The sequence below is a fragment of the Oncorhynchus nerka genome, linkage group LG22 (assembly GCF_034236695.1).
Source record: "Oncorhynchus nerka isolate Pitt River linkage group LG22, Oner_Uvic_2.0, whole genome shotgun sequence".
Classification (NCBI taxonomy): Eukaryota; Metazoa; Chordata; class Actinopteri; order Salmoniformes; family Salmonidae; genus Oncorhynchus; species Oncorhynchus nerka.
This window is the reverse complement of record NC_088417.1, coordinates 70,281,507-70,415,158: the sequence shown is the minus strand read 5'-3', so window position 1 is coordinate 70,415,158 and position 133,652 is coordinate 70,281,507. Positions and strand designations below refer to the sequence as shown.

At 43.1% G+C, this 133,652-nt stretch overlaps 1 protein-coding gene and 1 long non-coding RNA gene across 2 annotated transcripts; both read left to right on the top strand.

Moving 5' to 3' along the window:
- Nucleotides 1-26,026: 26,026 nt before the first annotated feature.
- LOC115104676 (uncharacterized) lies at nt 26,027-27,473 on the top strand. Its single transcript, XR_003859794.2, has 2 exons — nt 26,027-26,272; nt 27,111-27,473. It is a non-coding gene; the product is annotated as an uncharacterized LOC115104676 (long non-coding RNA).
- A 35,884-nt stretch (nt 27,474-63,357) lies between these two features.
- On the top strand, nt 63,358-129,472 carry LOC115105578 (nuclear receptor-interacting protein 1-like). Its single transcript, XM_029627768.2, is given in 5 exon segments — nt 63,358-63,595; nt 122,799-123,961; nt 123,964-124,540; nt 124,542-127,003; nt 127,006-129,472. Coding segments are annotated over 4 exon segments (3,870 nt in total). The 5' UTR covers nt 63,358-63,595; nt 122,799-123,273; the 3' UTR covers nt 127,149-129,472.
- The last annotated feature ends 4,180 nt before the right edge of the window (nt 129,473-133,652 follow it).

Here is a 133,652-nt window from a genome sequence, read left to right as displayed (position 1 = left end):
AGGATGGGTGGGCGTAATACAGGTGTCACGACTCCGACCGAAGGACACTCCCCTTCCCGTTCGGGTGGCGCTCGGCGGTCGTCGTCGCCGGCCTACTAGCTACTACTGATTATTTCCTCCCCCTCCTTATGTGTTGATTGAGTGCACCTGTTGTGAATTAGGTAGTAGGCTTTATTAGTCAGCCGGCCCGCAGAGTTCCTTGTGCGGGATTAATTATTGTGACCATCTGTTTTAGTGTACTTGTGTGCACGTCTATGGGTTTTTGTGTTTCCCATTTTGTGGGTTTTCCCAGGACCGTTTAGTCCTCCTGTTTGTTCATTACGCCGTGTGTGTTCGTGTGGGTTGGCTTAGGTTCGCCGTTTTGTCGGTGCATTAAAATGGCACTCACCTGAACTCTCTGCTTCCTGCGCTTGACTCCTCACCCACTACACTCAGATCGTTACAACAGGACAGTCTAGCCATCTAAAAGTTGCATGTTCGGGTCAACTGTAGCATTTTAGCTAACTTTTTAGTAAACCTTTCCCCTAAACTTAATCCATTTCAACTAACCTTTGTTATTTTAGTTCTCCTAACATTTGTCGTTAGATCCTCTAACCGCCAACGTAGATTATATCCGTAATTCTTCTTTGTTGTTACAGTGCAACAAGCAATCTCGTCTCAGATAAAGACATGCAATACTACACATCCTCCAAGACCAATGCTAAGTTACATGGTCCAATTTGTATGCTATTGCACAACCGGATAAGACTTATGATACTATATATCCTCTTATTCTTATTATATTGCATGGCTGCTATTCCATTCATAATGTAACATAACGTAACATATCATACTAAATGTAGTGTCACAGATTTACATAGAGGAATTATACAAATTGCCTTTAGACCACGTTGGCGTTACAGACCAGTATGACCAACCTAATTGTGATGTGGAGGAGGGCCGTTAATGAGTTACGAAAGAGTTATCGTACAACCCTCAATTACACCATTTAATTTGTACAACCCTGTGGGATCTTCATGCACCGTTGACCTCAGTGAGAAGAATTACAATGTAAGTCACAGGCCTGTACAGGCTATATACAGTATAAGAATCATTTTTCTAACTTAATTTGGCCTTTTGGCATATTTACTAACTAACAATGTTATGGCAGAAGCACACTTTTGAGAACAGCCATAATGATGACACTACGCTGTCATCTTAATATTGCATCTATTAAGATAGCTAAATATGAACTCCTACACAGAATAACATGAATGCACCACATATACACTATGGCTATATTTAATTCAACTTGAATAATGTGTTTGGGACATGTTCATGAAATGCTTATAGATGTGTAATAAATGTGTTATGGACATATTGCCAAAGTAGGGCTCCCAAGTAGCGCAGCGGTCTAAGGCACTTGCAGCTCAGTGCAAGAGGCGTCACAACAACTCCCTGGTTCGAATCCAGGCTGTATCACATCCGGCCGTGAATGGGAGTCCCATAGTGCGGCGCACAATTGGCCCAGCGTCGTCCGGGATAGGCTGTCATTGTAAATAAGAATTTGTTCTTAACTGACTTGCTTAGTTAAATAAAGGTTACATTTAAAAATGTACCTATTTTCTATCCACAAATACTATTCAAGAAACTTCATTGGCTCAGCCTCTGTCCTGAAGTAGTATTTGTTTCAGAGGGGATTCGCAGGACCATTGACCAGAGCAGCAGAAACTCAGAAAAACAACCATATTGTCCATATCTTTATTACACAAATCCCATCTATCTCTAAATACAATTGTTTATAATACAGTGATATTATTTCTCCATTCCAAGGACTCATATCTGTTTTTAATCACCAGGCTATATTGCTCATTTGCTCTAAGCAGAGGTCCCAGAGAGGGTTGGCCTCAGAAAAATAACATTAGTATTATTATAGATGTGAGGCTCAGTGTTTATCCCCTGTGTAGTCCTTCCTCTCCTTGTCCTCTAACTGTAGTTCTGCTCCATCACTCACTACTTCAGCATATTTCTCATATGGTGGGCACATGTGTGTTGAATTTCTGGTCTGCATCCCTCCTATTCTCTCATCCAGATCTGCCTCAAGTCAGCATCATTGACCATGTTTACATGCACACCAATATCCCGTTATTATTCGGGGTACTCAAGTATAATTTATTTAGTTGATGCGTATAAACATCATATTCCGTTTGCAATAACCCGAATGAGCTCTATTCTGGTGTTGAGAAACCCAAATAAGAAGCCTCGGATATGCTGATCTAAGACTGGTACTGTGGCATGTAAACATCTTATCCCATTTTCTGTTGTTTTTTGCGTTCTGCACAGGCTCAGTTTCGCATTGTATGCCTATCACCGTTGAAGTTCAGATGGAAACAGTAAAAGTTGGAATAGGAACTGAAGTCTGGGTACGGATTGTAGGCCTCACATGTAGCCTACTGATGATCAATGGGCCCCACTGCGGTCGGTAATTTAACCATCCCTACTACAAGTTCAGATAGCTGGCTGCTAGAGTAACTTACTAATACATTTTGCTGACATGGGCTAATTGTGTGATTGCTGATACAATACCAAATGTTGAAATTGCACCTTGTGTATTCTATTATTGGAACTGTCAACAGTAAGTTGAGAACCCATGCAGCCCTCTGGCCGCCAGTTGCCCATCCCTGTTCTTGTCACGCCCTGATCTGTTTCACCTGTCCTTGTGCTGGTCCCCCTCTCCCCAGGTGTTGCTCATCTTCCCAATTATCCCCTGTGTATATATACCTGTGTTTTCTGTCTGTCGGTTGCCAGTTCGTCTTGTTTGTTCAAGCCTACCAGCATTTTGTCTCAGCTCGTTTTCCCTCATCTCTCTTTTTCTAATCCTCCTGGTTTTTGACCTTTGCCTGTCCTGACCCTGTACCCGCCCGCCTGACCACTGTCTGTTTCTGACCCTGAGCCTGCCTGCCGTCCTGTACCTTTGCTAAACCTGTGGATTTCCGAACTCTGCCTGACCTGACCCTGAGCCTGCCTGCCGTCTTGTACCTTGGCCTCTGCTCTGGATTATCAACCCCTGCCTGCCTTGACCTGTAGTTTGCCTTCCCCTGTGGTTACAATAAACATTGTTACTTCACACAGTCTGCACTTGGGTCTTACCTTGATTCCTGATAATTCTAACTCTCTCAGACATTACCTAATTATGTTGCAGAGACACTATCATAGCCAGATAAAAACCAGTGTCAACATCTGGATGAAAGACAAAGGAGGAATAATAAATCAGCATCCAGATTATTCCTAATTTGTCCAGGGATGGTGGAAAGATCTTTTGACAGGGTGCGTCTAGTTATTTTTCTGCATATAATTTCCAACATTAAGTAGACTATTTGTTAATAAACTTGTTAATAATTAGACACATGCAGCGTCTTTTCTGTCGTTCCTTGATGCTCTAGAATACTAAATAAAGCCTTGCTCATCAAAATAATGTCATAAATCAATAGAATTAATGCATCATGAACAATCTATAATTTTGGGGGGCTACATCACACGCATTCTCATTTTCTCAAGATGAAAGAAATAAAGAAATCCACTCCTGTTCCCAAGACATAATTAACCTTTGGTCTGTAATTTTACTGCAAAATACACAGTTGATAAAACCTTAGGAACACCTTCCTGATATTGAGTTGCACCCCCTTTTGCCCTCAGAACAGCCTCAATTCATCTGGGAATGGACTACAAGGTGCCGAAAGCATTCCACAGGGATGCTGGCCCATGTTTCCCACGGTTGTGTCAAGTTGATTGGATGTCCTTTGGGTGGTGGACCATTCTTTATACACACGGGAAACTGTTGAGCGTGAAGACCCCAGCAGCGTTGAAGTTCTTGACACAATCAAACTGGTGTGCCTAGCACTTACTACCATACCCTGTTCAAATGCACTTAAATCTTACCCAAAATGTGTAAAATTGCAGGAAATTGGCAGTAAAACTGAAAAAGAATTCTCTCCACACCATGGCAAAATTAGTAGAATTGCATGAAATGAGTTATAAAATTGCAAAATCATCTCTCCGCTCCATAGTAAAATTATGTAGAATTGCAACAAACGTGCATTAAAAACGACCACAACATTTTCTTTGCACGCCATGGCAAAATTGGCAGAATTGCAAGAAATTACCTTTCAAACATTGTTTTTTCTCTTCGCTGTCACGAGAGGCGCCGCTAGGATTGCGTATCCCTGATTTAGAACAACACGTCTTGCTTTTGTCAGCACTGATACCACATTATGTGTGTGATATGTCGCTTCAGACCTGAAGACTTGTCGTAGCTCCCAGAGATGATGCCTAGGCTTTAGCTCAATGGGCTAACGTCACGTGTCATGTAGCAAGTTATGAAGTTGTTATAAACACCTTATGTCACCTTTTCTCCAGTTATGTACCAGGCATGCATTTGTCAGGGTTCAGAGGGATAGGCATATCGCTTGGCTTGCATGTCAATTCATTAGAGCTTTGTGTGTGTGTGTGTGTGTGTGTGTGTGTGTGTGTGTGTGTGTGTGTGTGACTCCAGCTGAGCATTGCATGTCTATCTGTGTGTCCTGGCCTTCACGCTCGGCTCCTACTGGGGGGGTTTAGATTAGTCTGCTGGAGCAAGACTCAAACTTCTTTGTCATCACTCTCACTCCAATACGCATAGCAGCAGCCTTGTTCTCTTCATGGCAATATACTGTACGATATACTGTCTATCACATAACATAGTATAACGTTAATGGTTTGAAAGTAGTTTTGAATAGAATAGGTGCAATTTGTTTTCCATGTCATGTACATCGTAAATGTATTAACTTTTATTTACTCAGCAGAGCCCAGTTGAGACCAGGGTCTCATTTTCAATTGTGCCCTTAGATCATAAAGTAAAATAAAATAAATATATATAACAAGATACAATAACAAGTCATTTACATTAGAACATCACTAACATCACAGCCTTCATAAACAAGTTATTAAATCAATCAATCAAAACAATTGCACACCTCGTTGAACTTATCATCGGTGTTTAAAAATTCTCTTGTGGCACCAGGGAAACCAAATGTAATGAATTTTGAAAGGGATTCCAAAATGTAGAGCGTTAAAACTAAAAGCGCATTTACCTAATTCCGTGGAAACCCGAGGAATCTGAAGAGTTAACCAACCCTGTGAAATGGTTTGGTAGCTCATTCTTTTATACGTTAGAAACAAAGTTAGGTAAGTTGGAAGCTTGTGTAGTAGGGCTTTGTAAACAAAGAGGGAGTAATGAATTGATCTACGGGACTTTAATGAGGACCAGCAAACCTTTTGATACAGGATGCAGTGGTGAGTATTAAAACTGCCACCAGTGATAAAACGAATGGCGCTATGGTAGACGGCATCCAAAGGTTTAAGAGTAGTGGCTGCTGCAATCTGGTATATTGTGTCACCATAATCAAGAACTGTCAGGAAAGTCGACTGTACAATCTACTTCCTGCAATTAAAGAGATGCAAGATCTTTTTATTTATTTTTTAAATAAGCCCACTTTAAATCTTAGCTTTTTAACTAGCTTATCCGTATGTTTTTAAACCATAAGTCTTTGTCAATCCAGATGCCCAGATATTTGTAGGCGGGAACCCGATCAATGGAATAAATATATAATAAATACACCCATCCATTGTTCAGATAACAGTTACTGCAAAATCCAAGTTATAAACCCAATATTGGCTATGTTTTCTGGCTATGTGACTACTGAGTGGCCTAGAATACAGTTCAGGATTACAGATCATATTGTAGGATAGTCGTTAATTAAAACCCATCCATTACTGCAACGTCACACTCTGAGCATTGCAGACTGACGGTGTGCTGCTGTCCTGCAGTTATCTGCCATTGTTTCAGTCAGACTGATCCCTGGCACAGGGTGTATAACTTGATCCGGGTTGCTAGAATACAAACTCCTGATCCTGAGGTGGTGGAGGAGATGGAGGAGGAGGAGGAGGCTACTCTACTACTGGAAACACACAGATATATCATGTCTCTACTGCTTTATCCACTTATTCTCTCCAGTTGAGATCCAACCAGCTGGCCAGAAGATATGAATTCACAAATGCTATGAATTATGACATTAATTCAACTGTATATCAAGTCTATTGATTTAACCCAAGTGGCTTTTCTTACAGACTTCTCTTGTGTGTTTGTACTGTTCATGTGACATCTTATACATATGATTTATTAAAATAACTTTACATTTAAAATGGATTTCATGCTGTTGTTAGTATCATCATATAATATTGGACTGGATAGTTTGCATTGCTGGGCCCTCTACTGGGTAGTAGTTACCCACACTGCATTTGGGACAGACTCCACTGTTTTCCTCAAGATGGCAGTGTTACTCCTACTGTTTTTCAGTAGAGCTCTGCATGAACTGTCACAGTTCTCATATACACAAGAAAACCCAGGAAGAAATGGGGTTAATGTCATACTGTTTTCAATACTCCACTCACTATGACTGATGTAACACACGTCTTGTGACTTGCAAAACACATTGACGCTTGTGTTACTGTAAGAAGTAGGGTTGTTTAAAATCAAAAACATCTGTTCATATCAATCACTTCACAGGAAAAATAACAATAATTTTTGCTGTCAGGTGAGATTTTTGTTGGATGTAAGTGGATGAAATTTTAATATTGCTTAATTATTTGGGCCGCTGTAGTAAGAATCAACTAAGCTCTCTACTAATGTCTTAGGGATCACTACATCTCTATTGAAGTACTAAACCAAGATAGCTTTCATTTGTTCTCTTACTATTCCCTTGCTACTTAAAATTCAATGAAATATTCCTTGTGATTTGGAAATATTTCAGTATTTTGGTACTCGCAATATGGCCATGAACTGTCTACTGTACATGATTGCAATATTTAATTAGAATTAAAAATTCATCATATCAAATGTTGACGTCCCAAATGGTCTGTACTGTCGTTGGTGAGTCTGGAGCCTGAGACTGAGGTAAAACAAGGAGGATTAAATGTTAATTTACACCGCAGCCTTTGTTCACCCATCCAAACACAGGATGGAGACCAAACCTTTGACCCCCCCCCCCCCCCCTTCCCCTCTGAACCACAGGGCACTCGGAATCTAAACCCAGGGGTTATGACCCTGCGCCCTTACTTGCAACCTTTTGAACGTTGGATAGTCAAAAAGTGAAACAGTTTGTCCCCTTAGAATGGTCAACCTATCATTCCCTTGTCTGGTGAAGGTATGTGAGCATGCTGACCCCTCACAACCTTTCATTAGCTCTTCTTTTTATTACACTGCTTCCTCACAGCTGCCTCATCAGCATGTAAGAGAAAGAAGGGGGAGGGAGGGAGGGATAGGGTGGGGTACATGGAAACGCGAAAAGAGAGAGAGGGAGAGAGAGAAAGGGAGATGGAGGGAATGCCTAAAACAGCAGGGTAGGGAGAGAGAAGGATGAAAGATGAGGCATGGAGATATAGCAAGCACTGGGAAGATAGATTGGCATTCTTTAAATCGCGTCACCGTCTTTGATGCCGGACCTCTGTATCTGATCCCCGTTCTCCTTGGGAGTTGTAGTTCAGATGACTTATGTAGGACTCCAAACAGATCTCCTGGAAAATATAGCCACAGTTTCAGATAAGCTTTTGGGGGAAAACTTTTATGGCAACTTTTTATTGGAAGAGTTATATTGGAGTTGACCATTTGAATGTTACAGCCAAAGGTCATTGCTCCATGTATGAATAAGGTCATTGGATTTTGTAGTCTGTTGATACTGTGAGGCTATCAGTAGATGCGAATGCCTTCCCCCGCCATTGTAATTCAGTGTTTTTCTTGTTTTGTTCCCATGCTGTTAGAAATGCAGTGGTATTCGCTATGGCAGCAGAAAAATAAGCACCTTCACTTGGTCTGCACATTGTGATCTCAGAAACAGAGGGTACATACTTGCGAACATTAGAAAAAGTTGACATTTAAGTTGAAACTTTTTCTCAGTCTCAAAATGCACATCAGCCAAATAATATTGTTGAGGTAGTGATACAACTCTACATGTAAGCTGTTCCCATTAGATAACCTGGCACATTTAGCCCTATAATAACTTGACCAGCTGGTAATGAATATTTTCTATAACAAATTCCGCATCAGCATATCAAAGATCTTAGACTTTATATCTACCAACAATTTCTTAAAATAGGTCAACTTGGCCACCAGAGGGATATTTTAAACCTTCAAATTCAAGGTTTACTTTTGTTCCACTTGGTCTGTCACAATTGAAGTGTGCCAATATTGCATGATGCAACCTTGACTAGGCTACTAGCTACTAATGTTAGATTAAATTCAAGAAGCACGTTTTCACATACATGACAAAATCCCATGCTTATATGTTTCACACACATCCATGTGCTTTTACAGGAAAAAGATAAAGGACGTCTATACAACATTTAAGTGTATTGTACGTCATTTAAAAAAGTTGAAGAGCCTCATGGTTTTGTCAAATAGCTGTCATGTACCGCCATTACAATCACTGCCAGGCAGTGCCAGCCACTGATTGACTCAATATCAGGGGCGCAAGGTGGTTAGAGTTGTCAACAAAGCAGCATGACAGAAATATGATGCCAAGTTTTTGAACTATTGGTAATTTCGTTGAGAAGATACATAAAGCGATCTGTGACCAATGCTGCACATGCTGCCACTGTTTTGAACAGATTAGATTATACTAGAACGAGCAGCTAGCTCATGTCACAAATGAACAAATGCACCAGGGAGAATGCAACAAGCATGCAGATGCAATAAGTGAAAACACATTATTTAGCTAACTGGGGATAGCTAGCTAACATAATGTCACAAAGCATGATGCGCTAGCCAGTTAACTTTCATTCTGAAATAACTTAGTCAGATATTTGTTTAAAAAGACTTGAAATTAGCATGGGAGCTAACTAGCTAGAAAGCTTATTAGAAATAGATAACTGGTTAATTTGACCAAATATTTGACCAAACTCTTTCTTAATGTACACCCTTTTTTATGCTTTTTTAGTCCACACAAAATGTCGCCCTGTCACCTAGAGTAGAACCTGATGAACAGCATGGGGAGAAACAACCAAATTTGCCATGCCAATTCTAGCTAGTGTATCCCTTTGTCCTTCGACTGTTGTTTGATATAGTTATAGTTGTTTATCAGGTCCCAGGCTCCCATGACTGTTATGATTATTTATTTCTAAATGAATTAGAATGAGCTTTTTGCTTTAGCACCATCTGTACCTGATAGAGCACATCTAGTCTCACGTGCGGAAGTAAGCCGTCTGGTGCGAGAGACTCCTTTGGAGGGAGACTAGAGGAGACCCAGAAGTTCTGAATGAACGGACACACATTTGACGGTCCAGTTAATTTGTGCTGTTATAATGTATGCTATGAAATCCTGCGATTTCATTGGAGCTGTTTCCCCTCACACCAAATAGCTGGCAAAACATTCCAATCAATGTTCGCACGGCCTATGCGGCCATGGCGATGGAACTGCTATTGATGGCCGTCACTGAGGGGAGTACTGCAAGTAACTGAACAGCTTGTTTTGAACAATATATTTCTGAAACAGGAAAATCTACACATTTACCAAGCTTTTATGAGCATTTATAACATAGTCCATGAATTATATAATATATATTGTGTGGATGAAGGGCTGGTGGGGGGTGGACGGGTTGAATAAATAGAAAACAATACATTCAAAATCCAGATATGTATTATTCTTGTCCAATTTCTATTTATAGGCAATATTAGGCTACATCATTATTTATTTGTATCTACCATTAGTGTGTAGGTCCTGAAGCATAGGCTTAACTGTATGCTCACCAAATACACACCAATAGCCAAATGTTTTTGGGAACTTGGGCAGAAAAAGTTCATTTTGATCCACTGAGGCAAAAAGGGAAATGTCGTTGAATTCAGTAAGAGGAAAGCTGTGAAATGGAGTGTTGAAAATAAAGAGAAGGTAGGGCCAGAACAGTCATGTTTGGGAAAGATTTTGTGAAGTGGTAAAAGAGGATGATACCAGTGTTGGCTATGTTATGTGTGAGTATTGTGAGGCGCTATATAAATTTAAGAGTCACAACAAGGGTACATCAAATATGGCACGTTAAGGGAACTGTAGCCTACTGTTCAGATGGGTTAAATGGAATATTAGGTTAACAGAAATCTGTACACTGATTGTAGGTCTATAACGTCTCACATAACTCTACTAATCTCTCCTAATATAATATTAACTCCCGCAGAATTAAGCATTTCTTGCAGTAAAATGATACACCAAATATACATTTTGATTCAGAACACAGTGGAGAAATATGAATATGATTAATTTATTTCAGCATCTTGAGAGAATGAATACGTGTTAGGGACCGTCTGTAAAGGTTCTATCTTCATCCAATCAAATCAAATCAAATTATATTGGTCACATACACATACTTAGCAGATGTTATTGTGGGTGTAGCGAAATGCTTGTGTTCCTAGCTCCAACAGTGCACTAGTATCTAATAATTCACAACAATACACACAAATCTAAAAGTAAATATTAGATCGAGCAATGTCGGAGTGGCATTAACTAAAATACAGTAGAATAGAATACTGTATATACATATGTACTGAGTAAAACAATATGTAAACATTATAGAAACATTATTAAAGTGACTAGTGTTCCATTATTAAAGTGGCCAGTGATTCCAAGTCTATGTATATAGGGCAGCAGCCTCTTAAGGTGCAGGTTTGCATAACTGGGGAGAAGCCGACTAGTGGTTGCTATTTAACAGTCTGATGGCCTTGAGATAGAAGCTGTTTTTCAGTCTCTCGGTGCCAGCTGGGATGCACCTGTACTGACCTCGCCTTCTGGATGATAGCGGCGTGAACAGGTGTGGCTCGGGTGGTTGATGTCCTTGATGATTTTGTTGGCCTTCGTGTGACATTGGGTGCTGTTGGTGTCCTGGAGGGCAGGTAATATGCCCCTGGTGATGCGTGGGGAGGACTGCACCACCCTCTGGAGAGCCCTGCAATTGCAGTTGCTGTACCAGGCGGTGATACAATCCAACAGGATGCTCTCAATTGTGCATCTGTAAAAAATAATTGTGAGGGTTTTAGTGGCCAAGGCAAATGTATTCAGCCTCCTGAACACCACACTGTCTGTGTGGGTGGACCATTTCAGATCGTCAGGAATTTGATCCACTGCAGTGCCGTTGATGTGGATAGGGACGAACTCCCACTGCTGTTTCCTGATGTCCACGATCAGCTCCTTTGTTTAGTTTACATTGAGTGAGAAGTTATTTTCCTGGCACCACTTTCCCAGGGCCCTCACCTCCTCCCTGTAGGTTGTCCCGTCATTGTTGGTATTCAGGCCTACTACTGTTGTGTTGTCTGCAAACATATTGATTGAGTAGGAGGCATGAGTGGCCATGCAGTCGTGGGTGAACAGGGAGTACAGGAGGGGGCTGAGCACGCACCCTTGTGGGACCCCTGTGCTGAGGATTAGCAAAGTGAAGGTGTTGTTTCCTACCTTCACCACCTGGGGGCGGCCCTTCAGGAAGTCCATGACCCAATTGCACAGGGTGGGGTTCAGACCCAGGGCCCCGAGCGTAATGATGAGCTTGGAGGGTACTATGGTGTTGAATGCTGAGCTATAGTCAATGAACAGCATTCGTACATAGGCATTCCTCTTGTCCAGATGGGATAGGGCATTGTGCTCTGCGATGGTAATTGCAATGTCTGTGGATCTATTGGGGCAGTAAGCAAATTGAAGTGGGTCTAGTGTGTCAGGTAAGATAGAGGTGATATGATCCTTAACTAGCAAAGCACTTCATGATGACAGAAGTGAGTGCTACAGGGCGATAGTAATTTTGTTAGGTTACCTTTGCTTTCTTGCGTACTGGAACAATTGTGGACATCTTGAAGCAAGTGGGGACAGCAGACTGGGACAGGGAGAGATTGAATATGTCCGTAAACACTACAGCCAGCTGGTCTGTGCATGCTCTGAGGATGCGGCTAAGAATGCCGTCTGGCGCCCGGCAGCCTTGCGAGCGTTAATACGCTTAAATGTCTTACTCACGTCAGCTACGGAGAAGGAGAGCCCACAGTCGTTGGTGCCAATGTGTTATCCTCAAAGCGGGTAGAGAAGGTGTTTAGCTTGTCCGGAAGCAAGATGTTGTAGTCCGCGACGTGGCTGGTTTTCTCTTTGTAGTCTGTGATTGTCTGTAGACCCTGCCACATACGTCTCGTGTCTGAGCGAGACTCCACTTTGTGACTCCACTTTGTCTCTGTACTGACGTGTTGCCTGTTTGATTGCCTTACAGAGGGAATAACTGTTTGTATTCAGCCATATTCCCAGTCACTTTGCCATGGTTAAATGCGATGGTTCGCGCTTTCAGTTTTGCGCAAATTCTTCCATCTATCTAAGGTTTCTGGTTTGGGGAGGTTTTACTAGTCACAGTGAGTACAACATCTCCTATACATTTCCTGATGAACTCAGTCACCGTATCTGTGTATTTGTCAATATTATTCTCAGAGTCTGCCAGGAACATATCACAGTCGCTGTGGTATCGACATGAGCGGGAATATACACAGCTGTGACTATAACTGAAGAGAATTCTCTTGGGAGGTTCTACGGTAGGCATTGGATTGTGAGGTATTTTAGGTCGAGTGAACAAAAGGACTTAAGTTTCTGTCTGCTATCACAATGAGTAGTTAATCATGAAACATACACCCCTGCCTTTCTTCTACTGGGGGAGTTCTTTCTTCCTGTCTGCGCGATGTACTGAGAACCCAGCTGGCTGTATGGACGGGGACAGTATATCCCGAGAGAGCCATGGTTCTGTGAAAAATAGTATTTTACAATCCCTGATGTCTCTCTGGAAGGAGATCCTCGCCCTGAGCTCGTCTACTTTATTATCCAGAGGCTGAACATTAGTGAGTAATATACTCAGAAGCAGTGGATGGTGTGCACGCCACCTGAATCGGGCTAGATGTCCACTCCGAATACCTCTTCTCTGCAGGCTGTGTTTTGGAGTAGCCTCTGGAATAAGTTCAATTGCCCTGAGGATACAAACAAAGGATCCAATTCGGGAAAGTAGTACTCCTGGTCATAATGCTGGAGAGGTACCGCCGCTCTGATATCCAAAAGTTATTTCCTGCTGTATGTAATAACATAAAACATTTTCAGGGCTAATAATGTAAGAAATAACACACAAAGAAAACAAAATACTACAAAGTTGCTTAGGAGCTAGAAGCAGAGCTGCCATATCTGTCGGTGTCATCCTAAACTTGTGTCATAAAATCAGCATCATAAAAGCTGATTAGTATTTCAACCAAATAAAATATGCTTCCAAGCCAAACTGAAATCGTATCATTAACATGTTGGGCCGTTTCACAGCTGTCACGTCCTGACCTTAGTTCCACTTTTTATGCCTCTATTTTAGTTTGGTCAGGGCGTGAGTTGGGGTGGGCATTCTATGTTTTGTTCTGTGTGTTATATTTCTAGGTGTTTGGCCTGGTATGGTTCCCAATCAGAGGCAGCTGTCAATCGTTGTCTTTGATTGAGAACCACACTTAGGCAGCCTGTTTTCCCACTATGGGTTGTTTTTTATTTTATTTTATTTTACCTTTATTTAACTAGGCAAGTCAGTTCAATGACTGCCTAGGAACAGTGGGTTAACTGCCTGTTCAGGGGCAGAACGACAGACTTTTTCAGCTTGGGGATTTGAACTTGCAACCTTCCGGTTACTAGTCCAACACTCTAACCACTAGGCTACCCTGCCACCCACTAGGCTACCCTGCCGTTGTGGGTAGTTGTTTTCCGTTTCAGTGTTTGCACCATATGGGACTGTTTCGGTTTTCATTTATTATTTTGTGTGTAGTGTTCAGTTAATTAAAGGAAATATGAACACGTACCACGCTGCGCTTTGGTCCTCACCTTCTTCCACCAACGGCCGTTACAACAGCTTTTAATTTCCTTAAAACCATTTGGAAATTTTGCATGGAAAATCATTCCCGTTTTTTTTTAGGGGGGAATGAAAGGTATTGCAGAGATGAAAGAGAACTTGAAGTATTCATCAATTTATGTCATTATTCTAGTGCGCAAGGGTTTATGTACTGTAGTCTTCTAGGGCAGTATTGACAGAAGAGAAGCTGCATGTATCTAAGACAAGTTGACTAACAAATAACCTAGCAAAATGTCAGAAATTATAAGAAAAAATATATTTAAGTTTGGCTTTTAAAAAATCCTACAAGTCCAAGCTGGGGGGGGTCTAAGCTAACATATGGAATTGTTTTAAGAAGGTCATACAATGGATCATTTAGCTATTTGATTTCAAATTTTAGGAGACCTTTAGGTATCCCAGAAAGAAAAATGTGATAAAATATAGCATTTGGCCTATACTAACATGACCCGTAGAAACTCATTCAATAACACATTCATAAATGTCAAAAAGGACAGTCAAAAAATGGATCATAACAAATATGGTTTTGAAGTGTCTAAGCGATATAAGAAAAATCAGGAAATAAATATATATTTTTTACACATATTTAACCCCTTATTTCTGTTGGCACAAAACTCTCTTACCTTTAGACGAGTCCCTGGACATTTATGGGGGTCATAGAACAAAACGAAGACTATCATGTTCGTGAGCGTCTCCCCTTTCTACAGTGAGGTCCTATTAGTTTGTAGCCCAAACAGTTTGGACGCTACAGACAAACTGTTGTTACATCACCGGTGTGTTGGTGCATCAATAGACTCAAGGAAATTAAACCCACACCCCTTGTCAAAAGATCGTTACCCCATCTCTGAATGTACAGCGCATTTTCTGTCGGCCTATTTGCGGGTTAGGGTCAGGTGTAGACCTCAGATTTTCACTATCACATACTGTTTAGCAACTGTGGGTGGGTGCGGGTGAACAAACAGCTGACCTGCGCATCAGTAGCTTACATGTCTATGTAATAGGCCTAATAAACATCATTACTAACAGTGTGGTTGTCTACAAGGCTTAAGAAAGATGCTGCTCCTGCATTCGGAAAGTATTCCAGCCCCTTGACTTTTCCCACATTTTGTTACATTTCAGCCTTATTCTAAAATTGATTAAATTGTTTTTGTTCTTTTTTTTCAGTCTTCACACAATACCCCATAATGGCAAAGCAAAAACTGTTTTTTAGAAATGTTTGCACATCTATTCAAAATAAGAAACTATTCAGACCCTTTACTCACTTTTGGCAGTAATTACAGCCTCGAGTCTTCTTGGGTTTGACGCTATGAGCTTGGCACACCTGTATTTGGGGAGTTTCTCCCATTCTTTCTCTGGAGATCCTCTCAAGCTCTGTCATATTAGATGGGGAGTGTCGCTGCACAGCTATTTTCAGATCTCTCCAGAGATGTTCGATCAGGTTCAAGTCCGGGCTCTGGCTGGGCCACTCAATAACATTAAGAGACTTGTCCCAAAGCCACTCCTGCATTGTCTTGGCTGTGTGCTTAGGGTTGTTGTCCTGCTGGAAGGTGAACCTTCGTCCCAGTCTGAGGTCCTCAGCGCTTTGGAGCAGGTTTTCATCAAGGATCTCTCTGTACTTTGCTCCGTTCATCTTTCCCTCGATCCTGACTAGTCTCCCAGTCCCTGCTGCTGAAAAACATCCCCACTGCATGATGCTGCCACCACCATGCTTCACTGTAGAGATGGTGCCAGGTTTCCTCCAGATGTGATGCATGGCATTCAGGCCAAAGAGTTTAATCTTGGTTTCAACAGAAAAGAAAATCTTTAAGTGCCTTTTGGCAAACTCAAAGTGGGCTGTCATGTGCCTTTTACTGAGATGGTTGTCCTTCTGGAAGGTTCTCCCATCTCCACAGAGGAACTCTGGAACTCTGTCAGAGGGACCAATCGGGTTCTTGGTCATCACCCTGACCAAGGCCCTTCTCCCCCAATTGCTCAGTTTGGCTGGGCTGCCAGCTCTAGGAAGAGTCTTGATGGTTCCAAACTTCTTCCATTTAAGGATGATGGAGGCCATGTTGTTCTTGGGCACCTTCAATGCTGCAGGCATTTTTTGGTACCCTTCCCCAGATCCGTGCCTCGACACAATCCTGTCTCGGAGCTCTACGGACAACTACTTCGACCTCACAGCTTGGTTTTTGCTCTGACGTGCACTGTCAAAATTGGGATCTTATAGAGACAGGTGTGTGCCTTTCCAAATGATGTCTAATCAATTGAATTACCGTATGTGGACTCCAATCAAGTTGTAGAAACATCTCAAGGATGATCAATGGAAACAGGATGCACCTGAGCTCAATTTTGAGTCTCGTAGCAAAGGGTATGAATACTTATGCAAATAAGGTATTTATGTTTTTTACTTTGAATACATTTGCATGAGAAAAAAATATAATTTCATCCATTTTAGAATAAGGCTGCAACGTAAGAAAATGTGGAAAGGTCAAGGGGTCTGAATACTTTCCAAATGCACTGTATTCTCAATCTTCATTTTTAATGTGTGGCTGCACTTCCATTATTAACAACACGCTGAAATCCTATCTCACCTGGGAATCAAACGTTTAAGAAATTACAAAGAGCAAAGCTTGCTACACTGTGAGCTATTTGTCCAGTGAAAATGTTGTCCGTGTTTTAGTAGGCTAACTTTGATTAGCAGATGATGCCGTTTGACTTCTGTTGTCATGGAAAAGTGTTCGATCACGTCTAACTATGTGAACATTTGAAATTGACTGATGCAGAATATGTAACAGGAAATAATCACTGCCAGCTTGTCAGGTTAGGATATTGCTAAATGTGCCAGTTTATCTCATGGAAACAGCTAACATGTAATGTTTTATCACGTGCAACTGTGTCAACGATTTTTATTGGCTGATGCACATTTTGAGACAGATAAAATGTTTAAACTCAAACTTTTTCTAATGTTCGCAAGTATTGACCCCCAGTGTTCTGACATTCAAGTTCTACAAACACATTTCTGCTCTCTGTTTTTTACACAAACAAGGACAGCTTGACTTTCTCCTTTCCTTGCTGTGTTCTGAAGCCAATGATGACCTTACTTTTAGCTAGGTCCTAGGGTTACAGTAATGTCAGAATGTATTTGTTTAGTAACATGGCATGGAGCTCATGACTGAGCCTTTCCCATGTCAAATGGTATCGTGACATCCAGCACGATGAGACAACAGAGGATATAATGGCACATTCATATCTGGAAGATGACGTGTCTTGTTAAAACCTCTTTAGGAGGTGTGGGACGGTAGCGTCCCACCTGGCCAACATCCAGTGAAATTACAGAGCGCCAAATTCAAAAACAGAAATACTCATTATAATAATTCATAAAACATACAAGTGTTATACATCGGTTTAAAGATTAACTTCTTGTTAATCCAAACACGGTGTTAGATTTCAAAAAGCCTTTACGGCGAAAGCATACCATACGATTATCTGAGAACAGCGCCCAGCAGACAAATCATTACAAACTGTTACCAGCCAAGTAGAGGAGTTACACAAGTCAGAAATAGAGATAAAATGTATCACTTTGATGCTCTTCATATGGTTGCACTCACAAGACTCCCGTTTACTCAATAAATGTTTGTTTTTTTCGATAAAGTCCCTCTTTATATCCAAAGACCTCAGTTTTGTTCGCGTGTTTTGTTCAGTAATCCACAGGCTCAAAATCAGTCCAAACAGGCAGACGAAAAATCCGAAAGTATCAGTAAAGTTTGTAGAAACATGTCAAACGATGTTTATAATCAACCCTCAGGTTGTTTTTAGTCATAATCGTCAATAATATTTCAACCGGACAAAAGCTTTGTCAATATAAAAGAAAAACAAGAAAGGATCGCTCTCGGTCGTGTGCATGAAAGACCTCTGGGACACTGCAGTGTCCACTCATTCAGAGTGGTCTTACTCCCTCGTTTTTTAGAATACAAGCCTGAAACAATTTTTAAAGACTGTTGACATCTAGTGGAAGCCATAGGAAGTGCAATTTGAGTCCTAAGTCAATGGAATCTGTATAGGCAGTCAATGGAAAACTACAAACATAAAACAAATCCCACTTCCTGGATGGATTTTTCTCAGGTTTTCGTCTGGCGTATCAGTTCACGGACATTATTTTAACAGTTTTGGAAACATTGGAGTGTTTCTATCCAAATCTACCAATTATATGCATATCCCAGCTTCTGGGCCTGAGTAACAGGCAGTTTACTTTGGGCACGCTATTCATCCGGAGGTGAAAATAGTGTCCCCTACCCTAGTGAAGTTTTAACAGTCACTTGACATGAGAAAAGGTTGACAGTAACATGTCAGAGATATCAAGTGTGTGCGTGTGTGAAGGTGTTTGTGTCATTGGGGTTGGAGGTGCTTATCAGCTGCTTTTGGAGTTAAGTCAGATCAGGATGACATTGCCTCTATTCAATGCCATGCCACATGGCACGTGGATCATTTCCCTCTAAAATGTCACTCACAGTTGCCCCCGTCACCATCTTCTTGTACTGAGTGCCACATTCACCCTTCAACCTTACAGTAAAGTAGAAGAGGACAGGACAGCCACACTCAGTTTCATTACGCCAGTTTATTTGCATGTATTACTGTGACACTGCAGGGAATTAAAGACACCAGTTTTATAGAAATTGTGGTATTCTGTGTCTGTACGTCTATGCATGCTTGCATTTGTGTGTGCACCTGAATGCGCGCCTGCTTGTGTGTGTGTGTGTGTGTGTGTGTGTGTGTGTGTGTGTGTGTGTCTGTGTCTGTGTCTGTGTCTGTGTCTGTGTGTGTTGATGTTTGCTCAACAGTTTTCCTGTTGGCCCCCCCGTAACCTTGTCCCTAGGCTGTTGCATACAACGCATATAAGCCTTGTACATCAACGATTCAATAGTTGGCATTAGTGGGAGTGAGTGACCATTGAATTCTATGGGAGTGACCTTACTGAGTATAGCATTTGTCAACATTTAATTTGAGCGAATCACTTGACTGCGAGGCGTGGGTCTGTGCTTGTGATGTGCTAGCGTACCGGGGAGGGTAAGGAGGAAGGTGTAGTGAGAGATGATTGGTTGGTAGAATCAGATGATTAAGCTAATGCCTGTGCGCCGGAAGTTTCTTCTGGTCTTTCTGTATTGGCCAATGAAGGCAATATTGGTCCACTACACTCTTAGAGCATTTGGGCAGAAGTGTCTGGAAACAAGATTAGGCCCACCGTGACCTTTGATCCTGTGTGACCCTGGGGTTGCAAGGTGCCCTTTCATTCCCATAGATTTGGTGACAGCCAGGCTAATTACACACAGTGGGACTGGGAGGGCTTTAAAACTACTCATGTCTATGGTAGGGCTGTAAAACTTCTCCCCGCCTACAAACAAAGACTCAAGAGGGACGTTCCGGTGGTCAGGTCTGTAGAGCGGTGGTCCGAATCAGAATTCACACTCCAAGACTGTTTTGATCACATGGACTGGAATATATTCCGGGTCGCCTCTGGAGATAACGTCAATAAATACGTCGACTCAGTCACAGGATTCATCAAAAAATGCATAGATGACACTATACCGATAGTATCTTTCAAACATACTTTAATCTAAAACCGTGGATTGATAGCAGACTTGTAGGAAAACTGAAAGAGAGAGATGCTGCTAATAAACAGGGCAAGGTGACCGGGGACAATAGTTTGGTTAAACAATACAAATATGACTTACACAGATCGATCAAGATGGTAAAACACAAGTATAGGGACAAAGTGGATGAGCAATTCAGTGGGTTGGACACAAGGCGTATGTGGTAGGGGCCCCCATCGATCATGGATTACAAAAAGAAAGCCAGCCATATCACAGTCACCAACGCCACTCTACAGGACAAGCTAAATACCTTTTATTCAAGATTACAGCAAAAGGATCCTGTGCTGCCGAGGAGAGCCCCCGATGACAACGTGGGCTACACACTCAGTCTCCACTGAGGACGTATGTAAGTCATTCAAACGTGTTAACCCTCGCAAGGCTGCCGGCCCAGACGGCATCGATAGCTGTGCCCTCAGAGCATGTGCAGACCAGCTGGCTGTTGTGTCCTCTGACATTTTCAATCTCTTCCTAGCTCAGGTGTCTAAGCCCTCCTGCTTCATGATGCCCACTATCATCCCTGTGCCCAAGAAATGGAAAGTAAATGAACTGAATGACTACCAACCGGTAGCACTCACTTCCGACATCATGAAGTTCTTCGAGAGGCTAGTCAAAGACCATATCGCCTCCTTCCTCCCCGACACACTCGACCCTCTCCAATTCGCATACCGCCCTGACAGATCAACGGACGACTCAATCGCTATTGCAGTACACACTGCCCTTACCCAAAAGGAATTCATATGTGAGGAAGCTGTTCATCGACTACAGCTCGGCCTTCAATACCATAGTGCCATATAAGCTCATTACAAAGCTTACGGCCCTGTGTCTAAACTCCTCCCTATGAAACTGGGTCCTGGACTTCCTGACAGGCTGTCCCCAGGTGGTGAAGGTAGGCCATATTACCTCCGCAGCACTGATCCTTAATACAGGGGCCCCACAAGGGTGCGTCCTCAAACCGCTCATGTATTCCCTGTATACCCACAACTGCATGGCCTCCCACAGTTCCAACTCCACCATGAAGTTTGCAGACAACACGTCAGTAGTAGGCCTGTTCACCAACAATGACGAGACAGCCTACAGGGAGGAGGTAGGCACTCTGACGGTGTGGTGCCAGGTTGACAACCTCTCCCTCAACATTAGCAAAACAAACAAGCTGATTGGGGACTTCAGAAGGAACCAGGCTGGACAAAAAACTGAAAGACTGACCAATACTTTCTACCCTCAGACCATCGGACTGCTGAATAGCCACCACTAGTCAGCTACCTGCTTCCCCCACACCCTCAACTCTCACTTGCCTTACATGCTGCTCCCTCTATTGACATTCTTTCTCCTGCTGACCCCCCTCCACGTTACTCAGACCTTTACTCCACCCCAACCCCAATGACAATCATCACTGTTGCAGTTGTTAATATGTATATTATTCTTACTTTTTTATTACAATTTGTATTGTTTTTATTTCACTCAATGTTCATGCTTTTTTATTTTTTGCAATTCGGATGAATCCAATTAATTGTGCTTAAGATCCCGTTCAACCTCTTAAATGTCTACTGTTCTGTTAGTGGTGTTCTAATGAATACCTCAATGTGTGCGTGTGCCAAACTAAAAGCATAACAACTTATATTTCTAAAATGACAAATTCAAAACCTTCATTATTACTCTCTAGAAAATTACCACAATGCTGTCAAGTAGGAAACTTTTTTTTTTATCACCATGTAGGAGGGGATATGGCTAGGTGTTGATGTTTTGTAATTATCAGCATAAGCCAGGTTAATATAATGCTCTGTCAATATCTTCACTTTCACACACAGTATGTACACATATGGTTTGGAATTGGCAACCTCTTTAGTTGCAATGTATTCAAGAGACTTTCCAAGGGTATAATTTAAAAACTGAAACAACAATGTTTATTGATGGCCAATGCTGCCTCTTCTGTCATAGATAAAATAATGAAACACTCTCTCCTTACTACATCTAAAAATAAAGAATGAAAGTAGTGTCAAAAAACAAACAAACAAAAAAATGATAATCCATTTGTGACCTATTTCAGACTCAGCGTGAGCCCCAATTGTTTGGAATAATAAAAAAATGAATTATATTTCCCCTGGCACGTAAATATCTACAAAGCTTCCATCACTGACAAAGGAGTTTGTTACTATGGGACCGGGAGGAAATTAGGACTCCAGAGCACGGGGTACAGCGCCCAATTCCCTCCAAAAACAAAGTGCTGTTTGTTGTGCCACGGATGTGGATGTGATCCCAGTTCTAATTTTGAGTGTCCCACCCCTGTGTGTTGCGTTGTGGTTGTGAGATGTGTGAAGCCTGCAGCATTAGTGCTGCCTCCCTGCTCATCTCTCTCCAGAAAGTGGAGCATTGTCAACATGTATGTTTTAATAGGATAGCAAAATAAACCTGTTTTCTGGTCAGCAATTACCCATTCTTCTGGATCGGTGTAAATTAGGAAAAGCTGCAGAAAAGAGGCTTTGTAAAAGCTACAGTGGAAGGGGATGGGGGGTTACGTACACAGGGTCTCAAATGAAGGAGTTGCTTCCCTTTTGTTACTGTGACATACTGTATATACAGCCTTGGCTCATTTCAGGCTCTGTTGATTCGCCCACGGCCCACGCACTCCTCCAAATGCTCTTAGCTAGCCACTTTCTGTCTTGCCAGTCAGTCCTACTACCAATCTCTTCCCTTTGTGTCTCTCTGCACAGTCTATTCATATATCTCCTTTTTGTTTTTTGAGCTAGCGAAATAGTATATTCTGTATGTGCTCTGTTGGTTCTAAGGAATTAGCTGCCTGACTGTTTCCACGTGGAGGCTTTGTGGTTGGTTGTCGTGACTTGACAAGACCCCCCTATCCACTCATAATGAACCACAGAACACAGGAAACTCTTAATGATCTAACTCACCACAGCCCTCACTGACCGGACTATTCATACTGGACAATAGGAATATGAAATAATATCACTGTTAGGTTACTCTCTGGACTTTGATTTCACCATGGATGTGGTATGTTAATTGTATCATGTCCTTTCTTTCTTTATTGCATTGGTGTTGTACAGTGGACCAGTCATGTTCAGTGTCCAAAGAGCCATAGTGTTAAAAGGAGTTAAGTAGTTCAACTAGTAATTCAACTACATTTTGTAGTAGCTTGGTGGTAGTTGAACTAAATTCAAATCTAGGTAGTGTTTTCAGTAGTTAATTACTTTTTGGGCAATGTTGCTAACTACTGAAACTACACACTACGTTTTTTGCTCAAATAAAATAAAACATGGCTGAATTCCTTACTTTTTCTGAATCAGACCTTCCTAATTCTCACTTGAAACATTTTTTTTTTGTGTTTAATAGGCAAAATGACACATTCTGATTTCATAGTGATCTGTTCTTACAATTTGTAGCTTGGATGTGGTGAACTACTTTTTCAGAGTAGCTTTAGTTAAGTAAACTATATTTTTAATTAAGGATAGATTTAGTGTTGCTTGTTCCAGTGTGAAGTAATTATTGGTTTGGTAACTATGATTTCAGAGTAGCTTCCCCAACACTGAGTATCACACCTGTGTTTATTGTCATACAGCATTGAAGATGTTAATTGCATTTTAGGCAGGAGCACATCCAAATGCTGCAGGGGGTTAGGTATGGGGGTCGGATGAGTGGAAAGGTGATATGCCCGACGGTTGTGATGCTGTCTGTTGGCTGACATCTTCCTCAGCTTAGAGGTGTTACAGCTAACAAGTAGCAGGTCTGTCTGCTGTCAGCCTGTAGGCCACCCTAGGTCTCTGGCCCCAGCCTCAGCCCCCACTGCCTGACGCTCCACACTGTGACAGGACAGACCCCTCCCCCCCGACTCCTGGGGCACACACAGCCCCAGATCCACAATGCACCAGGAGCCGTCATGGCGGATGAGGAGTGACGCTTCTGAGGGAAGGAAAAATCCCTCTTTTCCTTAGGTGTAATGAAAGGTCAGGAGGTAGTATCACCGGGAGAATGACTCACCCTGCTGTGTCCCTCCTCGCCAAAGCAACAACAGAACAACACATTTGTGGAAGGAGGGGGGATAGGAGAAGAGAAATAGAGGTGGGGGTAGGAACAGGTGCAGAGGTTGAAGGAATGGCTAGATATGGGTTCTGAGGGAGTAATGAGTGTGTGTGGAGGTGGAGCTAGGGACTGTCAGGGAGTGAAGGGGCGTTGAAGTAATGGGCTGAGGGGAAGGGGGGGGGGGCTCGTTAAAGACATCTTGCCCTTGCAGCACCTCATCACATTCAGAGTTTTTTATCCATGCTTCCTGAACTTCCACTGGCTTTTCCGCTCCAGTTGGCTCACGGCGGACAATGTGATCGGAGTGTCCCTGCCTGCGCTGTGTGTTGTGGAATGGAATGAAAAGTGTTCCGATCTTTAGTTAAGATGTCAATGTTGCATGAGCCTCCTCAAGGTCAACACCCTAATGAGAATCCTCCAAGGACCACGGTAATTATCGAGTAACAATGCAATGCAAGGCAAGAGAGAAAAAAATATAATTATTCTTGGGCACGTAGTAGATAAAGGGTTTCATTGCCTCCTTTCCGGAGAGAGAAATGGCCTGAAAGATTCTATTTCCCCAAATACTTCTCCAGCCGGCTCCTTCCTATGTGGTCATTGCAAATTGCAATGTCAGATCCCCATTGCCAGTCAATCTCAGGAGTGGAGTCGTTTCGATGTTTAATGGAATGGTGATATACCTTCACACAAAGGTAACATAATGCTACTTGGCAATTCAGCCTAGCTAGATAGCTTTCCAACAAGCTTGCTAATTTGATTCCACAGATCTCATGACAGCTGCTATAACCTGTTATTGATGACATGCCACCAGCTTTACCAACAAACTGTATTATTTGAGTAGTGATGTCTGTGTGTGAATGGCACAGAGGGGGAACTGAGGGCAGCAGAGGATGGAGATTGATCAGTGCTGAGACAGTGGCCGTGCCTCTCGTCGAGAGTTTCAGATTTTTAAGGTCACGCCGGCAGAGCCAAAAGGGCACATCAATTTTAGAGCCCTCATGATGAACAGAACAACATGTCTTCTCCTCAATCACTCAGCCCCCCTCCACCCCCATGGAGCAGAGAGAACAGCTTTCATCACCCCATCTGCAAGGAGTTCCTTCTTGATTTGTGTATCGCCTCAGCATGTGCATGATCAGAATAAAAATACATCTGAAAGGAGACACAACTTATGTAAACAGACAAAGCTGAAAGGAGGATTGTTTAATTTTGTCATGGCAATGCCTGCGCAGTACTCGCTGCCTGCCTGCGTTAGTAATACAAAAAAATGCTATTGAGCATGTGTTCACATGCTCAGATGTTTCATTATGTTGCATCTCATCTATAAAAAGGAGGATGTTTTGTTGATTTTACAAACAGTAAGAAGATTAATCATGTATAGTGCATGGATTCAAATAAATCACACGCTAACAGGGCTCAGTATTGTTCAGTCCTGATGTGAGAATGAACACGGACATGTAGGATACAGTCTGAGTGTTGCTGCGAGAGGATGAATTGTCTTTATGTCGGCATTGGCCTTCTTCTGACCCATCCTCCTTTCAAAGGGGGCTGTGTAGGAAACAGCTAAGCACCCTGACTAGTCATGCCATGTTTTAAACCAGGACAAGGACAAAAACAATGAGCTGTTCAGCCTGAGACAGCTTCAGGGAACAGCAGTGAGTGGGAGGAGAGTGAAAAGATAACATCACAAAAAAACACAGAGACAAGAAAAGGAGAGGAGAACAAGGCAGAAGGAGGAGGAGGAGGGGAGAATGGGCGAGCAGGGATCAGGGTGACCCCGTGCCAGCCGCTTGGGAACATGTTCTGCTGAAGCCGGAGAAAGGCCTAAACTAAACTACACCGAGTAGTAATCTCACCACCACAGACACAAATCCTGGGAATCAGTCTTGACGCCAACCGACCCCTCTCCATGGAACAGGGCTACGCTGCTCTCCCAGTCACCCAGTCCCATAGCACAGAGGAATGGGATGACTCTGACTCTGAGGAGCCAAGCGGTCAAACTGCTCATAAAAGCAGCACCAACTCCATTCTGACCTGACAGCAGTCAGTGGGATAAAATTGACAGGGCTCCCTGTGATGTCCACCTGCCCTCTCATAAAGGCCCCATTAGGACATTGTAAGGAGAAGGTAGGAGAAAACACTTAGACAACCACGATCAAAGACCCACTGTCTTTCTGTCACACCTGTGATGATGGGCTGGTTTAAAGGGTCAGTAGAAGATTCAAGGGAAATTTCACCGCTGCTCTATTTCACTATATATCAAATCAAATCCATAGATATGTTTTTAAAATATCAGATGTGCCATGAACATTTTGAATTTCCTCACTACACAAAAATACGAGCATTTCTGCATCTCACCGGTAGAAACGGGCCAGCTACATTTACTGGTTGTAAGCAAACCACAATATCCAGAATTCATAGCGATTTCAAGACGTTGAGGACCGCCCGATGGAGGAGTAGGGTATCCAATTGATGGGTGAAAAATCAAAATGTCTGATTTTGTAGCAAGCACTTTCAGCCAGTTCTAAACGGAACTGAAGTCAAAACTGATGGGGTTGCCATGTCGTCAAACATTGAAAAGTGATGCTATTCCAGTGAATTTCCCCTTCACTTCAAAGAGGAAGGCATCCGGTCAGCCGACATCAGTGCAGCAGAAAAGAAGGCAAGCTGAGGTAACGTAGGTAACGTTATCTAGCTAACTAGTTAACTACCATCGAACTACATTTGTTTATCTAAACCAAAATCTAGCTAGGTAGCTTTTACAATGCGCTGGCAATGTTATTCGAAACTTTGCAAGCTAACATTAGATTCGTTTAGGTTACGTTAGCTGTCTAGCTAGCTAACTACCGCAGAGGCTAACATGACTAGCATTATGGGTTTTATTTAGCGTCCCACCCCATCAACATCTGCAGCGGCAATAACATCAAGCTCAGGGGGGTTGGGATATGCAAACAAGGCAAAAATAAGCACCCCCCCTACTGTTATTATTATTGACATTAGGGGGGGCGGTGGACCCGTTGGATAGATAAAAGCTTTCAGGCTGGAATAAGCTCAAACTCAACATCATCTGACTTTGAAACAAGCCAGGACAGCCAAAGGTATTTATGAAAGCACAATACCCTCTTGAGAAAACAAAATCACCAATACGCTAAACTGTCTACAAGACAAGTGTCCCTCCAACTTTTTACACCCTTTCATTCAGTTCTTTGGTATGAGGGAGAGGGGCTGTTAGTATACTCTTATAGACTATTCACTCTATTGTTGGCAGTGCTTGTCTACCCAACAGCACAACTGTAGGTGCTCATACACAACTGTACATGACTAGATGGTCTACAAGTCAAGCCCCCCCTCAACCTTTTCACATCTTTGCTAACAGCCCATCTCAATGCCCCATTATTGACTGTGTGTAACAAAACACATACCAGTCTACTGTACCCTTTTTTGTTTAGAGATGAACATGGTTTATTGTATGATTACACACCCCCATGATAAGTCTTCATGTCTTTCCAGGAGACTTGGAGTACATACAAAGCTTCTGCAAGAGGTCGAAGCAGTGGGTGGTGAAGAACACCGCCACCGCGCCAAAGCCTGCTAAACCAAATGCCATTACCCAACACAAGAAGAGGTTCACCAGCTGAAGAACATTCAGGACCCTGCCTGGAACATTCAGGCAACACAACGTACATATTCAGTTAGACTGATGTTGTAGTATAATATAGAATGCCCAGTATGCTCACAACTGCATTGTGGTATAGATATTTCTAGCTCTTGTACATATGTATATAATGGTGTTATATAATATTTTTGAATGTATTAGATTCAGTGAGTAAACAATTCCAGGTGCATCAGAAACCAATAAAGTGTTGACTTCCACTTCTGGATGAATTCATTGTGATATTCATGACATGTATTTGGTTAAACTAGCTTCAATCTTCCTGATAAAACAAATCATGCAAGGGGTTGGTGTATCATTTAATCTTTCATTTGGTGCCAAGGAAACATGTTTTAATAAAACAGTAGATTAGTCTGTCGATATAGAAAATAAGTACCCGTGGCTTGTATTCAAGACGTGTATTTGCTCTGGAGACCTAGGTGCGTTTACACAGCAGTATGCAGGAACAGTTATGGCAATATATGACATACACTATATACAGTAGTAGAAAAATATACCACAAACGCTTATAATGAATATTATAGTTCTACCAAGTGAGGTGTTCGGAGTCACTTTGATATAAGGGGAGATTGTTGTTATGGGACCTTTCACATCTTTTGAGAGTCATCAACTTCTTTGTATCCAAGTGATATTGTCTGCAAGAGAAAGATGAAAACGCTATCAGACATTCATGGGCAATCGTTGTGTACTGTCTGTATTCCTACTGTAGCAGCTTGGTGTAGAAATATGAGGTATCCCACAGACACACATTAGCTAGCTAGATGGATACAACACACAGGTATAGTTACTCCAAGACTAATATGAGTCATATGAGTCAAAGCCAAAGTCATTCCTTTACTCTCTGCCATCAAACATTTCTCCAGTTTTGCTCCTAATGAAAGGCACTGAGGCTAGCTTGGTTAGTTAGCTGACTAACTATAACGCTAGACTACAGTACATTTTAGGTATAGCAAAGACAGTTAGCAAAACATGAATCCATTCATTTTTAGATCAGGCAGCAGGCTCAATCAACCAATGGTGTCATTGTCACAGCTATCCGGGCACAGAAAATCAGGAATACAGCTGTATTGCGTAATTATGTCTGAAACACCCTCTCATCACTCATAATTATGTAAGTAGACTGGAAAAACACCCCAAATAGTGTCTAGTGGTGAAGTTCCCCTTTACCATGTGATGTTTCCACCAGGGTTGGGGTCAATTCCACTTCAATGAGTAACATTGGAATTTCAGTTTACTTCCTGAATTGCATGAATTGAAAGGGAATTGACCCCAACCCTGGTTTCCACTGTTCGATTTAAAGTTCATTCCAAATTCGACCTCGTATCAGCCCTTGTATTGTATTCGCTCAGTTGATTACATTTTATTGGCAGTGTCTGTCTAGATACATAAAAACAGGCTTAACTGTGAGATCATGTTTATTTATTTTTTGCCAGGTAGGCTAGTTGAGAACAAGTTCTAATTTGCAACTGCGACCTGGCCAAGATAAAGCAAAGCAGAGTGACACAGACAACAACACAGAGTTACACATGGAGTAAACAATAAACAAGCCAATAACACAATAAACAAGTCAATGACACAGTAGAAAAAAATAAAGTCTATATACAGTGTGTGCAAAAGGCATGAAGAGGTAGGCAATAAATAGGCCATAGGAGCGATTAATTACAATTTAGCAGATTAACACTGGAGTGATAAATGAGCAGATGATGATGTGCAAGTATAGATACTGGTGTGCAAAAGAGCAGAAAAGTAAATAAAATAAAAACAGTATGGGGATGAGGTAGGTAGATTGGGTGGCTATTTATAGATGGAATATGTTCAGCTGCAGCGTTCGGTTAGCTGCTCAGATGTTGGTGAGGGAAATAAGTCTCCAACTTCAGCGATTTTTGCAATTCGTTCCAGTCACTGGCAGCAGAGAACTGGAAGGAAAGGTGGCCAAATGAGGTATTGACTTTGGGGAGGATCAGTGAGATATACCTGCTGCAACGTGTGCTACGGGTGGGTGTTGTTATCGTGACCAGTGAACTGAGATAAGGCAGAGCTTTACCTAGAATAGACTTATAGATGACCTGGAGCCATTGGCGACGAATATGTAGCGAGGGCCAGCCGACTAGAGCATACAGGTCGCAGTGGTGGGTGGTATAAGGTGATTTGGTAACAAAATGGATGGCACTGTGATCGACTACATCCAGAGTAGAGTGTTGGAAGCTATTTTGTAGATGACATCGCCGAAGATCGGTAGGATAGTCAGGTTTACTAGGGTAAGTTTGGCGGCGTGAGTGAAGGAGCCTTTGTTTGCGAAATAGAAAGCAGATTCTAGATTTTATTTTGGATTGGAGATGTTTAATATGAGTCTGGAAGGAGAGTTTACAGTCTAGCCAGACAATGTGTGTTGTTGTTCCACAGGATCCATTGATAGACCCATCCCATCTTGAGGTTCTCTCACCTCATGTTTAAATCCATCTCATTGAGATGTAATGGCAAAGCCATCTACAATCCTTCTTCCTCCCTTGGCCCCTTGTAAACACTTCTGACCTCTCCCTTTGGTCCTTTGTTAGTACAGCAGTGCTTCAGGATATACTGTCATTTGCATTTTACAATTGTTAAACAAATACCCAGCCATTGCTTCCTCTTCTACCACCCAACGTGACCCTGCACCCACCATTGGTCTTCTAGGTCACCTAAATGTAAAACCAGGCACACTGTAAAACTTACTACAAGAAAGAAGGAATACACTCAAAACCACAAGTGATACTTTAAAGATGGAATTTGCATTAGGGGAAACAGCACCACTGTTCACCCCCAGTCCCTTTGATTTTGTGCAGCATGGTAAAATCTCTGATGAAAGTCTGACGACCAAAAGCTTAGCTTATTATTTTAAATAGTGTGCATTGATCCTGAGTGTGCGAAGACTTCTTTTCATTTCAGTGTTACTCTTTATCACCTGCCCCTCAGCAACTGTCGGGTGTGCGACAGATTCTCTCAAGAGTAACTTCTCTAAAAAAAAAGTTGCTGTTCTATCGTGCGTATAATGATGTCTGCATTCACCTGAAGATAAGACTTTCTGTACAAGACATGCTAACATATGATGGGGGTACCTGGGTTGCCGGTTTGCCTGGGAGCGGGTCCCTGGGCAAGAAAAAGTTGAAGAGGCCTCTGTGCTAAAGTACTGTTTTTTCAGTGATCAATAACTGAACACAGATCACTCCTTCATAGTATCATGCAGAGGTGTGGACTCGAGTCAGACTCGAGTCACAAATATGATGACTTGCAACTCGACTTTGACTTTAACACCAATGACTCGTGACTTGACCTGGACTTGAGCCTTATGACTGACTTGATACCCCCCCAAGCCCAAATATTAAAAATGGTGCTATTTATAAAAGTCTGCAGCAGCTGAGAAAAAGTTGTGCGTGGCAGTGCAGAGGAACGTCGGTGGGTGAATTCAGATGGAGCCCTTGGAAAGAATGATACCCCAAATTATTATTTTTGGATATAAAGATGACGCTTGTATCAACAAAAAACGGATTGTAACTTGCAAAACATGCGGGAAGAAAATTATAGACGGAGGTGCAACAATTTCCAACTTTGTTCGACATTTGAAGCTGCACAAAGAACGGTAAGTCGTGGCTAATATAGCCGACAGCTATATATTTTATTACTTTACTGGTGTAATATGTAGGTTAACGTAAAGTTAAATAAATTAGCCTCCACACAGTCAGCCAGTGTGATCATTGAACCCAAGATTGAGCTACAACTGGCTAGGCAGTTAGTAGCCTAAATCCTGCCTGATGTTACTGCTCTTCCTAAAACCATTGACATACGTTAGCCTACTGTAACCACACAGAGAGAGAGAGAGAGAGAGAGAGAGAGAGAGTGTGTGTGTAAGTGTGTGTGTGTAAGATTGGGCAATTGTGTACAAGCCTACATCGCCCGATTGCACCCCTTAGCGATCCTCGAATGTCAATCACTATTGGGGGTCTTTCTTATGGCCTCCCATGTATTTCCATGGAAATATAATGTTTATTTGGAAAGTAATACATATATAGATCTTTTTAAAAGCATTCATGATTTGTGTAAATGTAATATACTATTACCCTTGTTAAAAATATGAAATGGTATTACATTTGGTGAAGAGCACATTATGACCTGTTTAGGACTCGAAACTCAAAGTTTAGGACTTGAGACTTGACTTGATACTTGACGGTCTTGACTTGAGACTTGAGTGCTAAGACTTGAGACTTACTTGCCTGTCTTGACTTGGGACTTGAGTGCTAAGACTTGAGACTTACTTGTGACTTGTAAAACAATGACTTGGTCCCACCTCTGGTATCATGGATGTACCAGGCATCATTGAACTGAATGCGATGAGTCATTGTCTCATGTACATTAGCTGATGATGTCAGCAGTGGAGTGGGAGAGGAGAGGAGATGGGCAGTTGTATTGCATTACGGCCTCTCTGACGTTACAGGATTTTGGTGCTATAGTACACTATAGAGAGAGGCCTGTCGTATTGGGTGTGTGGTTCGACTGGAGATCAATAACAGGCACCGGGCGTCGGGACAGGTAGACTCTGGTGTGCTGCAGTGCGCTCTGGGAGTTTCCTCTGGGGAGGAGTAGGTCACAGGGGTGAGGAGCATGGCAGAGCACTGGGCTGCTTGTGTTGTTTAAGATGGGAGGACAGGCGAGGAGAGCGTGGTGTGTTTGTGTTGCAGCTGCTGATGCGTGAAATGGAACTCAGGTAGCCAAGCGGCCCTGAGGCCTTCCCTGTATCTTCCGCCCACTGATTACTTTACTCTATAGATTTTTTTCTCCACTCCTCCAGTGATCTGGGACGAGAGAGAGAGAGAACCATGCAGGTCAAATTGATTGACCTGCATGGTCCTGAGGTTCAGCGATTGACAGCAGAACCTTAACATACAATATGCTCCTCTTAGTGTGATAGCTAGCCTTTATGACCAACATCCTGCTTCTACCAGTAGCTCTGTTTCACAAATCCCTTCAAATGATGTTTTCCTAGACAAACATACTGTGATGCATGTAAAATTGGAAATTACCCATAGGTACAATTTTGAATAGCACATTAAGAATAATTTAAGCAGATCTAATATGTTCAATTCGTACTAATATCTTCTTCTCATTTCACGTAATGGTTGTATGCATGGTGTGTGCTTAGTATTATTTCCCATGCTCTTATCAAGGTCTAGTGACCTGACTTAGCTAGACAAATACACCACTGGTCAAAAGTTTTAGAATACCTACTCATTCCAGGGTCTTTCTTTATTTGTGCTATTCTCTACATTGTAAAATAATAGGGAAGACATCAAAACTATGAATACCACATATGGAATCATGTAGTAACCAAAAAAGTGTTAAACAAATCAAAATATATTTTAGATTTCAGATTCTTCAAATAGCCACCCTTTGCCTTGATGACAGCTTTGCATACTCTTGGCAATCTCTCAACCAGCTTCTGGAATGCATTTGAATTAACAGTTGTGCCTTCGTAAAAGTTCATTTGTGGAATTTCTATCCTTCTTAATGTGTTTGAGCCAATCAGTTGTGTTGTGACAAGGTAGGGGGGAGGCATACAGAAGATATTACCCTATTTGTTAAAAAACCAAGTCCATATTTTGCCAAGAACAGCTCAAATAAGCAAAGAGAAACGACAGTCCATCATTACTTTAAAAGACATGAATGTCAGTCAATATGGAACATTTCAAGAAGTTTTTCAAGTGCAGGCGCAAAAAAAACATCAAGCGCTATGCTGAAACTGGCTCTCATGAGGACCGCCACAGGAATGTGAGACCGAGAGTTACCTCTGCTGCATAGGGATAAGTTCATGACAGTTACCAGCCTCAGAAATTGCAGCCCAAATAAATGCTTCACAGAGTTCAAGTAACGGACACATCTCAACATCAACTGTTCAGAGGAGACTATGTGAATCAGGGCTTCATGGTAGAATTGCTGCAAAGAAACCACTACTAAAGGACACCAATACTAAAAAGAGACTTGCTTGGGCCAAGAAATACGAACAATGGACATTAGACCGGTGGAAATTTGTCCTTTGGTTTGGAGTCCAAATTGGAGATTTTTGGTTCCAACCACCGTGTATTTGTGAGACGCTGTGTGGGTGAACTGATGATCTCTGCATGTGTATTTACCACAGTAAAGCATGGAGGAGGAGGTGTTATGGTGTGGGTTGCTTTGCTGGTGACATGGTCTGTGATTTATTTAGAATTCAAGGAACACTTAACCAGCATGGCTACAGCAACATTCTGCAGTGATACACCATCCCATCTGGTTTGGGCTTAGTGGGACTATCATTTGTTTTCAACCGGACAATGACCTGACACACCTCCAGGCTTTATAAGGGATATTGTACCAAGAAAGAGAGTGATGGAGTGCTGCATCAGATGACCTGGCCTCCACAATTCCCCAACCTCAACCCAACTGAGATTGTTTGGGATGAGTCGGACCGAAAGAGTCAAGGAAAAGCAGCCAACAAGTGCCGAGCACATGTCGGAACTCTTTCAAGACTGTTGGAAAAGCATTCCAGGTGAAGCTGGTTGAGAGAATGCCAAGAGTATGCAAAGCTGTCGTCAAGGCAAAAGGTTGCTATTTGAATATAAAATATATTTTGATTTGTTTAACACTTTTTCGGTTACTACATGATTCCATGTGTTTTTTCATAGTGTTGATGTCTTCACTATTATTCCGCAATATAATAAATGTTAAAAATAAAGACAAATCCTTGAATGAGTTGGAGGCAAATAAAATGCATGCATTAGACAGTATATACAGTACGCCTAAAATGCATGTCAGAACCTATAGTGGTTTGCGAATGTCAACACTCACCTAAGTGTCAGTGATATTGTAGTTATATTATAGAATAGAAAACCATGTCTTCACTTCTCCATAGAGCTTCCATAGTACGATATCGTTTCTGCATATGGTATGTGGACAACACACCAAGTGAACTTCTCACCATTGACCAATAGCACCCACAGCCTTACAATTAAATCCCATCATATGGACAGAGTAGGATAAATGGTAGATAAGTTGTTCAGCGTTAAAGAGAAACATCTCAGCTTAGGCAGGCAGGGTGAGAATAATCCGATCCCATGCGTTAGCCATGCAGGTGATAGATAAGGTCAAACACAATAGTATTATTGGGCCATCATTAGGGCAGGAACCCTGTGAAGGCCACTGTCGTAATTAAGACCTGGGACCTGCGCTTAACACCGGCACACTCTAGGTCTGGAGAGTGATAAGTGCTTGATCCTGATCAATAAGACGCACGTCACTGTTGCCACCCGCAAAATCAATATTGTTTTATTTGTTGTTACAATAGGCTTGTCTGGTTGCAAATAATGTTTGAGTTGCAGAGCTACTTTGGAAGTGGAACCCATACCCTAGAGGTCTGCCCCAGTCCGCTTTAATGAAGAGGTTAGTGATTGTCTACATTAGTGTCCTTTCTCTAGCCCACTGCTGAGGTACAGGTGACCTCTCTCTAGTCTCTCCAGCCCCACTATACTGCAGGGGTTACCCAGAAGAGAGAGGGCATATGACTGGTCTACAGACAAACATGCTCACCATCCTTCCTCTGCGTTGGCTTGACCAGACATGTAATTATTCATCTTCAAAATTATGCAATATTAGGGTCAAGTTATCCATACTCATAGTTATCATACTTGTTTTACATGTAGTACCAGACATCTTTGTTCTAATGTCAGCCAGGGTCAAGTGAGCTGTTTTATTTTTTATACCTTTATTTTACTAGGCATTTCAGTTAAGAACAAATTCTTATTTTAACTGCCTGTTCAGGGGCAGAACGACAGATTTGTACCTTGTCAGCTCAGGGATTTGAACTTGCAACCTTTCGGTTACTAGTCCAACACTCTAACCACTTGGCTACCCTTGTGGTACTGTGACCACTATTTCTATAAGCATTTTTATAGCTATGAACAGTAGGCAACTTACTGTACTGTAGTACATAACATCTACTGTAGCAGTGTTAATTCTCCCAGACACCAAGAAAGTATTTAATATAATTGCCACTATTGTCTTCATTAATCATCTTCAAATGTTCTATGCAAGCGTTGGTGGCTTGAGTTCATCTGGATTTAGCAAACATGATGTCCAGTATTAAGAGCCTAATTGTAGTGCTAGAGACATGATTGCGGGAGGAACAATGACTTATAGATAGAAATCAACAGATTTGTGGATGGTGGGTAGTTGCGATAATAGACAGAAGGTCAAGAATAGAAGGTCGTTATAGACTCTCCAAATGTATTGGTTTAATGAGAATGTACTGTGTCTTTCTGCAGTGTGATCATACAGTTGATCATGCTAATGTTCCTCTTGCTAATGCAGATCTCACCTCGATTCTAGTCTTACCGTCTCCAAATTGTATTTTGGGGTGATATCGATACCATTCCCATGCTTTCACTGACGTACTGTAACATGGAACAGTATAGGTATTTTGCAGTGTCCATTTCTAATGCTATTTCATCTAATTATGTTTCATAGCACAATGCCTTTAATCTGATAAAAATTTGTGATGCAATTTTATGGAAATATTAGTCATGTTATTTATGTTTAAAGATTAAACCATGCTTATGTATTTTGTCAAATATTGCAGAATGATTATGTTGAAGTTATCTCGTGTAGGTTTCTGTATCCCCCTGAACCCCCTTTCAGACCTTGTGTTAACCATATATGGCTGTAAACATTACCTTTGTCTGACCTCGTCATGCAAATGAGTTCAGTCAGTCAGAGGACAAACAGGAGACACACAGCAGCACACAGCCTGCTACCCACATCTGTCTGTCATCCCCTAACCAAACACACACACACACACACACACACACACACACACACACACACACACACACACACACACACACACACACAAACCCACCCTCCATTATCACTGGGCTTTCATACAATCAAATCAATAATGTAGCACATAAGACACAAACGCCTCAAAAGATTTAAAACCTCCATTACCGCCACCTCCATCCTCACAATCTGCACCAACTTAATTACGACACTGTGCCACAAAATATTTGCTACCCCAAACTATAAACCATTTCACCATTCCCCCATAATTCACCTGGGTTCGCTCCTGCGCTTCATCCTGGCCAAATGGCAGGGCTAATAAGGCTCGATAGCTCTCCTTGATTATTATCAGTGACTGCTCGGTCAGGAACCAGCACCCCTCTGCTGGCCCTGTGTGCGTGGGATGCTGAGGCCCCTTGGCCCTGTGGCAGAGCAGCCTCACCCCTCTGACACACACACCACCACACAGGAGAAGAGAGCAGAGAGTTGAAGGGGCTGAGCTAGTGTGGGTATTTCCTCCTGCCCACAGCCGCACCCCAGCGCCATGGCTCAGCCGTACCTCCAAGGCCCCAAGGCTGTTCTGTCTGTTCAGCATCTCCCTTTAACCTTCATCTGGGAAACAATAAAACAAGAACAGAGAGGAGGGGAGGGAGGGGAGAGAGGTGTGTGTGTGTGTAGGTATCTGGTGTGTGTGAGATAGAGAGAGATGCTGGGGACATTTAACACATCTCCTTAAGCCAGTGTATCCTTTATTATCTTTGGCAGCCCTTATTGGTCCTGCTAATCAAGTGAAAGGGAGTAGCACTGTGTCAGGGGCTAACACACTCCGTGTGACAAATATATTATTAACTGGAGGGAGACGGGCGACCTTGCCAGTGTCACCTGAGGACCCCGTCGGCACTCGCTCTGCCATCAGGAAACGACCTTCATATTAAATCCCTGAAGAGGTCAATAAACTAAATAATTCACAAAGGTTATTCGCTTTGCGCTGAAATCTGCTTTTAAAAAAAGAGCGAAGAGAGAGGGGGAAAAAGAAGACAGCAAATCTTTTAACTCCTCAGTGGCCAAACGAGGGCTGGGTGTGTGTCCTTGTCAGAGTGCAGTCTCTTTATCATTGGGGGGTTAATATGAGCGTGTTAGAGGACGATGTAAATCCTGAATCTCTCTCTATTTCCTCACCGCTGTCACTCCGCAATCGATCCGTCATCCTGTGTCTGTTTCAGTGTCAGCATGTGTGTTTGTGTGTGTGTGTGCATGAGAGTTGACCAGAGCCTTCACAATAGGATCAGAGCAGGCGTGCTTTTGAAAACTGTTATGAATCTTTTTTCCCCTTTCAATTTATGACAAGAGATACCGATCCGAGGCATTCTATGTACTTCTCAAAAGGCAGTTTCAAAATCATTATGGACATTTACAGTTTTCATTACACCAGACATAATGCTATCACTAAATTATCACATCTATTCAATCCTTAAGAGTCTATTGACACACCCATGCGTCAATCTAAGTAACATACTAAAAACATCCCCATCAATATCTGTCAGTTTAAGTTAGAGATATCAGTTTTGCATGGGCTGCATCTCAATACATGGCATCCGCCTATGTCTTCCGCATCTGCAGTGGAAGGTGGCCGAGCTACAGAGGTGTTTGCCAGACCTTGAAACATCCCGAAAATTGGTCTTCTTACGAAAACATCTGTAGCGTCTGAACAGTGTGGACTACAAACTATTATGGAAAGGGGAGACTCAGAAACACAATGGTCTCCGTTTTGCTCTACGACTCCCACAAGTGTCACGGGACTCGTTTGAGGGAAACCCGTACAAACTAATAGAAGTATGGAGATAGTTTTGTGCTTTCTTATATCTCCTAGATAAAGGACAGACTCTTCTAAATATTATTTCTTATGATTTATTTTTTACCATTCATGAATTTGTATTATTCAATGCATTTCTATGGGCTATAGTAAGTAGCAAAGGACAAATGCATTATTTTAACAAATCATTTTCAAATATATATTTTTTATATACCTAAAGGGGTCCTAAAATTCCAAATCAAATAACTCAATTATCCAGGGTATGACCATCTTAAAACAATTCCATATGCTTAGACTTTTAGAGGTTAATGAATTATGATGACTTATCTCTCCATTACCATTTCAAAGTGGTGGTTGTATCCTGTTTGTGATCATCCACACAGGCTATTCCTGTGTGCAGGAGGTATAGCCATCACGGCTAAAGGTCAGGGTTAGAAAAAGAAAACTGGGAACCAAGCCAGGCATTTATTCTGAGATAAAGTCATTCACACTTTAGTCGTTTACCAGATGCTCTTATCCAGAGCGACTTACAGTAGCAAGTAGGGTTAAGTGCCTTGCTCAAGGGCATATCAACAGATTTTTCACCTAGTCGCTCAGGGATTCAAACCAGCAACCTTTCAGTTACTGGCACAACGTGCTTAAGTGCTATGCTACCTCCCACCCTTATTGATGTCAATCCCCAATTATTGGAAATCTGTCTGGACATTTAACCGATCGCTGGGGCTGTGCATATACTCAGTATTTCAAAAGTAAAGGTTTTGGTCATCAACACAGCAAGGTCAGTAATAGATCTTTGTGCATTTCACTTTTATGATGTTCTGTCCTGCCCTGTAAATTTCTCACACATGTTCTCTATGCATGGGCCATTTTAATTTATTTAAATGTCTCTTTACTATAGTTATGTATAATATTGTATTCATTATATATTTATGGGATTTCATACTGTATCTATAGGTTGTTTATCTTCTGTATCATTGTGTTCTAATCCTCTCGCTCCAGTAGGTGTTAGTAATATTCTAGAGCTTAACCATGTGACTTGTTTACCCCAGTTAACCCCTGACACTTGATCAAATCCTCTCATACTATATAGAAGATAGTATGTTTGTCAATCTTGTTGTTTTCCTCAGCTCTCATTTATTCACTGGTATTATTGATCGAGCAGTAGGAACTACAGCAGTACAGTAGGTTAGATTAGTAGGGGCTGACAATGCTGTCCAGATGGTAGTAGAGGTGAATCACAGGACACTGGTAGTTGCCAGGCTGGTGTTGGCCTACCCTTGAGCAAGGAGAACCTAGCAGTTGGTTAACAGTGCATAGGGTGTTTAGGACCAACACACAACACAACACACTGTCTTGAGAGATGACTTGCTGTATGTTAAAGCAAATAGTGCAATGTAAACCAATTTCCCAAACATCTCGTCGGTGGTGATTTAGCAGGACTTATTTTCCCATAAACAAAAAAATATGTCAGTTTGAAATCCCATCTCCATGGAGTTGACAATGCATACGCAATCACACACAAACACACACACATACATACACACAGCGAGTTTTGGACTGTTAATGCACGTAATTAGACATTGCGTAACTGACATCTGGAACTTGCTGACACTCTTGTAATTTTCAGCAAATGCAGCAACTCTTGAGGCATCCTATACATCAAGGGGCTTGTGCTGCTCACCTGGCAAGGCAACGCTGTTTTAGCTGCTGCCTTCTTTAGCGTCAGATATTTCACAGCTCAAAGAGTCTGGGAAGTTTTTAATGTGACTGTAATGTCTGCTCTGTGTCTCTGGCGTTCTCTGGGCTTTGAACACATTGGGGTATCAGACACATCAGTGCCATCACGATGTTGTCATGAGGAACGCACACAGGCACACGGCTTTAAATAACACTAGCAGACTAACGTGTTCAAGGAGCCTGCCATGAAAGGATGACAGAGGTATCAAAGGTTGTTGAGTAAATGTTGCTCCCGCGTTCTTTTTTTTAGTGGCACATGTAGACATAGACTGTAGTGCATAGAGAGGAAGAGGGGGGAAAGGCAGAAAAATAGAGCTAGTAGGCAGTAGAGAAATAGAGAGAAGAAAATTGAGAGATTGAGAGACACTAAGGGAGAAAAATGCTGTAGATTAAGGATAGACAATTGAAAGGGGGACAGAGAAGGAGTGAGCTAGAGAGGAAGAGAGAGAAAGACTGGGATAATAAAGCAGTGAGAGACAGACAGGGTGTGGTGGATGAGAACGTGTGAGAGACAGGCAGTGAGAGGGGGATGAGAAGGTGTGAGAGACGGGCAGGGAGAGGGGGATGAGAAGGGGTGAGAGATAGGCAGTGAGATGGGGATGAGAAGGTGTGAGAGACGGGCAGGGAGAGGGGGATGAGAAGGTGTGAGAGATGGGCAGGGAGAGGGGGATGAGAAGGAGTGAGAGATAGGCAGGGAGAGGGGATGAGAAGCAGTGAGAGATATGCAGGGAGAGGGGGATGAGAAGCAGTGAGAGATATGCAGGGAGAGGGGGATGAGAAGCAGTGAGAGATAGGCAGGGAGAGGGGGATGAGAAGCAGTGAGAGATAGTCAGGGAGAGGGGGATGAGAAGCAGTGAGAGATAGGCAGGGAGAGGGGGATGAGAAGGATAGACTTTAACTGTCTGAAGGACAAAGCTAGTGACCCGCGGATCATTTAGAGGATTGCCTTTCAGTTTCACAGCAAGGTCAGGCTGCTTATTTTACCTCAGTGTTTTCACTAATCTGCTTTTTGTCTGACGCACACAAACACACACGCAGCAGGCCATGCACACACTGTAGACACAAACACTGTATAAACTCACCCACACTCACTGAAACTAAGCCTGTCTCCTACTGTTTTCAAACAATAAGAGCCTTGGTAATATGCATTGTATCTATAAACATTAGAATGAGGCTGTGCAACTACATGAGCATTATAGTGCAGTACATGGCACTTGCCATGATTTTCAGTTGAGTCCCACACACCACTTTCTCAATTCTAATGGGTATAATAATATTTTCAGGGTTTCTTTTTTTAACATTATTACATTATTGTTACACATCTGACTTGAGGTGTTTGTATAATAATACAATGAGTTTTTAAAAAAGTACCATCATGGCTAGCTAGCAGGAGACACTACATTTCTGTCAACACATTTAGTGATGATGATCAGGGAGGCTGCTGCTAAGCACTAGCATTCCCTCAGGGCCTAACGATGGTGCTGCTGGAGGATTCGCTATTTGTACTACTGGGCTTTAGGCTCACTCTCCCTCTCTCGCTCTGTCACTCTGTTTTCTGTTTCTCTGTCGCTCTCCCTGTCTCTGTTTCTCTCTTTTTCTCTCTCTAGGTTGCTGTTTCTCACTCTCTGTGCTTTTTCTCTCAGCCCTGAATTAAAACCCTACAGAGAGAGATTAGCATGATATCCGTCCTACAGTCCGTACAGTCCTTACAGTATGGGCACGTATTATTATTTTACAGTAGGGCCAAATCTCTCCCGGAGCACAGTTAGCTATTTGAACCCAATATGTGTGTCCCATGCTGATCTGATAATGACTGAGCAGGGTCAATAGTAGTGATGGGGGGGAAGAACCGATACAGTTACATATCGCAATATTATTTTGGACTAGCTAGTGCTAGTCGGATGTACCTGCGCACAAACTCCGGTATTTTTAATCCAGTATCTTCTTTGTAAATATCCAATACATTAAAAACTCAAAAATTATATTTGGAGAATAGCAAAAACAAGCAAAAATTACCCCAGCCATTATTGTTTGATATAGCTTAATTTACCTCAGTCGATCTACATACTGTACACATAGCCAATAAACTATACAATTAGCCGCTACACATTCACTCACGTTAACTCAGCACTAGGATATTTATCTTTTTTAACAATACAAAACATACACATACAAAACAACAACACACAGACACACACAAACCTCCAATACATCACCCCAGCCCAGACCCACCTCCTCACACACTCATCTCCAGCGCCCATAACACTCTCTGCCACATGGCTTCAAACTGCACCATTTTGTTACACTCTGTCACCCACGCACTTTCAACATTTAGATAATAAAGTATTTGACCTTTGCATTGTGTTAACGATGCAGGATTGATTTCCAGTTTTTAAGTATACGTTTCTTCAAGATGATTGACGAGTAAAGTCCAACCCATCGGGTAGCTCCAGAGTGGTTCAGCAGTCTAAGTCACTGCATCTCAGTACAAGTGGTGTCACTACAGTCTCTGGTTCAAACCCAGGCTGTATCACATCTGGCTGTGATTGGGAGTCTTGTTCTTAACTTGTTCACGCTACCACGTTCCCCTAGGAACCACATAAATATTCCCTTACCTTTGATGTTCTTCGATCAGAAGTCGTGGAATGAGTCATACTTACCAAAAACTGCGTTTGGCTTTCAAGTCTGTGTCAATAATACAGTAGAAAAAAAGAAAACAAAATAATCTATATACAGTGAGTACAAATGAGGTAAGATAAGGGAGTTAAGGCAATAAATAGGCCATGGTGGCGAAGTACTTACAATATAGCAATTAAACACTGGAATGGTAGATGTGCAGAAGATGAATGTGCAAGTAGAGATACTGGGGTGCAAAGGAGCAAGATAAATAGCTGCTCTGACAGCTGGTGTTAAAGCTAGTGAGGGAGATAGGAGTCTTCAGCTTCAGTCATTTTTGCAGTTTGTTCCAGTCATTGGCAGCAGAGAATTGGAAGGAAAGGCGACCAAAGGAGGAATTGGCTTTGGGGGTGACCAGTGAGATTGACCTGTTGGAGCGCATGCTACGAGTGGGTGTTGCTATGGTGACCAGTGAGCTGAGATAAGATGGGGCTTTACCTAGCAGAGACTAGTAGATAACCTGTAGCCAGTGGGTTTGGCAACGAGTATGAAGCGAGGGCCAACCAACGAGAGCGTACAGGTCGCAGTGGTGGGTAGTATATGGGGCTTTGGTGACAAAACGGATGGCACTGTGATAGACTGCATCCAATTTGTTGAGTAGTGTTGTAGCCTATTTTATAGATGACGAAGTCGAGGATCGGTAGGATGGTCAGTTTTATGAGGGTATGTTTGGCAGCATGAGTGAAGGATGCTTTGTTGCGGAATAGGAAGCCGGTTCTCGATTTAATTTTGGATTGGAGATGCTTAATGTGCATCTGGAGGGAGAGTTTACAGTCTAACCAGACACCTAGGTATTTGTAGTTGTCCGCATATTCTAAGTCAGAGTCATCCAGAGTAGTGATGCTGGATGGGCGGGCAGGTGCGGGCAGTGATCGATTGAATAGCATGCATTTAGTTTTACTTGCATTTAAGATTAGTTGGAGGCCACGGAAGGAGAGTTGTATGGCATTGAAGCTTGTATGGAGGTTAGTTAACACAGTGGCTAGAAGTATACAGAATGGTGTTGTCTGCGTAGAGGTGGATCTGAGAATCACCAGCAGCAAGCGCGAAATGATTTAAAATATATCACTAGCCACTTTAAACAATGCTACCTGATATAATGTTTACATACCCTGCATTATTCATCTCATATGTATACGTATATACTGTACTCTATATCATCTACTGCATCTTTATGTAATACATGTACAGTATCACTAGCCACTTTAACTATGCCACTTTGTTTACATACTCATCTCATATGTATATACTGTACTCAATACCATCTACTGTATCTTGCCTATGCTGCTCTGTACCATCACTCATTCATATATCTTTATGTACATATTCTTTATCCCCTTACACTTGTGTCTATAAGGTAGTAGTTTTGGAATTGTTAGCTAGATTACTTGTTGGTTATTACTGCATTGTCGGAACTAGAAGCACAAGCATTTCGCTACACTCGCATTAACATCTGCTAACCATGTGTATGTGACAAATAAAATTTGATATGATTTGACATCATTGATGTATACAGAGAAGAGAGTCATCCCGAGAATTGAACCCTGTGGCACCCCCATAGAATAGTGGAGGCAGCTCCTGTTTTCTTTGCGACTTGCAGTAGTAACACTCTGCGGTTCTAATTCAGTAGTTGTTTAGTAGTCTGAAAATGTCGGAAACATTAACTTTCTTGACCATGCTGTAGGTCACGTAACTGTTTGTTACATGCAATATGCTTTGTGGACTTCACCGGACAGAGGTTGGTTTTATGATGAAACAAAGGTGTGATTGAATTTATTCTGCCACTGTGTCTTCTTATTGTCTCGGCCTTAGACATATATATCACGGTCACAAGGCATATGAACCAGCAGGCACACAACGCAATTATAATAACACATATGTTGTAATATGGCTTTTTTTCTGGCTTGGCTTCCCCAGTGATTCTCCAGAGATTTTATCCACACACCGCTACTGTCACGCCCTGATCTGTTTCACCTGTCTTTGTGATTGTCTCCACCCACCTCCAGGTGTCTCCTGTTTTCCCCATTAGTCCCCGATGTATTTAACCCTGTGTTTTTTGTCTCTCTGTGCCAGTTCGTCTTGTTTTGACAAGTCAACCAGCAGTTCTCCTATCTCCTATTTTTCCCATTTTCAGTTTTTTCCTAGCCCTCCTGGTTTTGACCTTTGCCTACCCTGACGCTGAATCCTCCAGCCTGACCACTCTGCCTGTTCTGACCTCGAGCCTGCCTATCCCCTGGCACTGTTTGGACTCGGACCTGATTTATGAACTCTCGCCTGTCCCGACCTGCCTTTTGCCTACCCATCTTGATATAATAAATATTGGAGCTCAACCATCTGCCTCCTGTGTCTGCATTTGGGTCTCGCCTTGTGCACTTATAGCTGCTGCTTCTGTCAGCCAACTTTATAACTCCGCCCATAACTTTTGGACTTTATTACATTCCTAGAAGGCATGGATTATTGAGTCACTCTTAGTTTTACACTTAAGAACAACTTTGCCATTGTGCCGTAGAATTTGTGAATTTTGTCTCTTATGTCATGAGACTAAATTAGTATATACTAGATTAAACATACATTTTTGTTAATTGTAAAATTATTATTATTAATTATGTTCCAACATTCCCTCCATCTTGTGCCAATATCAGTTATTTTTAAGCCTTGGTGTAATGTTTGTCGTCAGAAGGAGACCAAGGTGCAGCGTGGTAAGTGTTCATGATTCTTTAATTACTCAGAACACCAAGCAAAAAGAATAATAAGAATAACGAACGTCATGTTCTGCAGGCTTCACAGAGCTAACAAAAAACAAGATCCCACAAACACCAAAAGGAGAATGACAACTTATATGTGATCCCCAATCAGAGACAACGATAAACAGCTGCCTCTGATTGGGAACCACACTCGGCAAAAAAAAACTAAGAAATAGAAAACGTAGAAATAAAGAAACTAGAATGCCCACCCTAGTCACACCCTGGCCTAACCAAAATAGAGACTAAAAGACTCTCTATGGCCAGGGCGTGACACTTGGTTCCAGTAGTTTGTTTTTTCTAAGAGATTGTCAGTTGGATAGGCTCTCTGAAAGGTTTTGTATATCTTACTTATTATATGAATATCCTTTTCTGACTGAAATAGGATTCCTTCAAGATTGCTCTGATTTCATGATATGAAACTTTTATGTTGCATGTATTTGAAAATATCTACATTGGTCAGTCCAAAATTGTTTTTTAATTCTCTCATGGAAATAGATATATTTCCTATTACAAAGTAATTTATGGTTTCTGAGCCTTTAGTTCTCCATGTGGGCGAATTTATCAGTGAATTCTGAAAAGCTATCCAAGGATTGTTCTACAGGGTTGTGTTTTTCGGGAAAGATATTGGTTCTAGTAGAATACATTTTATTTTCTTCCATATTGTTATTGTGTTCTTAACTATGAAGTTGTTCATTTTCTTAGCTTTATCCTTTGAAAATAGACACATGAAAAGATTCTAGGGATGAGCATGCGCATCTTAAATATGTACCCATTATTCCTCTTTAGTGCATTTAATTATAAGTCGCAAGTAAAAGCCCTGGGTGGCAAGTTGATACAATTCCAAGTCTTGAAGGTTAAAACCACTCTGACTTAGGAAGATGTAAAATATTAAATTTTATTCTATGTGTTTTATTTGCCCATACCATTTTTAAAAAAGTCTTATGACCGAGTATACCTTTTTAAAAGAATGTCTTCGTGGGATAATTGGTATTACCAGGAATTAATATAAAAACTTTGGGAGCCATGCAATTCTGAGGTTTATTCTACATGTAAGATTAATGGAGTGATTGTTCCATTTAATTAGATCTGCTTTTCATATTGTTGAGTAATGGAATAAAGTTATTATTATACATTTGTTGTTTGTTGTCACTTATTAAGCATCCTAAGTATTTTATATTTTTTGTGGCCCACTTAAAGGTTTGCTGTAGATCATGAGTTATTGTTTTTTTCTCCTATTGCCATTATTTTGTTTTATATCCTGAGATTTTAGAGTATTCTGAAAATAAAAAACAGGGTATTGAGTTTTCAATACTGGTCAAGGATATCAGGAGATTGTCAGCATATGAATGTAGTTTATATTCATGTTTACCAACGCTGATACGTGTTACGTTTGGTTCCTGCCTAATTCTTTCTGCAAGCGGTTCAATTGCCAGTGCAAACAGGAGAGGGAAGAAGGGACATCCCTGTCTTGTGCCCATTTCTAAAGCAATTCCATCAGATAATGTTATTATTTGTGTATATTTTTGCTTTAGGACATTTATATAATATATTTTATTACATTTATTATTTCTGCTGGAATGTTGAAAGGCTATTCAAGATGGTCAAATGCCTTTTCGGCATCAACAACCATTATTGATAAAATTATATCTTGTTTTTTAGCATATTGTATTAAATTGAAACATGTCCTTGTATTTGTTTGTAAGTGTTTATTTTTTATTAAACCCTGTTTGATTGATATGTATCAAGTCTGGTAAGACTTGGTGGGACTAGGAAGCACTGGTGGGACTAGGAGTCTGGTGGGACTAGGAGTCTGGTGGGACTAGGAGTCTGGTAAGACTTGGTTAGGAAGCACTGGTGGGACTAGGAGTCTGGTGGGAAGACTTGGTGGGACTAGGAGTCTGGTAAGACTTGGTGGGACTAGGAAGCACTGGTGGGACTAGGAGTCTGGTGGGACTAGGAGTCTGGTGGGACTAGGAGTCTGGTAAGACTTGGTGGGACTAGGAAGCACTGGTGGGACTAGGAGTCTGGTGGGACTAGGAGTCTGGTAAGACTTGGTCTGGAGTCTGGTAAGACTTGGTGGGACTAGACTGGTGGGACTAGGAGTCTGGTAGACTTGGTGGGACTGGTGGGACTAGGAGTCTGGTGGGACTAGGAGTCTGGTAAGACTTGGTGGGACTAGGAAGCACTGGTGGGACTAGGAGTCTGGTAAGACTTGGTGGGACTAGGAAGCACTGGTGGGACTAGGAGTCTGGTGGGACTAGGAGTCTGGTAAGACTTGGTGGGAGTCTGGTAAGACTTGGTGGGACTAGACTTGGTGGGACTAGGAGTCTGGTAAGACTTGGTGGGACTAGGAGTCTGGTGGGACTAGGAGTCTGGTAAGACTTGGTGGGACTAGGAGTCTGGTAAGACTTGGTGGGACTAGGAGTCTGGTAAGACTTGGTGGGACTAGGAGTCTGGTAAGACTTGGTGGGACTAGGAGTCTGGTGGGACTAGGAGTCTGGTAAGACTTGGTGGGACTAGGAGTCTGGTGGGACTAGGAGTCTGGTGGGACTTGGTGGGACTAGGAGTCTGGTAAGACTTGGTGGGACTAGGAGTCTGGTGGGACTAGACTTGGTGGGACTAGGAGTCTGGTAAGACTTGGTGGGACTAGGAGTCTGGTAAGACTTGGTGGGACTAGGAGTCTGGTAAGACTTGGTGGGACTAGGAGTCTGGTAAGACTTGGTGGGACTAGGAGTCTGGTGGGACTAGACTTGGTGGGACTAGGAGTCTGGTAAGACTTGGTGGGACTAGGAGTCTGGTGGGACTAGGAGTCTGGTGGGACTAGGAGTCTGGTAAGACTTGGTGGGACTAGGAGTCTGGTAAGACTTGGTGGGACTAGGAAGCACTGGTGGGACTAGGAGTCTGGTGGGACTAGGAGTCTGGTGGGACTAGGAGTCTGGTGGGACTAGGAGTCTGGTAAGACTTGGTGGGACTAGGAAGCACTGGTGGGACTAGGAGTCTGGTGGGACTAGGAGTCTGGTGGGACTAGGAAGCACTGGTGGGACTAGGAGTCTGGTGGGACTAGGAGTCTGGTGGGACTAGGAAGCACTGGTGGGACTAGGAGTCTGGTGGGACTAGGAAGCACTGGTGGGACTAGGAGTCTGGTGGGACTAGGAAGCACTGGTGGGACTAGGAGTCTGGTGGGACTAGGAAGCACTGAATTGAGTGACATGTGTTGTCATTTGTGTAAATAGAGCTGCTACAAAATGTTAAATATGGGAAAGCCATCCATTCCAGTGTCTAATATTTATTTCTGGGGGATCTCTGTTTTTAGTGATTATTTTTTGTCTGCTGATAATTGCTTCAGGGTTGTTGAGTCTAAGAAGGCCGTAGGATCAGTCTGACTGTTGTCTAATTTTAATTTATATTGATTTTCATATAAGCTTTTAAAATGGTAATTCATCACATTGTTGTTTCTAATTAACACATTGGTATCTTTATCTTTAAAAATATAACTGATTTGGCATGTACTTGTTTTGTGAGGGCTGAGAGATGTTTACGAGGTTTATTTGTCATTAAGTAGTATTCTTTATTTGAGTTTAACCTGTAGTTGTTGGCTCTCTGTATTGAATACTCAGGGAGAAAAAGGTGTAGATTCACTCGTAGAGCACAGCAGGTGTTTATTTCGGCTTCGCAGGAGGCAGGAATCGTGGTAACAGGCAGGCAAAGGTTATACACATGTAGGCAAACAGGTAGGTGAATCAAAACTAGGACTGAAGGCTATAACTGGTTCTCATAAACAAGCTAGTAAAAGGTTAAGTAGAGTCAAAAATGAACAATGCCTCACAAAGGCACGAACAGAATGAACTGAACTAAATAAGGAGCTGATGAGACCATGTGAGTAACTAACAGGTGAAATCAATGAACAAAAAATGAATGACAGGGCTACATTCACGAACACAAAGAAACAGAGCTACTTTCAAGAACCCAACCAAACAGAACACAAGGTTGACTAAGAAAATAAATACAGAACCTTACACTCTCCAAAAATAAAATATCATATTCCTGCTTATGTTCAGATATTGTACTGAATTTTTATGGGCTTGTGAGGGAGATATGAGTCTCCAGCTTCAGTATTTTTTGCAGTTTGTTCCAGTCATTGGCAGCAGAGAACTGGAAGGAAAGGCGGCCAAATGTGGTGTTGGCTTTGGGGATGACCAGTGAGATATACCTGCTGGAGCGCGTGCCACGGGTGGGTGTTGATATCGTGACCAGTGAGCTGAGATAAGGCAGAGCTTTACCTAGCAAAGACTTATAGATGACCTGGAGCCGACAAGAGCATATAGGTCGCAGTGGTGGGTGGTGTATGGGGCTTTGGTGACAAAACGGATGGCACTGTGATAGACTGCATCCAGTTTGCTGAGTAGAGTGTTAAGCCAAGCTTGTCCCAATCTCCCGTCCTTGCCCACCCAAGCTTGTCCCTACCTCACATCCTTTAAAAAAAATGTAACCTTAATTTAACTAGGCAAGTCAGTTAAGAACAAATTCTTATTTACAATGATGGCCTACCGGGGAACAGTGGTTTAACTGCCTTGTTCAGGGGCAGAATGACAGATTTTACCTTCGTGATTTGATCCAGCAACCTTTCGGTTACTGGCCCAATGCTCTAACCACTAGGCACACTACTTGCTGCCCCAAATCCTTCACCATCATTAACCAACCAAGCCATGCTTGTGCCAACCTCCCATCTTTTCCCACCATCCCTATCTCTCAGACACACTCACCCATCCACCCATCCATCCATCGACTTACTCCACTTACTCCATCCATCCATTCTCATTCCTTCCCACCCAACATATGCATTCACACACCCCTTCTCTCCCTCCCACCCTCCTACACATATTCATATTCACCATCCCTCACTCTTCCTTCACACTCCCATTCATATACACAAACACACACACCTACACTCCCACACGCACACGCACACATCCATTGAACAGTTATTGACATACATGCTATATTTTACCCTGTCCATGTAGCCTATTGGCATCAGCTACTTCTATTGTTACTTCATAGAGAAGAACAGTTATTTGGGGAAAGTAGAGTATAGATTGTATTGGGGGAGGGGGAAAGGATATTGTCTTAATTTATGATAAGCTGGTCTTAGGCATCAATGTACGTAGCCTAGTGAACTCATCGTTTCTTCCTACTTTGTCCTATTCTCACAACATGGGGCTCTCCTCCTTCAACTGGGAAGGTTTCTTGTAGCTTGATTAGGGCTTCATTGGCTGTTATGAACTCCATCCTTTGCGTTTTCTTCCATACCGCAGCACAGCCGGAAAGCGGAGCTGAGACTTGATCCTCTTTTCCTCCAGCGACTGTCTGATCGGAATGTATTCCTTGCGTCTCTCTCTCAGCTTAGCAGAGGTCCTGGAGGAATCTAATGGACTGGCCGTGGATTTTGATCTTCTTTCCCCCCTGTGCCCTCAGAATGTTTATTTTGGTCTGATAGTTCCACAGTTTAAAGATTACCATGCGTGGGTATTTAGCATTCTTCTGTTTCACGTCAATCCTATGGCATCGTTCCAGATCATCTGGTGATATATCCTCATCAAGTTCCTCTGATATCAGTTTGACCACGTGGCTGGAAAGGTGTCCTTTTTCTCATCTTCCGGCAAGGACAATATTCTCATGTTGCTTTGTCTCCTTCTGTTTTCTTGCTGGTCCAATTAATCTTCTAAAGTTTGCAACTTTGTTTCCAAAAGGCACATTTTGTTATCTTGTTTGTTCAAGCGCATGCCTTTGTGGGTGTCTAACGTGATAGCCTTTATTTTCTTTTGAGTGAATCTGCTTTTGTATTAACAGATTGTAGCAGTTTGTTTGTTTTGGTGTGCATTGAGATCATTTTAGCTATGTTTTCGCTATTGTTCACATTTGCATCTCCAAGTTACTCCTTGTCTTTTCCTCTGGGGGAAGCCATGGCTTGTTGGATTCGTGTCTCTACACCCGCTTTACCAACTGATTTGTTCACACTCTCCCAGTTGTTTGGGGATATGTTGATTTATCGATTTTAGAGGCTTAATTTAAACTATGTTGTCTGATTTCTACATTTTACCACAGTTTTGTCAGCAAAAAACAGAGCTACTCACTCCCCATGCGTCCTATTGGTATGCGCATGCACCTCTTCTGAGAAGTATTTTATTAACAAAAGTTAAACAAATATGTTTGCTTTACAGAACTTTTTGTTGCAGTTTTACTGCTAATTTCCTGAAATTCTACACATTTTGCCATGACTTATGTCATGTGGATATGATATCTTAGTCAGAGGGACTAACAAAATCTATGGGGCCTCCTGGAGGTCAGGGCACATGGGCACCTGCCCTGCGTACCTGATCGGTCATTTGCCCATGATTACCACAAGTTTAGCTAGCTGGCTAGACTAACTAGACTAATTTACCAATCACCAATCTAAATTTGTTGTACTGACATGGGCTAATTGGGTGACTGTCATTGAATGACATATAACAAGAGGAAAACTGCTGATGCATAGCCAAGTTTCGAAATTGCACCTTGTGTATTCTACTCTCAATAGTAAAAAAAAAAATGTCACCAAAAATTACGAGGTCCGGAATTCAGTGTCCTCATATGTGGCTACAGCCCTGAATAGAATGTTAACATCCCCGTTTGAACTGGTAGATTGGAGATGGGTGGAGAAGTGGATGGGTAGGTGGGTGGATGGAGGAGGGATGTGGCCCCAGCTAGTCAGCCAGGGCTGGGGAGCCAACAGTGTTGTCTTTGGGTGCTCGCTCTACTGTGTCTGTGTGTTTGTCCCATTCAGGCAGCAGCAGGAGGGAGGGAAGGAAGGGTGAGGTGCCTCTGTCCCTGACATTTGACTCCCCTGTGCTCAACCCCCTCCCCTCCCTCACCCCTTCCTCTCATTAAAGGCCTCAGTCAAACCAAGGAGAAGGTAAAACCAAAAACATCTCTCTGAATGAATCAAAGGTCTTCGAAAGCCAAGTCAACAAACAGATCACTGACCATCTCAAATCCCACCGTACCTTCTCCGCTGTGCAATCTGGTTTCCGAGCCGGTCACGGGTGCACCTCAGCCACGCTCAAGGTACTAAATGATATCATAACCGCCATCGATAAAAGACAGTACTGTGCAGCCGTCTTCATCGACCTGGCCAAGGCTTTCGACTCTGTCAATCACCATATTCTTATCGGCAGACTCAGTAGCCTCGGTTTTTCTAATGACTGCCTTGCCTGGTTCATCAACTACTTTGCAGACAGAGTTTAGTGTGTCAAATCGGAGGGCATGTTGTCCGGTCCTCTGGCAGTCTCTATGGGGGTGCCACAGGGTTCAATTCTCGGGCCGACTCTTTTCTCTGTATATATCAATGATGTTGCTCTTGCTGCGGGCGATTCCCTGATCCACCTCTACACAGACGACACCATTCTGTATACTTCTGGCTCTTCCTTGGACATTGTGCTATCTAACCTCCAAACAAGCTTCAATGCCATACAACACTCCTTCCGTGGCCTCCAACTGCTCTTAAACGTTAGTAAAACCAAATGCATGCTTTTCAACCGTTCGCTGCCTGCACTCGCACGCCCGACTAGCATCACCACCCTGGATGGTTTCGACCTAGAATATTTGGACATCTATAAGTACCTAGGTGTCTGTCTAGACTGTAAACTCTCCTTCCAGACTCATATCAAACATCTCCAATCCAAAATCAAATCTAGAGTCGGCTTTCTATTCCCCAACAAAGCCTCCTTCACTCACGCCGCCAAACTTACCCTTGTTCTCAACTAGCCTACCTGGTTAAATAAAAAAAAAAAAAATAAAAAAAATAGTTATTTGCACTGTATTTGCTCTTTCTGTGTGTTATGTGCCCACCTGGAGCATTAGCAAGATATGTCCAATCAATTCACTCTTACAGTCAATTCTAACATTTAAAAAATGACAACATGTTGTTGAAAAATAGGTTGAAGTACAGACATGTTGGCAATTCTAGTAGTTCAATAAAACATCATTTTTAAGCAAATTCAAAGATTTTTCATCCACTTGACTTGAAGACAGATGGCTTCATCCACTTGACTTGATTTGGCAGTGTATACATTAATGGTATATCTATAGCTCATTATACTTGCAAATGGACTCCGGTAAGGGCCATAAAGCACAAGGTGAAAGAGTAATTAGATCACCCAAATATAAGTAATAAAACCTCACACACAAGACAGCATGTTACTATGTATCACTAAGAAAACTCCCATTATATGTGTAAACTGATAGGGTAGCATTTATAGCTGTGTTATCTGTGTTAGGGGGTTAGGTAGATGCTGGTGCTACGTAACCAGGTCCATGTACTGTAATATGTACTTACCGCTCGCACAGTGGCCTACTTGCATACACGCACGCACACACACACACACACACACACAGGAGGAGAGAGAGAGGGCCGTGTGATCTTTGGTAAACAAGGCCAGGTAAAAGGGAGGGAAAAACACAACAGGAAATATGCCTTGGTTTTAGTTCTGTGGTTCCCGTAATAAACTGGGGTGTCAGTATCAGACCCAACTCAGCTAATAAGATGGCTGCCATTCAAGGCTAACAAAGGAGAAAGAGAGCGAGAGAGAGAGATGGAAGGAAGAGAGAGAGAGACAGCAAGGGGGCACTGAAAAAACATTGCGTGTTGTGTTGGCAAGCATTCCAGTCAAATCCCTTGGCAGTTCAGAGATGTTGTGAGGCCCCGCCTTTGCCATCTGATATTCAAATGTAGGGGAAACCGGAGCAGAGCTCCTCCCAGACCACCCGCAGAACTGCCAGGGATTAGTCAAATAGCACCAAGTAGGTCAACAAGATGCAGGGGCCACTGCACGTACAGGGGGACAGACAGGCAGCGCAACTCACCCAAAATGCAGGCTGGTCTAGGCCAGCTGGAGTCACTCCTCACTTCTCACACACACACACACGCGTTCATGCACACTCACACACACACAATGCATGCTCCTACACTCAGTCCCACACTCACATGGTTAGGCAGTGACCTGTTTTTCTCATTTTGACAGTGATCCAGAAACAGCTCTAAAATTCCTCTTGATTTGTGAAAGCAGTAGATATGGGTTAAGCACTGGATGTGATGTGTAGAAAAGCATTGGGAGATGTGAACATTCCCTCTGCTATCAGCAGTTTCAAATTATGACAGAACACTCTGCTTCTCCGAGGCAAAGGAAAACGTCAATGAGTACACTGAATTAACTTTTACACTATACTTAATATTCAACAAGAAATCAATAGGGTTTATACAGTATGTGTTTAACAATTTAGTCTGTTGATTAGCAGCTTTTCTATTGGTGGTTGTTTATGTTGATTTTTCACTGCTCATGTATGTGCATCAGACAAGAATATCAATCACATTTTCTTCACAAGCAAGTCTTTATTTCAGGTACAGAAAGAAAATGGTTTCATGCTAGATGGCCTTGGTGTTTTACATAAACTAGAGTGCTTTGTGTTGCCTTTCCTTTCCATGCCAATACCACAGGGGAAGAGGTGTACAATGAGAAATGAGACCAGTCCCAAACATCATAATATCCCTCACAGAGAGGCATGTGGAGTGCAGATCCCTTCATAGAGATCAGTAACCCTCAGAAGAAATACAACATGCAAAAACACCCATCACACAGAGAATGGAGCCGTGAGCCTTGACATACCATGAACTTAGAATGTAGCGAGACATGTCATATTTCTAAGTATAAAGCTGTGGTAAATAACTCCACATCAATGTGTTAAAAATATATTTGAAAACAGATTTGATCATTTAAAAAAATCACACATGCTTCTATGTTCCAAAGTTATTTTGATGTACTTGACCTGCCACCATAGCAAGCTTGGATTCCAAGACCTGTGTTATTATCCATTCCAGGAACAACTGATAGGGATTCTTGTGGGAAAAGAATGAGGTTATGGTCATGATGCAAAGTCAAGGCTGACCTTTGTGTTGCTCCCCACCATCTTAGATAATAAGTCTAGCATAGATAGTATTTTTTCCCTTTCAGATATGCAGTCAACTAGAGGAGAAATATCTAATGTCCTCACATCCTCCCCTTTTCCTTACCAGAGAAAGATAAAAGAGGTGACACAAGTGTCAAATAGCTGTCCATCAACTAGGATTAATTTGTGCAAATTGGTAAATCCAGCATGTTTGCATGAGTGCTTATATTCCATTATTTAACACTAACACCATAAGGACAGTAGCAGCAGTTGATGGACTTCCGTATTTTTTTATTTGCCCCTATATACTTTACATAGATCCTCAATTATGTTGGACTCATTGTTAATTAATCCATTCTACCATAGATGCCAGTCAGGGTATTTATTAAAAAAGATTTCCTTCAAGGAGGGAGAAGTCAAATATTCAGAACTTCTAGAAAATGTTAGATGGTTGTGAAGAATCTCTGCTAGTCACAGTGTTATATCATCTGTGTGTATTTACTATTTTTCCTGTCCTTTGTTTGGTGCACCAATAAAGTCAGTTTAACTTGTTAACGAGTAATCCTCTCCTTGTGAGACCTAGAACCGTAGAAATTGGATGAGTAGACAGTACACAACTTGTAAGGTCAGTATTTGATGGAAGCCAAACAAATTATGTTGTTTGAACTTTTCAAATTGGGAAAATATTGAAAACGTTTGAAATTGATACAGTCAATCAGTCTACAGTCAGTAAGGTTGAAATCCAGACTATTTTCAATAGTGTCTCCATAATGTTCTAGTCGATTAAGATTGTAAATTTGATCAAAACAGAACCTCAATATATTCTATTTCCACACCTCAAGTTTAAAGGTCAAAGTACAGCTCTATCCATTCTATTTCTATACATGGGATGTCACTATCATTCTTTACTAATTTGAGTCCAAAGGTTACAGTGTATTGCGACTTTCAAGAGTCTTTCTCCTATCCCAGTTTGCACCTGCCTGCCCCTCCCTCCACTCCAAACCGTAGGAGACGTTCTGGCTGAAATTAGGGAGTAGAGGTTAAAGGTGTGAGGATAATGTCTGCTGGCACTCTGGCTCTCTCCTTTGGAGACAATCAGGCATCTGAATTTCAACTCTCCTCTGTTTGCAATACTGGGTTCAGGAGACCAGCCGTGGAGCACCACATACCTTTTGTGTAAAGGTGGTCACGCTGCTTGCTTGGCGAGTACCACTTTCTCCCGATTTGGCACATACCTGGCTCGAGTCTGGGACCTCTGCTTCACAGGCACACATGACCGTCCTCCCTCAAGCCTCTCTACCAGTCGTGGCATTTAAAAGCTAGCTATTGAGCGGTGCAAACATGGACACTTAAGGCTGAGGAGTACGTTTTACACATCTCCGTGTGCAACATTTGCATTTGGATTCACATAATTTCCATGTCTCTTTATTTCTTCATTGAAATGTTAAGATGGAATGTAATTGCACAAAAGCTTTTTTTTAGGGGGGAGGTTGGGTTATTTTGGCCTATATCACAAAATTTAGAAAAGGCTATTGCCTTCCTGAAGACAAACAATGTATACGAAATGCTTCAGTCTGGTTTTAGACCCCATCATAGCACTGAGACTGCACTTGTGAAGGTGGTAAATGACCTTTTAATGGCATCAGACCGAGGCTTTGCTTCTGTCCTCGTGCTCCTAGACCGTAGTGCTGCTTTTGATACCATCGATCACCACATTCTTTTGGAGAGATTGAAAACACAAATTGGTCTACACGGACAAGTTCTGGTCTGGTTTAGATCTTATCTGTCGGAAAGATATCAGTTTGTCTCTGTGAATGGTTTGTCCTCTGACAAATCAACTGTAAATGTCGGTGTTCCTCAAGGTTCCGTTTTAAGACCACTATTGTTTTCACTATATATTTTACCTCTTGGAGATGTCATTCGAAAACATAATGTTAACTTTCACTGCTATGAAGATGACACACAGCTGTACATTTCAATGAAACATGGTGAAGCCCCAAAATTGCCCTCGCTAGAAGCCTGTGTTTCAGACATAAGTAAGTGGATGGCTGCAAACTTTCTACTTTTAAACTCAGACAAAACAGAGATGTTTGTTCTAGGTCCCAAGAAACAAAGAGATCTTCTGTTGAATCTGACAATTAATCTTAATGGTTGTACAGTCGTCTCAAATAAAACTGGGAAGGACATTGGCGTTACTCTGGACCCTGATCTCTCTTTTGACGAACATATCAAGGCTGTTTCAAGGACAGCTTTTTTCCATCTACCGTAACATTGCAAAAATCAGAAACTTTCTGTCCAAAAATGATGCAGAGAAATTAATCCATGCTTTTGTTACTTCTAGATTAGATTACTGCAATGCTCTACTTTCCGGCTACTTGATAAAGCACTAAATAAATCCTGACTAGAACCAAAAAATTGATCATATTACTCCTGTGCTAGCCTCCCTACACTGGCTTCCTGTCAAGGCAAGGGCTGATTTCAAGGTTTTACTGCTAACCTACAAAGCATTACATGGGCTTGCTCCTACCTATCTCTCTGATTTGGTCCTGCCGTACATACCTAAACGTACGCTACGGTCACAAGACGCAGGCCTCCTAATTGTCCCTAGAATTTCTAAGCAAACAGCTGGAGGCAGGGCTTTCTCCTATAGAGCTCAATTTTTGAGTGTAGTCTGAGTGTAGTCTGGCCCAGGAGTGTGAAGGTGAACGGAAAGGCTCTGGAGCAACGAACCGCCCTTGCTGTCTCTGCCTGGCCCGGTTCCCCTCTTTCCACTGGGATTCTCTGCCTCTAACCCTGAGTCACTGGCTTACTGGTGCTCTTTCATGCCGTCCCTAGGAGGGGTGCGTCACTCGAGTGGGTTGAGTCACTGATGTGATCTTCCTGTCTGGGATGGCGCCCCCCCTTGGGTTGTGCCGTGGCGGAGATCTTTGTGGGCTATACTCGGCCTTGTCTCAGGATGGTAAGTTAGTGGTTGAAGTTATCCCTCTAGTGGTGTGGGGGCTGTGCTTTGGCAAAATGGGTGGGGTTATATCCTTCCTGTCCGGGGGTATCATCGGATGGGGCCACAGTGTCTCCTGACCCCTCCTGTCTCAGCCTCCAGTATTTATGCTGCAGTAGTTTATGTGTCGCGGGCTAGGGTCAGTTTGTTATATCTGGAGTACTTCTCCTGTCTTATCCGGTGTCCTGTCTGAATCTAAGTATGCTCTCTCTAATTCTCTCTTTCTTTCTCTCTCTCGGAGGACCTGAGCACGAGGACAATGCCTCAGGACTACCTGGCATGATGACTCCTTGCTGTCCCCAGTCCACCTGGCCGTGCTGCTGCTCCAGCTTCAACTTGTCTGCCTGTGATTATTATTATTTGACCATGCTGGTCATTTATGAACATTTGAATATCTTGGCCATGTTCTGTTATAATCTCCACCCAGCACAGCCAGAAGAGGACTGGCCACCCCAGTGGTTTCTTCCTAGGTTTTGGCCTTTCTAGGGAGTTTTTCCTAGCCACGGTGCTTCTACACCTGCATTGCTTGCTGTTTGGGGTTTTAGGCTGGGTTTCTGTACAGCACTTTGAGATATCAGCTGATGTACGAAGGGCTATATAAATATATTTGATTTGATTTGATTTGATTTAATTCCTGGATGATAAAAAAATCAAATCTCCTGTGTATCTCATCCAGAGATTCGGATGCTAATCTGCCCCAGTAACCGCTCACTGATCCCTTGCTCAAGTGGAAGGTTAATCACAGTTGAATGGCTATTTTCAAGTATTTAATGGAGGAATTTAGGTAGCCTAGCATTTAAGAGCGTTGGACCAGTAGGTGAAGAATCTGTCAATGTTCCTTTGAGCAAGGCACTTAACCGAAATTGCTCCTGTAAATCGCTCTGGATAAGAGCATCTGCTAAATTACTAAAATGTTATAATGATGAGAAATTCCACATTTAGACATGGAAAACAACCGTGCTAGTTACCTTTATGAAACAATTTGTCATTTTAACACTGATAGTTTGGCTTCTTATGGGGTTTTCTTATAATATAATGCTTTCTTTAAGTTTTAATTAGTTGTGATTTCCACCTTTTATTTTTATTGTATTTTTTATATTAATCTATTATTGTTTTGTATCACATCAGCTATTCAGGATTCTTGTATTGCTTTATTTGGTATCACAATTATTTTGGTAATGTCCCATGATACAAAATCTAAACCTAACACTTTTGAGTGTACTGCATGACAGAGCAAGCCAGTGTGTTGGGTGTTAACACGATTGTAACTAGTGTGTCCTGTAAAACATCAGAGTGCATTTACAAATGGCTCTTAAATGCCTTGTTAATCAGCCCCCTTAAACATCCCATACTTTCTCCTTTTTTCTGTCTTTTGATGTTTGACACACTCCCACTAACGTCACGGTTATCCTTATGACTGCCCTGATCGACATCACCCTCACCACTTCCACAGTAGAATGTATCATACAAAGCATCATGTCTATTACCAGAGACTTTGTTTTGTGTGTGATTCTTTTCCAGTATTACTCTGTTTACCAGCAGACTTCTTAATTGGCCACAAAAACAGCCGCAGGCTGTCCTGCCCCTTGGGTCAAAGTTGGTGGTTCTTTGAACCACATTTCTGTGAAAAGCTTTGGGGCAGAGGTCAGGGGAGTTCTGGTGGGGGAAGGAATGAAAGGGAGGATATTATGTCTCCATTCATGTGGCATTTGAGGTCAAAGTTCAAAGATGAAAGGTCACTTAAGTTCAGACAGAGGTTACGAGATACTGTTTAAATTGCTGAGGCAGTTTGCTGCCCCTAACCTAAAGTCTGCCCTCTCAGTGGTCAGGAAGAAGATTCCAGATGTATTGTGCACATTTAGTTAGACAATTAATTTGCATACATCTTCATTCACATAAGGATATCAAAGTTACGCCTGTTTCAAGTGTAGTATCTAGTCAGACAGTGCTAGCCATCAACTGAGTGAATACAAGGTTGATATGAGTGCCAGTTTGGACTGAACTTTAATCTATGAGGCCTACATTAACCTCAGTTACACTGTAAAATGCAAACTAAAGGTAAGACTTGTCGTGAACAATGACCTTGTAAAGTGCTATACAATTTACCTCAGTGACAAGTTGAATGTCAGTTCTGTATATAAAACTGACATTTAATTTAATTGCTGTATAACCATTATGGTGAGGTTACATTTGGTTATGAGGCATAGTATCTATTGGTTACCTAAATGCTGAAGCTTTGTCTGTGTGTGTGTGTGTGTGTGTGTGTGTGTGTGTGTGTGTGTGTGTGTGTGTGTGTGTGTGTGTGTGTGTGTGTGTGTGTGTGTGTGTGTGTGTGTGTGTTTGCACATGCACATGTGTGCGTGCTCGTGTGTATGTATGTATGTATGTATGTATGTCTGTACAGTATGTACACTACTGGTCAACATTTTTAGAACACCTACTCATTCCAGGGTTTTTCTAAATGTTTTACTATTTTCTACATTGTGGGAACTCCTTTAAGACTGTTGGAAAAGCATCCCAGGTGAAACTGGTTGAGAGAATGCCAAGTATAAATATAAAATATAAAATACATTTTGATTTGTTTAACACTTTTTTGGTTACCGGTAGTGTATGTGTGTGTCCTGTTTAAAAAAAGCCAATAACATGGAATGATAAAGATAATAAAAGATCAGTGAGGAGGGAGAAAACTGCACTGCCCATCACACCTGCCCACCCTCAACACCCCCCGTCTGAAAATAAAAATAAAATATTTTCTCTGGAAGAAGGGCTGTGCATAAGAGAAGTAGGTTATGTTGTTGTGTTTTTATTCATGACAGAATACGGAGATGTTCCCCAGGTTCTCTGAGACATTTTGTTCAAGGCTAGATGAGATAGAAGACTGTCTGCGGGCCATCACAGTAGATACCACAGAGATTGTCACGACATGCCACAGAAAAAAGGAACTAAGGCCAAGTAATAGTAGAAATTCACAAAGTACCATAATAAATCGCTTGTGCAAATTATTTTATTTTTTGATTGGAATATTTCCATTCAATTTCACTTGATGTCATCCTATAATGTGGTTCTTTGTAGCTCAGTTGGCAGAGCATGGTGCTCGTAATGTAGGGTAGTGGGTTTGATTCCTGTGACCCCCCATACGTAAAATGAATGCACACATGACTGTAAGTCGCTTTGGATAAAAGGGTCTGCTAAATTGCATATACAGTACATTTGGAAAGTATTCAGACACCTGATTACATTTTGTTATGTTACAGCGGTCTAAGGCACTGCATCTCAGAGCTAGAGACGTCACTACAGACACCTTGGTTCAAATCCAGGCTGTATCACATGATTGGGAGTCCCATAGGGTGGAGCACAATTGGCCCAGCGTCGTCTGGGTTTGGCCGGTGTAGGCCGTCATTGTAAATAAGAATTTGTTCTTAACTGATTTGCCTAGTTAAATGAAAGTAAAAAAAATCATTATAAAATGGCTCAAATAATTTCCCCCCCTCATCAATCTACACACAATACCCCCATAATGACAAACATATTTGTAGAATATTTTGCTAACTAATTAAAAATTAAAAACAGAAATACCTTATTTACATAACTATTCAGACCCTTTGCTTTGAGACTCGAAATTGATCATCCTTGAGATGTTTCTACAACTTGATTGTAGTCCATCTGTGGTAAATTCAATTGATTGGACATCATTTGGAAAAGGCACACACCTGTCCATATAAGGTCCCAGAGCTAGTGCATGTCAGAGAAAAAACCAAGCCACGAGGACTTGTCTTGTCTCGGAATTGTGTTCCAAAAAATGTCTGCAGCATTAAAGGTCCCCAAGAACACAGTGGCCACCATTATTCTTAAATGGAAGAAGTTTGGAACCACTAAGACTCTTCCTACATCTGGCTGCTCGTCAAAACTGAGCAATTGGCTGAGAAGGGCCTTGGTCTGGGAGGTGACCAAGAACCCGATGGTCACTCTGACAGGGCTCCAGAGATCCTCTGTGGAGATGGGAGAACCTTCCAGAAGGACAACCATCTCTACAGCACTCCACCAATCGGGCCTTTATGGTAGAGTGGTCAGACTGAAGCCACTCCTCAGTAAAAAGCACATGACAGCCCACTTGGAGTTTGCCAAAAGGCACCTAAAGGACTCTCAGACCATGAGAAACAAGATTTTCTGGTCTGATGAAACCAAGATTGAACTCTTCGGCCTGAATGCAAAGTATCACATCTGGAGAAAACCTAGCAACATCCCGAAGGTGAAGCATGGTGGTGGTGTGGGGATGATTTTCAGCAGCAGGGACTGGGAGACGAGCCAGGATCGAGGGAAAGATGAACGGAAAAACGTACAAAGAGATCCTTGATGAAAACCTGCTCCAGAGCGCTCAGAATCTCAGACTGGGGGCGAAGGTTCACCTTCCAACAGGACAACGACCCTAAGCACACAGCCAAGACAACGCAGAAGTGGCTTCAGGAGAAGTCTCTGAATGTTCTTGAGTGGCCCAGCCAGAGCCCGGACTTAAACCCGATCGAACATCTCTGGAGACACCTGAAAATAGCTGTGCAGTGACACTCCCCAACCATCCTGACAGAGCTTGAGAGAATCTGTAGAGAAGAATGGGAGAAACTCCCCATACAGGTGTGTGAAGCTTGTAGCGTCATACCCAAGAAAACCTGTTTTTGCGTTGTCATTGTGGAGTATTGAGTGTAGATTGATGAGGGGAAAAAACGATTTAATCCTTTTTAGAATAAGGCTGTAACGTAACAAACTGTGGAAAAAGTCAAGGTGTCTGAATACTTTCCGAATGCACTGTATATCCTTTCTGTCCTTCAGGGTTTGTAAGTAAACCCAGTTTATAGAAAGTTAATTAATTTATATTATTTGAAATTAGCCATGTGTATACTAGGGCTCCCGAGTGGCTCAGCATCTCAGCGTCACTACAGACCCTGGTTCAATTCCAGGCTGTATCACAATCTGCCGTGATTGGGAGTCCCATAGGGCGGGCACAATTGCCCCAGCGTTGTCCAGGTTAGGGTTTGGCCGTCATTGTAATTAATTTGTTAATAACTGACTAGCCTAGTTAAATAAAATTTAAATACAAAAGTATGAACTAATATAAAAAATATTATAATTATGCAACATTTGAGTTGTATTGTATTTATAAGTAGTTTATAATGAAGTCTAATGATACAGTACATTTGGAGAGGAGCAGGTATAGGTTGCTAAAGCCACTGCTCCTTTAAGGGTGGTGTCAGCGGCAGAGAGTAGGAGTGTCGCCTCTGCTGAGTTCTCGGGAGCAAGGGGATTCCGAGAATAAACAATTCGTCAGACTCGACTACAGGTCGCAGAGCCTGATTACTTCGATCCAAATCGTTTTGAAACAAATATACCGTTTGATATTCATTTTTCATCATTAATGCGCGTTAGAGAAATGCGACCTTTTTACTGAGACTATCGGATGGATTTCCTCCTGTCGAATAATGATGCGGCTTTTCGGTTGAGTGGGGTCCACTGCCAGCCAGCGGTGTAGACAAACCCAAGCAGGTAGGCTACGTGCCGAGCTAAATGTACAGAATAGGCTGTGAAATTATTATGAGTCTGTAAAATCCGCAAGCACACAAACGGGGTGTGTGTCATGGATTTAACATGTTTACACGATGTTTTCATGGATTGAATGATGTTTATCTCCCGAGCCCGAGTCTATGGGCGCATACTGGTTATAGCGGTGTGGACGCTGCGTAAAGAAATCGGAATAAATCAGCCAGTGCTGTGGTGGTAGTGTCGTTTCCATTTTGTTAAATGGCATCAACGATACATTACAGCCAGTTTGAGTTGATTTCCTTCTCAACCCCCCCCGACCCCTCCAAAAAAAACGAATCCCCGCACGTAGACATTTTATATTTAATATTTGCCATAGCAAGAGCCAATGTTTTTGTCGCCAAAATCTAATGCCACAAACATGAATCATTTAGCTTGTTCGTGCTGGCTACTTTGTTATTCCGTATTTTTGTCACATTCTTACATTGTCGTTACAGTGTTGTTACAATGTGAAATTGTTGTTACAGTGTTTGTTGTTACGGTGTTACAATTGTTGCACTGTCCTCGCTGTAGTCTAGTTTACGTATAAAAATTATACAAAATGATAGGCCACAGATATCTGTTCAGTTTAACCTGCATTAAAATGCTGCATAGGACTAGTAGCCTACTAAGTAACCAGGTGTATAGCCATTACCTACTGATACAGATAATGAAAAGTATTTCTATGAACATTAGTAAATTGGCCCAGTAGGCTATTGATATTATGACTGTATGACTGTCAGCATCAGCCTGGCTCTTTCGTAATGTGCTCCATTGTATCCAAATTAGTCATAATTTCAGAGTTTTGTGTGGTGGAGTCTAGCATTTTAAATGCATTATAATGCTTCATATTTAAACTGGATTCACTCTTGCTGATGATTCTCAATGAATATGTTGTGCTTCCTTATTCCTTGTCGAAAGTGACACAAATGTTTGGCATTGCATGCCTCAAATGTTAATTCAGCATTGGTACACAGCCTGGAATAATGGACAATAGCAAAATGTACTCACTTTATTTTTAGAGGATTATTTGATATTCAGTTCATAAACCAGACTGTTTAGACACATTAGCCTTGTGGATTTCTACACAGCAGGTACTGGTGTCATCGTATTACTACTGCTTCATTCTTTTATTATTATTGATGGAGTTGTTATCTACATGTTAGATCATCTTTATTTTGCTATGGTTTAATTCACAATCTAAGTAGTAGGCTAATGACAATTGACAGGTAGACTGGATTTGAACTATTCCAGGGTTTGGAACAGTGACTGGTTTGGAGTAATCATCACAAGATGTCATCTTGTTTCTTTTGACCATGGGATCAGTGGAGAGACAAAAGGTCAGGGGCTGAAGGTTGGCCGGGGGGAGTCACAGGGGAGCGAGAGGGCAGGAACACACTGTTAGTTCAGGTGTGCTTAGCCTTAGCCACCCTGGCTAAACTTCCCTCCAACAACAAAGCTGTTTACTTATCATGATTTGGAACACATCAGCACATTCATATGTGTACTAAATGTACATTTACAGCAAACTTGGGTGGATTAGTCAAACATAGGCCTGAGCTTTGTTCAAGTGAACTTGTCTGACTTTTAAAAAGTTGAAATACTCTGTCTGTCTGGGGTTCTGGCTTTTAGTCCTCCTTTTGTGAAGTGTTTAAGCTGCTTAATTATTTGACCTGATCTTGTACAGGATGTTCAAGGGTAACTGCGTATAGTGCTCTGTACTGTACTCATAGATAACTAAAACCTCCACATTTAACATAGCCTTTCTCTTGAATCATCTGTCTTCAACATGTCAGCCATCTTCCTCCTTTACTGAGCTAGTGTACTGTACTTTACACAACTTGTTTTGTTGTTGCTATGGGTTGTCTAAGGAGCCATTGGTGATGATTGATGTGCAGTATCCCACCACAGAATCAGAAGATATGTAAATGACAAATATGCTAATTATGTTAGGTCTGCTGAACGGTCACAATACTGGACTCTGGACCCTGGTCTGACAGAACAAGGGTCTGTCTTCTCAGGACAATACATTCATCTACCTGTATATACCCTGTATATTAATGGTCAAAGAAATATGCAATTGTAGGGGAAGGTGTTTATAGGCCTATACTGTTAGAGTGTGTGTGCATATGCGTGTGTGCATACATCCATTCCTGTGTGTGTGCTTGTGTTGTGTGCTGAGCCACTGAAACGAGCTAGCTGTGTTTGGATTACACTCAGTCTTATGTCTCAGGACAGTGTAAGGTCATTTGTCAACTATCTGCATACTGTAAACTACTGGGTATGACAGGTGTCATAGTGTGTCCATGATAGGTCTGTGTAAATCAAATCAAATTTTATTTGTCACATACACATGGTTAGCAGATGTTAGTGCGAGTGTAGCGAAATGCTTGTGCTTCTAGTTCCGACAATGCAGTAATAACCAACAAGTAATCTAACTAACAATTCCAAAACTACTGTCTTATACACAGTGTAAGGGGATAAAGAATATGTACATAAGGATATATGAATGAGTGATGGTACAGGGCAGCATACAGTAGATGGTGTAGGCCTTATGAACGTGTGGTCGGAGTCAAGCATTTACTATCAGGCCTTTAAGTTGTTGTAGATTAAATCATAATGCTGATTGTGTTGCAATGACTAACCTCTTAACTGTACAATACTATAGTGTGGTCATTCAGTGGCTACTCATTAGACATGTTGCTTGGGTAAAATACACTCTGATCTCTAACAGTGGGCTTAGATGGTGAATTAGTGGAGTTGAAATACATTGTCATGTCGATCATGCTTTCACACCATCACTCCAACTCTCCTAGGCTGTCTTTTCCAATCTGGGAGAGGGCGGTAGGGAGGAAGAGAACCAAAGTCAATGGGACTCATTTTGATGACACGGCAGGAGCAGCTAAATGCGTCTTTATTGCTGTGGCTCCTGAAGGCAGGCAGGCAGGGTGGAATGATGAAATGGAGGGATGAAAGATGGAAGGAGGCTAGAGCAGGCAGGAGGCAGCCCCGCTCCCCCCACCTCACTCCCCCCCCCCCCCATCCCCCCGCACCCTGGCCTTGTAGCACTGACAGGGCCTCTCAATTATCCACACACATTGATTGTTACTGATTGCGATTGCAGTACATTATTTATCACTCCCAAAGTGATCCACAGAGAGAGGGAGAGATGCAGGTCAGATAAATGAAGCATGTCACCCACACGAAAACGTTGCACCCCATTTCAGAAACAACAGCTGTGGAACCTAACTGTGCCGATCAATAAAGCAGGGACAACGAGAGAGCAGAACTGTGCTACGTTGTACTATTAAACACATACTTTTGCCTTACTACTGCTGAAATGTGGATATAAAGCCCAAACCTACAGGGTGATGTGAGTAGACCTAACTGTCTCCTTGGGTTGGTTAGTGTGGTCACAACAGAGGAGTAGGGCAGAGTTCACTTTCTCTCCCTGCTCCTGAAGTAGAGATGGTGGCCTCAGGCTCTGGAGGTACAGCAGAAAGCAGAAAGCTTATCCTATGTGTGTGGCTGCTGCAGCAGGGAGAAGGTCTCTTCACTTCTTACTTTATCACAAACAGGCCAATTTTACTGGCCAGGTAGAGTGTGGGTGCACTGCAAATTAAACAGGATCAGACACTCATGAATACAATAGTATACACTAGTTGTAACTGTAGTTGTTCTGGAGCAAATTAGGGTTAAGTGCTTTGCTCAAGAGCACATCAACAGATTTTTTAACTTGTCAGCTCGGGTATTCAAACCAGCGACCTTTCAGTTATTGGTCCAGCACTCTAACCGCTAGGCTACCTGCTGCAACACAGAAGAGCACAGCTAGGAGGTTAAAGGTTAGCACAACAAGTCACAAAGTCCGATTAGGATGTCAGAAACACCACAGGATTCTTGCTGCCTTAGGGGAGTGTTACTCAACTGTCTTATTTTAACCAGGTTATGTGCAGGGACTGAGAGCAGAGCAGATTTCAGAGCTTGGGGAGAGAGAAGCTGTCCAGGCTAAGTGAAAATGCCACTCATTGCTGACGAGTCCCTGGCCTTGTGAAGGTTAGTGGCTTGTCTTTGTAAGCTGAGGGATTGATGCATGAGTCTGTCTGGCGAAGAATTCAAAGTCCAAGGCCATCGCAGGCAGGCAGGCAGGCGCAGTCCCAGCACAGCGCTCCCTCCCAGCCAGCCTATCACAGGGGCCCTGTCCTTCCCAACTTCTTAGCAGCCTGTCCTTTTGGGACCTTGAAGCAGCCCAGGCAAGGACACAGCGTCTGGTGCAGTAAGCCTGTGCAGGGGGAGGCTTTACGTAACGCTGCCTGCCCGGCTTGCCTCTGCTTTAAACATGGGCATATGTGACTTCCTGACACCACGTAAAGTAGCGCAGAGCAGCACACGTCCCCCCGGCCCCCAGCCTAGCCCCCTGGATAAGGAGGGGGCAGAGAGATCCCGGTAACTTTATATCTTTCTCTTTTAAAAGCTTTCGTTTGAAATTAAATTTCCCAAGTAATTAACTAAAGAGGAGTTTTCAGAGTTGATTAATGAATGATTGATATATTGCACAGGAAGACAGGAGAGGAAAGGAGGGGGTGGAGGGGTGCATATACTATATGTGCTGTGGGATTGTGTCTGATTTATTTCCCTCAAGAAGGGCTGCGTTCGGGAAAATTGAAATGGTGTAAAATGTTATCCCTTGAGTAGTTAGCTGTAATACTCCAAGACCAAGAAAGAGCACCGACCGGAGAGTTCATAGTGCACAGTGTGGCGGTCAATATATGTCAACCCACGCTCACACATACACAGACACGCACACCTTGTTGTCTGACACTATAGGCAGACTGAAATCTGAGTCATAAGACTTTGCAAGTGAGATGAAAGAACAGAGCTAGGGTCAAGTTCAAAGGGAGTAGGATAATGATGACATCACAGTGACTGTGTGTCTGTTTGTGGTAGTAAGAGTTGCTAGCTGGGATTTCCCCAGTCAGTCAGTCAGTCAGTCGGTGCTTCTTTCAGACACACATCCTTTATCGTTTTAGTGCTGTGGAAACAACCTGATCCCGTTTGTGTACTGTACTCCCCAACACCTCCACACCACCAACTGTAATTGTATAACTTTTGTGAGCTCTTTTAGGCTTTTAGTGATGAGGCAAGCTGTTGCTGGGCAACAGGGGACCTTGTGCAGGTGGCTGTGCTGTGGGGAGTTTGAGGAGATCTACAGTATAGCCTACTGCACAGACATGCTACTGAGAGATAAATGGACTATGACATAAAACCAGCGAGAATTTCAGCTTCTAGGTAAAACAAAAGAATCCTAAATGGTTTATACACCTACTGACTACATACCAGTAAATGCGTTATTACATTTTGGAGTGATACTTTATACATGACAAATGTAACATGTAGCCCCTTGCTTTTCAGACAAGAGTTCATATGACGTTACAATATCTTGCCTGAACATGCATAGCCTCTCACACATTGATTAATAGTATTTTTCAAGACAAATAACATTTTATTGGTCGCATACACTGAGTATACCAAACATTAGGAACACCTTCCTAATATTGAGTTGCATCCCCTTTTGCCCTCAGAACAGCCTCAATTCGTCAGGGCATGGACTCTATAAGGTGTCAAAAGCATTCATTTACATTACATTTAAGTCATTTAGCAGACGCTCTTATCCAGAGCGACTTACAAATTGGTGCATTCACCTTATGACATCCAGTGGAACAGTAGTGCATCTAAATCTTTTAAGGGGGGTGAGAGGGATTACTTTATCCTATCCTAGGTATTCCTTAAAGAGGTGGGGTTTCAGGTGTCTCCGGAAGGTGGTGATTGACTCCGCTGCCCTGGCGTCGAGAGGGAGTTTGTTCCACCATTGGGGGGCCAGAGCAGCGAACAGTTTTGACTGGGCTGAGCGGGAACTGTACTTCCTCAGTGGTAGGGAGGCGAGCAGGCCAGAGGTGGATGAACGCAGTGCCCTTGTTTGGGTGTAGGGCCTGATCAGAGCCTGGAGGTACTGAGGTGCCGTTCCCCTCACAGCTCCGTAGGCAAGCACCATGGTCTTGTAGCGGATGCGAGCTTCAACTGGAAGCCAGTGGAGAGAGCGGAGGAGCGGGGTGACGTGAGAGAACTTGGGAAGGTTGAACACCAGACGGGCTGCGGCGTTCTGGATGAGTTGTAGGGGTTTAATGGCACAGGCAGGGAGCCCAGCCAACAGCGAGTTGCAGTAATCCAGACGGGAGATGACAAGTGCCTGGATTAGGACCTGCGCCGCTTCCTGTGTGAGGCAGGGTCGTACTCTGCGGATGTTGTAGAGCATGAACCTACAGGAACGGGCCACTGCCTTGATGTTAGTTGAGAACGACAGGGTGTTGTCCAGGATCACGCCAAGGTTCTTAGCGCTCTGGGAGGAGGACACAATGGAGTTGTCAACCGTGATGGCGAGATCATGGAACGGGCAGTCCTTCCCCGGGAGGAAGAGCAGCTCCGTCTTGCCGAGGTTCAGCTTGGCAAGAGGGATGCTGGCCCATGTTGACTCCAATGCTTCCTGCAGTTGTGTCAAGTTGGCTGGATGTCCTTTGGGATACTGTTGAACATGAAAAACACAGCAGCGTTGCAGTTCTTCACACAAACCGGTGCGCCTGGCACCTACTACCAGTGGTGTAAAGTACTTAAGTAAAAATACTTTAAAGCACTACTTAAGTATTTTGGGGGGGGTATCTGTGATTGGAAAATGGTCCAATTCACACACTTATCAAGAGAACATCCCTGGTCATCCCTACTGCCTCTGATCTTGCGGACTCACTAAATACAAATGCTTTGTTTGTAAATTATATCTGAGTGTTGGAGTGTGCCCCTGGCTATCCGTAAATAAAAAAGAAAAAAAGAAAATGGTGCTGTCTGGTTTGCTTAATATAAGGAATTTGAAATGGTTTATACTTTTCCTTTTGATATTTGAGAAATTCCATTTACTATTGATACTTAAGTATATTTAAAACCAAATACTTTTAGACTTTCTCAAGTAGTATTTTACTGGATGACTTTCACTTTTACTTGAGCCATTTTCCATGAAGATATATTTACTTTTACTCAAGTATGACAATTATGTACTTTTCCCACCACTGCCTACTACCATACCCCGTTCAAAGGCACTTAATTAAATATGTTATCTTGCCCATTCACTCTCTGAAAGGCAGCCTTACACAATCCATGTCCCAATTGTCTCAAGGCTTTAAGTTGTCTCCTCCCCTTCATCTACACTGATTGAAGTGGATTTAATAAGTGACATCAACAAGGAATCATAACTTTCACCTGGATTCACCTGGTAGGTACATTCATTAGTAGAGTAGTGATACTAATGCAGTCGTTGTGTGCATCCCAATCAAGGTCTGCTTTTCTGCCTGCCCTGTGCAGCGTGAGAGAGAGAGGCCATTTGAGAGAGGAGGGAAGGTGTCTGCAGGCAAGCGCTATGACCTATTACTTAGTGAGAATGGACTGGTGACCAGAAGATTGCTGGCTCATACTATGCTGTTCTCCTTAACCTGGATTTGGCCAGTAAATATCTAGCAGCCCCCCCTCCCCCTCTTCTGAAAAGTACAATTTTTCAGAAGAAGGAGATGTAATCATGTGACACACTTCACCCAACATTAACATGACTAAGAGGGTGCGGGGGGGGTGACTGACTGACTGTAGCATGCAAGCAGAGCATGCAGTTGTGGGTGTTGTCCTCCTGTTGGCCAATCAAACCAGTCAACGGTTGAACATGGTGGAGGTCAACTTGTTAGAGCCAGGCATCCCCTAGTCTCTACCCCTCGGGTGACTCCTGTCATGATCTGAGCTGGAGCAAACAAAATGAAGCCCCACTAGTCCCGCCTGAGCCCTGGGCCCTGCATGCTTTATTGTAATGGCAGCCAATGGCAGGTCAGGCAGGTTTAGTCAACATCTCGATCACTGATCCCAGGGCATGTCAGTTTGAAGGTCAGTCTGTGACTAAAGTGATTCATGTCCTTGCAGGATTCATGTTATTACAGTTGTCTTGAGTCAGTCCTCTCGGCTACTGCAGCTGTCCCACTCTTTAAACTGTACCTGCTCCTGCCATACTTCCGCTTTCTTAGATGCTGACTGCTTTTCAGAGTATTTTTACTCAGTCATTATAGTATTTTTGCCCTTCTGATGTATTTGCCATATGTGCTGCCTAGTGAATGGTGCAACCTGATCTCTGTGTTAACACCACATTAACACGTCCCAATGAAACTCTACGATTTCCATGAAGTGTGTAATGATACATTAGGCAGCAATCTCTCACTCACTCAGTATTTCTCCTCTCTTTCATTCTCTCTCTCTCTCTTTCTCTCTCTCCCGCCTCCCTCTCTTTCCCCTCTACCCCTTTCTCTATCTCCACAAATGTAGTTAGTTTGAGGTTATAGGACTTTGGCTCAAGGGTTAATTAGATGTTAAGTTCTTTTTATGGAATAAAGTAGGCTTTATGAGCTCAACGCATATACAAAGTGGACAGAAAATCTGTATTTTCTAAGGTAATACTTAAGTGATAACAGAACTGGGTAACATAAAAGGGGTATTTTCAGTATGTAACCTAGGTGTTTTTCATACAGACAGACAGTCAGACAGACATTTTAATAGAAGGGTTAACATGTAGGGTTAGTAGCCCATGAGTAACCCTCAGCTTGTATACCTTGTTAGCATGTCAAGATATAGCAGTAGCGCTGCACAAACACACAGCAGCTTGTGCAACTGTATTTACAGTGGGGCAAAAGAGTATTTAGTCAGCCACCAATTGTGCAAGTTCTCCCACTTAAAAAGATGAGAGAGGCCTGTAATTTTCATCATAGGTACACTTCAACTATGACAGACAAAATTAGAAAAGACATTTCCAGAAAATCACATTGTAGTATTTTTAATGTATTTATTTGCAAATGATGGTGGAAAATAAGTATTTGGTCAATAACAAAAGTTTATCTCAATACTTTGTTATATACCCTTTGTTGGCAATGACAGAGGTCAAACGAAGTCTTTTTCTGTAAGGTTTTCATACACTGTTGCTGGTATTTTGGCCCATTCCTCCATGCAGATCTCCTCTAGAGCAGTGATGTTTTGGGGCTGTTGCTGGGCAACACGGACTTTCAACTCCCTCCAAAGATTTTCTATAGGGTTGAGATCTGGAGACTGGCTAGGCCACTCCAGGACCTTGAAATGCTTCTTACGAAGCCACTCCTTCGTTGCCTGGGCTGTGTGTTTGGGATCATTGTCATGCTGAAAGACCCAGCCACGTTTCATCTTCAATGCCCTTGCTGATGGAAGGAGGTTTTCACTCAAAATCTCACGATACATGGCCCCATTCATTCTTTCCTTTACACGGATCAGTTGTCCTGGTCCTTTTGCAGAAAAACAGCCCCAAAGCATGATGTTTCCACCCCCATGCTTCACAGTAGGTATGGTGTTCTTTGGATGCAACTCAGCATTCTCTGTCCTCCAAACACGACGAGTTGAGTTGTTACCAAAAAGTTATATTTTGGTTTCCTCTGACCATATGACATTCTCCCAATCTTCTTCTGGATCATCCAAATGCTCTCTAGCAAACTTCAGACGGGACTGGACATGTAAAGGCTTAAGCAGGGGGACACATCTGGCACTGCAGGATTTGAGTCCCTGGCGGCGTAGTGTGTTTTTGATAGTAGGCCTCCCGCGTGGGAGGATTGCTCTTCCTACTTTTTGCTCACCGTTCTTGTGATCATTTTGACCCCACGGGGTGAGATCTTGCGTGGAGCCCCAGATCGTGGGAGATTATCAGTGGTCTTGTATGTCTTCCATTTCCTAATAATTGCTCCCACAGTTGATTTCTTCAAACCAAGCTGCTTACCTATTGCAGATTCAGTCTTCCCAGCCTGGTGCAGGTCTACAATTTTGTTTCGGGTGTACTTTCACAGCTCTTTGGTCTTGGCCATAGTCGAGTTTGGACTGTGACTGTTTGAGGTTGTGGACAGGTGTCTTTTATACTGATAACAAGTTCAAACAGGTACCATTAATACAGGTAACGAGTGGAGGACAGAGGAGCATCTTAAAGAAGAAGTTGCAGGTCTGTGAGAGCCAGAAATCTTGCTTGTTTGTAGGTGACCAAATGCTTATTTTCCACCATAATTTGCAAATAAATTCATAAAAAATCCTACAATGTGATTTTCTGGATTTTTTCCCCTTGTTTTGTCTGTCATAGTTGAAGTGTACCTATGATGAAAATTACAGGCCTCTCTCATCTTTTTAAGTGGGAGAACTTGCACAATTGGTGGCTGACTAAATACTTTTTTGCCCCACCGTACATGTCAGGGAATGGGGCTAGCATTTGAGTAGCTAACGCACATCTCAAGTATGTTTAAATCAGGGACGTGCTCAGGCGAAAATATTTGTCAAGTGCCAAATAAAGCGGCTTAGACTTTAATGAATGAAATAGTTAACCAATAGCTACCCGTGCTATCTGCAATGACCCTTTTTGCACTAACTCTTTTGACTCATCACATATGCTGCTGTTATTGTTTATTATCTATCCTGTTGCCTAGTCACTTTATCACTTTACCTGTATGTCCATATCTACCTCAATTACCTGGTACGCCTGCTCATCGTCTCAGTACTGGTGCAGTGTGTACATAGCCAAGTTAGTGTTACTCATTGTGTTTTTATTCCTTGTGTTATTATCATTTTTTTCTTCTATTATTTATGTTTTTTTCTCTCTCTGCATTGTTGTGAAGGGCCCGTAAGTAAGTTAGTATACACCTGTTGTTTAACCAAGCATGTGATAAATAAAATGTCATTTCATTTGATCCGTTACTGATGCTAATGTACAGCTTGTGTAACATGGTTCGTCTATACCAGTGCTGTTCTATGTCGGTCCTGGTTTTTGTTTCTACCTGGAAGTTAATTGCAATCACCTGGTGTCCCAGGTCTGAATTAGTCCCTTATTAGAAGGAGAGGACGAAAAACAGAAGTGTTGAACAGTCCTGGTCTACACACACGCACACACACACACACACACACACACACACACACACACACACACACACACACACACACACACACACACACACACACACTTGTGTCTTTATGTGGTTTAGCAAAGCCAGGCCTCTCTCTCTTGTTCTCTCTCTCCCTCTCTCTCTCTCTGTGTAAGCCACCTGCCGTTCCATTCAGCAGCATTGACCTTGGTGATTATGAGATCAGGCCTGACCTACACCCCAAAAACAGGTTTAGACTGTTCCACTTACTAACTTTTCCTAGGGAATGTCAACCATCAGAGGCCACATCAACCTATCTGACACACATTCACCCACAAGAGAATAAGGCCATGTTCCTCTGTTCTCACCTGCTGACGTTGCTCATTCACTTCAGTTGTGGGTGTCTTGTGTTTTTGTCCAGTGTTTTGAGCCAGGATAGGCCAAGCGTAGGGGAAAGTGAAGCAGTAGCAGGGTTCATGATGATGACTGTGTCTCTGAGGCTACATCAGGTCTGTGTATTAGCAGCAGCAGCACAGTAGGTCACCATTAACACGCAGAGGCTTAGCACTCTGCTGCTGAAAGTTTAGCGCTGGGTCAACCTGCTCTCTTTGCTTTTAAAGTAGAATGTCAGGCAACGACTAATGCTATTCAGTTCACATGCAACCACATAGCAAATGCGCTGCTGCCTCCACCGGTGTTACTCGGGTGCTTGTCCACACTGGGATGAGACATGGGCTGAACTAGGGATTTTAACATATAGCTAGCTTACCCACCACTGGGTAAAATCAATATGTTTGACGAGTTATCGCTGAGTGCTTTGTGAAAACGAATGATCACGTTAGCAGATAATTGTGTTGTTGCTTGGTACTCTAATTGCCTTTATAGCAACATGCATGTGTCTCTGGCTGACATTCGTTCTGCCTCACATTATACCAGTCCTGGATTCTCCTAACCGTTATCAATTCAAACAGTGTCAGTTTTGTATTTTAGACCGTTGACGTGCCTTGAACTTTGTTGTTGTTTTTAAATATGTTTTTATTGCGTTACAGACGTTAAGTAACATGCAATCCCTCATACACTGGTGCCTGTTGGGGAGTGTCCCAATTGGCGCCCTATTCCCTATTTAGTGCACTGCTTTTTGTTTTCAAAAGCCGTGTGGCTCAGTTGGTAGAGCAGGGTGCTTGCATTGCCGGGGTTGTGGGTTTGATTCCCATGGGATCTAGTACCAAAAAAAATTATGACAAAAAATGTCAAATGTAGCTCATCCTCAGGAACAAGAGGAGTTGTTGTCATGTTATCTGCTGCTGTTGTCACTACAGCTAACTGAAAACCATGGCTAATTCAGGGGAGAACTCATGCATGACTGAATGCTGGTTAATGAAGAATTGTGTAATGGTGGTGATACCATGAGCTACAGTGTCAGGTATTACATTGAGGGGCTAGAAATACTACTAATTATTCTTGTCTGATGGCATGTCATACCTACCTGTACGGGCGTTAATAAATTAGTAAAAAAGCACTGTTTTAAATAAGGCAAAGGATCCCATTTAACATTCTGAGTAACAGATGAGCAAATGTTCACCTCCGAGCTGAGTAGGGGTGGGGTGGGATGGGTGTGTGTGTGTGCATGCATACGTTCATGCATGCATGTGAATGCAGTAGACTGGCTGGTGTTTGTGCCCTGGGAGCAGTAGGTAGTTGTTTAATGAAGGCGTGGGAGGATTGCTCTTCCTACTGTACATACAGGCCAGGCCAAGCTGATAAGGGTCAACTCTGCTTCAAAGGCCACAGGAGCGAGGTCTCACAAACACTAGCTCTCATGAGGGTAGTCTCTTGTCTCTTTCTTTCTTTGTCTCTCTCTACCCCCCTCTCCTTGTCTCCCTCCCCCACCCCTTTGCGCTCTCTCTCTCTCTGTCTCCCTTGATCATACTCTGCAGAACTCCTAGCACAGTCTCAGGGAGAAAAAGAAAGAAAGAAAAGTGGGTCAGGGCGACCTATTTTTTCCCACAGTTCACAGAGGCAGAGAGTGGCAGAGTTATCATCAGTTAGACTGTAGAGGAGGGAGGAGAGCCGAGCAGAGCCTGATAGGGAGGCAGGGCCCTGGCTGTCACGAGACACAGGCAGAGGCAGCCACTCAGAACTGGGTCAGCAGCAGAGGCTATGTCTTGTAAACGGCTTGTCATACAGGGTAGAAAAGCTGCAAATGAACCATAGATTATACGCCCCAAGCTGAGCGCTGAGGTCTCTCCTCACCATTCCTCAGCCCTACATCACACAGAGACACACACCACACACACACATATACACCACACACCCTACAGAGAAACACACACACACGGAGGGCCTACAGTAGTGTATGAGTCTGTGAAGTACTGCCACCTCCTATAAGCTCCTCTGTTCTCCCCTTCATCTCTAGTAATAGCATTTGATTACTGCAGTCAAAACTGACAAGCTCAAAGCCAAGCCAGTCAAGCCACACACACTCAGAAGAAATGAAGCTCTTTGCATTCTCTTCTTCTGACCTCAGCTTGTTATTTGTCTAAAAATATCCCAGATTTCTCCCAGAATCCTTCCCTCCTCATCACATTCAGGTAAGGGTATTTACAGTGCAGTTGTCCGTGTTCAGTGGTAGCTAGCTCCTGGTGGATGGGTGATGGGAAAATACTAATGCCTACTCCCCCTGAAACGATAACTATGCATATCGTTTGTATTTCCAAACAACTGTCATCTGATTCTGTATTCCCCTGTTATGTAATAACTGATAGGTCAAGCAGTACACTCTTAAAAATAAAGGTGCTATCTAGAAGGGTTATTCGGCTGCCCCCTTAGGACAACCCTTTGAAGAACCCTTTTGGTTCCAGGTAGAACCTTTTTGGGTTCCATGTAGAACCCCTTTGTGTTCCGTGTAGAACCCATTCCACAGAGGGTTCTACATCCCTGGAACCAAAAAGGTTCTACCTTGAACCAAAAAGGGTTATCCTATGGGGACAGCCAAAGAACCCTTTTGGAACCCTTTTTTCTAAGAGCGTAGCATGTGTATGTATGTATACTATCAGTCAGTGTGTAAGCTAAGCCTTCGTCTGATGTCATCATCTTACATCCAAGGCAATCTCCATTCTACATCGAGGAGATAAATTATGAAGGCCATTGATACTATGGGAGATTGACTACTGAGCAACACCAGCTCATGCTGATTCCTCTCGCATCCTCATTAGTGTTGGAAGATATTACAATAGTATCCTCTATCGGCAATGATTGCCAGCCATCGACAATGATTGACAGCCATTGTTGATTGTGACGAGGTTGTGATGTGACAGATGATGGTTTAGCCTATTTGAACTTGACTGGCGCCATAGTCGGATACAAGAGACATTCCGATTAATTTGCCTATTCCTATTTGCTATAGCCTATTTTAATGAATATGTTAAATACAGAATGCAAGAGGGGAATGTAGGCCAGAGAGAGAGAGAGAGAGAGAGAATTCCACCAAAGCAGCACAATGCCGGATGCGTAGGCCTTATACCCTAAACCTATTCATTTTTTAAAATATAGGCTATATTACGGACACTCCTTAACTATCGCGCATCTAGCAGTAAAAAAAACGTATATTCCCTTCTATCTCCATTCGATAGGCAATGAATAGTACTTTGAGCTAGGCTACGCTTTCATCATTTCATGCATGTATGGCTTTCTCCCGATCAAACAATGAATGAATCCAACGGAGTTCCATCTCAAAAAGTTATTTGAATAGCCTAAAAATGTAAGGTAGCCAGAGGACTATTAATGAGAGAGGACATACAATATCAATAGCCAATAGAAAAATCGAATGACAAGTTTAAATTAGTTTCAGCTTATTAAGAAAGAAATTATCTGTGTGGGGCGGAGAAATCTCTCCATGCGAGGTTGAAAACCAAATGGCCCATCCAATCATAAAAGCTTTAAGACAAGTAAAAGTTATGAACAGTAGCCTATTTCCCAAATATTCGAATAGCCTAAGAGTGTCCGTCTGAAAGTTGCCACTTTCAAAAAGAACAAGAAGGAAAGTCAGAGTCTATACTCAATTACATCTTTATGAGACATTGAACAAACGATAATAAGAGCGGAGGATTAGGCAAATAAACTATTATTATCCAGTTCAGAAGACGGTAGATTTAGCTTCTATCCAGCCCATGCTTTATAACCTAACTCGGCAAGACAGCCTGTTCCTCATTAGTTGACTGTCACTTTGCTTGGTGATGTGCTCAGACAGACACACTCAAACCTGTTTCATGCTAAAGCTCCACCAGAAAGGAATATTAGAAAAGATTTGCCTGCACTTAGCCTCTGTCCAAGCTTTCAACAACATTATCTTTCGTCATGATTCGTCCAGTTGAATGATGCGATTTTGAGCTATAGCCTAAAAGTGATTTTTAGCTGTTTTATTTCAAATATTTCACAGGGGAAAAAAGGTTGGCCAATACCATCAATATCACAATGTCTTATAAGTACATAATCATGATAGGACAAAGGTTGACATCGCCCAAACCTAATACCCATTTAAACCCTGTGAAATACACCACAGTCAATATAAGTTATTGGTATTGACTTCAACACAAATGTATTAATTCACTTGGCATTGTTTATGTCTCCAAAAAGACAAAGCAGGATAAGCAGGGGTTGACTTGACAAAATATTTTCTTAGAAAATAATTGCCTGACTTTGCTGAGCTGGAACCATGGAATTGAAATCAGGGCTTATCCTTGGATTGGATTTGTTTATGGACCAATTCAATGTTCAGACAGTCCGGTAGCTCTCATTCATATTTCACTATGTGGAACAGAACTGCTTGTAATGAATCTCCTAGGCATTATAGAAGAGATGTTCCACACCCCAGTCTGATTTTAGGCTTCTCATCCTCCACAGTTTGAGAATACTTTTGTCATATTGAAATTTGTGATTATTATCATGTTAATAAACACAGAGCTAATTTCTCCACTGTTTGTAACTGTTGATAACCGTCCTAGGATAGCTAGTGGTAATTAGATGTTTCACTAACAGCAACCTCATTAAGCAATGGCACTAACAACACAACATAGAGTCATGTCCTGAGGTGGGGAGCTATACATGGAGTGTGTAGTGTAGGATTAGCTCTTAACTCTCTCTCTCTCACATGCACACACACACACACACACACTGCTCTGGAAAGTAGTCTCGCCTCCCTTTGCTTGTTATTCCTAGCCTCTGAACTTGCCTCGGTAAGAGAGCAGCTTCCACTAATTGAGGAGTCTGTTTGTTGCTCATGTCACCAAACAAGAGTCCCTGAGGACACTCATATGTCACTGTGTGTCTGTCTACATGTGTGTGTGTGTGTCATGTGCGTGGCATTTGTGTGTTTTTCTATATTTGTGTGAAGGTGAAACATACTGAGCAGTAAACCAGTTCGATCCAGAGCTGGGCCTGGCCTGGTCTCTCCAGCCAGTACCAGAGCAGTGTTTAGTGAGGGGGCTACAGCCGCCATGGTGCCTCTAGCAAATGGTTTCCAGCAGGCCTGCCTGCGTATGACATGTGATAACATTACAGTCATGAAAGGTCAGGCATGAAGGGAGCTGCAGGGGAGAGGGCTGGGCCGGTGGTGCGCAGGGGGGCTAGGCCTGTCTCTCTCTGCTGCTCCCCCTAGTACACCCCTCAACACAGACCTGGCACACACACACACACGCACATTGACACACACACACTGATACACGCACACACACAACACTGAGATTCCTGGAAGTTGTATTAGCTTTAAAGGCGAAAAGTCCACCCCGCATTTCCTTCTAGTTCACATATTGAAACAGCATCTCTTGGTGCAGTGTAAATATTAGCTCTATTCCATGAAGCTGGCTGACCTGCACTGTGCATCATGTTGAAAGGGAGCAGTGCTCTGCCTCTGTGTGCTTTACAGTGGCTTAGGTTGAGTTTCCAACCCAGGTGAAAGTAGCAGTAATGACTGGCTAGTATGACAGTACAGAATGAGAGGAGGACTTGGTTCAGTGAACCTTGGTGTAGGGATGTGTACAGTTGTTTGAATATCCGAACGGACGTTAGTATTCAAATACTTTTTATTTTTTATTTAACCTTTATTTAACTAGGCAAGTCAGTTAAATAACAAATTCTTATTTACAATGAAAGCCTACTGGGGAACAGTGGGTTAACTGCCTTGTTCAGGGGCAGAATGACAGATTTTTACCTTGTCAGCTCGAGGATTCAATCTAGCAACCGTTTCGGTTACTGGACCAACTCTCTAACCACTCAAGGCCACCTGCCGCACCAATACTAGTGTGAGTTTTCATTTCTGCGGCCCAAAAAAATGTATAGGCTTATTTTAACACTGAAAATACTTTTTGTAAATTAAAATAAAATATTCATGTGATGTTATTACATACAAGGATATACCATGATCAATTTAATAAATAAAACTTTCCAATGTAGTTTTTATGACTTGTGCCCCCCATAAAAAAGACTTGGAGCTGTCTGGTAGTCTTCATGTGTGAAGCTTGTTGTTTATGTTGGCCAATCAAAGCGGCTCAATTTGTAGCAAGTGTAGTGAGAGTTCACTAACACAATGTAAGATGGAATAACATTACAGAATTAAAAGTTAGCTAAAGGAGTAGGCTACAATGAGCAACCAACAGGTAGGCCGTTGGCATAAAATATGGCCTCAATTAGCCCACCTAGCAAACTTCTCTTGGCTACTCCAGTCAAGATAGGCACTGTTATATGGTATGATAAATAACATAGTGGCTGCTACAAGTTAGGTAGTCTTGGCTGTCTGCCCCCCTCTGCTCGCTCCCATCTCACTGGCACCTCCCCAGCTGCACTAATAGAGCGCAAGCCTCAGCCTCACCCTCGCACAGCAGTGCTCAATATCCGGATACCCGCCAAAAATGTATGATACTATTCTAATAGTGAAATGATTTAAAATCCCCATCCCTACCATGGTGTTGTTTACCCATGTAAATGTCACATTTCTTCACCATGACCTAGCATTCCTGCCAGTCACCATGGTTTGCCTGTTCATATCGACTGCCAACTGTTTAGAGGCTTCTCCCCTTTCTAAGTTAGTTAGAGAGGCAACCTCTTCAGCTGATGATTCAACACAAAGCTGTCAGATATCTAAAAGAGAGAGCAATGGGATGTTTGTTGGGAGAACCAGTACAGAGTCCTTGTGCCAACAGCCCGGAAGTGAAGGGGAGAAAACAGTCTGGGATTTCCTGGTATGTACCCAGCTAACAACAAATGTTCCCACAACTTTAGAGGACGTTCCCTTAAGAGCTGTCAGATATCTAAAAGAGAGAGCAATGGGATGTTTGTTGGAAGAACAAGTACAGAGTCCTTGTGCCAACAGCCTGGAAGTGAAGGGGGGAAAACAGTCTGGGATTTCCTGGTATGTACCCAGCTAACAACAAATGTTCCCACAACTTTAGAGAATGTTCCCTTAAGAGTGTCATTAGGTCAAGGTTTTCATAGGAATATTCCTGTGATGTGCAAGTAATGTTTCCAAGAGACTATTCCCTTAATGTCAAATAGAAATTACCCAGAACCAGGTTGCCATGTTTTCGGATCATAAGATATTCATTCATGTGGGGGCAGCAGGTAGCCTAGTGGTTAGAGCATTGGACTAGTAACCGAAAGGTTGCAAGATCAAATCCCTGAGCTGACAAGGTAAAAATCGGTCATTCTGCCTCTGAACAAGGCAGTTAACCCACTAGGCTGTCATTGAAAGTAAGAATTTGTTCTTAACTGACTTGCCTACTGAAATAAATGTGTCCTGTTTTCTCTGGGTTTGGAGAATTTTCCATCAACGTCCCACCAAACATGGTTGCCATGTTCTAAGAACATAAGATATGAATGGTTTAAACACGTTTCATTGGAATGTTGCAAGAACATTTGTGTCCAAAGAAAAATGCATGACAAGATGTCTTGTTACTCTTGCCGAGCCAACCCTGATTGGTGAACCACGGATCCATTCATAGCTCTTAGTCTATTGGCAAGGGATAATCACACACAGCACTTTTAACATACACATCTTCAACTTACATATTTGACACACTTTAACATACATGATTGCATTGTGCATGTTCATTTATACAGTAATTATTATTGTCCGCAAAAAGGATGTGCACTCACAACCTCCTGGTTATGTTACCCCAATCGTCCTGCTACATCACCATGTCCGTGTCAGGTCTAAACTAATCTGACTATTCTCTAATCATTGATTTTATTTACTTATTTAAGCAATCGAAGGGCTTCCTGTATAGTTGTCTAATGTTGGTGGGGCATATTAAGTTGTTTTCATGATACTCCTGAATGACTATTATCAATCAAATATTTTCTAGAGTGTATTTTTAACAGAGCTGAGATTTACTTCAAAGTGCATTCACACTATTGTTTAGACCTAACATGTTGTTTCAGGTCTACACAAGTGCCTAGGTAGGAGGGTTTGGGTTTCATCTGGACAGGGCCTAACTATACTAACCCAATAAGCACATGCCCTAGAGATATCCCTTATTGGGACAGCGGTTAGGGCATTTGATGTTGGTGGACTGGGTTTGAGACCTGCTAGGGAAGTCATCCTATTGTCAAATTCTATTGCACATTATACCGAAACTTAGGTACACTATATATACAAAAGTACGTGGACACTCCTTCAAATTAGTGGATTCGGCTGTTTCAGCCACACCCATTGCTGACAGGTGTATAAAATCGAGCACACAGCCTTGCAATCTCCATACACAAACATTGACAGTAGAATGGCCTTACTGAAGTGCTCAGTGACATTCAATGTGGAACCATCATAGGAAATATTTGTCCAGGTAAAAATGTATTTGAACCCGCTTATCACGATCTGACATAACGGTAGCCTACCTTTTGGGCTTTATATTGGAGATATGCATTTTTTTCATGGTTGTAAGGTCGATTGCATTTTGATTCAAAGAGCCATTTGGGAGCCAAATGAGCTAGGTCTGTTATGTGAATGGATCCAAATGAGTTGGCTAACCAAAAAGCCCATAACTAATTCACTAGCCACAAAGTCAGATTCCACAGCCATGCTCTGCCTCACGAATGACGTCATCCCTTTCTTAAAGAAAGAGCGCACACTTTTATAAAAGAAGAGCTTGCTTCTTCTATGCAAATGTTGTTGATCAGTACAATAAAATAATATTTTCTCCTAACAGTTTTCAATAAAATAAGTCCTAAATGGAAGGGATTGTTTGTCATTTGTAGCCCCATGAAATCAGCTAAAACAAGCTTAACATACAGCGTTTATCAACTTACTTATTTGACACCCTTAGATATACTTTACACTGAGTGTACGAAATATTAGGAACACCTGCTCTTTCCATGACATAGACTGACCAGATGAATCCAGGTGAAAGCTATAATCCCTTATTGATGTCACTTGTTAAATCCACCTTAAGTCCATGCCTTTGTTTTTACCAATCTAACTACAGAACAATATAATGGTAATAATTTATTTGAATGATAAATCTTTATTGCACCTATTATACAGGTGAATGAATATTAAATCAAATTTTATTTGTCACATACACATGGTTAGCAGATGTTAATGCAAGTGTAGCGAAATGCTTGTGCTTCTAGTTCCGACAATGCAGTAATAACCAACGAGAAATCTAACCTAACAATTTCACAACAACTACCTTATACACACAAGTGTAAAGGAATGAAGAATATGTACATAAAAATATATGAAAGAGTGATAGTACAGAACGGCATAGGCAAGATGCAGTAGATGGTATCGAGTACAGTATATACATATGAGATGAGTAATGTAGGGTATGTAAACATATAAAAGTGGCATTGTTTAAAGTGGCTAGTGATACATGTATTACATCAAGATGGCAAGATGCAGTAGATGATATAGAGTACAGTATACACATATGAGATGAGTAATGTAGGGTATGTAAACATTATATGAAGTGGCATTGTTTAAAGTGATACATTTTTTACATACATTTTTACATTATTAAAGTGACTGGAGTTGAGTCAGTATGTTGGCAGCAGCCACTCAATGTTAGTGGTGGCTGTTTAACAGTCTGATGGCCTTGAGATAGAAGCTGTTTTTCAGTCTCTCGGTCCCTGCTTTGATGCACCTGTACTGACCTCGCCTTCTGCATGATAGCGGGGTGAAGAGACAGTGGCTCGGGTGGTTGTTGTCCTTGATGATCTTTATGGCCTTCCTGTGACATCGGGTGGTGTAGGTGTCCTGGCGGGCAGGTAGTTTGCCCCTGGTGATGCGTTGTGCAGACCTCACTACCCTCTGGAGAGCCTTACGGTTGTGGGCGGAGCAGTTGCCGTTCCAGGCGGTGATACATCCTGTCGGGCTTGCTCTCGATTGCGCATCTGTAAAAGTTTGTGAGTGCTTTTGGTGACAAGCCAAATTTCTTCAGTCTTCAGAGGTTGAAGAGGCGCTGCTGCGCCTTCTTCACCACGCTGTCTGTGTCGGTGGACCAATTCAGTTTGTCCTTGATGTGTACGCCGAGGAACTTAAAACGTACTACCCTCTCCACTACTGTCCCGGTGATGTGGATAGGGGGGTGCTCCCTCTGCTGTTTCCTGAAGTCCACGATCATCTCCTTTGTTTTGTTGACGTTGAGTGTGAGGTTGTTTTCCTGACACCACACTCCGAGGGCCCTCACCTCCTCCCTGTAGGCCGTCTCGTCGTTGTTGGTAATCAAGCCTAACACTGTAGTGTCGTCTGCAAACTTGATGACTGAGTTGGAGGCGTGCATGGCCACGCAGTCGTCAGGTGAACAGGGAGTACAGGAGAGGGCTCAGAACGCACCCTTGTGGGGCCCCAGTGTTGAGGATCAGCGGGGTGGAGATGTTGTTACCTACCCTCACTACCTGGGGTGGCACGTCAGGAAGTCCAGTACCCAGTTGCACAGGGTGGGGTCGAGACCCAGGGTCTCGATCTTTGATGACTAGTTTGGAGGGTACTATGGTGTTAAATGCTGAGCTGTAGTCGATGAACAGCATTCTCACATAGGTATTATTCTTGTCCAGATGGGTTAGGGCAGTGTGCAATGTGGTTGCGATTGCGTTGTCTGTGGACCTATTGGGGAGGTAAGCAAATTGGAGTGGGTCTAGGGTGTCAGCTAGGGTGGAGGTGATATGGTCCTTGACTAGTCTCTCAAAGCACTTCATGATGACGGAAGTGGGTGCTACGGGGCGGTAGTCGTTTAGCTCAGTTACCTTAGCTTTCTTGGGAACAGGAACAATGGTGGCCCTCTTGAAGCATGTGGTAACAGCAGACTGGGATAAAGATTGAATATGTCCATAAACACACCAGCCAGCTGATCTGCGCATGCTCTGAGGATGCGGCTGGGGATGCCGTCGGGGGCTGCAGCCTTGCGATGGTTAACACGTTTAAATGTTCTACTCACATCAGCTGCAGTGAAGGAGAGTCCGCAGGTTTTGGTGTCAGTGGCACTGTATTGTCCTCAAAGCGAGCAAAGTAGTTGTTTAGTCTGTCTGGGAGCAAGACATCCTGGTCCACGACGGGGCTGGTTTACTTTTTGTAATCCGTGATTGACTGTAGACCCTGCCACATACCTCTCATGTCTGAGCCGTTGAATTGTGACTCCACTTTGTCTCTATACTGAAGCTTAGCTTGTTTGATTGCCTTGCGGAGGGAATAGCTGCACTCTTTGTATTCGGTCATGTTTCCAGTCACCTTGCCCTGATTAAAAGCAGTGGATCGCGCTTTCAGTTTCGCGCGAATGCTGCCATGAATCCACGTTTTCTGGTTTGGGAATGTTTTAATAGTTGCTGTGGGTACGACATCGCCAATGCACTTGCTAATTAACTCGCTCACCGAATCAACGTATTCGTCAATGTTTTGTTTGACGCAATGCGGAACATATCCTAGACCACGTGATCGAAGCAATCTAAGTCAGGTGAACAGAAGGACTTGAGTTCTTGTATGTTGTTATGATCACACCACGTCTCGTTAATCATAAGGCATACACCCCCGCCCTTCTTCTTACCAGAGAGATGCTTGTTTCTGTCGGCGTGATGCGTGAAGAAACCAGGTGGCTGTACCGACTCCGATAGCGCGTCTCGAGTGAGCCATGTTTCCGTGAAGCAAAGAACGTTACAGTCTCTTGTGTCTCTCTGGAATGCTACCCTTGCTCGGATTTCATCTACCTTGAGACTGGACATTGGCGAGTAGTATGCTCGGTAGCGGTGCTTGATGTGCCCGTCTCCGGAGCCTGACCAGAAGACCGCTTCGCCTGCCCCTTTTACGGCGTTGTTGTTTTTGGTTCGCCGGCTGGGAATCGGGAATCGGGATTTAACTGGAATATATGAAAATGTATGGAAATATAAGCAAATTAATATTAATACCATTTAAATGTAAATGTTTTTTGCATTGGATATATTTACCATATCATATGGAGACAGAAACATAAACCTTTTACCTTATCATAAGTAGACATAATTGCAATAGAAAAAAATTAAAATTTCAGAATTGAACTTTAATTAAATGAATTGACTCTTCACATGGGATAATTTCACTGAACAACAAAACGGAATATGGAATGATCCCCAATGATCCATCGCATCTCCCAAAAACATTTTCAGCATACATCTGTAAAATGATAGTCTAGAAACTAAAGCTTTGGTTGTCTTCCTCTCAGGCTTCCATGTCTTCTCCCTGGACCTCCTCAATGTCCACCTCTTGAACATCAGACTCTGAGGCCTCATCTTCAGTCACTTTCCAACCTTGTTGAGGATGGCTCGTTGTCAGGCTCAAAAAGCCTCGAATTTGCCCGGATGGCCACCAATTTTTCAACTCTTGTATTGGTCAGCCTGGTGCGTGCTTTGGTGTGTGTTCCCAAACAAGGACCAGTTGCGCTCTAAGGTGGCTGATTTTGGTGGGATTTGGACGATGATGGAGGCAACAGGGAAAAGAGCCTCAGGTCCACAAAGTTCCTTCCACCAGGTAGCTGATGAGATATGTTGGCATGACTGCCATATTGCATCTACATCCTAAAGCCCTTGCTTGGAAGTGTACTTCGCCAGATTGCCAAGAACCTTGCCCTCATCCAGGCCAAGGTGGCGAGACACGGTATTGATGACACCATAGGCCTTGTTGATCTCTGCACCAGACAGGATGCTCTTGCCAGCATACCTGGGGTCCAACATGTACGCTGTGGCGTGTCTGGTCGTCAGGGAGAAGTCTTCACGCTTTTTAATGTATTTCAGAACTGCAGTTTCCTCTGCTTATGAGCAACAGTGAAGTGGGCAGGGCAGTATAGATTTCTTCTCTTACATCTGCAAGCAGAGTCTGAACATCGGACAGGATAGCATTGTCTCCCTTAATCCGTGCAATGGCTACTGCTATAGATTTCAGGAGTTTCAGGCTGCTTACCACTCTCTCCCAAAATGTATTATCCAGGAGGATCGTCTTGATGGGGCTGTTCGGCAGACTGTGATATATCCATTTCTTGGAGAGACTCCTTCCCCCCTGGGCAGCATCAATGTGGTGCTCTTATTCTCACTTTGCTTGGTGAGGTAGATTGATGCGATAACTTAATGACCCTTCACATACCTAACCATTTCCTTGGCTCTCTTGTAGAGTGCATCCATTGTTTCCAGTGCCATGATGTCCTTGAGGAGCAGATTTAATGCATGAGCAGCACAGCCAATGGGTGTGATGTGAGGGTAGGACTCCTTCACTTTAGACCAAGCAGGCTTCATGTTCGCAGCATTGTCTATCACCAGTGCAAATATCTTCTGTGGTCCAAGATCATTGATGACTGCCTTCAGCTCATCTGCAATGTAGAGACCGGTGTGTCTGTTGTCCCTTGTGTCTGTGCTCTTGTAGAATACTGGTTGGGCGGAGGATATGATGTAGTTAATTATTCCTTGCCCACGAACATTCAACCACCCATCAGAGATGATTACAATACAGTCTGCTTTCTCTATGATTTGCTTGACCTTCACTTGTACTCTGTTGAACTCTGCATCCAGCAAATGAGTAGATAAAGCATGTCTGGTTGGAGGGGTGTATGCTGGGCAAAGAACGTTCAGAAATCTCTTCCAATACACATTGCCTGTGAGCATCAGAGGTGAACCATTTGCATACACAGCGCGACCAAGACATTCATCAGCATTTATCTGACTACGTTCCTCCATTGAGTCAAAAAAACTTCTGATTCCAGGAGGACCATGAGCTGTTGCTATCGATAAGGTGTCTGATTCATTATTTTCACCTCAAATATAAGTAGAGGGACTTTTGCCAGAGGTTTCTTGTTGTGAGCCCTGAGGGAACTTTATGCACTTGGCCAGATGATTCTGCATCTTTGTTACATTCTTCACATATGATTTAGCACAATATTTGCAAATGTACACAGCTTTTCCTTCTACGTGCCTGTGGCATTTTCCTGTAAAAATTAGAAGAAAAAAATCTGTAAAACAGTTAAGCAGTTAGATTAAACAACTCCTTTGTAATAAATGTTTTAAAATGAAACATATATGGAAACAGGTGAATTGACACTCCTCGGTTAGCAGGCTCAAGCAAGCTAAAACCCACATGGTAGCAAAAACGAACTAGCAGAAATTGTTAACAAGTTAAAAATGATTTAAACACACTTTGCTGTAGGCTACTATTTACTAGTTAACAAAAATAATGTATGTCATATAAAATATATTCACCCCACCCAGTATTGTAATAAAACCTTACCAGAAAGCATGTAGTCCTTAGCTCAGACACATATAGTAGTGTAGGCTCAATAGCATCTCATTAGTGTACAGGATCTTGAGAATCAGCTGTACATGTGATGGAAGAGTTCACTGTGCATGCAGAGGGTTGCAATTCCATTGAATTGGGGATAGTTTAACCAAAATATGCCATAAGACCTAGAATTGCCTTGTGTGTATCCCACAAAAAAAGTTTCACTGTTATAAGCTAACATTTTTGATGAATTTAAGCAAAATTCCCCAAATTCCAGCTGGCTTAACTTCCCATGGAAAATCTCCGGAAAAATTCCTGGTGTTCCTAATGTTTTGTACACTCAGTGTACAGTATGTCTAAGGGTGTCAAATACGTTGAAAAGCTTGTATGTTAAAAGCACTGTGTGTGTGTGTGTGTGAGAGAGAGTATCCCTAACTTTGGCAACAGACAAAAAGAGCTGGGAATCAGTGGATCAGTGGTTCACCAATCAGGGTGTTGATGGGCTTGGCAACAGTAACAGGGCATGATGTGTAATGTAACACATTTTTGGGGGGGGAATGTTTCCTTGGCACCGTCAGGCGACGCCCTGACAACTGATGCACATAAATGTTCTTGCAAAGTTCCCATGAAACGTGTCAAGAACATTAATATCTTATATTCTGGGAACATGGCAACCATGTTCTGTGTATGTTTAGTGACGTGTTGTTGGAATATCAAATCAAAATCTAATTAAATGAATATGTCACATGCTACGTAAAGAACAGGTGTAGACTAACAGTGAAATGCTTACTTCCCAACAATGCGGGAAAAAAGAGAAATTATAGAAAAATCATAACACAAGTAATAAATACACAATGATTAATGATAACTTTGCTGTAGAAAAGGGGTATCAGTACCGAGTCGATGTGCAGGGGTACGATGTAATTGTACATATAGGTAGGGATAAATTGACTAGGCAACAGGATAGATAATAAACAGTAACAGCAGCATATGTGACAAGTCAAAAGAGTTAGTGTAAAAAGGGTCAACGCAAATAGTTAAAGTGGAACTGACAGCGGTTTAATTACTTTGTAATATATGAAACAAGCAGACAATCATAAATCAAAATTCCCATTTTATTCTACCAACCCAACTTTATAAGAGGTTTTAAAAATAGGTTCTATTTGACTCAAAATGTAATAACGTACAGCAAAGCATTGTTGGCAGAATAGATGGATGCAGTTCAATCCATGATTAATATTGAATCACCAATAGTCCCAAAAATATTGCCATCAGGTTGTAAATCACAGCTGGCCTGGAACATTATTTGTTCCTCCACCCATTCGGAATGCATTCAGATGTATTTTGTGGCTTTAGACGATAGCTTGCGAATTATCTAAATTTGCGCTGTTGCTACTTTCTGTAAACACACTCCAGTTCAAAGTGAATGATGGCAGTCCCGTGTGGCAAATTACTTATTTGCATAAAGGCAAATTGCTCTGATTTGCTATGGTGCAGCGTTCTGCGTAGACTCCAGTCCTGGATGAGACTGATGTTTTTATTAGGTTTTATTTACTGCAGTGTCTATTAATTGTCCAAACACACAGCCAATTTCCCACTCTGTATTGATATAGAATTGTCACAAATGTCTGACTGTACGTCATTCCCAAACATTCTATGAATTCATGAAAAAGGACCATATCTAAGGCCTTCCTTCAGAAAATGTTTTAAAAAAAGGTGGCCTATTGTCATGCCCTGACCTTAGAGAGCCTGTTCATTTCTCTATTTGGTTAGGTCAGGGTGTGATTTGGGTGGGCATTCTAGTTTTCTATTTCTTTGTTGGCCGGGTATGGTTCCCAATCAGAGGCAGCTGACTATCGTTGTCTCTGATTGGGAATCATACTTAGGCAGCTTTTTCCCACCTTTAGTTGTGGGATCTTGTTTTCTGTTTAGTTACTGTTGCCTGAGAGAACTGTGCGTTCTCTTTTTCTATTTTGTTATTTTGTTCGAGTGTTTTGTGAAGTAAAATCATGAACACTTTCCACGCTGCGTCTTGGTCTACTCTTTCTACCACCAACGAGAGCCGTTACACCTATTCTTTCTGGGGGTGTATATGAATATATTTTAATAAGATTTCATGTGGCTAAAACGCTGTCAGTTCCACCTTAAATAGTTAACCAATAGCTACCCTGGCTAACTATTTAGCAGTCTTATGGCTTGGGGGCAGAAGTTGCTCAGGGTCCTGTTGGTTCCAGATTTGTTGCATCAGTACCACTTTTTTCACCTTTATTTAACCAGGTAGGCTAGTTGAGAATAAGTTCTCATTTACAACTGCGACCTGGCCAAGATAAAGCAAAACAGTGCGACACAAACAACACAGAGTTACACATGGAATAAACAAACATACAGTCAATAATACAATAGAAAACATCTATATACAGTGTGTGCAAATGAGGTAGGATAAGGGAGGTAAGGCAATAAATAGGCCATAGTGGCAAAATAATTACAATATAGGAATTTAACACGGGAGTGATAGATTGCAGAAGATGAGTGTGCTGGTAGAGATACTGGGGTGCAAAGGAGCAAAATAAATTAAATAAATAACAGTATGGGGATGAGGTCGTTGGATGGGCTACGTACAGGTCGAATCTGTGAGCTGCTCTGACAGCTGGTACTTAAAGCTAGTGAGGGAGATATGAGTCTCCAGCTTCAGTGATTTTTTGCAGTTCGTTCCAGTTATTGGCAGCAGAGAACTGGAAGGAAAGGTGGCCAAATGAGGAATTGGCTTTGGGGGTGACCAGTGAGATATACCTGCTTGAGCGTGTGCTACGGGTGGGTGCTGCTATGGTGACCAGTGAACTGAGATAAGGCGGGGCTTTACCTAGCAAAGACTTATAGGTGACCTGGAGCCAGTGGGTTTGGCGACAAATATGAAACAAGAGCATACAGGTCGCAGTGGTGGGTAGTGTATGGGGCTTTGGTGACAAAACGGATGCCACTGTGATAGACTGCATCCAATTTGCTGAGTAGAGTGTTGGAAGCTATTTTGTAAATAACATCGCCGAAGTCAAGGATCAGTAGGATAGTCAGTTTTATTCTAGATTTATTTGGAGATGCTTAATGTGAGTCTGGAAGGAGAGTTTACAGTCTAACTAGACACCTAGGTATGTGTAGTTGTCCACAATTCTAAGTCAGAACCGTACAGAGTAGAGGTCGACTGATTATGGTTTTTCAACGCCAATACCAATACTGATTATTGGAGGACCAATAGAAGCCGATACCGATTAATCAGATGATTTAAAAAATCTATTTATTTATTTATTTGTAATAATGACAATTACAACACTACTGAATGAACACTTTTATTTTAACTTAATATAATACATATCAATAAAATCAATTTAGCCTCAAATAAATAATGGTTATTGGTTAAATAATGCAAAAACAAAGTGTTGGAGAAGAAAGTAAAAGTGCAATATGTGCCATGTAATAAAGCTAACGTTTAAGTTCCTTGCTCAGAACATGAGAACATATGAAAGCTGGTGGTTCCTTTTAACTTCTTGCGTCGAGCCATCCCGGATCCGGGATCGTGACTACAGCCTCAAGCTCATTACCATAACACAACGTTAACTATTCATGAAAATCGCAAATGAAATGAAATCAATATGCTAGCTCTCAATATGCTAGCAAATGTTCAGTTTTTCCTGAAAGATTATTTGTTTAGGAGAAATCGCTCCGTTTTGTTCATCACGTTTAGCTACGAAAAAAACCTGTATCCAGGAGTGTAATTCTATTCGCAAGCTCATTAGCATAACACAACGTTAACTATTCATGAAAATCGCAAATTAAATGAAATCAATATGCTAGCTCTCAAGCTTAGCCTTTTGTTAACAACACTGTCATCTCAGATTTTCAAAATATGCTTCTCAACCATAGCAAAACAAGCATTTGTGTAACAGTATTGATAGCTAGCGTAGCATTTAGCGTTAGCATTCAGCAGGCAACATTTTCACAAAAACCAGAAAAGCATTCAAATAAAATCATTTACCTTTGAAGAACTTCGGATGTTTTCAATGAGGAGACTCAGTTAGATAGCAAATGTTCAGTTTTTCCTGAAAGATGATTTGTTTAGGAGAAATCGCTCCGTTTTCTGCGTCACGTTTGGCTACCAAAAGAAAACGAAAATTCAGTCATCAAAACGCCAAACTTTTTTCCAAATTAACTCCATAATATCGACTGAAACATGGTAAACGTTGTTTAGAATCAATCCTCAAGGTGTTTTTCACATATCTCTTCGATGATATATCGTTCGTGGAAGTCTCCTCTCTCCCCTGAATCACATGGATGAATGTGTGCAGCTTGGAGATTACGCAGCAATTTCGACAAAGGACACCGGACGGACACCTGGTAAATGTAGTCTCTTATGGCCAATCTTCCAATGATATGCCTACAAATACGTCACAATGCTGCAGACACCTTGGGCAAACGGCAGAACGTGTAGGCTCGTTCAGGGCGCATTCACAGCCATATAAGGAGACAATGGAAAACAGAGCCTCAATTCTGCTCATTTCCTGTTTGAAGTTTCATCTTGGTTTCGCCTGTAGCATCAGTTCTGTGGCACTCACAGATAATATCTTTGCAGTTTTGGAAACGTCAGAGTGTTTTCTTTCCAAAGCTGTCAATTACATGCATAGTCGAGCATCTTTTTGTGACAAAATATTGCGCTTAAAACGGGCACGTTTTTTTATCCAATAATGAAATAGCGCCTCCATAGCTTCAACAGGTTAACATGAGTCTTCAATATTCCCAGGTACGAAGTTTTAGGTTGAGGTTATTATAGGAATTATAGGACTATTTCTCACTATACAATTTATATTTCATATACCTTTGACTATTGGATGTTCTTATAGGCACTTTAGTATTGCCAGTGTAATAGTATAGCTTCCGTCAATCTCCTCGCCCCTACCTGGGCTCGAACCAGGACCACATCGACAACAGCCACCCTCGAAGCATCGTTACCTATCGCTCCACAAAAGCCACGGCCCTTGCAGAGCAAGGGGAACAGCTACTCCAAGTCTCAGAGCGAGTGACGTTTGAAACGCTATTAGCGCGCACCCCACTAACTAGCAAGCCATTTCACATCGGTTGCACCAGCCTAATCTCGGGAGTTGATAGGCTTGAAGTCATAAACAGCTCAATGCTTTAAGCACAGCGAAGAGCTGCTGGCTAATGCACGAATGTGCTGTTTGAATGAACACTTACGAGCCTGCTGCTGCCTACCATCGCTCAGTCAGACTGCTCTATCAAATATCAAATCATAGACTTAATTATAACATAATAACACACAGAAATATGAGCATTTGGTCATTAATATAGTCGAATCCGGAAACTATCATTTCGAAAACAAAACTTTTATTCTTTCAGTGAAATACGGAACCGTTCGTTTTTTTATCTAACTGATGGCATCCCTAAGTCTAACTATTGCTTTTACATTGTACAACCTTCAATGTTATGTTATAATTATGTACAATTCTGGCAAATTAATTACGGTCTTTGTTAGGAATAAATGGACTTCACACAGTTCGCAACGAGCCAGGCGGCCCAAACTGCTGCATATACCCTGACTGCTTGCACAGAATGCAAGAGAAGTGACACAATTTCCTTAGTTATAAGAAATTCGTGTTAGGCAATATTAACTAAATATGCAGGTTTAAAAATATATACTTGTGTATTGATTTTAAAGAAAACATGGATGCTTATGGTTAGGTACACATTGGTGCAACGACAGTGCTTTTTTCACGAATGCGCTTGTTAAATCATCACTCGTTTGGTGAAGTAGGCTGTGATTCAACCATTTGTAGTTTACTAGTGATTATGTTAATATTGATAGTTTTTTATAAGATAAGTTTAATGCTAGCTAGCAACTTACCTTGGCTTCTTGCTGTCCTCGCATAACAGGTAGTCAGCCTGTTAAAAAAAACGTCCACAATCGGTGTCCAAAAATACAGATTACCGATTGTTATGAAAACTTAAAATCGGCCCTAATTAATCGGCCATTCCGATTAATCGGTCGACCTCTAGTCCAGAGTATTGATGCTGGACGGGCGGGCAGCTGTGGGCAGCAATCGGTTAAAGCATGCATTTAGTTTTACTTGCATTTAAGAGCAGTTGGAGGCCACTGAAGGAGAGTTGTATGGCATTGAAGCTTGTCTGGAGGTTGGTTAACACAGTGTCCAAATAAGGGCCATAAGTATACAGAATGGTGTCGTCTTCGTAGAGGTCGATCAGAGAATCACCAGCAGCAAGAGCGACATCGTTGATGTATACAGAGAAAAGAGTCAGCCCAAGGGCACCCCCATAGAGACTGCCAGAGGTCCAGACAACAGGCCCTCCGATATGGCACACTAAACTCTGTCTGAGAAGTAGTTGGTGAACCAGGCGAGGTAATTATTTAAGAAACCAAGGCTGTTGAGTCTGCCTTTATTTAACTAGGCAAGTCAGTTAAGAACAAATTTTTATTTTCAATGACGGCCTAGGAACAGTGAACGACAGATTTGTACCTTGTCAGCTCGGGGGTTTGAACTTGCAACCTTCCGGTTACTAGTCCAACGCTCTAACCACTAAGAATGTGGTGATTGGCAGAGTTGAAAGCCTTGGCCAGGTCGATGAATACAGCTGCACGGTATTGTCTCTTATCGATTGCGGTTATGATATCGTTTAGGGCCTTGAGCGTGGCTGAGGTGCACCCATGGCCAGCTCGGAAACCAGATTGCATAGCAGAGAAGGTACGTGGGATTTGAAATGGTCGATGATCTGTTTGTTAACTTGGCTTTCGAAGATCTTAGAAAGGCAGGGTAGGACGGATATAGGTCTGTAGCAGTTTGGGTCTAGAGTGTCTCTCCCTTTGAAGAGGGGGATGACCGCGGCAGCTTTCCAATCTTTGGGGATCGCAGGCGATACGAAAGAGAGGTTGAACAGGCTAGTAATAGGGGTTGCAACAATTTCGGCAGATCATTTTAGAAAGCGAGGGTCCTGATTGTCTAGCCCGGCTGATTTGTAGGGGTCCAGATTTTGCAGATTCTTTCAGAACATCAGCAATCTGGATTTAGGTGAAGGATAATTGGGGAAGGCTTGGGCAAGTTTCTGTGGGGGGTGCAGGGCTGTTGACCGGGGTATGGGTAGCCAGGTGGAAAGCATGGCCAGCCGTAGAAAAATGCTTATTAGTGCAGTGGGCAGCTGGGAGGAGGTGCTCTTATTCTCCATTGACTTTGCAGTGTCCCGGAACTTTTTTGAGTTTGTGCTATGCAAATTTCTGTTTGAAAAAGCTAGACTTAGCTTTCCTAACTGCCTGTGTATATTGGTTCCTAACTTCCCTGAAAAGTTGCATATCGCGGGGGCTATTCGATGCAAATATAGTACACCACAGGATGTTTTTGTACTGGTCAAGGGCAGTCAGGTCTGGAGTGAACCAAGGGCTGTATCTGTTCCTGGTTCTACATTTTATGAATGGGGCATGCTTATTTAAGAGCGTGTGGTAAGCACTTTTAAAGAGTAACCAGGCATCCTCTACTGATGGAATGAGGTCAATATCCTTCCAGGATACCTCGGGCCAGGTCTATTAGAAATGCCTGCTTGCTGAAGTGTTCTAGGGAGCGTTTGACAGAGAGGGGCGGTGGTCGTTTGACCGCAGACCCATTGCGGATGCAGGCAATGAAGCAGTGATCGCTGAGATCCTGGTTGAAGTCAGCAGAGGTGTATTTGGAGGGCAGGTTGGTTAGGATGATATCTATGAGGGTGTCTGTGTTTACGGATTTGGGGTTGCACCTGGTAGGTTCATTGATCATTTGTGTGAGATTCAGGGCATCAAGCTTAGATTGTAGGATGGCCGGGGTGTCCCAGTTTAGGTCACCTAAAAGCCTTGGGCTCTGAAGATATATGCGGGGCAATCAATTCACAAATGGTGTCCAGGGCACAGCTGGGGGCAGAAGTTGGTCTATAGCAAGCAGCAACGGTGAGAGACTTGTTTTAGGAAAGGTGGATTTTTAAAAGTAGAAGCTCAAATTGTTTGGGCACCGACCTGGATAGTAAGACAGAACTCTGCAGGCTATCTCTGCAGTAGATTTCAACTCCGCCCCCTTTGGAAGTTCTATCTTGTCGGAAAATGTTATAGTTAGGGATGGAAATTTCAGGGTTTTTGGTGGTCTTCCTAAGCCAGGATTCAAACACGGACACCACTTGCCATGCAGTAGGTGAGAGAACAATCTATGACTTGGGTGGCTGGAGTATTTGCCAATTTTTAAGGCCTTCCTCTGACACCGCCTGGTATAGAGGTCCTGGATGGCAGAGAAGTTGATCCCTTTGATGTACTGGGTCATTTGCACTACCCTCTGTAGCACCTTGTTGTCGGATGGCAAGCAGTTGCTATACGGTGATGCAGCCAGTCAAGATGCTCTTAATGGTGCTGCTGTAGAACGTTTTGAGGATCTGTGAACCATGTAGAATTTTTTCAGCATTCTAAGAGGGGAGAGGTGTTGTTGAGCCCTCTTCACAACTGTTTTGGTGTGTTTTGGACCATGATAATTCATTAGTGAATTCATTACCTGCTCAACTACAGCCTCATCGATGTGGATGGAGACGTGCTCGGCCCTCCTTTTCCTGTAGTCCACAATCAGCTCCTTTGTCTTGCTGACGTTGAATGAGAGGTTGTTGTCCTGGCACCACACTGCCAGGTCTCTAACCTCCTCCCTTTAGGTCATCTCATTGTCGTCCGTGTCAGGCCTACCACCGTTGTGTCATCTGTAAACTTAATGATGGAGTTGGAGTCATGTGCTGCCACGCAGTTGTGGGTGAACAAGGAGTACAGGAGGGGACTAGGCACACACCCCTGAGGGGCCCCCGTGTTGAGGGTCAGCGTGGCAAATGTGTTGTTGCTACCATCACCACCTGGGGGTGGCCCGTTAGGAAGTCCAGGATCCATATACAAAGAGAGGTGTTTAATCCCAAGGTCCTTAGCTTAGTGATAAGCTTGGAGGGCACTATGGTGTAGAATGCTGAGGTGTAGTCAATGAACAGCATTATCATGTAGGCGTTCATTTTGTCCAGGTGGTAAAGGGCAGTGTAGAGGGCATTAGAGATTACATCATCTGTGGATCTGTTGTGGCGGTATGCAACTTGGAGTGGCGCCAGGGTATCTGGGATGATGGTGTGGATGTGCGCCATGACCAGCCTTTCGGAACATTTCGTGGCTACAGATGTAAGTGCTACGGGGCGATAGTCATTTAGACAGGTTACCTTGGCGTTCTTGGGCACAGGGACTATGATGGTCTGCTTGAAACATGTAGGTATTACAGACTGGGTCAGGGAGAGGTTGAAAATGGCAGTGAAGACACTTGCCAGCTGGTCAGAGCATGCTCTGAGTATGGATCCTAGTAATCCCTCTAGACCTGCAGCCCTGTGAATGTTAACCTGTTTAAAGGTCTGACTCACATCGGCTACTGAGAGCGTGATCACACAGTCGTCCGGAACAGCTGGTGTTCTCATGCATGGGTCAGCTCATCTGGTAGGCTCCCTTCACTGGACCGATAGCTGCTGGGTTTCCCTTTGTAATCCATGATAGTTTGCAAGCCCTGCCACATCCGATGAGCGTCAGAGCCAGTGTAGTAGGACCCGATCTTAGTCCTGTATTGACACTTTGCCTGTTTGATGGAGGGTGTAGCGGGATTTCTTATAAGCATCCGGATTAGTGTCCCACTCCTTGACAGCAGCAGCTTTAGCTCAGTGTGGATGTTTGCTGTAATCCAGGGCTTCTGGTTGGGATATGCACGTACGGTCACTGTGGGGATGATGTTGCCGATGCATTTATTAACGAAGCCGATGACTGATGTGATAAACTCCTCAATGCCAACGGATGAATCCCAGAACATATTACAAGTCTGTGCTAGCGAAACACTCCTGTAGCTTAGCATCCGCTTCATTGGCCACTTTGAAAGCATCTCTGTGTGTGGAGTAAGGGTGATATAGAGCTATTTCACCTCTTGTTGCACAGATGATATGCTGGTAGCAATTAGGTAAAGCAGAGTTCAGTTTTCCTGCATTAAAATCACCTGCCACTAGGAGCGCTGCCTCTGGGTGAGCATTTTTTTGTTTGCTTATGGCCCTATACAGCTCGTTTGGTGCGGTCTTAGTGCCAGCTTCGGTTTGTGTTGGTAAATAGACAGCTACGAAAAATACAGATGACAACTCTTGGTTAATAGTGTGGTCTACAGTTTATCATGAGGTATTCTAGCTCAGGCAAGCAGAACCCTCAGACAACTGGACATAGGAATGTTCTTGCAATGTTCTCATGAAACGTCTAGAACCTTAATGTCTTATATTCTGAGAACATGACAACCATGTTTTCTGTATGTTTCATGTGATGTTTATGAAATATTCTAGTTACCTTCAGTGGATAGAATGTTTTTTAACACAAAACTAGACACTCAAACATTAGGGGAATGTTACGGGTAACATTACAAAAATGTTCTCTCTCCCTAGAATTGTTAGCTGGGTAAATAACACCTCAAGTGGACCCCTGCTCTGTCCTGGGTCAACCAGCCAGCTAGTTATCTTACTGCACACGCACACACACACACACACACACACACACACACACACACACACACACACACACACACACACACACACACACACACACACACACACACACACACACACACACACACACACACACACACAGTGTATTCCAAAAACACTCCTCTCCTGAAATGGCATTGGTGCTCCAGCCAGTAGAATGAGGAGGAGGGAGGTTTAAAAATATATCCACACAACCAGGCTGTTCAGACATTTTGATATTCTGTCTCTATCTTGGTCCGATCGGGAGGTCTTGATAAATCTCTTCCCACCGTGGGGACAGATAAGAGCAGCGCAGATTGAATAAAAAATAGCTAGGGAGAGATGGAGGGAACAAGAGAGAGAGGGGTACAGAGGAGGTCTGAGATGTCTTTTAAGTTTGTTTTGTCTTGCAGATCCAGTTCAAGGACGCCCGCAGGCGAGGCAGCGGCAGCTCTCTCTCTTGCCGTGCCAACGATGCCACTCAAGGTCATATGAGCCAGCCCTGTGATATTAAACAGGAAGGGGGAGGGGTGACAGCAAGGGAGAATGAGGGGGGGGGCATAGAAAAACATCACCCAACCAACAACTCCCTTCCCTTTCTACTGAGTAGCAAGGAGAAACAACCTTTAACTCACTCCACCATTCAATTTCCCAACATTTGGTTTTAACGTGGGTTTTGTTGGAGTGGGAGTGTGACTGAGCTGGTTTGGTGATCATGAGTAACCTTGCCTGAGACCTGAACAGTTGCATTGGCACCATGAGTCACTGCCAAGGCTTTGGCATGGTGGCCTATTACGCTCTTCTGGCATACACTGCAGGAATCTCAGGTTTGAACCTTGTTGATCACAGGGGCACAGGGGCACAGGGCATTTTAAGGGCTGTAATGGGTGTCTTATTCTCTCTCGCCTCAGAGCCCAGAGATGATTGGATAACTACTTATCCAACTGTTGTTGTTGCCAGCAACACACAGACAGAGCTATTTGAGTAATATAAATCAGGTGATGGAGGGATAGTACAGAAAAGGTCTTAAAGGTTCGATGCAGACATTTTTATCTCAATATCAAATAATTTCCCTTGCACTGCGCTGCTTTGTAACCTTTTGCTTAGTTGTTTCGGTGGACTGTCCCTTGTCATCTCTTCTGTAATTAAAGTAGTCCCACAGTTCGCTTCTGCAGCTGCTGGTGTGGAAGTATGTTTTCGTTTGAAGAAGCCATTATGTCTGCATTTCTCTCTCTCGCATGCTTCTCAAAGGTGGCTCACGCTGTGTCAGCTGCATGTGCAAGCGTAGCCTGGCTAGCTACTGCCCACTTGAAAAGATTCAGATAAATTACTAGACAGACTCGATCCTCTCAATTTGTAAATGACATGAGACACATTTGACAGTAGAACTGAAAGTAACACAAATTCCAGTACCAAAACCTTTTTTATATACTAGTATCAGCAAAGCACCAACGTTTTTGTATACTGTGCAGCACTAAAAGAGGCCTCTTCATTGTATCCTTGCCATTATGGTGTCTGTGACAGCATTGAAGCGATCTCCATTTTGAAGTAGTCCATTTTCATCTTCACGATTGCCTGATCGCTCCTGATGACCCAGTTGGACATGAATCTAACAGGGTCACCAGGAGGGATCAGCCAAAAGTCTCACCCAGTTGACTACATTAAAATGGTGGAAGCCCTCATTGGCGCTGCCCATGCTAAAACTGCCTTTTGACCACTAGAGGCCTCTATCATTCTCTAAGGTAACAATTACTGGAAGCACCTTACTGTGATTGTTTTAAATGAAAATGGTCACAAAGAAACAAAAATAGCTTCTTAGCAAAGAGTATCTGGGAATGGTCTGTCTGGGAATGGTCTGAATGGGGAGGGGAAAACTGAAAACTAGTTGTTATCGGCAGAGAGGTTTGGAACTCTCTTTCTTATTGTTCTATTAACTACACTGAACAAAACATAAACGCAACATGTAAAGTGTTGGTCCCATGTTTCATGAGCTGAAATAAAAGATCCCATAAATGTTCCATACACACGAAAAATATATTTATCTAGAATTTTGTGCACAAATTTGTTTACATCCCTGTTCATTAGCATTTCATCCTTTGTCAAGATAAGGAGCTGAGGAGTATTTCTGTCTGTAATAAATCCCTTTTGTGGGGGGGAAACTCATTCTGATTGGCTGGGGCTGCCTCTGCAGTTGGTTGGCCTGGCTCCCAAGTGGTTTGGTCTATGCCCTCCCAGGCCCATCCATGGCTGTGCCCCGGCCCAGTCATGTGAAATCCATAGATTAGGGCCTAATTTATTTATTTAAATTAACTGATTATATAAACTGTAACTCAGCAACATTTTTTAAATTGTTACATTTTGCTTTTATATTTTTGTTTAGTATAATTTACCACCTGGTAGGCCAAAACTAAGCTCTTACACAATTTCAGAGTATTATTCCAACCTTATAGTGTGGAAATATATATATAACACGGGAAAATCTAGTTTTAGGCTGCGCTGTGCATTTAAAGTTCTTTAAAGATCCAATGGTTGTGGTCTCCAAATCCTCATCTGTTGACTTGTTTTGGCTGGTAGGAGTTAGAATACTGAAGGGATAACCCATTCATTCTGCTCTGGACAAACGGGAGCTGCTAACAAAAGAAAGTCAACCGGGTGCCTATTCTTGCTTCAAGAAACCTTCTGATGTTTTACTGAAGACTAGGCTGTTTCTCTTTTTAGCAGCTCCATTATTAAGAAGCATTATACCAAAACTGAGTAAATGAACCTTGTCTACACAGACTAACTACAGAATGGTGCTTGAGGGGATGGCTGCTGTTTTACGGGCTCTTAAACAATTATGCTATTCTGTGTGTTTTTTCGTGTTGTTTGTAACTTTTTTTGAAATCTTTTTTTCTGCCACCATCTCCTATGACCGAAAAGAGATCCTGGACATCAGAACAGCGATTACTCACCTCGGACTGAATTTAAAAAATGTATTCAGAATCAGAGGCGAATCAGAGATGATTAAAAACTGTAATATCTTATGTTTCACCGAGTCGTGGCTGAACGAGGACATAGATAATATACAGTTGGCTGTGTTTTAAGAGCATCGGCAAAACAGAACTGTAACCTCCGGTAAGACTGGGGTGGCGGTCTGTGTCTATTTGTCAACTAAAGCCGGTGCGCGATTTCTAATATTAAAGTAGTCTGAAGGTTTTGCTCGCCTGAGGTAGAGTACCTCTTGATAAGCTGTAGACCACACTATTTACCAAGAGAGTTTTCATCTGAATTTGTTGTATTTGTCTATTTACCTCCACAAACTGATGCAGGCACTAAGACCACACTCAACGAGCTGTATAAGGCCATAAGCAAACAAGAGAATGCTCACCCAGAAGCGACACTCCTAGTGGCTGTGGACTTTAATGCAGGAAAACTTAAATCCGTTTTACATCATTTCTACCAGCATGTCACATGTGCAACCAGACGGGAAAATAACTCTAGACCACCTATACTCCACACATAGAGACGCGTACAGGCTCTCCCTTGCCTTCCATTTGGCTAATCTGACCGTAATTCCATCCTCCTGATTCCTGATTACAAGCAAAAACTCAAGTATGAACTACCAGTGACACGCTCAATACGGAAGTGGTCTGATGACACGGATGCTAAGCTACAGGACTGTTTTGCTAGCACAGACTGGAATACGTTCCGGGATTCATCCGATGGCATTGAGGAGTATACCACATAAATCACTGGCTTCATCAATAAGTGCATCTACGACTTCGTCCCCACAGTGACCGTACTACGTACACTACCATTCAAAAGTTTGGGGCCACTTAGAAATGTTGTTATTGAAAGAAAATCACATTTTTGTCCATTAAAATAACATCAAATTGATCAGAAATACAGTGTAGACATTGTTAATGTCGTAAATGACTATTGTAGCTGGAAAATGCAGATTTTTTACGTGTTACAGTAATGAGTGAAGAGGTGTGGAGTCAGGCACAGAGAGCAAAAGGATGTGGGAAAAACACACTTTAATGTCCAGGAAAATAACATGAACAAAAGTAGGAAAACAAATGATCAGAAATATAAACGGACAGCGCGAAACCCGAAAAATGCAAACAAAATACACTCTAACACAAAACAGACGAACAAGCCCGCACGAAACAGAAGTGGGCTGAACAAACTTATATAACCCCACCCTAACAACCAAACAAGAAACAGGTGATACCAATCAGACAAAACCAAAGGAACACAGAACAAAGGATCAGTGATAGCTAGTAGACCGGCGACGACGACCGCCGAGCGCCACCCGAACAAGAAGGGGAGTCACCTTCGGTAATATTCGTGACATTATGGAATATCTACATAGGCTTACAGAGGCCCATTATCAGCAACCATTACTCCTGTGTTCCAATGGCACGGTGTGTTAGCTAATCCAATTGTATCATTTTAAAAGGCTAATTGATGATTAGAAAACCCTTTTGCAATTGTGTTAGCACAGCTGAAAACTGTTGTGCTCATTAAAGAAGCAATAAAACTGTCCTTCTTTAGACTAGCTGAGTATCTGGAGCATCAGCATTTGTGGGTTTGATTACATGATCAAAACGGCCAGAAACAAAGAACTTTCTTCTGAAACTCATTAGTCTATTCTTGTTTTGAGAAATGAAGGCTATTCCATGTGAGAAATTGCCAAGAAACTGAAGATCTCGTACAGCGCTGTGTACTACTCACTTCACAGAAGAGCGCAAACTGGCTCTAACCAGAATAGAAAGAGGAGTGGGAGGCCCCGGTGCACAACTTAGCAAGAGGACAAGTACATAAGAATGTCTAGTTTGATAAACAGACGCCTCACAAGTCCTCAACTGGCAGCTTCATTAAATAGTACTCGCAAAACACCAGTCTCAACATCAACAGTAAAGAGGCGACTCCAGGATGCTGGGCTTTTCGCTACAGTCACGAGTTTCAATATATGAATTATGAAGTAGATTGTTTTAGTTTTTTGGCACCTGTCCCCTGAAAGGTCTGTGCACGGACCTAATCGCTAGTTGAGTCATACCAAAGACTTGAAAAATGGGATCCGATGCCTCTACTTGGCACAGATGGATTGATTGTAAGGCCCTACTTACATCAAGCTGCCTCACTCTACAGAAACTGTAGATAGGCTCCTGCCCTATGGGCCATTCTGGTTCGGACAAGGCTACTTGGACAAGAAGACGGAAACAAATCTTTGGTAACACTTGGTGTATATAGTCCCCAATAGATGTTTTATAGATGTTTAACTAGTTAACTTAATAAATGCTGCTACTTTTAAAACTAGCTAAACATGCTGAAACCGAACCACAAACAACCTCCCCCATCTCAGTCAGTCTCACTTGTTCGATTTAGATATTTGTTGTTGTTGATTAAACAGAAAACAATTTAGAGAAAACAATCAATAAGGAGCAATGGTGGTTGGCCAGGGCATAAATCTTACTGCTTCCTGTTTGGCAGGCAGTACTCATTGTATAATTTCTGCTGATTACTTCTTCCATTACTCAAAACAGATGTATTGGAGATGATGAGATATCCAATTAGGGGCTGTTTGTCAGCCATTTGATATCTGGTGTACTTCGAGACACAATGGAAAGTCCTCTTACTCGCTGTCTGTCTGTCTCTCTGTCTGTCTGGTGGGGCTTTCTCAGAACTTCTCCACCAGCATGGCTGATTAGACAGATGTTTTAGTGTGGATAAATTGTGGGACAGCTACCATTAAATTTAGAACACCCTATGATTATCCTCAACCAAGGGAGAAAGCTTTGGGAAACTTGCTTTTCTTTCTTTCTTTCTAGACAAGTCTCCTTCTACCTCTCCTTTATCATTTCATCACATCTGCAGGCTATTGATAGAGAGGAGACATTGTCATTGACAAATCTCCCAGGGAGAGAGAGAAAGAGAGGGGGGGGGGACTCTTTGAAATGTCAAACTCAGCCCCAGTGGAAAGGCTGTCAGTGAGCTCTGATAATGTCCAGTGTTAGTAAGAGAGAATGGCATAGGTGGTGGTTTGATATTAAACGTAATGTAACGCAAATAGTGACTTCAAAACCCTTCCTGACCCATTCCTCCTCCTTCTCACGTTAGAGGTCAGACACACCGAGAAAACTGACGGCCGATAGGTACTTAGCACAGTAGGAAGCCTTCTTTCAATTGCTAGAACAAAAGACGTACCTGCTGCGTACCGCCCTGATACCGATGAACCTTCCATTTCTACTTGTAAAATTGGCCTGCACGTCAGTGGCCAACAACTTGACTTTGAGCCAATCAAAGAGCACAAACCTCCACGAGGGGTGGCCGACCGGAGTGACGAGAAAAAGTACAAAAAGAGGCTGTAATCCACCCCCTTTTCATCATAATTGTTCTAACTAAAACAATAAACCTGCATAATACATCTTACTTTTCTAGACCACGTTTTTAAACAAACATTACAATAGTTCACTGTGGTAATTTAATGATAATTCTTCTTCCGGTGTTCTCTGCATTGTGCATAGCGTAAAGAGTGTAGAAATGCAAGATACAAATCAATACATAATAGTAAATAAGGTTATCCAAACAATAATTATATCCGTAGAGCAGTAAAATAATATACATACATATGCATACATACATACACTACCGTTCACAAGTTTGGGGTCTCTTAGAAATGTCCTTGTTTTTTAAAGAAAAACACATTTTTTGTCCATTAAAATAACATCAAATGTATCAGAAATACAGTGTAGATATTGTTAATGTTGTAAATGACTATTGTAGCTGGAAAATTATTATTTTTAATGGAATATCGACATAGGCGTACGGAGGCCCATTATCAGCAACCATCACTCCTGTGTTCCAATGGCACGTTGTGTTAGCTAATCCAAGTTGATCATTTTAAAAGGCTAATTGATCATTAGAAAACCCTTTTGCAATTATGTTAGCACAGCTAAAAACTGTTGTCCTGATTAAAGAAGCAATAAAACTGGCCTTCTTTAGACTAGTTGAGTATCTGGAGCATCAGCATTTTTGGGTTCGATTACAGACTCAAAATGGCCAGAAACAAAGAACTTTCTTCTGAAACCCGTCAGTCTATTCTTGTTTTGAGAAATGAAGGCTATTCCATGCGAGAAATTGCCAAGAAACTGAAGATCCCATACAACGCTGTGTACTACTCCCTTCACAGAACAGCGCAAACCGTCTCTAACTAGAATAGAAAGAGGAGAGGGAGGCCCCGGTGCACAACTGAGCAAGAGGACAAGTACATTAGAATGTCTAGTTTGAGAAACAGATGTCTCACAAGTCCTCAACTGGCAGCTTCATTAAATAGTACCCATGTAAAACACCAGTCTCAACGTCAACAGTGAAGAGACGACTCCAGGATGCTTGCCTACTAGGCAATGTTTACACTGTATTTCTGATCAATTTGATGTTATTTTAATTGACAAAAAAATTGCTTTTCTTTCAAAAACAAAGACATTTCTAAGTGACCCCCAACTTTTGAATGGTTGTGTACATACATACATACGTACGTAACATGACATAACATATACAGATAAATAAATACTGATAAAGGAAACACATATAATTGTATGTGTGGCGTACAGAAATAAGGTAGTCATTAAAAAAAACACATTTAAACAGTATTATTGTACACAGATTAAGTCCATGCAACTTATTATGTGACTTGTTAAGCACATTTCTACTACTGAATTTATTTAGGCTTGCCTTAACAAAGGGGTTGAGTACTTATTGACTATACATTTCAGCTTTTCATTTTTAATTAATTTGTACAAATTTCAAAAACATAATTCCACATTGACATTATGGGGTATTGTGTATAGATAGGCCAGTGACAGAAACATTTATATTTAATCCATTTGAAATTCAGGCTGTAACACAACATAATTTGGAAAAAGTCAAGGGGTGTGAATACTTTCTGAAAACACTGTATGTCCTCCATTGTCTCCCTCCCTCGATCCCTCTCTCTCCCCTGCTCTCTCCGGCTCTGCTGTGCTAGGCTGTATGTGTGTGTCTGTGTGCGTATGTTTGAGGGTGACAGCTGCCTAATTGGGCATTCTCCCCTTGTTGGAGCGGCTGCCTCTCTTCTCTCCTCCAGCCTGGGCCGGGGCTGCTGACGAATGGCAGCGGATTACAGATGAGGACACGGTGACCCCCCCGACCTTGCCGCACTGTTGCGCGGGAGGGAGGAGGTTTAGGAAAGGAGAATGGGTGTGGGGTGGGGGGGGAGCGAACTGCATCGGGTCACCGGAGGATGAGGACAGGGGAAGGTGGGGACTGCCAGGTGGCTGCTTGGCTGATGACAGAGTGTCACATGACAGGGGCCCCATGTCAGTATGTCAAGGGCACAAGCCTTGTGGCACGAACACTGCGGCATTTTCCCCTTCTTTTATTTATTTATTCACACTCTGGCTGGGGTATTGGTCAGTTGGGCAGCAGCAGCAGTAGCACAGACGATGGCAGATCCCTGAGTGTGAAGAATTTAAATTTCTACCCCTACTCCCTTCCATCCCCTTCCCCTCTGCCCCACCCCTGCTATGCGTGTTAGACTACCAAGGTGAGGTTGCGTCCTCTTGTTAAGAGCGATTAATGGGACTCGTTATGTACATAATGAAATATCCCTGCTGATGCGTAGGGTGGCGTTCTTCTCTCCTATCTGTGCTCCACGGCTGGCCTGTCTCTGTGTGCACACACACTGGGACCGAGGACGCACTGCTCCTACCTGCACGTAGAGAGACAGACAGACACACTAGAGGAACTGTTTGATACTGTGGAGACAGATAAAGAGACAGAGAATGAGACCCCCCCATAAACCATCTCTGTCAATTCATGGTTGTCGAGTTTGTGCCCTTCATTTGAAATGGACACAACACCATGAAGCAGTGTTCATGAAGTGTGTTCAGAGAGAGAGAGAGAAAGAGAGATAAAGCGGCATGGTTTGCCAAAGGTTCCATTTTGACTGTAGGTGTAAATTTAGCTCTAATCGTGTTGTGCTGCGAGTTATTTTATAACCGTTCTACTGCTGCAGCTTTTTTATGCTGACCTCGTTTTAGTAGGGCGAGACACTTCTGGGTTGTTACAGGTTTTACTTTGACCTCATTGTGTGAGTGGATGAGTGTGTGAGTGTGTGTGTGTATTTGTGTTTGTGTGTGTATGTGTGGCTGTGCTATTCAGTGCCTGAGTCAAGCTGTGCGAGCTCTTTAATCCCACGGCCCGGTGCACGTAGGCCTGATTAGTGGCAGCAGCTATCTGTGCAGAAGACAGCACGCTCTCCTTTAGCATTTGGTCAGGTCTGGGGCACAGGGGGATGTCAACTCATGAGAAAGGTGAGCGAGGAAGGAGAAAGAGAGAGGACGAACAGAGGGAGGGAATGAGAGAGAGAAGAAGGAGAAGAGGGATGAGAATGAGGGAGGGTAGGGCAGTATAGGGCCTGATTAATATTCTGCAGAGCGCTCCTGCCAGTAGAGCACATTGATTACTACACTTTACCTGTATCAGCCTTCACAGCTAAGGATGACATGGTAGGGGAGAATTATGTGTGTCTGTGTTCACCTCACAATCAGAGAAGACTTGTGTTAGCTAGCCTACAGTGCATTGCTTAGGGTAGCATTCACTACAGACTGCTACTGAGTTATTAATTTTCTATTCACTTCCTGAATTAAAACGGAAATGAGCCCTAACCCTGATCAGGGCCGTATGGAAGGATGTGTAGCTACTAGCTAGTTAGCAGAAGTACTGTAGTATAATAGCATTGAAGTGTATGTGGTTTAGCTCAAGCTGTAGCAGAAGCAGGGCCGGCGTTGTTTGGTGGGCCTTAGGGGGCCTGGCCCGCCGTACCGTACCTCCTTTAAATATTTAAATATTTATCATTTATTTGACTGAGATGCTCTCCAACAGAAGGATTCATCAATCTCAGTTAAAGCATCCGATTGAGCGAAACAGCTCCCCTCTATGGGAATAATATGCAGACCTAAGCTTGTCGCCTGCCTTCGCCCCTTTGGGACAAATACTCTTATTGTTAGGGAATTGGAAAGGAAAGTTTGCTCGTGCACAGTGCACTGTCGGGATGCTAGATTGTCCTAAAGTAAATTGATATTTGGCCAAAATTATGTAATTACTCCTGTCTAAATAAAATCATTCAAAATACTTCACCAAGGAGCATAACTTAGCCACAGAGGATCATTAGCTTCTTTAAAAATGTTTTGCTGTGGATTGTTTCAAATCACAAGTGTGTTTGGGAAGCCCGCAATTTGGGTAGTGCATGTGGTAATAGGTCTAGCTGATTGAGGTGTGGCTGTCAGTGAAAAGCATATAAAATATGTGTGAAGATAATGTATCTTGAGTGTAATTTAAAATGTTGCATCTAGAAGAAGGGGGTGTGGTGAAGATATGGTGTCTCTCTCCAGAATGCATGCGTATGTAGGAAAGTGCCCATTTGGCAATGTCCGATTCTGATTGTCTTAACTCACCACGTACGCTACACATTTTTTCTTCGCCTCATACAAGTCAACGAAGTCAGTTAGCATCCACTGCGAATGATAGTTCCACAGCATTTGAATCTTTCCAACACTTCTAGCCTCGATGATCACCAAGCCGTGTGAAATAGCAAAATATCATGATCTGATGGTCCCATATATCCAGTGGAAATGCCATAAAAAACAGCTTTCTGTCCTGAGCTCAGGGGCCAGGACATTTTCAGGGCCCAGAATAGGCTAGTTGATACAATGTTATAAGTTCGCAAGAGACAGCATCAGGCCGGACCAAGTGATGATTTGATACAATGTTGCACTTCACTAGCAGTAGCTCAAATCAAGACAGATAAAAGAGAGGCAGACAGGTGGAATAGAGAGATGAATGTGATTGAAAGAACCAGAATTTTCATCAGGATATTTTCTACTGTTTTTATTCATCAGCTTTAGGCCTATGTATTTTACTTAGTTGACGATGAACGTTATAGGCTTACTGCAGCGTCTCTGACTTCTATGCTCTCATTTCTTTAGCCTCTAATGGATCACAGTGTATCAGTTTGCCCATATGGCAGAGGCTAGTTCTCTCGGCATAGTTTCATTTTAACTTTGAGATTTTTATCATTTAACTTCAGATTTTCATAATTAACCACGAGACAATGATTTTGAGAAACAAAAAAGTTATTATTGAAATGAAACTGTTCCAAGAGAATGAAATAATCATAACTGCCAAGCAGATCGGTAGAAATGGTAGGATAAATAGTAAGCTTCCCCAAACTTGAAACTCACAAGCTGCCTATGGTCTACTATTACAGCCATTTCAAATATTGCGTGCACACAAAGGAGGTCCTGTGAAAAAAACGTGCCCCCCTATGGAATTCAAAGGCCCATCCAACTGATTCGTTCTGGCACCGGGTCTGAGCACAAGGAGTACTGGATCTAGCTTAGAGCTCCAGGGGTATGTGTAGTCCTAATCGTGTTGAGGTGTCCTGGGATGTTTATTGGCATATGTTGGCTTCTGGCCTGACAACTAGATTGGTACTGCTGCTGTGCTGCCTGCCTGCTCGAAAATGTCTTCCAAAAGGTAATGCATAATTGTGGTTTCCTTTAGTGGGTTAAGTGCACTGTTTAATTGTGTTTAATTGTGTGACTGAATGAGATGATGAGATGATGTTCTTAGTTGTATCAAGAAACAGAAAAAGTAGAGTGGTGGAAAGAGAAATGATATGGCCCATTGTACCCAAATCATGCCCCACCCATTCCCAGAGCTCACTGTGGGCAGAAACATTAGAATGATTGAAAGACTCCTGGCGAAGTAGGTCACTGGAGGCATTATGAATTGTGAAACGATGGGCGAGAATGCAAAGATGTGCCCTCTTTTTTTGTCACTTAGTCCTCTGTCACAGGATGGCTTTCCTATTCACAAAGCATCTCATAATTACTCATCCTATAATCAGCTGACTACTCCTTTAAACTAATAAAGACCTATCCTGCTGACTCCCACAGAGAGAGAGAGGGAGCTGTTTAGGATAGAAGCCAAGGATATTATGGAATTTGTTCATTAAAGGCCAGGGTTTTTTAGCATGGTTTAGTAGCCAATGTTCTGGGCAGCAGCAGCAGCCTGACACAGGGAGGGACAGATGATTTCAATGGGAAAGTGGCCTATTTACCTCAGCCATTATCATCATGATCGCCAGCCCAGTGGTCTGGTTCAATACCTTCAAAGGGCTTCTAGATGACTAGATGTGTCCTTTGGCTTCATGGCCCTGGGCTAATCAGCTGTTCTGGCTTCCAGTTCCTCCAACCTCAATCACCCTCAGCTGAGGCCGCTTCCCATGGAAAATGGCTTGTTGCTTTGGGGTGGGGATTTTTTTGTGCGTATTTTGATTAGACAATGTTAGCGTAAGATTAGCATGGAAGCCCAATAGGAATGAATTGGTATAGATTGGTAGCGGCCACAGCTCATTAAGATATGGGAATGTGTGTGTGTGTGTGTTTTAATCAACACACTAATTCCCCAGCCCTCTCTCTCTCAGGAAATTGCCCTTGGGTGGGTCTTCCACCGCCACACAAATATTTACTATGGACACAAACATTTTGATAGCCTTGCTGTTCTATTGTGGACCCAGGGCCATGCAGGCCATCCATGCAGGCCAGGGTACAGTGGGGAAAGAGTGATATCATCCAGGGTCATCTGGATTTGGCTGTGTCCTCCCCTCTGATCATCCTGCCAGTCTGCTAGGCTCTGAATCGCTAAGATGACTCATCAATGTGCATGAATTATTTTCTGTTGTCCCACTGAGAACTCTTTGTACTGATGTGTACAGAAGTTAAACCTCCCTCTCCTCTCGTCAAGGCCTGACACTGACATAGGCCAGGAACTGTAACTGGGGAACTCTGTTCGCTTCATGTTTAGTCAGACAGTGATGTTAGTGTTAGGTCATCACGCAATGTTCATATTCACATGTTAGACTGGGGAGTATGGCTGTTTCAAAAGGATGGTGTGTGTTTAGAGTACATCTTTGTGGTTTTGAGTCCCATGGTAATGTCGGTGCGTTTTGGAATTCTAACCCCTTTTAAACATTGTTTGAGCTACAGATTGCTAGGTTGTTGCATTGGATTTGTCTATGTCTTCTAGAGGTCGACCGATTATGATTCTTTTAACGCCGATACCGATTATTGGAGGACCAAAAAAGCTGATACCGATTAATAGGAGCGATTTTATGTATATACACGGTTCCTACATCCGGCGCCGACAGAGATGGCCGCCTCGCTTCGCGTTCCTAGGAAACTATGCAGTTTTTTGTTTTTTTACGTGTTATTTCTTACATTAGTACCCCAGGTCATCTTAGGTTTCATTACATACAGTCGAGAAGAACTACTGAATATAAGATCAGCGTCAACTCACCATCAGTACGACCAAGAATATGTTTTCCGCGACGCGGATCCTGTGTTCTGCCTTACAAACAGGACAACGGAATGGATCGCATGCAGCGACCCAAGAAAACGACTCCGAAAAAGAGGGAAACGTAGCGGTCTTCTGGTCAGACTCCGGACAAGGGCACATCACGCACCACTCCCGAGCATTCTTCTTGCCAATGTCCAGTCTCTTGACAACAAGGTTGATGAAATCCGAGCAAGGGTAGCATTCCAGAGGGACATCAGAGACTGCAATGTTCTCTGCTTCACGGAAACATGGCTTACTGGGAAGACGCTATCCGATGCGGTGCAGCCAACGGGTTTCTCCACGCATCGCGCCGACAGAAACAAACATCTTTCTGGTAAGAAGAGCGGCGGGGGCGTATGCCTCATGACTAACAAGACATGGTGTGATGAAGGAAACATACAGGAACTCAAATCCTTCTGTTCACCTGATTTAGAATTCCTCACAATCAAATGTAGACCGCATTATCTTCCAAGAGAATTCTCTTCGATTATAATCACAGCCGTATATATCCCCCCCAAGCAGACACATCGATGGCTCTGAACGAACTTTATTTAACTCTTTGCAAACTGGAAACCATTTATCCGGAGGCTGCATTCATTGTAGCTGGGGATTTTAACAAAGCTAATCTGAAAACAAGACTCCCTAAATTTTATCAGCATATCGATTGCGCAACCAGGGGTGGTAAAACCTTGGATCATTGTTACTCTAACTTCCGCGACGCATATAAGGCCCTGCCCCGCCCCCCTTCGGAAAAGCTGACCACGACTCCATTTTGTTGATCCCTGCCTACAGGCAGAAACTTAAACAAGAGGCTCCCACGCTGAGGTCTGTCCAACGCTGGTCAGACCAAGCTGACTCTACACTCCAAGACTGCTTCCATCACGTGGACTGGGACATGTTTCGTATTGCGTCAGATGAAAATATTGACGAATACGCTGATTCGGTGTGCGAGTTCATTAGAACGTGCGTCGAAGATGTCGTTCCCATAGCAACGATAAAAACATTCCCAAACCAGAAACCGTGGATTGATGGCAGCATTCGCGTGAAACTGAAAGCGCGAACCACTGCTTTTAATCAGGGCAAGGTGTCTGGTAACATGTCCGAATATAAACAATGCAGCTATTCCCTCCGCAAGTCTATTAAACAAGCTAAGCGTCAGTACAGGGACAAAGTGGAATCTCAATTCAATGGCTCAGACACAAGAGGCATGTGGCAGGGTCTACAGTCAATCACGGACTACAAGAAGAAACCCAGCCCAGTCACGGACCAGGATGTCTTGCTCCCAGGCAGACTAAATAACTTTTTGCCCGCTTTGAGGACAATACAGTGCCACTGACACGGCCTGCAACGAAAACATGCGGTCTCTCCTTCACTGCAGCCGAGGTGAGTAAGACATTTAAACGTGTTAACCCTCGCAAGGCTGCAGGCCCAGACGGCATCCCCAGCCGCGCCCTCAGAGCATGCGCAGACCAGCTGGCCGGTGTGTTTACGGACATATTCAATCAATCCCTATACCAGTCTGCTGTTCCCACATGCTTCAAGAGGGCCACCATTGTTCCTGTTCCCAAGAAAGCTAAGGTAACTGAGCTAAACGACTACCGCCCGTAGCACTCACTTCCGTCATCATGAAGTGCTTTGAGAGACTAGTCAAGGACCATATCACCTCCACCCTACCTGACACCCTAGACCCACTCCAATTTGCTTACCGCCCAAATAGGTCCACAGACGATGCAATCTCAACCACACTGCACACTGCCCTAACCCACCTGGACAAGAGGAATACCTATGTGAGAATGCTGTTCATCGACTACAGCTCGGCATTCAACACCATAGTACCCTCCAAGCTCGTCATCAAGCTCGAGACCCTGGGTCTCGACCCCGCCCTGTGCAACTGGGTACTGGACTTCCTGACGGGCCGCCCCCAGGTGGTGAGGGTAGGCAACAACATCTCCTCCCCGCTGATCCTCAACACGGGGCCCCACAAGGGTGCGTTCTGAGCCCTCTCCTGTACTCCCTGTTCACCCACGACTGCGTGGCCACGCACGCCTCCAACTCAATCATCAAGTTTGCGGACGACACAACAGTGGTAGGCTTGATTACCAACAACGACGAGACGGCCTACAGGGAGGAGGTGAGGGCCCTCGGAGTGTGGTGTCAGGAAAATAACCTCACACTCAACGTCAACAAAACTAAGGAGATGATTGTGGACTTCAGGAAACAGCAGAGGGGAACACCCCCTATCCACATCGATGGAACAGTAGTGGAGAGGGTAGCAAGTTTTAAGTTCCTCGGCATACACATCACAGACAAACTGAATTGGTCCACTCACACTGACAGCGTCGTGAAGAAGGCGCAGCAGCGCCTCTTCAACCTCAGGAGGCTGAAGAAATTCGGCTTGTCACCAAAAGCACTCACGAACTTCTACAGATGCACAATCGAGAGCATCCTGGCGGGCTGTATCACCGCCTGGTACGGCAACTGCTCCGCCTCAACCGTAAGGCTCTCCAGAGGGTAGTGAGGTCTGCACAACGCATCACCGGGGCAAACTACCTGCCCTCCAGGACACCTACACCACCCGATGTTACAGGAAGGCCATAAAGATCATCAAGGACATCAACCACCCGAACCACTGCCTGTTCACCCCGCTATCATCCAGAAGGCGAGGTCAGTACAGGTGCATCAAAGCTGGGACTGAGAGACTGAAAAACAGCTTCTATCTCAAGGCTATCAGACTGTTAAACAGCCACCATTGAGTGGCTGCTGCCAACACACTGTCATTGACACTGACCCAACTCCAGCCACTTTAATAATGGGAATTGATGGGAAATGATGTAAATATATCACTAGCCACTTTAAACAATGCTACCTTATATAATGTTACTTACCCTACATTATTCATCTCATATGCATACGTATATACTGTACTCTACATCATCGACTGCATCCTTATGTAATACATGTATCACTAGCCACTTTAACTATGCCACTTTGTTTACTTTGTCTACATACTCATCTCATATGTATATACTGTACTCGATACCATCTACTGTATGCTGCTCTGTACCATCACTCACTCATATATCCTTATGTACATATTCTTTATCCCCTAACACTGTGTATAAGACAGTAGTTTTAGAATTGTTAGTTAGATTACTTGTTGGTTATCACTGCATTGTCGGAACTAGAAGCACAAGCATTTCGCTACACTCGCATTAACATCTGCTAACCATGTGTATGTGACAAATAAAATTTGATTTGATTTGATTTGATTTATTTATTTGTAATAATGACAATTACAACAATACTGAATGAACACTTATTTTAATTTAATATAATACATCAATAAAATCAATTTAGCCTCAAATAAATAATGAAACATGTTCAATTTGATTTAAATAATGCAAAAACAAAGTGTTGGAGAAGTAAAAGTGCAATATGTGCCATGTAAGGAAGCTAACGTTTAAGTTCCTTGCTCAGAACATGAGAACATATGAAAGCTGGTGGTTCCTTTTAACATGAGTCTTCAATATTCCCAGGTAAGAACTTTTAGGTTGTAGTTATTGTAGGAATTATAGGACTATTTCCCTCTATACCATTTGTATTTCATTAACCTTTGACTATTGGATGTTCTTATAGGCACTTTAGTATTCCCAGTGTAACAGTATAGCTTCCGTCCCTCTCCTCCCTGGGCTCGAACCAAGAACACAACGACAACAGCCACCCTCGAAGCAGCATTACCCATGCAGAGCAAGTGGTGTTTGAACCGCTATTTGTGCGCGCTAACTAGCTAGCCTTTTCACTTCGGTTACACCAGCCTCATCTTGGGAGTTGATAGGCTTGAAGTCATAAACAGCGCAATGCTTGACACACAACGAAGAGCTGCTGGCAAAACACACGAAAGTGCTGTTTGAATGAATGTTTACGCGCCTGCTTCTGCCTACCACCGCTCAGTCAGATACTTAGATACTTGTATGCTCAGTCAGATTATATGCAACGCAGGACACGCTAGATAATATCTAGTAATATCATCAACCATGTGTAGTTAACTAGAGATTATGATTGATTGTTTTTTATAAGATAAGTTTAATGCTAGCTAGCAACTTACCTTGGCTTACTGCATTCGCATAACAGGCAGTCTCCTTGTGGAGTGCAACGGTCGTTATTGCGTTGGACTAGTTAACTGTAAGGTTGCAAGATTGGATCCCCCGAACTGACAAGGTGAAAATCTGTCGTTCTGCCCCTGAACGAGGCAGTTAACCCACCGTTCCTGAAAATAAGAATGTGTTTGTGTTCTTAACTGACTTGCCTAGTTAAATAAAGATTAAATAAAGGTGTTAAAAAAAAAAAAATGGCAAAAATACCGATTTCCGATTGTTATGAAAACTTGAAATCGGCCCTAATTAATCGGCCATTCCGATTAATCGGTCGACCGCTAATGTCTTCTGCATCTGCTGATACAAACCATTTGCTAGAGCGGTGTTTGTGAGCTAGGGCGGAAACAGAAACAGTTCTTCTCACATAAATGTCTGTAAAGTCTGAGCTAATTGAGATTCAAACTATTATGACCTCACTGTGAAAAACTTGAGACTCTCAGGATGACATGTTTTGCTTCTATGACTATGACGCTCACAAGTCACACGAGTCGTTAGAAGGGAAGAGATTCTTCTACATAGAAGATCATAGGAAATCATTGTGTCTATAATACTCTAATAAGCTCACATAGTTGCTGTCACAAACTATAAACTGCACACAGTTGTCACTAACTATATTATATATGAATTACACACTGGGCAAACAAATTATATAGTTACAGCATTCTTTTTAAATACATTTTTTATCATGTTTTTGCTATGTGGACCTTATTTGTTTATTGACATTTGTCAATAAATCTCATGAATGCAACTGTTTTGTGTCAAATAGTTTTGTCTTCTACTTGTAGCTCTGGTTGTCCTTAAAAGAAAATGGTAAAACTCTTCCATGTGATGCAAGCAGATTAATAAAAGTGAATTTCAATGTTTTCACTGTGGGAGGCCTGGGACAAATGGAGTTCCTTTTTTCTTTAGTGTGTGCGTGTGCGTGTATGTGTGTGTGTGTGTGTGTGTGTGTGAGAGTGAGAGTGAGCATGTGGGAGTGTGTGCACTATGCATGAGTTGTTTGGTCAATGCGGCCTTAGAATTGGGTCAGAGTGCCCTAGTTCTTGTGTGTGTGTGTGTGTGTGTGTGTGTGTGTGTGTGTGTGTGTGTGTGTGTGTGTGTGTGTGTGTGTGTCCGTGTGCGTGCGTGTTTTCCTTGTTACTTGGTCCTGATTTACTTATCTCTAACATAGTCTTTGGTTGTGGTCACACGCTGTTCAGTAGCATGTTATTCTCTTGTTTACCTCTGCCAAGGTTAGACAGAGCTTTTAATTTGACTTTCCCACTGTGTGTAAGTTCACTTGTGTTCCCAGTTTGAACAATTGCATTTGGTCAGGTTGGCTTTTTGTCTTATTTAATCATGTCAGGCCCGGGCCATATTGAATTTACAAATGGCCGTCACGCTGCATGTGTAAGTGAGGTACCCTGTTGAGTATGTGCAGCAGGCTGGCCTGCAGATTACATGATATAATAGTGTTTAGGCATCGCCTCTCCTTTTAAATTCCTTTAACCTTGACTCCCCTTTAATGCAGGGAGAACACATCTGCCAGGCTAGTGTCAGACGTTAGTGATACACACCGCTCGGGCTGCATTGTCACTTTTTATTAACGCCCAGAGCTTTGCATGGACACCAGCTGTTGCGTCAAGTGGAAAGCCTGGGCGGTGTGAATGACCTTGACTTTAACTGCCTGCTCCTGTGGCTCTTCCCCTTTTTAATTCTTTTGTTTTGACTCATACATTTTAAATGGCTTAAATGGATTACCATTCCTGACAATGAAGGTCATTTAGGAAACTCTCATTTTGAGGAGGGTGGGGAGGGGGATGAGTGAGGGGGATTGAAGGTCAGACTTGGATATCTAATCCCTGACATCTGCATCGGGTCGTATTCATTCCAGTTTTCTGGTTATTCCACAGATGAAATGGCTGATGTGCACTGACCTTCCTGTTCCTAGTGCTTCTGGAGAAACGGAGGAGAGGAGAGGAGAGGAGGAGAGGAGAGGAGAGGAGAGAGCAGTACAGGGGAGGAGAAAGGAGGAGAGGAAAGCAGAAAGTAGAGGAGGAGAGCGCCCAGTCAGTCGGGGGGATGATAAAGCTCTCGTCTCCATAGCTGTCTTCCCTTTCGCCCATGGCCACTGTAGTAAAAATCACTTTAGAATGTGTTTAGGTGTCATTGCGTGACATTGTCAAAGATAATGGATAATCACCACGGTAACTGGAGTCGGTGGAGGGTGGCTCATTGGCCCTCTGGTGTCTCACCATGGAGATGGGGAGAGGGGTCATGTTTTGGAGGCCAGGAATGATATGACATGTTAACAGATGCGTAAGGTCATTTTCAATATATACACCAGGCGAGATAATGTAATAGTAATACACACGCCCGTATCGCCTGTGCTGCTGAAAGCAGAGGGGGGTCTGGAGCTTTAGGGGCTAGGCTTAGATGACAGGCTCCATATATTAAGGTCATTTATTTGTTCACAGTGCACAGTGCTGCCCCTGCAATTCCAGGCCTTTTTTTTCTTTTTTTTACCTCTGTCATGGCTGCTGTCAAGGGCCCTGTCTTTCACAGTTCCCACCAACCCCACCTATCCACAGACAGAACAGGGCACCTACCTACACTTAGATTTACGTTATGAACACAGTCCACTTTAGGGTCCTTGTAACCCTTTATTACATTTTATTTCCAGTTGATCATTATATTTTGATGGGTTATAGACAAGCTCAATGTCAAGCCTAAAATACCTTGCCACCAGCCGAGAATATATCCGGTTTTGAACATGCTGAAAGTATGTAGGCCAGAATGCCAGTTCATTTTCAGGGTCATTCACATTTGTGGAATTTTTTCCATGGTCTGAGTCTCAAGCACACACACACACACTGTCTCGACAACTAATCTTGTGCGGACACACAATTCAGTCCCATTCAAAATACCATTTTCCATAACCCCTAAACCTAACTCTAACCCTAACCTGAACCGGAAAACCTAACCTTAACCTAAACCTATCCCTAGCTCCTAATCCTAACTCTAAAACTAACCCTAGCTCCTAAACCTAATTCTAACCCTAATGCTAATTCTAACCTTAACCCTAAAACCCCAAGAAATTGCATTTGACCTTGCGGGGAATATTAAAATGTCCCCAGTTGGTCAAATGTTTATTTGTTTACTATTCCAGTATAGTTAAACACTGCCACATATATATACACACACATACACACAGGTCTCTAACTAAGTGACTATGTTAACTTGACAGTACACATGTATTTACGTGTTTACTGCTCCTTCCAAAAGCATTCATTGTGTTCCTTTTTTAATTGAGTTAAGCCCTCGGGTCGGCCAGCATGGCGGGAAAATAGACCTAATCCTGCCATCTAAGATTAGCAGGACAGCAGACGTCAGATGGTCTGTCGCTCCAGTCCAGGGGGTGAGCAGGTTGGCTTTTGTTGTGGTCAGATTTGGGTCAACAGCATAAAGCTGGCCTTGAACTGTAATCGACGCTGATTGGCCAATCTCAATGAAGTCATTTCTGATCTTGGCCATTCGTGTTCCTTGGCCAGACGTGTTCCCTGGCCAGACGTGTTCCCAGACGTGTTCCTTAAATCCTTGAGTTACAGGCTGGGGTTCCTTTGCTTTTCTTGTTCCACCCTAGTATTTAATTGCAGGCTGTCGGTTGGGCTAGCTGATCAACTGTTATCCCACAACTAATTCCCAATTATTTTCAAGGTTGCACTTTGGTGGACTTTATAGTTGTGCCAACCTGTGGACCTGGGCCATCCCATGAGATGGATTTCACTCAGATTATAGACAGCCTACTGTGCTGTTGTTGATCCTAGCTGCTTCATTACGCATATTAATATATAGGTTAGACTGATTGCATCATCACTGACCTCCAGTCATTATGATGGGCTATACTGTCCTGTACCATGGTTAGTCTGCATCATCACTGACCTCCCTAATTAAGGGATAAGGCTAAATCCTATCTGTCCTTTCATTGCGACCCATATTATTTAGGTTAGACAGCATCATCTATGACCTTCATCAAAATCAAGGGCCTCATTGTAATCAAGAGGTTCACTATACTGACTCCTGTCGTTGTGACCCTGTATGTCGTCCATCCGGCGAGTCACACCGAAGGTGGGGAGAGACGTTGGGAGTCAGGGAGAGACGTTGGGAATCAGGCAGGCAGCTGAGGTGGCGGTAGAAACTCTGTATTAATTAACCCTGATGGGCCACGGCTCTGACTGTGTGACGTGGCCGGTAACCATGGAGACCAGCCTGACAGGGTTCACACTGCGGGTCTCTTAGGACATTGCCATGTCAACTGACAACAGTGGTCCGTTGCCTGAGTGTCAGTGTCTTGCCCTCCTGACAGTGGCACAGCCACAGTGTGACAGGTGCACCGGATCCACACACACACACACACACACACACACACAAAAATAAACAAACACAAAAACGCACACACCTGGTAGCTCGACCGAGCCATATCCTGTCTCTTCTCTGTGGAGGCCAGTGTCAGTACTGAGGAAACCTGTGCTGGCTTTGTACATAATAACCGGGCTCATGTCATGCAGTTCTGGTTTTGTGGAATACCTTCAGCTCTCATGTCATTGACAATGAGAGCTGATGTGCGGGTCCATATCTTGTCCAGACAGGGATCAACTGAGGCAGGTGGTGATAAGGCCAGTGCTCTCCATAGGCACCAGGGCAGCCAGGACTTTACCCAGGTGGGAGAGCACTGAGCCACTATACCCTCTGCGGCACTGGTGTGTGTGTGCGTGTGTGTGTATGTGTGAGAGAGTGAGAAAACAGAGACAGGGTAGTGCTCAAGTGCAGGAGGAGTGGTAGTAGGGAGGGAGGAGGGATAATCCACTCAAATGACAAGCTGTATAAGAAATGATTCACAGCTCTCACAGGCCCTTCACTTTTGAAAGAAAGCACAGACGCATTGCAACGAGGGCCTTACAGCTTGAAGACCAATGTTTAGGTAGTGGTAGTGGGGTAGTGGGCTTGAATTTAAAGATGTGAATAAAATCTGACCCTAATCTACATTTGTCGTCATCGATTCAGTTGAAATAAAAAAAGACACAGGGATTAGGGGTTACCATGTGCAGTCAAACTGAAATGTTGCCAAGTAACAGGCATGGTGGACAAGGTGTTGAAATGAATGTGATATAGTGCTGCAAGTCCCTGCTTCTCACGCTGTTACTCTCTCTCTCCCAATCTCTCTCTTTCTCCCTCTTTCTCGCTCTCTCTTTCCTCTCTCTCTTTCTCTTCTCTCTCTCTCTATGTCTCTCTCTCTCTTCTCTCTGCTCACATAGGTCCCCCCTCTGAGATCAAGTGAGCGGAAAGGCACCACGGAGTGAACCGCCCCCAGGCTTCCTGACAGACAGACATCCGAAACATCCGCAACCACGGAATGCATCAAAATCACTGTGGTGGTGAAACCCGCTGACTCCTCGTTCCTCGCCATTCGCTGCATAAGCTTGGACCCGGGCATTCTGGGAGCATCCGGTGTCACAGGCACACAGGAATGCCAGTGACGGCTGGGTGAGAGCCCCTAAATGGCTCCGGTCATGGCCACAGTTTCTTTGTGTTAGTGTCATTTTCCACTTTGGAGAAGGGAATACTGTACATTGAGCCAGTGGAATCCAGAACCTGTAAAATACTCTAGAACCTGCCCATGTGCATCCTCACCTCTTATCAATATCTGGAAGTTCTGTACCTGATGACCTAGTGGACCTTGTTATTCCCAGTAGCAGTGCTGAACCATACGAGGGGATCCTAGTATTGAACATGACTCATGGGGAGGAGCCTGGCCCTGAGACACACACGGATTCAGCTGTTCTAACTTATCTGGAAGGTTTACTGATGCATCCCGTGGCGGCTGGGCCTGGGGCCACGGCAACCCGGAGATCGGAGGCTCCCCACGGGCACGGCAACCAGATGGAACAGGTCAACAAGGCGGCCCGGCCCTTCCAGCTGCCCAGCCACAGCCCTGCTATTGCCGCTGTTCAGAAGGCTGGCAATGGGAACAGTCCCACACTGCACCATGGGGCCTCCCAGAACCTGAAGAAGGCCCGGCTGCTCCGCTCAGGGCCCTGGAACGAGCCTGGGGCCCAGAGGCTAAGCTCCCCCCCTGTGGAGCTGAACGGCCAGGGAGGAGGAGGAGGCGGCCTGCAAAACGGGGCCCTGGAGGGCTCTCCTCACGCTGGGGAGAGCACACTGCTTGCCTCCCTGCTCCAGTCATTCAGCTCCAGACTGCAGAGTGTGGCCATGTCGCAGCAGTCCACCAAACCCCCCAGCGAGCACTCCCCGCCCACCGATCCCCCTCCTCCTGCAGACAAGGAGCAGCTCCCCTGCTACGGAATGGCCTCCAGCCGCCTCAAGGGCCTGATGAGGAAGACCAAGCTGCAGAACCACAGCAGCACGCCTTACAGCCGGCGAGGCCACAGCCACGGCCACAGCCAGGAAAGGTCCTGTGAGTCCCCCGCTCGGTGCAGAGCAGCACGCCTCCCTCCGCCCCCACTGTTGCTGCTGCTGCCACTGATGCTGTGTCCTGTGCTGAACGGCTCAAAGCTGTGGCCAACCTGGTGAAGATCCGCTCCAGCCCTGCCCCCTCTCCCAAGCCCAGTGTGGCCTGCAGTCAGCTGGCCCTTCTGCTGTCCAGTGAGGCCCACCTGCAGCAGTATTCCCGGGAGCACGCCCTCAAGGCCCAGCTCTCTGGACGCTCGGCCAGTGAGAGGCTGGCCGCCATGGCAACGCAACAGACCCAGGACAAGAGACCGCCCAGCACAGAAGATGCTCCGCCCACCAGCGCCACCACCACCACCCTAGACGTGCTAAGCTCCTTAACCTCCCAAAACGGGACAATGACAGCAACACTCCCCCAACTGGCACTAAACTCCAGCTCCAGCCAGCAGAGCCCCTCCTCTCTGCTGCCAGTCCACAGCTCACCACACCCAACCCCCCCTACTCTGTCCCTCACCCCCAACACCCAGACCCAACCCCAAACCCCCACTAGGGAGAAACGTGGATTTGATTCGCGCGCCACCAGGCCCCCAGACCTGCAGCAGCCTGCTCCTGCTGCTCCTCAACAACCACAACAACCAGAAGCAGCTGACTAAGAACGGGCACCTTGAGGACGACTGCGGGGTCCTGCCTGCCAGCCGCGGCTCCTCAGTTACTTCTGACAGTGAGTGCTCTGTCCAGGAGAAAAGCCTGGCCAAGAGAGAGGAGAGCTGCAGCGATGCAGAGATCTCCTTCTCCAGCTGCTCTCCTATTGACCTCTCTATGAGGAGCAGGGCTAGCACCAGAGCTCCAGAGACCAGGCCTAAAGCCACCTCCTCCACGTCTGCTTCTTACTCCTCTTCTACTGCTTTCTCCTCCAACTGTTCTTCTGCTGTTTTCTCCTCTGCCCCCACTGTCTTTTCCTCTTCCACTACCGCTTTCTCTTCCTCCTCTACTGTTCACTCCTCTTCCTCCACCACTTTCTGTTCCTCCTCGTCCTCGTCCTTAGACAAACTTACTGAGTCCCTTCTAAACAAGTGGAAGCCGGATCCCTCCGGGCCGAAGGTTACCCAGGTTAAGAAGGAGCTTGAAATGAGCCCAGACCTTAAATCCCAGCCCAAGGTCACTCTCATGCAGCTCCTTCTGGAGCGCAGGAATAATGACAAGGTAAACAAAATTGTGGTTAATCCAGATTTGCAGCATGACACAACTCTGTCCAGTCTGTCACGGGTCCCACTTAAATCACTGGCCCCCTGGGAAGAAGTCAGGATACAGAGCCCTCTGGACAGACCAGGCCCAGCCCTTCCCATGTACTCTCTCAGCCGAGACCCCAGCAGCACCCCGTCCCCGTTCTCTTACCCCTCTCCCTATGTCCAGTCTAGCCCTCTGGATCTATGTAAGTCCAAACCCTTCCCTGTTGAGAAAGCTGCAACTGAGCCAGCGTTCAGCGCCAGCAAACTGTTACAGAACCTGGCCCAATGCGGCACCGCCTCACCCTCCCCGCCCATGGTTCCCAGCAAAGTACCCAGCCAGGATCTGGAGATGGGTGGTGGCAGGCCTCTGGCCCTGCTGGAGAGGCTCAACGCCCCCATCCAGAGGAACACAACATGTACCCCCCTCTCAGACGGGCCCTCAGGCAGTGGCACACCGTCGTTCAGCCGTTGGGGGGAAGTGTCGCCCCCAGCATCCCAGATCGAGAATCTTCTAGAGCGTCGCACGGTGCTGCAGCTCCTGCTGGGAGCAGGTTCCTCCTCTACCTCCTCCGTGGCCTCAGCCACCCACAGAGACTGGTCTGGTGGGAGGGGCAGTGTGGAGACGGTGGCAGGGGGCTGCTATGAGAAGCCCCCTGGCACTTCTGTCATCTGTGACAACTCCAACGGGCCTACGGCAGCAGACGTCAAGGTCAAAACTGAACCGGGGGAGGAGGGCCTGGACCTGTTGTCCTCTGCTGTGTGTGAGGATGTGACGAGCCAAAAGAGACGGGGAGGAGGAGCAGGGTATATCTACAGGCATAACCCATTCTCTGAACCCCAGCAGGACCTAAAAACAGAGCCCCGGCCCACAGAAGTCATTGCTAAATATGGCCTCCTGAGCCAGCTCTTAAAACAGCAGAGCGCTACCTACTACACCAGCGCTGCACAACTGCAAACAGATCGCCGGCCCAGCCCTGTCCATGTAAAGGAGGAGCAGAGAGACTACCACCACCAGGGGCCCAGCCCTAAAAAGATACGTCTCTGCACGGAGCTGGCTGAGAGCCTGAGCAATGGCAGCCCTCAGCGGGCATTGGTGGACAGTGGAGGCAGCTACAGCTACAGCAGCCTGGTTCACAGCCTGGTCCATAAGCAGATACAGGAGGAGCCTGACTACCACAAGGCCCTGAGGGGCCCTAAAGTGGAAGAGACCCCAGCCAGGAGCCCCAGCAGTGAAGCTCTCCTCCCTAGGGAGAGCCGGGGCTTCAATGTGCTCAAACAGCTGCTCTTGTCTGACAACTGTCTGAAGGAGCTGTCCCAGCATCCCCGGGGGGGACCCAGCCCCTCTGTCCTGCAGGCCAACGGTAAAGCCAATGGGAGCGTCCTTAACCTCAATCAGCCGGGCTACAATCACCACAACCTCCTCAACCTCCCTACCCTGCCCTGGCACCACCCCAACCCCCATAACTCCCTCAGTTCAGGGCCTCCCACCCACCTCAGACCGCAGCCAACAACCCCCCCAACAGGGGACAGCAGTCAACGCTCCCCCTGGGGGCGCCACACTGCCCTCCCACCCCACCAGGACTCGCCCAAACGGGACCCCACTCCAGTGAAACGGGAGCCGGAGAGTCCAGTGCGGTGGGCAGGTCGGGACCGGGAGGAGGAGGGCTCTGATTCGAGCCCAGACTCCCCCCGGCTGACCCGCTCCAACCCCATCCTATACTACATGCTGCAGAAAGGCAGCGCTCAGCTGAGGAGGGAGGGGAGGGACCAGGCAGAGGGGACCCAGGGGTCAGTGCCAGGGGGGGTGAGGGTGAAGGAGGAGCCGGTACTAACAGCAATGATGCCTACAACCACAGACTGAGCTCCACCACCACCTCCACCCAGCACTCCTCCCTGTCCCCTCCCTACAACAACGACAAGCACAGTCACAAGAACTATAGGCTGAGTGACTCATCTGATAAATGGTAGTTTTATGAACGAATTACTTTTATGAACTAAAACATAAAAAAGACACAAGGGGGAAAAGATCGCAATGTTTCTTTTTTTTCTTCCTTTTTTACTGACTTGCCAAATTCATTTGTAGTTTAATGAGAAGAAGTAACAGCAAGTAATGCAGGAGTGAGGATTTTGAAAGAGAAGAACAGAGCAAATGAGTTCAAGGCATTCGTTTCATTATTGTATCATAATTCTAGATGGCTCAGGTTACAGGACGGGTGGTACGATATAGCTCTACTTCAACAGAATGTCAAATTATGTGCACCAAAATAATCGTCAAATTTTAACGTTGCCCACTGGTGATTTCCATACAGTATGTATTTCACATTCTCAAATGATTGAAAGAAGGCACCATTCATTTTACTCCAATGATTTGTGCCTGTATTGCACACATATCACTATTCTGTGTCCTCTTTGTTGCTACTCGTAAAACATTGATGAAGAACATTTCCAGCTACATTTATTATTGATGACTCCAAAAATGTTAGCGCTCAGTTCACTGTATATTTATTTATTTTTTAGATTAACAGAGAACATCACTTTTAGATCAGACTCTAAATAAAGTCATACCGGGGCAAGCACAGCAGTACATTAAAATGTACACGTTAGAGACATTTTTAAAGGAAAACCTCGTGAACAATGTTAATCAGATCCACTAAAGGTACCTAGAGTTCCATTCTGTTTGAATGCTCTGTATTGGTTGCTACTGTAACTTCTCCTCAAGTGTGATATCATTTTTTTGATCATCAGTGAGTCAGCTGTCAACTGATAGACTGGGCTCATGTGGTCACAACGCATTGCATTTTGCTTTGATCTGGAATGAACTTGTTGGGGCTTCGTTTTGACAGTGCAAATGCAAGGTAACATTGTCTTAATAGATGGTAATACAACGGGTAATACAGCTATTACTAAATAGTAGTAGTAGAGGGTGTTTTAAAACCTTGCCGAGCCTACCTGTGGGGGGGTATACAGGTTCGGCACAACAGTTAAAAGACTGCAGTGTCTGCATAACTGTTACATTCCAAATGAATTCTAAATTAACACAGCTCTCTCACACATACTTCATCTTGATTTTGAAATATAAATGAATATTCTGAAATAAATAATACAGTCTCATTTGATATTGGACCCCTGAGTTTGCACTGTCAAAGTTTAGCTCTTGGTGACCTTAAAAATAATATGTTTATGGCATGTAATGAAAAACTGTCAGTGTTGTTATCCGTTGAGAATTTGACAGTTTGTGAAGCTTATTTTGTGTTTCTTGATTCTCGTGCTTTATGGACACCATTTACTTTTTTTGCGGTTTCTTAGCTCATATTAAAATGTCTAAATATTTGCATGGAAATAAAGAGAAAACCGCAGGTACATTTGAAAGCAGCAGGACATGACGTGAACCTGCCACCCAAGAATCATTGAGATATTTTTGGTGTCTTTTGAGGGCTTATCTGATGTCTAGCTCCTTATTTTGATTGTACTGTTTCTGGTTTCAGTTTCACACACTGCTGTCATGCATTTAGTCTTACATGTTGCTATTTTTTTATACATATACATATGAAGTACATATGAAGTAGATGTTTCTTCTATTATTAAAACATTTTCACAATGGTTAAACATATTTGTGTAAATAGTACTTTCATTATGAAAGATAACTATTTTGTATTGTTGAAGAAAAATATATGACCCTAGTTTTTAATGCCCTGAAAAATGTAAATATGAATTCAATGCCTATTAATGTACATACATACAAATGGCAGAGGATACTATGCCCGTTTTTTGGTTGGTTTGTTCTTTGCATGTGTCTATGTGGTAAATGATAATCTATCTTGCGCCGTGTTGTGTAATACTGTCTGACTCTCCTCACTGCTGCCTGTTGCATGCAGACGCATGGGAACTACCTGTGTATCCCTACTGGTGATGGGGCAAAATGTCAAGTCTTAAAATAGGTATTTTTATCACAGAGAGAGGGTCATTTAGAACATGAACAGTCCCTAAATAACCACAGACTGCTGAGCAAGTGGAGAAAATGTGTGAAAATAAAACGTGCATTGAATATTTTTGTGATTTTATTTTCTGTTACTGGTTGACGACAGAGCTCGGATGGACGGCGCTTGAGGGTTTTAGCGGATGAATGAAGTACAATCATCATTGTGCATCGTGCATCTGAAACATGCATTTGTAGCAAAAAGATGTGTTTCATTTTTCCATGTGACAACCTGAAACATTATTTCATTTTTTATGTTTGAATTTTTTTGGTGTTCATTTGCACTGATATCTCCAAAATAAAGTACTAAAATGCTTGACTGAGTTATGCTCCTGTTTCACCTTCCCTAACTATAATATGTCATTATATTACTACTGTATTTCATGTTATTTATTTAATGGTTTATTCCTCACACATTGAATGGTTCTTATTTATTTGTTTTAAATTTCTCTATATTCCCACGCACATAAGGTCAGTGTCAGTGCGAGTCAGTTGCTGTTCAGTTTCCTCATTCATAGTCTATTCTGAGTAATGTGGACGTGATCTATTTTCTGAGTTCAGAGAACTTTGATTCTGAGTTCTTTGCCAGATCTTCACAAAGGCAGGAAAGGCATTGAAAAGAGTGAGGACAGGAGTGGAGGTCAGCAGATGTGCCCTAGATGCATGCATCATGGTATACCCTTTGAAGCTGAATCCACATCACATTTCTTCCTCAGACTAAAATAGATCACATTATATTATCGCCATAAAACCTGAAATCCTAGTCAGACATTTCATGAAGCAGCAGCTCTGCTCAGGGACAGAAAACAGCCCTTAGTGAAAGAGAAGGAAGAGAAAGAGGAGAAATATTTTTTAAAGGTGCAAGGAAGTTCACCCCAAACCTTCTTTGTCCCTGGGTCCTGAATGTTGAAGTCCACTAGGTGAACAGTCAGGTTTTTGTCCGTCTGCAGACAGTGCACTTTTGAAATCCTGCTTGGTTTTCTAAGCAGCCCTAGCCTGACTAGCTTCCCCTTTATTTAATCCTCCCCATGACTGGCTGCACTCTCTAAACTCTCAGTAACCTTTCCCCTGGGTGAACTTCTCCCTCCCAAGATCCTTATCAAGGCCTGAACTGCCAATAACCCCTCCATTTCCTCCCACTGCCATAACAGCGGTGAGCATAAAGGAGGCAAATCACAAGTTTAAACCGAGGTCAAGGTGTAAAACTTGACAATCGGCTGTTTGTCTGTGCTTCCCCCTTTGATTTCCTGACCTCAGCATGGGGCCAGCAGGATGTGAACGCAGCACAGCAGGTCACCAATGATAAAACTGAGTCAAACAAGGCCTTTTGATGTCAAGAGAACTTGTCTTTTCTCATAGGCTTGTCAGAGGCCTCAAAAACAAGTTCCCGGTGTCATTTAAAAAAGCGCACAGCGTGAAATAGCTCACAATCGATGATTGTGATTGACGGTGAACTTCTTCAAGCTTATAACACATGCCGTAATTATCCACACAGCATGAAAATTATCAATGGTCAATTGCTCGCGCTTTGCTTCAATTCTGCTTCCAGGTTATCTGTGTTTCTTAGGTGGATAACGTCAGTACCTGATTGAAATTGACACTGTAAACATGAATAAATAAGTATTATCACTTTCAAATATATTATCGACTCTTTTGCGCTTCTGTCATGGCTGGCTAGCTAGCTAGTGTCGGGTAACTTTAGAAACTGTGGTGAAAGGCGAGAGTTGGCTTTTTATGCATTAGCATAGTGATTGCTGCATTAGCCGCCAGTTTGTTAGCTAGTTGTGTAGATGGCTGCGTTCGTGCATATCTCTCACCCTTGAATTACAGTGCCTTCCACACTTTGTTGTGTTCAGCCTGAATTCAGAATGTATTTAAAAAAAAGTTCTACCCCATAATGACAAAGTGAAAACATGTATTTAGACATTTTTGCAAATGTATTGTAAATTAAATACAGAAATATGTAATTTACACACCCCTGAATAAATAATTTGTAGAACCCTTTGGCAGTGATTACAGCTATGAGTTTTTCTGGGTAAGTCTCTAAGAGCTTTCCACACCTGGATTGTGCAACAGTTGCATATTATTGTTTTCAAAATTCTTCAAGCTCTGTCAAATTGGTTGTTGATCATTGCTAGACAACCATTTTCAGGTCTTGACAAAGATTTTCAAGCAGATTTAAGTCAAAACTGTAACTCAGCCACTGAGAAACATTCAACTCATCTCCCAGTGTCTGGTGGAAAGCAGACTGAACCAGGATTTCCAATAGGATTTTATCTGTCCTTAAATCCTAGAGGAAAATGTTTATTTTTTATTCTGAAAAACTCCCCGGTCCTTAACAATTACGAGCATACCCATAACATGATGTAGCCACCACTATGCTTGTTCTCAGTAATGTAATTTAGGGATTTGTAGCAATGGATTTGCCCCAAAAACGTAACACGGTATTCATGGCAAAAAGTGAACTGCTTTGCCAAAAAATGTTGTGCCTTGTTGCAAACAGGAGCATGTTTTGGAATATTTGTATTCTTTACAGGCTTCCTTTTGTTTGCTCTGTCAATGTGGGTAATATTGTGGAGTAACTACAGTGTTGTTGAGCCAGCCTCAGTTTTCTCCCATCACACCCATGAAACTCTGTGACTGTTTTAAAGTCACCATTGGCCTTATGGTGATATCCCTGAGCGGTTTCCTTCCTCTCCAGCAACTGAGTTAGAAAGGATGCCTGTAGCAGCATACCACCCAGCATCCCACTGCTGGCTTGCCTTGGAAGCTACTGTAAGCAGGGTTGGTACTGGTTGGTCCCTGGATGGGAGACCAGATGCTGCTGGAAGTGGTGTAGGAGGTCAGTAGGAGGCACTCTTTCCTCTGGTCTAAAAAATAATATCCCAGGGCTGTGATGGGGGACATTGCACTGTGTTGGGTGCTGTCTTTCAGATGGGACATTAAACAGGATTCCTGACTCTCTGTGGTCACTAAAGACCCCATGGCACTTATTGTAAGAGTAGGGGTGCTAACCCTGGTGTCCTGTCAAAATTCCCAGTCTGGCCCTCATACCATCATGGCCCGCTTCCAATTGGTTCCTTCATCACCTAACTATTCCCCAGGTCGTTGCTGTAAATGAGAATGTGTTCTCAGTCAATTTACCTGGTAAAATAAGGGATAAATAGAAGTAGTGAGGGTGTGTATTCATACACCATCCAAAGTGTAATTAATAACTTCATCATGCTCAAAGGGATATTCAATGTCTGCTATTTTATTTTTACCCATCTACCAATAGGTACCCTTCTTTGAGAGACATTTAAAAACCTCCCATGCAATTTATTATATGACTTGTTAAGCACATGTTTTACTCCTGAACTTATTTAGTCTTGCCATAACAAAGGGGTTGAATACTTATTGATTCAAGACATTTCAGCTTTTACATTTGTATTAATTTGGAATAACATAATTCCACTTTGACATTATGGGGTATTGTGTGTAGGCCAGTGACAAGAAAAATCTACATTTAATCAATGTTAAATTCAGGCTGTAAAACAACAAAATGTGGAATGGTGTCAAGGGGTGTGAATACTGTACTTTCTGAAGGGAATGTAGCTAGCTAGATAGCATAATAAACTGTCAGCTGGTTGAGATTACTTGGATAACACTTTATTTGGAAAGACCATCTGTAGATCAGTAACATTTCAACTATCTACTAACCATAGCTCTAACACTAACCTTAACCCTTATTCTAACCCTAAACTTAACCCTTACCCTAGCCATAACACAAACCTTAACACTTACCATAACCCTTATTCTGAACGTAACCCTAAACATAACCTAGGCAAGAATGGTGCCGGAGGGGATGGCAGGAGGGGATGGTTGCCGTATTACAGGCTCCTAACCAACTGTGCTATTGCGTTAGTTTTTTCGCATTGTTTGTAACTCATTTTTTTACTTATTTTGTACATAATGTTGCTGCTACCGTCTCTTATGACCGAAAATAACTTCTGTAACATCAGAACAGCGATTACTCACCTCGAACTGTACAAAGATTGTTTTGTTAATGAGTCCGACGCGAAGGATATACTGCCTTCTCGGGAATGGGCGCAAATCCCTGTCATTTGCGTGAAGAAAAGACAGAGAAAAGGGGGCGGATGTCGGCCTTCTGAGAATTCGTAGGCAAGTGAGTAAATCTCCACTACCATCTGTTCTATTGGCCAACGTGCAATCATTGGAAAATAAATGGATGATATACGATCAAGACAATCCTACCAATGGAACATTAAATACTGTAAGATCTTATGTTTCACCGAGTCGTGGCTTAATGACGACACGGATAATATAGAGCTGGTGAGAGTCTCCATGCATCGGCAGGACAGAGAAGCTCCGTCTGGTAAGACGATAGGTGGGGTGTGTGTCTATTTGTCAATAACAGCTGCTGCATAATGTCTAATATTAAACAAGTCTCGAGGTATTGCTCGCCTGAGATAGTGTGGTCTACAGCTCATCATAAG